The following is a 136,889-nucleotide window of genomic DNA, read 5'->3' as shown; positions in this document are numbered from 1 at the left end:
CCGCGGCACTTGCGGACCGAGGTCCAGGCAGCGAACCCCGTCTGCCCCGCGCCCGGAACGGCCCTCGGCCCTGCTCCGGGCCGCTGCCGACCCCGGGGCTTAGCTCCGCGGCACCCGCCGGCGGAGGACCGGGCCGCGCGCCCGGGCTGCCCTGCGCACTGTGCGGCCCTTGGCCCTGCTATGGGCCACTGCCGACCCCGGGGCTTAGCTCCGCGGCCCACGCGGGCCGAGGGAAGGGGCGTGCGGCAGGGCCGCCCCGCGCCCGACCCGGCCATCGGCCCCGCTCCGGGCCGCTGCCGAACCGGGGCTTAGCTCTGCGGCACTCCCCGGCGGAGCGCTCGTCCGCGCGCCCTGGCTGCCCCGCGCCCGGGCTGGCCCTAGGAACCGCTCTAGGCCGCTGCCGACCCCAGAGCTTTGCTTCGTGGTACCCGCGGGGCAAGTGCCGGGGCACGTGCATGGGCCGGGGCACTCCCGTCCCGACACTCGGCCACGCTCCGGGCCTCTGCTGACCCCGGGGCTTAGTACCGCGTCACCAGCGGGCCGAGGTACGGGCCGCTCGCCTGGACCACCCCGTGCCCGGATTGGCCCTCGGCCCTGCTCTGGTCTGCTGCTGACCCCGTGGCTTAGCTCCGCGGCACCCGTCTGCGGAGGTCCAGGCCGCGCGCCCGGTCCAACCCGCACCCAGCCCGGTCCTCAGCCCCGCTCTGGGCCGCAACAGACAGCAGGGCTTAGCTCCGCGGCACCCGCGGTCAGAAAGCCGGGCCGCGCACCCAGGCCGCCCTGCGCCTGGCACGGCCCTCGCCCCGCTACGTGCTGTTGCCGACCCCGGGGCTTAGCACCTCCGTACCCACCGGCGGAGGTCGGGGCCACGTGCCTGGGCCACACCGTGCCAGCCCAGCCCTCCGTCCCGCCACGGGCCGCTGCCGACCCCGCGGCTTATCTCCACGGCACCCGCGGGCCGAGAATGGGGCCGCGCGCCCGGGCTGCCCCACGCCTTTCCCAGCCCTCGACCCCGCTCCAGGCCGCTGCCGACCCCGGGGCTTAGCTCCGTGGCACACGCCAGCGGAGGGCCTGGCCACGCGCCTGGGCCGACCAGCGCCCGGCCCGGCCCACGGCCTAAGTCCAGGCCGCTACCGACCCCAGGGCTTATCTCCGTTGCCCTAGCATCCCGAGGGCCGGGCAGCGCGCCTGGACCACCCCACGCCGGCCTGGCCCTCGGCCACGCTCCGGGCCGCTGCCGACCCCGGGGCTTACCTCCGCGGCACCCGCCGGCGGAGGACGGGGCCGCGCGCCCAGGCCTACCCGCGACCGACCCGGCCCGCATCCCCACTCCGGGCCGCTGCCGACCCTGGGGCTTAGCTTTGCGGCACCCGCCGTCTGAGGGCTGGACCGTGCGCCCATTCCACCCCGCGCCTGGCACGGCCCTCGGCCCCACTTCGGGGCGTACCCAACCCCGGGGCTTAGCTCTGCGGCACCCGTTGGCAGAGGTCGGGGCTGCGCGCCCGGGTCGCACCGCGCCCGGCCCGGCCCTCGGCCCGCTCCGGGCCGCTGCTGACCCCGGGGCTTAGCTCCTTGGCACCCGCGGGCCGAGGGCAGGGCCATGCTCCCGGGCCGCGCCGCGCCCGGCACGGCCCTCAGCCCCGCTCCGGGCCGCTGCCGACCCCGGGGCTTAGGTCCGGGGCACCCGCCGGCGGAGGACCGGACCACGTTCCCGGGCTGCCCCGATCCCGTCTCGACCATCGGCCGTGCTCCGGACCGCTGCCGACCCCTGGGCTTAGCTTCACGGCACCAGGCGGCTGAGGGCCGGGCCGCGCGCCCGGAAAGGCCCGCGCCCAGCACAGCCCTCAGCCCCACTCCGGGCCATTGTTGACCCTGGAGCTTAGCTCCGCGGCACCCCTCGGCGGAGGTCCGGACTGTGCGCTCAGGCCGCCCCGCACAAGGCCCGGCCATCGGGTATCTCCGGGCCGTTTCCGACCGCGGGGCTTAGCTCTACGGTAGCCGCGGGTCGAGGGCAGGACCGCGTGCCCGTGCCGCACAGTGCCCAGCCCTGCCCTCCGCCCCGCTGCGGGCCACTGCCGAACCCGAGGGTTAGCTCCGCGGCACCCGCCGGCGGTGGAACATGCCGCGCGCTAGGGCTGCCCTGCACCTGGTCCGGTCCTCGGCCGCGCTCCGGGCCACTGCAAACACTTGGGCTTAGCTCCGCGTCACGCATCGACGGAGAGCCGGGTCGCGCGCCGGGGGGGCCCCGCGCCCGTCCCGACCATGACCGCGCTCTTGGCCGCTGCCAAACCTGGGACTTAGATCCACGGCACCCCCGGTCGACGGTCGGTCCGCCGGCGGAGGACGGGACCGCGCGCCTGCGCCGTCCCGCGCCCGGTCCTGCCCTCGTCCCCGCTCTGGGCCACTGCTGACACCGGGGCTTAGTTCCGTGGCACCCGCGGGCTGAGGGCGGGGCCACGCTCCCGGGCCGCACAGCGCCCGGCCAGGCCCTCAGCCCCGCTCCGGGCCACTGCCGACTCTGGGGCTTAGCTCCGCAGCACCCCCCGGCGGAGGGCTGCGCTGCACGCCCGGGCCGCCCTGCGACCTGCCCGGCCCTCGGACCCGCTCCAGGCTGCTGCCGACCCCAGGGCTTAGTATGGGGGCACCCGGCGGCTGAGGGCCAGGCCGAGCGCCCGGAACGGCCCGCGCCCAGCACGGCCCTCAGCCCCACTCCGGGCCATTTTTGACCCTGTGCCTTAGCTCCGCGGCACCCGTCGGTGGAGGTCCGGGCCGCGTGCCCAGGCCCTTCCTCGCACGGCCCGGCCCTCGGCTAGCTCCGGGCCGTTTCTGACCCCGGGGCTTAGCCCTGCGGCACCCGCGGGTCGAGGGCGGGGCCGCGTGCCCGTGCCACACCGTGCCCAGCTCTGCCCTCCGCCCCGCTCTGGGCCGCTGCCGAACCCGAGGGCGGTGGAACATGCCGCATGCTAGGGCTGCCCCGCGCCCGGTCCGGCCCACGGCCTTGCTCGGGGCCGCTGCCGACCCCGGGGCTTAGCTCCGCGGCCCACGCGAGCCAAGGGACGGGCCGCGCGCCGGGGCTACCCCACGCCTGACCCGGCACTCGGCCCCGCTCCGGGCCTCTGCCGACCCCAGGGTTTAGCTCCACGGCACAGGCCAGCAGAGGGCTGGGCCACGGCCTGTGCCGTCCTGTGCCCGGCCCGGCCCTCGTCCCTGCTCCGGGCCGCTGCAGACCCCGGGGCTTAGCTCCGCAGCACCTGCTGTCTGAGGGCTGGGCAGTGCGACTGTGCCACCCCGCACCCGTCCGGGCCCGCGGCACAGTTCCGGGCCTCTGCCGACTCTGAGGCTTAGCTCCGCGGTACCCGCGGACGGAGGGTCAGTCCGCGTGCCAGGGCCTGCCTCGACCGGCCTGGCACTCGGCCCCTCTCCCGGATGCTCCCGACCCTGGGGCTTAGCTCCGCGGCACCCGTGGGTCGAGGGCGGGGCCACGTTCCCGGGCCGCACCGGGCCAGGCCTGGGCCTTAGTCCCGCTCCCGGCCACTGCCGACCCCGGGACTTTGCTCCACGGCACACGCCAGCGGAGGGCCTGCCCACGCGCCTGGGACGCCCAGCGCCCGGCCAGTCCCTCGGCCTCACTCCAGGCGCTGCTGACCCTGGGGCTTAGCTCCGCGGCACCTGCCAGCGAGTGCCTGGCTACGCGCATGGGCCGCCCAGGGCCCAGCCCCGCCCTCGGCCTCACTCGGGGCCGCTGCCGACCCCGGGGCTTACCTCCACGGCATCCGTGGGCCGAGAGCTGGGCCGCACGCCCGGGCCGCCCTGCGCCCGGCCCAGGTCTTGGCCCCGCTCCGGGCCGCTGCTGACTCCGGAGCTGAGCTCCGCGGTACCCGCCGGCGGAGGGCCTGGCCACGCGCCCAGACCGCCCAGCGCCCGGCACGACCCTTGGCCACGCTCCGGGCCGCTGCCGACCCCAGGGCTTAGATCCGCGGATTCCGCGGGCTGAGGGAAAGGCCACGCGCCCGGGCCGCCCAATGCCCGGCCCGGTCCTTGGCCCCGCTCCAGGCCGCTGCCAACTCCGGGGCTTAGCTCCACGGCATCCGCCGGCAGAGGACCGGGCCACATGCCTGAGCAGTCCCACTCACGTCCCGAAACTCGTCCGCATTCCTGACCACTGCCGACCCCGGGGGTTAGATCCGCGGCACCCGCCAGCGGAGGACGGGGCCGCGCGCCTGGGCAGTCCCGCGCCTGGCCCGGCCCTCGTCCCTGCTCCTGGCCGCTACTGACACCGGGGCTTAGCTCCGTGGCACCCGCGGGCTGAGGGCGGGGCCACGCTCCCAGGCCTCACCGTGCCCGGCCCGGCCCTCAGCCCCGCTCCGGGCCGCTGCCGACTCTGGGGCTTAGCTACGCAGCATCCGCCGGCAGAGTACCGGGCCGCGTGCCTGAGCAGTCCCGCTCCCGTCCCGAAACTCGTCCACGTTCCTGGCCACTGCCGATCCCGGGGCTTAGATCCGCCGCACCCGCCGGCGGAGGACGGGGCCGCGCGCATGGGGTGTCCCGCACCCGGCCCGGCCCTCGTCCCCGCTCCGGGCCGCTGCTGACACCGGGGCTGAGCTCCGTGGCACCCGCGGGCTGAGGGCGGGGCCACGCTCCCGGGCCGCACCGCGCCCGGCCCGGCCCTCGGCCCCGCTCCGGGCCGCTGCCAACTCTGGGGCTTAGCTTCGGGGCATCCGGCGGCTGAGGGCCAGGCCGCACGCACGGAAAGGCACGCGCCCGGCACGTCCCTCAGCCCCACTCCAGGCCATTTTGACCCCGTGCCTTAGCTCCGCAGCACCCGTTGGCGGAGGTCCGGGCCGCGCGCCCAGGCCGCCCCTCGCACGGCTCGGCCCTCGGCTAGCTCTGGGCCGTTTTCGACGCCGGGGCGTAGCCCTGCGGCACCCGCGGGTCGAGGGCGGGGCCGCGTGCCCGTGCTACACCGTGCCCAGCCCTACCCTCGGCCCCGCTGCGGGCCGCTGCCGAACTCGAGGTTTAGCTCCGCGGCACCCGCCGGTGGTGGAACATGCCGCATGCTAGGGCTGCCCCGCGCCCGGTCCGGCCCACAGCCTCGTTCTGGGCCGCTGCCGACCCCGGGGCTTAGCTCCGCGGCCCACGCGAGCCGAGGGACAGGCCGCGCGCCGGGGCCGCCCCACGCCTGACACGGCCCTCGGCCCCGCTACGGGCCTCTGCCGGCCCCACGGCTTAGCTCCGCGGCACATGCCAGTGGAGGGCCGGGCCGTGGGCCTATGCCGTCCCGTGCCTGGCCCAGCCCTCGTCCCCGCTCCGGGCCGCTGCCGAACCCGGGACTTAGCTGGTCCAAGGGTCGGGCCACGCGCCCGAGCCGCCACACTCTGGTCCCCACCCTCGGCCGCGTTACCGGCCGCAGCCGACCCGGGGGCTTAGCTCTGCGGCACCCGCCTGCCGAGGGCCGAGCAGTGCGAATGTGCCGCCCCACACCCGTCTGGGCGCGCGGCACCGCTCCGGGCCGCTGCCGACTCTGGGGTTTAGCTCCGCGGTACCCGCGGAAGGAGGGTCGGTCTGCGTGCCAGGGCCGGCCTCGACCGGCCTGGCACTCGGCCCCACTCCCGGCCGCTCCCGACCCCGGGGCTTACCTCCGTGGCACCCGCCGGTGGAGGACGGGGCCACGCTCCTGGGACGTCCCGCGCCCAGCCCGGCCCTTGTGCCCGCTCCGGACCGCTGCCGACCCTGGGGCTTAGCTCCGCGGCACCCGGCGGCGGAGGACCGAGCCGCGCGCCCAGGCCGCCCCTTGCCCGGCCCGGCCCTCGGCCCGCTCCGGGCCACTCCCGACCCCGGGCCACTCCCGACCCCGGGGTTTAGCTCCACGGCACGCACTGGCGGTGGGCTGGTCCTCGCGCCCGGGTCGGCCACGCCCGTCACGGCCCTCGGCTCCGCTCCAGGCCGCTGCCAACCCTGGGGCTTAGCTCCACGGCACCCGAAGGCCGAGAGCCGGGCCGCGCGCCCAGGCCGCCCCGGGCCCGGCGTGGCCCTTGGCCCTGCTCCAGGACGCTGCCAACCCCAGGGCTTAGCTCTGCGGCACCCACCGGACAAAGGACGGGCCGCGCGCAAGGGCCAGAACGCTCCGGTCCCGAGACTCGGCCGCGCTCCGGGCCGCTGCCGAACCCGGGGCTTAGCCCCGCGGCACTTGCGGACCGAGGTCCGGGCAGCGAGCCCCGTCTGCCCCGCGCCCGGAACGGCCCTCGGCCCTGCTCCGGGCCGCTGCCGACCCCGGGGCTTAGCTCCTCGGCACCCGCCGGCGGAGGACCGGGCCGCGCGCCCGGGCTGCCCCGCGCACTGCCCGGCCCTCGGCCCTGCTCCGGGCCGCTGCCGACCCCGGGGCTTAGCTCCGCGGCCCACGCGGGCCGAGGGAAGGGCGTGCGACAGGGCCGCCCCGCGCCCGACCCGGCCATCGACCCCGCTCCGGGCCGCTGCCGAACTCGGGGCTTAGCTCCGCGGCACCCCCTGGCGGAGCGCTCGTCCGCGCGCCCTGGCTGCGCCGCGCCCGGGCTGGCCCTAGGAACCGCTCAAGGCCGCTGCCGACCCCAGAGCTTTGCTCCGTGGTACCCGCGGGGCAAGTGCCGGGGCGCGTGCATGGGCCGGCCCACTCCCGTCCCGACACTCAGCCACGCTCCGGGCCTCTGCCGACCCCGGGGCTTAGTACCGCGGCACCAGCGGGCCGAGGTACGGGCCGCTCTCCCGGACCGCCCCGCGCCCGGATCGGCCCTCGGCCCTGCTCCGGGCCGCTGCCGACCCCGGGGCTTAGCTCCTCGGCACCCGCCGGCGGAGGACCGGGCCGCGCGCCCGGGCTGCCCCGCGCACTGCCCGGCCCTCGGCCCTGCTCCGGTCCGCTGCTGACCCCGGGGCTTAGCTCCGCGGCACCCATCGGCGGAGGTCCGTGCCGCGCGCCCGGTCCAACCCGCACCCAGCCCGGTTCTCGGCCCCGCTCTGGGCCGCAACAGACTGCAGGGCTTAGCTCCGCGGCACCCGCGGTCAGAAAGTCGGGCCGCGCGCACAGGCCGCCCTGCGCCTGGCACTGCCCTCGCCCCGCTACGTGCTGTTGCCGACCCCGGGGCTTAGCACCTCCGCACCCGCCGGCGGAGGTCGGGGCCACGTGCCTGGGCCACACCGTGCCAGCCCAGCCCTCCGTCCCGCCACGGGCCGCTGCCGACCCCGCGGCTTATCTCCACGGCACCCGCGGGCCGAGAATGGGGCCGCGCGCCCGGGCTGCTCCACACCTTTCCTAGCCCTCGACCCCGCTCCGGGCCACTGCCGACCCCGGGGCTTAGCTCTGAAGCACACGCCAGCGGAGGGCCTGGCCAAGCGCCTGGGCCGCCCAGCGCCCGGCCCGGCCCACGGCCTCACTCCAGTCCGCTGCCGACCCCAGGGCTTAGCTCCGTTGCCCTAGCGTCCCGAGGGCCGGGCAGCGCGCCTGGGCCACCCCACGCCGGGCTTGGCCCTCGGCCACGCTCCGGGCCGCTGCCGACGCCGGGGCTTACCTCCGCGGCACCCGCCCGCGGAGGACGGGGCCGCGCGCCGGGCCTACCCGCGACCGACCCGGCCCTCATCCCCACTCCGGGCCACTGCCGACCCCGGGGCTTAGCTTTGCGGCACCCGCCGTCTGAGTGCTGGGCCGTGCGCCCATTCCTCCCCGCGCCTGGCACGGCCCTCGGCCCCGCTACGGGGCGTTCCCAACCCCGGGGCTTAGCTCTGCGGCACCCGTCAGCAGAGGTCGGGGCTGCGCGCCCGGGTCGCCCCGCGCCCGGCCCGGCCCTCGGCCCGCTCCAGGCCACTGCTGACCCCGGGGCTTAGCTCCTTGGCACCCGCGGGCCGAGGGCAGGGCCATGCTCCCGGGCCGCACCGCGCCCGGCACGGCCCTCAGCCCCGCTCCGGGCCGCTGCCGACCCCGGGGCTTAGGTCCGGGGCACCCGCAGGCGGAGGACCGGACAACGTGCCCGGGCTGCCCCGATCCCGTCTCGACCATCGGCCGTGCTCCGGGCGCTGCCGACCCCTGGGCTTAGCTTCGCGGCACCAGGCGGCTGAGGGCCGGGCCGCGCGCCCGGAAAGTCCAGCGCCCAGCACGGCCCTCAGCCCCACTCCGGGCCATTGTTGACCCCGGGGCTTAGCTCCGCGGCACCCGTCGGCGGAGGTCCGGGCCGCGCGCCCAGGCCGCCCCGCACAAGGCCCGGCCATCGGGTATCTCCGGGCCGTTTCCGACCGCGGGGCTTAGCTCTGCGGCAGCCGCGGGTCGAGGGCAGGACCGTGTGCCCGTGCCGCACAGTGCCCAGCCCTGCCCTCCGCCCCGCTGCGGGCCACTGCCGAACCCGAGGGTTAGCTCCGCGGCACCCGCCGGCGGTGGACCATGCCGCGCGCTAGGGCTGCCCCCCGCCCGGTCCGGTCCTCGGCAGCGCTCCGGGCCGCTGTGAACACTTGGGCTTAGCTCCGCATCACGCATCGACGGAGGGCCGGGTTGCGCGCCGGGAGGACCCCGCGCCCGTCCCGAACATGACCGCGCTCCTGGCCCCTGCCAAACCTGGGACTTAGCTCCACGGCACCCCCGGTCGGATGGTCGGTCCGCCGGCGGAGGACGGGACCGCGCGCCTGGGCTGTCCAGCGCCCGGCCCTGCCCTCGTCCCCGATCTGGGACGCTGCTGTCACCGGGGCTTAGCTCGGTGGCACCCGCGGGCTGAGGGCAGGGCCACGCTCCCGGGCCGCACAGCGCCCGGCCAGGCCCTCAGCCCCGCTCCGGGCCACTGCCGACTCTGGGGCTTAGCTCCGCGGCACCCCCCGGCGGAGGGCTGCGCTGCGCGCCCGGGCCGCCCCGCGACCTGCCCGGCCCTCGGAACCGCTCCAGGCTGCTGCCAACCCCGGGGCTTAGTTTGGGGGCACCCGACGGCTGAGGGCCAGGCCGCGCGCCCGGACCGGCCCGCGCCTGGCACGGCCCTCAGCCCCACTCTGGGCCATTTTTGACCCCGTGCCTTAGCTCCGTGGCACCCGTTGGCGGAGGTCCGGGCCGCGCGCCCAGGCCACCCCTCGCACGGCCCGGCCCTCAGCTAGCTCCGGGCCGTTTCCGACCCCGGGGCTTAGCACTGCGGCACCCGCGGGTGGAGGACGGGGCCGCGTGCCCGTGCCACACCGTGCCCTGCCCTGCCCTCCGCCCCGCACCGGGCCACTGCCGAACCCGAGGGTTAGCTCCACAGCACCCGCCGGCGGTGGAACATGCCGCATGCTAGGGCTGCCCCGCGCCCGGTCCGGCCCACGGCCTTGTTCGCGGCCGCTGCCGACCCCGGGGCTTAGCTCCGCGGCCCACGCCAGCCGAGGGACGGGCCGCGCGACGGGGCTGCCCCACGCCTGACCCGGCACTCGGCCCCGCTCCGGGCCTCTGCCGACCCCAGGGCTTAGCTCCACGGCACAGGCCAGCAGAGGGCCGGGCCGCGGGCCTGTGCCGTCCCGTGCTCGGCCCGGCCCTCGTCCCCGCTCCGGGCCGCTGCCGACCCCGGGGCTTAGCTCCGCGGCACCTGCTGTCTTAGGGCTGGGCAGTGCGACTGTGCCACCCCGCACCCGTCCGGACCCGCGGCACAGTTCCGGGCCTCTGCCGACTCTGGGGCTTAACTCCGCGGTACCCGCTGACGGAGGGTCAGTCCGCGTGCCAGGGCCGGCCTCAACCGGCCTGGCACTCGGCCCCTCTCCTGGCCGCTCCCGTCCCCGGGGCTTAGCTCCGCGGCACCCGTGGGCCGAGGGCGGGGCCACGCTCCCGGGCCTCACCGGGCCCGGCCTGGGCCTTAGTCCCGCTCCCGGCCACTGCCGACCCCGGGACTTTGCTCCACAGCACATGCCAGCAGAGGGCCTGGCCACGCGCCTGGGACGCCCAGCGCCCGGCCAGTCCCTCGGCATCACTCCGGGCCGCTGCTGACCCTGGGGTTTAGCTCCGCGGCACCTGCCGGCGGAGGGCCTGGCTACGCGCATGGGCCGCCCAGGGCCCAGCCCCGCCCTCGGCCTCGCTCGGGGCCGCTGCCGACCGCGGGGCTTACCTCCGCGGCATCCGCAGGCCGAGAGCCGGGCCGCGCGCCCGGGCCGCCCTGCGCCCGGCCCGGGCCTTGGCCCCGCTCCGGGCCGCTGCTGACTCCGGAGCTGAGCTCCGCGGCACCCCCCGGCGGAGGGCCTGGCCACGCACCCAGTCCGCCCAGCGCCCGGCACGACCCTTGGCCACGCTCCGGGCCGCTGCCGACCCCGGGACTTAGATCCGCGGATCCCGCGGGCTGAGGGAAGGGCCACGCGCCCGGGCCGCCCAATGCCCGGCCCGGCCCTTGGCCCCGCTCCAGGCCGCTGCCGACTCTGGGGCTTAGCTCCACGGCATCCGCCGGCAGAGGACCGGGCCACGTGCCCGAGCAGTCCCGCTCACGTCCCGAAACTCGTCCGCATTCCTAGCCACTGCCGACCCCGGGGGTTAGATCCGCGGCACCCGCCAGCGGAGGACGGGGCCGCGCGCCTGGGCAGTCCCGCGCCTGGCCCGGCCCTCGTCCCCGCTCCTGGCCGCTACTGACACCGGGGCTTAGCTCCGTGGCACCCGCGGGCTGAGGGCGGGGCCACGCTCCCAGGCCGCACCGTGCCCGGCCCGGCCCTCAGCCCCGCTCCGGGCCACTGCCGACTCTGGGGCTTAGCTCCGCGGCATCCGCCAGCAGAGGACCGGGCCGCGTGCCCGAGCAGTCCCGCTCCCGTCCCGAAACTCGTCCGCGTTCCTGGCCACTGCCGACCCCGGGGCTTAGATCCGCCGCACCCGCCGGTGGAGGACGGGGCCGCGCGCCTGGGGCGTCCCGCGCCTGGCCCGGCCCTCGTCCCCGCTCCGGGCCGGTGCTGACTCTGGGTCCCTCAGCCCCACTCCAGGCCATTTTGACCCCGTGCCTTAGCTCCGCGGCACCCGTTGGCGGAGGTCCGGGCCATGCGCCCAGGCCGCCCCTCGCACGGCTCGGCCCTCGGCTAGCTCTGGGCCGTTTCCGACCCCGGGGCGTAGCTCTGCGGCACCCACGGGTCGAGGGCGGGGCCGCTTGCCCGTGCTGCACCGTGCCCAGCCCTACCCTCCTCCCCGCTGCGGGCCGCTGCCGAACCCGAGGGTTAACTCCACGGCACCCGCCGGTGGTGGAACATGCCGCATGCTAGGGCTGCCCCGCGCTCGGTCCGGCCCACAGCCTCGCTCCGGGCCGCTGCCGACCCCGGGGCTTAGCTCCACGGCCCATGCGAGCCGAGGGACGGGCCACGCGCCGGGGCCGCCCCACGCCTGACACGGCCCTCGGCCCCGCTACGGGCCTCTGCCGGCCCCAGGGCTTAGCTCCGCGGCACATGCCAGCGGAGGGCCGGGCCGTGGGCCTGTGCCGTCCCGTGCCTGGCCCGGCCATCGTCCCCACTCTGGGCCGCTGCCGAACCCGGGACTTAGCTCTACGGCACCCCTGGTCCGAGGGTCGGGCCGCGCGCCCGAGCTGCCACACTCCGGTCCCCACCCTCGGCCTCGTTCCCGGCCGCAGCCGACCCCGGGGCTTAGCTCTGTGGCACCCGCCGGCCGAGGGCCGGGCAGTGCGAATGTGCCGCCCCACACCCGTCCAGGCGCGCGGCACCGCTCCGGGCCGCTGCCGACTCTGGGGTTTAGCTCCGCGGTACCCGCGGACGGAGGGTCAGTCCGCGTGCCAGGGCCAGCCTTGACCGGCCTGGCACTCGGCCCCACTCCCGGCCGCTCCCTACCCCGGGGCTTACCCCCGTGGCACCCGCCGGTGGAGGACGGGGCCACGCGCCTGGGCCGTCCCGCGCCCGGCCCGGCCCTTGTGCCCGCTCCGGGCCGCTGCCGACCCCGGGGCTCAGCTCCGCGGCACCCGCCGGCGGAGGACCGGGCCGCGCGCCCAGGCCGCCCCTTGCCCGGCCCGGCCCTCGGCCCGCTCCGGGCCACTCCCGACCCCGGGGTTTAGCTCCGCGGCACGCACCAGCGGAGGGCTGGTCCTCGCGCCCGGGCCGGCCACGCCCGTCACCGCCCTCGGCCCCGCTCCAGGCCGCTGCCAACCCTGGGGCTTAGCTCCACGGCACCCGAGGGCCGAGAGCCGGGCCGCGCGCCCGGGCCGCCCCGGGCCCGGCGTGGCCCTTGGCCCCGCTCCGGGCCGTTGCCGACCCCAGGGCTTAGCTCTGCGGCACCCACCGGACAAAGGACGGGCCGCGTGCATGGGCCATCCCGCTCCGGTCCCCAGACTCGGCCGCGCTCCAGGCCGCTGCCGAACCCGGGGCTTAGCCCCACGGCACCCGCTGGCGGAGGACCGGGCCGCGCGCCCGGGCTGCCCCGCGCACTGCCCGGCCCTCGGCCCTGCTCCGGGCCGCTGCCGACCCCAGGGCTTAGCTCCGCGGCCCACGCGGGCCGAGGGAAGGGGCGTGCGGCAGGGCCGCCCCGCGCCCGACCCGGCCATCGGCCCCGCTACGGGCCGCTGCCGAACTCGGGGCTTAGCTCCGCGGCACCCCCCGGCGGAGCGCTCGTCCACGCGCCCTGGCCGCCCTGCGCCTGGGCTGGCCCTCGGAACTGCTCTAGGCCGCTGCCGACCCCAGAGCTTTGCTCCGTGGCACCCGCGGGGCAAGTGCCGGGGCGCGTGCATGGGCCGGCCCGCTCCCGTCCCAACACTCGGCCACGATCCGGGCCTCTGCCGACCCCAGGGCTTAGTACCGCGGCACCAGCGGGCCGAGGTACGGGCCGCTCGCCCCCACCGCCCCGCGCCCGGATCGGCCCTCGGCCCTGCTCCGGTCCGCTGCTGACCCAGGGGCTTAGCTCCCCGGCACCCGCCGGTGGTGGACCGGGCCACACGCCCGGGCTGCCCCGCCCACTGTCCGGCCCTCGGCCTGGCTCCGGGCTGCTGCCGACCCCGGTGCTTAGCTGCACCCGCCGGCAGAGGACAGGGGCGCGTGCCCGTGCCACCCCTCTCCCATTGGGACACTAGGCCACGCTGCGGGCCGCTGCTGACCCCCGGTCTTAGCTCCGCAGCACCGTTCGGCGAAGGTACGGGCCACGCGCCCGGGTCGCCCTGCGCACTGCCCGGCCCTCGGTCCCGCTCTGGTCCAATGCCGATCCTGGGGCTTAGCTGCGCGGCACCCGTCGGCGGAGGTCGGGGCTACGCGCCCGGTTCGCCCTGCTTACTGACCGGCCCTCGGTCCCGCTCCGGGCCGCTGCCGACTCCGTGGCTTAGCTCCGTGGCCCCCGTCGGCGGAGTTCCGGGCCGTGCGCCCGGTCCACCCCGCGCCCAGCCCAGTCCTCGGCCCCGCTCCGAGACGCTACAGACAGGGGGGCTTAGCTACGAGGCACCCGTGGTCCGAGGGCCGGGCCGCACGCAAATTCCGCCCCGCGCCCAACACGGCCCTCGGCCCCGCTACGGTGTGTTGCCGACCCTGGGGATTAGCTCCTTGGCACCCGCGGGTCGAGGGCGGTGCCACGCTCCCAGGCCGCACCGCGCCCGGCCAGGCCCTCAGCCCCGCTCCGGGCCCTTGCCGACCCCGGGGCTTAGGTCCGGGGCACCTGCCGGTGGAGGACCAAGCCACGTGCCCTGGCTGCCCCTATCCCGTCACGACCCTCAGCCGCGCTCCGGGCCGCTGCCGACTACCGGGGCTTAGCTTCACTGCACCCGGCGGCTGAGGGCCGGGCCGCGCACCCGGAACGGCCCGCGCCCGGCACGGCCCTCAGCCCCACTCCGGACCATTGTTGACCCCGGGGCTTAGCTCCGCGGCACCGTCGCCGGAGGTCCGGGACACGCGCCCAGGCCGCCCCGCATAAGGCCTGGCCATCGGGTAGCTCCGGGGCGTTTCCGACCGCGGGGCTTAGCTCTGCGGCAGCCGCGGGCCGAGGGCGGGGCCGCGTGCCCGTGCCACACCGTGCCCAGCCCTGCCCTCCGCCCCGCTGCGGGCCGCTGCCGAACCCGAGGGTTAGCTCCGCGGCACTCCCCGGCGGTGGACCATGCCGTGCGCTAGGGCTACCCCGCGCCCTATCCGGCCCTCGTCCCCGCTCCGGGCTGCTTCCGACCCCCGGGCTTAGCTCCGCGGCACACGCGTGCAAAGGGCCGTGTCGCTCGCTGGGGACTGGGCCACGTGCCCGGGCTGCCCCGCTCCAGTCGGGGTCTTCGGCCGCGCTCCGGGCCGCTGCGAACACTTGGGCTTAGCTCCGCGTCACGCATCGACGGAGGGCCGGGCCCCGCGCCGGGGGGGCCCCGCGCCCGTCCCGACCATGGCCGTGCTCCTGGCCGCTGCCGAACCTGGGACTTAGCTCCATGGCACCCCCGGTCCGACGGTCGGGCCGCGCGCCCGAGCAGCCCCGCTCCGGTCCCCACCCTCGGCCGCGTTCCAGGCCGCAGCCGACCCCGGGGCTTAGCTCCACGGCACCCACCGGCCAAGGGCCGGGCAGTGCGACTGTGCCGCCCCGCACCCATCTGTGTCTGCGGCACCACTCCAGGCCGCTGCCGACCCAGGGTCTTAGCTCCGCGGCACACGCGTGCAAAGGGCCATGTCGCTCGCTGGGGCCACCGCGCGCCTTGCCCGGCCCTGGGCCCACTCCGGGCTGCTGCCGACCCCGGGGCTTAGCTCCGCGGCACCCGCCGTCAGAGGGATGGGCAGTGCGACTGTGCCACCCCGCACCCGTCCGGGCCCGCGGCACAGCTCCGGGCCGCTGCCGACTCTGGGGCTTAGCTCCGCGGTACCCGCCGACGGAGGGTCAGTCCGCGTGCCAGGGCCGGCCTCGACCGGTTTGGCACTCGTCCCCGCTCCCGGCCGCTCCCGACCCCGGGGCTTAGCTCCGTGGCACCCGTGGGCCTAGGGCGGGGCCACCCTCCCGGGCCGCACCGTGCCCGGCCCGGGCCTCAGCCCCGCTCCAGGCCACTGCCGACCCCGGGACTTAGCTCCACGGCACACGCCAGCGAAGGGCCTGGCCTCGCGCCTGGGACACCCAGCGCCTGGCCCGGCCCTCGGCCTCGCTCCGGGCCGCTGCTGACCCTGGGGCTTAGCTCTGCAGCACCTGCCAGCGGAGGGCCTGCCTACGCACACGGGCCACCCAGGGCCCAGCCCCGCCCGCGGCCTCGCTCGGGGCCGCTGCCGAACCCGGGCCTTAGCTCTGCGGCACCCGCCGGCCGAGGGGCAGGCCGCACGAATGTGCCGCCCCGCACCCGGCCGGGCCCCGCAGCACTGCTCCAGGCCACTGCCAACCCCGGAGCTTAGCTCTGCGGCACCCGCGGGCCGAATGCCAGGCCGCGAGCCGGTGGGGCCTCGTTCCCGTCTCAGCCATGGCCCCGCTCCGGGCCGCTGCTGACCCCGGGGCTTAGCTCCGCGGCACCCGCGGGACGAGGGCGGGGCCACGCGCCCGGACCGCACTGCGCCCGTCCCAGCCCTCAACCCCGCAACTGGCCGCTGCCGACCGCGGGGCTTACCTCCGCAGTACCAGCCGGCGGAGGACGGGGCCACGTGCCTGGGCTGTCCCGCACCTGGCCCGGCCTCGTCCCCGCTCCGGACCGCTGCCTACCCTGGGGCTTAGCTTTGAGGCACCCGCCGGCTGAGGGCCGGGCCGCGCGCCCTTGCCGCTCCGCTCCCGGCCGGGCCCAAGGCACCGCTCCGGGCCGCTGCCGACCGCGGGGCTTAGCTCCACGGCACCCGTCGGAGGAGGACCGGGCCACGTGCCCGGGCCGCCCTGCTCCCGTCGGGACCCTCGGCCGCGCTCCGGGCCGCTGCCGACCCCGGGGCTTAGCTCCGCGGCACCCGTCGGTGGAGGGTCGGGCCGCGTGCCCAGGCCGACCCACGCCCGGCCCGGCCCTCGGCCCGCTCCGGGCCACTGCCGACCCCGGGGATTAGCTCCGCGGCTCCCGCGGTCCCAGGGCCGGGCCGCGTGCCCAGGCCGCCCAACGCCCGGCACGACCATTGGCCACGCTCCTGGCCGCTGCCGACCCTGGGGATTAGCTCCGCGACAACCGTAGGCGGAGGTCCGAGCCGCGCGCCCGATCTACCCTGCACCCAGCCCGATCCTTGGCCCCGCTATGGGCAGCAACAGACAGCGGGGCTTAGCTCCGAGGCACCCGTGGTCTGAGGGCTGGGCCACGCGCCCAGGCCACCCCGTGCTTGGTACGGCCCTCGGCCCCGCTACGGGCTGTTGCCGACCCCGGGGCTTAGCTCCGCGGCACCCGCCGGCGGAGGGCCGGGCTGCACGCCCGGGACGCCCCGAGCCCAGCCCGGCCCTCGGCCCGCTCCGGGCCGCTGCTGACACCGGGGCTTAGCTTTGCGGCTCCCACGGGCCGAGGGCGGGGCCACGCACCCAGACCGCACCGCGCCCGTCCCAGCCCTCAACCCCGCAACTGGCCGCTGCCGACCTCGGGGCTTAGCTCCGGGGCACCCGCCGGCGGAAGACGGGGCCACGTGCCCGGGCTGTCCCGATCCCGTCCCGACTATCGGCCGCGCTCTGGGCTGCTGCCGACCCAGGGGCTTAGCTTCGTGGCACCCGCCGGCGGAGGTGGGGGCCGGACACCCAGGCCGCCCCGCGCACGGCCCGGCCCTCGGCTAGCTCCGGGCCGTTTCCGACCCCGGGGCTTAGCTCTGCGGCACCCGTGGGCCGAGGGCGGGGCCGCGTGCCTGGGACGCACCGCGCCCGGCCCAGCTCTCCACCCCGCTACGTGCTGCTGCCGACCGCGGGGCTTAGCTCCAGGGCACCTGCTGGCGGAGGACCGGGCCACGTGCCCGGGCTGCCCCGATCCCGTCCCGGCCATCGGCCGTGCTCTGGGCTGCTGCCGACCCAGGGGCTTAGCTTCACGGCATCTGCCGGCTGAGGGCTGGGCCGCGCGCCCGGAACGGCCCACGCCCGGCACGGCCCTCAGCCCCACTCCGGGCCACTGCTCACCCCGGGGCTTAGGTCCTTGGCACCCACCAGCGGAGGGCCTGGCCGCACGCCCGGGCCGCCCCGCGCCCGGCCCGGCCCTCGGCTATCTCCGGGCCATTTCCGACCCCGGGGCTTAGCTCTGCGGCACCCGCGGCCGAGTGCGGAGCCACGTGCCCATGCCGCACCGCACCCAGACCTGCACTCCGCCCTGCTGCGGGCCGCTGCCGACCATGGGGGTTAGATTCCACGGCAGCCGCCGGCGGAGGACCGGGCCACGTGCCCGGGCTGCCCCGCTCCCGTCGGGACCCTCGGCCGCGCTCCGGACCGCTGCCAACCCTTGGGCTTAGCACCGCGGCACCCATCGACGGAAGGCCGGGCCACGCAGCGGGGGGGGCCCCGCGCCCGTCCCGACCATGGCCCAGCTGTGGGCCGCTGCCGAACCCAGGGCTTAGCTCCACAGCACCCCCGGTCCGAGGGTCGGGCCGCGCGCCCGAGCCACCCCGCTCCGTTCCCCACCCTTGGCCGCGTTTCTGGCCGATGCCATCCCCGGGGCTTAGCTACACGGCACCCGCCGGCCGAGGGCCGGGCAGTGCGACTGTGCCGACCCGCACTCGTCCGGGCCCGCGGCACCGCTCCGGGCCGCTGCCGACCCCGAGGCTTAGCTTTGCGGCACCCGCCAGCTGAGGGCTGGGCAACGCGCTCGGAACGCCCCGTGCCCAGCACGGCCCTCAGCCCCACTCCGGGCCGCTGCCGACCCCGAGGATTAGCTCGGAGGCACCCGACGATGGAGAGCATGGCCGCGCGCCTGTGCCGCTCCGCACCCGGCCGGGCCCGAGGCACCGCTCCGGGCCGCTGTCGACCGCGGGGCTTAGCTCTGCGGCACCCGTCGGAGGAGGACCGGGCCACGTGCCCGGGCCGCCCTGCTCCCGTCGGGATCCTCGGCCGCGCTCCGGGCCGCTGCAGACCCCTGGGCTTAGCTCCGCGGCACCAATCGGCAGAGGGTCGGGCCGCGAACCTGGGCCGCCCCACGCCCGGCCCTGCCCTTGTCCCCGCTCCGGACCACTGCCGACCCCGGGGCTTAGCTTTGCGGCACCCGCCAGCGGAGGGCCTGGCCACGCGCCTGGGCCGCCCAGTGCCCGGCCCGGCCCTCGGCCTCGCTCCGGGCCGCTGCAGACCCCTGGGCTTAGCTCCGCGGCACCCATAGGCAGAGGGTCGGGCCGCGAACCCGGGCCGCCCCACGCCCGGCCCTGCCCTTGTCCCCGCTCCGGACCACTGCCGACCCCGGGGCTTAGCTTTGCGGCAACCGCCAGCGGAGGGCCTGGCCACGCGCATGTGCCGCTCAGCACCCGGCCCCGGCCTCGGCCTTGCTATGGGCCACTGCCGACCCCGGGACTTAGCTCCGTGGCACCCAAGGGCCGAGGGCCGGGCCGCGCGCCCGGGCCGCCCCGCTCCCGGCCCGGCCCTTGGCCCCGATCCGGGCCGCTGCCGACCCCGGGGCTTAGCTCCGCGGCACCCGTCAGCAGAGGTCTGGGCCGCGCGCCAGGTCCACCCCGCACCCAGCCCGGTCCTCGGCCCCACGCTATGCTGCAACAGACAGCGGGGCTTAGCTCCGCGGCACCCGCGGTCCGAGGGCCGGGCCACACGCCCAGTCCGCCCTGCGCCTGGCACGGCCCTCGGCCCCGCTACGGGCTGTTGACGACCCCGGGGCTTAGCTCCGCGGCACACGCCAGCGGAGGGCCTGGCTACGCGCCTGGGCCGCACAGTGCCCGGCCCGGGCCTCGTCCTCGCTCTGGGCCGCTGCCGACCCCGGGGCGTAGATCTGCAGCACCCGTTAGCCGAGGGCTGGGCCGCGAGCCAGTGGGGCCCCGCTCCCATCCCGGCCATGGCCCCGCTCCGGGCCGCTCCCGACCCCGGGGCTTACCTCCGAGGAACCCGCCGGCGGAGGATGGGGCCGCGCTCCCGGGCCGTCCAGCGCACGGCATGGGCCTTGGCCCCGCTCCAGGCCGCTGCCTTCCCCGGGGCTTAGCTCTGCAGCACACGCCGGTGGGGGGCCGGGCCACGTGCCCGGGCTGCCCCACGCCCGGCTCGGCCCTCGGCCCCGCTCCGGGTCGCTGCCGATCCCGGGGCTTAGATCCGCGGCACCCGCGGGTCGAGGGACGGGCCACGCGCCCGGGCCGACTAGCACCTTGCCCGGCCCTTGGCCACCCTCCAGGCCGCTGCCGACCCCGGGGCTTAGCTCCGCGGCACACACCAGCGGAGGGCCGGGCCACGCGCCTGGGCCGCCCAGCGACTGGCCCGGCCCTCCGCCTCGCTCCGGGCCGCTGCCGACCCCGGGGCTTAGCTCCGCGGCCCACGCGGGCTGAGGGACGGGCCGCGCGCCGGGGCCTCCCAGCGCCCAACCCGGCCCTCGGTCCCGCTCCGGGCTGCTGCCGACCCCGGGGGCTTAGATCCGTGGCACCCGCGGGCCGAGGGACATGCCGCGCCAGGGCCGCCCCCCACCCAGCCCGGCCCTTGGCCCTGCTCCACGCCGCTGTCGACTCCGGGGCTTAGCTCCACGGCACCCGCCGGCCGAGGGCCAGGCCGCACGAATGTGCCGCCCCGCACCCGGCCTGGCCCTGCGGCACCGCTCCAGGCCACTGCTGACCCCGGGGCTTAGCTCTGAGGCACCCGCGGGCCGAGGGCCGGGCCGCGAGCCAGTGGGGCCTCGTTCCCGTCCCAGCCATTGCGCCACTCTGGGCTGCTGCCGACCCCGGGGCTTAGCTTCACGGCACCAGCGGGCCGCGAGCTGGGCCGCGCGCCTGGGCCGCTCCACACCCGGACCGGCCCTCGGCCACGCTCCGGGCGGCTGCCGACCCCGGGGCTTAGTTCCACGGCACCAGCAGGCCGAGGGCTGGGCCGTGCGTCTGGGCCGCCCCGCGCCCGGCCCGGTCCTCGGTCACGCTCCGGGCCGCTGCTGACCCCGGGGCTAAGCTCCGCGGCACACAACGGCGGAAGGCTGGGCCGCGCGCCCAGGCCGACACTCGCCGGTCCCAGCCCTTGGACCCGCTCCGGGCCGCTGCCGACCCCGGGACTTAGCTCCGCGGCACCCGCCGGCCGAGGGCAGGGCTGAGGGCCTGGGCCACCCAGCGCCCAGCACGACCCTTGGCCTCGCTCCGGGTCGCTGACAACACCGGGGCTTAGCTCCGTGGCCCACACGGACCGAGGGACGGGCCGCGTGCCGGGGCCGCCCCGCGCCCGACCCGGCCCTTGGCCCCACTCTGGGCCGCTGCCGACCCCAAGGCTTAGCTCCGTGGCACACGCCAGAGGAGGCCCGGGCCGCGTGCCTGTGCTGTCCCGCACCCGGCCGGGCCCGAGGCACAGGTCCGGGCACCTGCCGACCCTGACGCTTAGCTCTGCAGCACCCGCGGGAGGAGGGCCGGGCCGCACGCCCTTCCCGGCCATGGCCCCTCTCAGGCCACTGCTGAACCCGGGGATTAGCTCTGCGGCACCAGCTGGCCGAGTGCCGGGCCGCACAAATGTGCCGCCCCACACCCGGCCGGGCCCCGCGGCACTGCTCCAGGCCACTGCCGACCCCGGGGCTTAGCTCTGCGGCACCCGCGGGCCGAGGGCCGGTCCGCGAGCCGGTGGGGCCTCGTTTCCGTCCCGGCCATGGCCCCGCTCCAGGCCGCTGCCGACCCCGGGGCTTAGCTCTGCGGCACCAGCGGGAAGAGAGCTGGGCCGCCCGCCTGGGCCGCCCTGCACCCGGCACGGCCCTCGGCCATGCTCCGGGCCGCTGCCGACCCCGGGGCTTAGCTCCGCGGCACCAGCGGGCCGAGGGCTGGGCCGCGCGCCTGGGCCGACCAGCGCCAGGCCCGGACCTCGGTCACACTCCGGGCCGCTGCCGACCCCGGGGCTAACCTCCGCAGCACACAACGGCGGAGGGCTGGGCCGCGCGCCCGTGCTGACCCGCGCCCGGCCCAGCCCTTTGACCCACTCCAGGCCGCTGCCGACCCTGGGGCTTAGCTCCGCGGCATCAGCCGGCGGAGGGCTTGGCCATGCGCCCGGACCGCCCTGCGCCCGGCACAGCCCTTGGCCATGCTCCGGGCCGCTGCCGACCCCGGGGCTTAGCTTCCGGTCCACCCCGCACCCAGCCCAGTCCTCGGCCCCGCTCTGGGCTGCAACAGACAGCGGGGCTTAGCCCGCGGCACCCGCCGGCCGAGGGCAGGGCCACGCTCATGGGCCGCCCAGCGCCCAGCCCAGCCCTCGGCCTCGCTCCAGGCCGCTGCCTACCCCGGGGCTTAGCTCCTCGGCACCCGCGGGCCGAGGGCCGTGCTGCGCGTCCGGGCCGCTCCACGCCCGGCCCGGTCCTTGGCCCCGATCCAGGCCGCTGTTGACCCCGGGGCTTAGCTCTGCGGCAACTGTGGGCCGAGGGCCGGGCCGCGAGCCAGTGGGGCGCCGCTCCCGTCCCGGCCATGGCCCCGCTCCGGGCCGCTGCCAAACCCGGGGCTTAGCTCTCCGGTACCCGCCGACGGAGGGTCAGTCCGCGTGCCAGGGCCGGCGGCGACCGGCCCGGCCCTCGGCCCCGCTCCGGGGTGCTGCCGACCCCGCGGCTTATCTCCACGGCACCCGCGGGCCGAGAATGGGGCCACGCGCCCGGGCCGCCCCACGCCTTTCCCAGCCCTCGGCCCCGCTCCCGGCCGCTCTCGACCCCCGGCTTACCTCCGCGGCACCCGCCGGCGGAGGGCCGGGCCGCGGGCCCGGGCCGCCCCACACCCGGCCCGACACTCGGCCCGCTCCGGGCCGCTGCTGTCCCTGGGGCTTAGATCCGTGGCACCCGCGGGACAAGTGATGGCCGCGGGTATGGGCCGGCCCGCTCCCGTCCCGACAATCGGCCGCGCTCCGGGCCACTACCGACCCCCGGACTTAGCTCCGCAGAACCCGCCGGTGGTAAACCGGGCCGCACGCCCGGGCTGCGCCGCGCACTGCCCGGCCCTCGGCCCTGCTCCCTGGCGCTGCCGACCCCGGGGCTTAGCTCCGCGGCACCCGCCGGCAGAGGACCAGGCGGCGCATCCGGGCCGCCCTGTGCCCGGCCCGGCCCTCGACCCGCTCCGGGCCACTGCCGACCCCGGGGCTTAGCTCCGGGGCACCCGCCGGCAGAGGACTGGGTCACGTGCCCGAGCTGCCCCAATCCCGTCCCAATCATAGGCCGCGCTCCGGCCTGCTGCCAACCCCGGGGCTTAACTTCGCGGCACCCACCGGTTGTGGGCCGGGCCGCGGGCCTGGAACAGCCCGCGCCCGGCACGGCCCTCAGCCCCACTCCGGGCCTTTGTTGACCCCGGGGCATAGCTCCGCGGCACCCGTCGGCAGAGGTCCGGGCCGCGCGCCCAGGCCGCCCCTCACACGGCCCGGCCCTAGGCTATGTCCGGGCCGTTTCCGACCCCGGGGCATGGCTCTGCGGCACCCGTGGGCCGAGGGCGGTGCCGCGTGCCCATGCCGCACCGTGCCCAGCCCTGCCCTCAGCCCCGCTGCAGGCCGCTGCCGACCCCGAGGGTTAACTCCACGGCACCCCCGGTCCGAGGGTCGGGCCGCGCGCCAGAGCCGCCCCGCTGTGGTCCCCACCCTCGGCCGCAATCCGGGCTGCAGCCGACCCCGGGGCTTAGCTCCGCGGCACCCCCCGGCGGAGGGCTGGGCTGCGCGCCTGGGCTGCACCGCGCCCGGCCTGGCCCTCGGACCCGCTGCAGGCTGCTGCCGACCCCGGGGCTTAACTCCATGGCACCCGCCGGACAAAGGCCGAGCCATGCGCATGGGCCGGCCCTCTCCCGTCCCGACACTCGGCCATACTCCGGACCGCTGCCGAACCCGGGGCTTAGCCCCGCGGCACCTGCGGGCTGAAGTCCGGGCAGCGCGCCCGGTCTGCCCCGCACCCGGAACAGCCCTCGGCCCTGCTTCGGGCTCTGCCGACCCCGGGGCTTAGCTCCGCGGCACCCGCCAGTGGTGGACCGGGTCACGCGCCCGGGCTGCCCCGCGCACTGCCCGGCCCTCGGCCCTGCTCCGGGCCGCTGCCGACCCCGGGGTTTAGCTCCGCGGCACCCACCAGCGGAGGACTGGGCCGCGTGCCCGGGCCGCCCCGCTCCCATCGGAACACTCGGCCATGACGCGGGCCGCTGCCGACCCCCGGGCTTAGCTCCGCGGCACCCATCGGCAAACGTCCGGGCCACGCGCCCCGGTCGCCCTGCGCACTACCTGGCCCTCGGTCCCGCTCCGGTCCAATGCTGATCCCGGGGCTTAGCTCGGCGGCACCCGTCGGCGGAGGTCGGGGCGGCGCGCCCGGGTCGCCCTGCGCACTGCCCTGCCCTCGCTCCTGCTCCGGGCCGCTACCGACCCCGGGGCTTAGCTCCGTGGCACCCGTCGGAGGAGGTCCGTGTCTCGCGCCCGGGTTGCCCTGCGCACTGTCCGGCCCTGGGTCCCACTCCGGGCCGCTGCCGACCCCGGGGCTTAGCTCCGCAGCCCCCGTCGACGGAGGTCCGGGCTGTGCGCCCGGTCCACCCCGAGCCAAGCCCGGTCCTCGGCCCCGCTACGGGCCGCTACAGTCAGGGGGGCTTAGCTACGAGGCACCCGCGGTCCGAGGGCCGGTCCGCGCGCCCATTCTGCCCCGTGACCGGCACGGCCCTCGGCCCCGCTACGGGGCGTTGCCGACCCTGGGGCTTAGCTCCTCGGCACCCGCCGGCAGAGGGCCAGACCGGACGCCCGGGCCGCCCTGCGCCCGGCCCGGCCCTCGGCCCGCTCCTGGCTGCTGCTGACCCCGGGGCTTAGCTCCTTGGCACCCGTGGGCCCAGGGCGGGGCCATGCTCCCAGGCGGCACCGCGCCCACCCGGCCCTCAGCTCCGCTCCGGCCCGTTGCCGACCCCAGTGCTTATCTCCGGGGCAGCCGCCGGCGGAGAACCGGGCCACATGCCCGGGCTGCCCCGATCCCGTCCCGACCATCGGCCGCGCTCCCTCCGCTGCCGACCCCGAGGCTTAGCTTCGTGGCACCCGGCGGCTGAGGGCTGGGCCGCGCGCCCGGAACGGCCCGCGCCCGGCACGGCCCTCAGCCCCACTCCCTGCCATTGTTGATCCTGGGGCTTAGCTCCGCAGCACGGGTCGTTGGAGGTCAGGGCCACGCGCCCAGACCGTCCCGCACACGGCTCGGCCCTCGGTTAGCTCCGGGCCGTTTCCGACCCCGGGGCTTAGCTCTGTGGCACCCGCGGGCGGAGGGCGGTGCCGCGTGCCCATGCCGCACCGTGCCCAGCCCTGCCCTCCGCCCCGCTGCGGGCCGCTGCCGAACCCGATGGTTAGCTCCGCGGCACCCGCCGGCGGTGGACCATGCAGGGTGCTAAGGCTGCCCCGCGCCCGGTCCGGCCCTCGTCCCCACTCCGAGCTGCTTCCGACCCCCGGGCGTAGCTCCGCGGCACCTGCCGGCGGAGGACCGGGCCACGTGCTCGGGATGCCCCACTCCCGTCGGGACCCTCGGCCGCGCTCCAGGCTGCTGCCGAACCCGGGACTTAGCTCCACGGCACCCCCGGTCCAAGGGTTGGGCCGCGCGCCCAAGCCGCCCCGCTCTGGTCCCACCCTCGACCGTGTTCCGGGCCGCTGCCGAACCCGGGGCTTAGCTCCGCGGCACCCGCCGGCCGAGGGCCGGGCAGTGCGACTGTGCCGCCCCGCACCGGTCCGGGCCGGCGGCACCGCTCCGGGCCGCTGCCGACTCTGGGGCTTAGCTCCGCGGTACCCTCCGACGGAGGGTCAGTCCGCATGCCAGGGCCGGCATCGACCAGCCTGGCACTCGTCCCCGCTCCCGGCCGCTCCCGACCCCGGGCCTTATCTCTGTGGCACATGCCGGCGGAGGACGGGGCCGCGCGCCTGGGCCATTCCGCGCCCGGCCCAGCCCTCATCCCCGCTCCGGACCGCTGCCGACCCCAGGGCTTAGCTTCACGGCACCCGACAACGGAGGGCCGGGCCGCGCGCCTGTGCCGCTCCGCACACGGCCGGGCCCGAGGCACTGCTCTGGGTCGCTGCCGACCCTTGGACTTAGCTCTGCGGCACCTGCGGGATGAGGGCCTGGCCGCACACCCGTTCCGGCCATGGCCCCGCACGGGCCGCTGCTGAACCTGGGGATTAGCTCCGAGGCACCCGCTGGCCGAGAGCCGGGCATTGCGACTGTGCCGCCCAACACCCGTCCAGGACCGCGGCACCGCTCTGGACCGTTGTCGACTCTGGGGCTTAGCTCCGCGGTACCCGCCGACGGAGGGTCAGTCCGCATGCCAGGGCCGGCCTCGACCGGCCTGGCACTCGGCCCTGCTCCCGGCCGCTTCCGACCCCGGGGCTTAGCTCCGCGGCACCTGTGGTCCGAGTGTTGGGCTGAGCGCCCAGGCCGCCCCGCGCCCACGACATCCATCGGCCCCGCTCCGGGCTGCTGCCTACTCCGGGGCTTAGCTCCGCGACACCAGCGGGCCGAGGGCCGGGCCGCGCGCCCGTGCCTCACCGCGCCCGGCCCGGCCCTCGGCCCTGCCCCGGGCCACTGCGGACCCCGGGGCTTAGCTCAGCGGCACCCGCCGGCGGAAGGCCTGGCCGCGTGCCCATGCCACCCCGCGCCCGGTCCAGCCCTGGTCCCGCTCTGGGCCGCTGCCAACCCCGGGGCTTAGGTCTGCGGCACCCGCCGGTGGAGTTCCAGGCCGAGTGCCCTGGCGGCCCCATGCCTGGCCCAGCCCTCGGGCCAGCTCCAGGCCGCTGCCCACCCCGGTGCTTATCTCCGCGGCACACGCCAGCGGAGGGCCTGGCCACTCGCCTGGGGCGCCCATCAGCCGGCCCGTCCCTCGGTCTCGCTCTGGACCGCTGCTGACCCGGGACTTAGCTCCGCGGCACCCACCGGAGGAGGGCCAGTCCTCGCGCACGGCTGGACGTGCCCGTCACGGCCCTCGGCCCCGCTCTGGTCCGCTGCTGACCCCGGGGCTTGGCACTGCGGCACACGCGGGCAAAGGGCCGTGCCGCGCGCCGGGGTTTAGCTCCGCGGCACACGCTAACGGAGTGCCTGGCCACGCGCCTGGGACTCCCCGCTCCTGACCCGTACCTGGCTCCGCTCCGAGCCGCTGCCGACCCCGGGGCTTAGCTCCGTGTCACCCACGGGACAAGGGCCACGCCGCGCGCACGTGCCGCCCCGCTCCCATCCCGACACTCGGCCGCGCTCCGGGCCGCTGCCGACCCCAGGGCTTAGCTCCGCGGCACCCGTCGGCGGAGGGCCAGGCCGCGCGCCCAGGCCGCCCCGCTCACGGCCTGACCCTCTGCTCCGCTCTGGGCCGCTGCCGACCCCGGGGCTTAGCCCTGCAGCACCCACCAGAGGAGAGCCTGTCCTCATGACCGGAACGGCCCCACCCGTCACGGCCCTTGGCCCCGCTCCGGGCCACTGCCGACCCCGGGGCTTAGCTCCGTGGCACCCACCGCCCGAGGGCAGGGCCGCGCGCCTGTGCCGCCCAGCGCCCAGCCCGACCCTCAGCCTCGCTCCAGGTCGCTGCCGACACCGGGGCTTAGCTCCGTGGCCCACGCGGGCCGAGGGACGGGCTGCGCGCCGGGGCCGCCCCGCTCCCAACCCGGCCCTCGGCCCCGCTCCGGGCCGCTGCCGACCCCGGGGCTGAGCTCCGTGGCCCCCTTCGGCGGAGGGCCTGGCCATGCGCCCAGACCGCCCAACGCCCGGCACGGCCCTTGGCCACGCTCCTGGCCGCTGCCAATCCCGGGGCTTAGCTCCGCAGCACACAACGGCGGAGGGCCGGGTCGCGCGCCCGGGTCGCCCTGCGCACTGCCCGGCCCTCGGTCCCGCTCCGGGCCGCTGCCGACCCCGGGGCTGACCTACGCGGCTCCCGCCGACGGAGGGCCTGGCCACGCGCCCGGACCGCCCAGCGCCCAGCACGGCCCTTGGCCACGCTCCTGGCCGCTGCCGACCCCGGGGCTTAGCTCCACGGCACCCCCGGTCCGAGGGTCGGGCCGCGCGCCCGAGCCGCCCCGCTCCGGTCCCCACCCTCGACCGCGTTCCGGGCCGCAGCCAACCCCGGGGCTTAGCTCCGCGGCACCCGCCGGCCGAGGGCCGGGCAGTGCGACTCTGCCCCCCCTCACCCGTCCGTGCCTGCGATACCGCTCTAGGCCGCTGCCGACCCAGGGGCTTAGCTCCGCGGCACACTCAGGCAAAGGGCCGTGTCGCTCGCCGGGGCCGCCGCGCCTTGACTGGCCCTGGCCCAGCTCCGGGCTGCTGCCGACCCTGGGGCTTAGCTCCGCGGCACCCGCCGGCCGCGGGCCGGGCAGTGCGACTGTGCCGCCCCGCACCGGTCCGGGCCCGCGGCACCGCTCCGGGCCGCTGCCGACTCTGGGGCTTAGCTCCGCGGTACCCTCCGACGGAGGGTCAGTCCGCGTGCCAGGGCCGGCATCGACCGGCCTGGCACTCATCCCCGCTCCCGGCTGCTCCCGACCCCGGGGCTTATCTCCTCGGCACCCGCCGGTGGAGAACGGGGCCGCGCGCCTTGGCCGTTCCGCGCCCGGCCCGGCCCTCGTCCCCGCTCCGGGCCGCTGCCGACCCCAGGGCTTAGCTTCACAGCACCCGACAACGGAGAGCCAGGCCGCGCGCCTGTGCCGCTCCGCACCCGGCCCGGACCGAGGCACCGCTCTGGGTTGCTGCCGACCCTGGGGCTTAGCTCTGCGGCACCTGCGGGCTGAGGGCCGGGCCGCACTCCCGTTCCGGCCATGGCCCCGCTCGGGCCGCTGCTGAACCCGGGGATTAGCTCCGAGGCACCCGCCGGCCGAGGGCCGGGCATTGCGACTGTGCCGCCCAACACCCCTCCGGGCCCGCGGCACCGCTCCGGACCGCTGCTGACTCTGGGGCTTAGCTCCGTGGTAACCGCCGTCGGAGGGTCAGTCCGCATGCCAGGGCCGGCCTCGACCGGCCTGGCACTCGGCCCCGCTCCCGGCCGCTTCCGACCCCGGGGCTTAGCTCCGCGGAACCTGCGGTCCGAGTGTTGGGCTGAGCGCCCTGGCCGCCCCGAGCCCGCCACGTCCATCGGCCCCGCTCTGGTCCGCTTCTGACCCCGGGGTTTGGCACTGTGGCACACGCGGGCAAAGGGCCATGCCGCGCGCCGGGGATTAGCTCCACGGCACACGCTAATGGAGTGCCTGGCCACGCGCCTGGGACTCCCCGCTCCCTGCCCGTCCTTGGCTCGGGCTGCTGGCATTCCCGGGGCTTAGCTCTGCAGCATCTGTCGGCAGAGGGCTGGGCCGTGCGCGCGGACTGCCCCCCGCACGGCTCGGCCCTCGGCCCTGCTCCGGACCGCTGCCGACACCGGGGCTTAGCTCCGTGGCACCCGCCAGCGGAGGGCCTGGCCACGCGCCCGGAATGCCCCGTGCCCGGCCCGGCCCTCGGCCCCGCTCCGGGCCGCCACCGACCCCGGGGCTTAGCTCAGCAGCACACTCGGGCAAAGGGCCAGGCCGCAAGCCAGGGCTGCCCCGCGCCCGGAACGACCCTGGCCCTGCTCCGGGCCACTACAGACCCCGGGGCTTAGCTCCCCGACAACCGCGGGACAAGGGCCGGGCCGCGCGCACGGGCCCCCCCGCTCCCGTCCCGACACTTGGCCGCGCTCCGGGCTGCTGCCGACCGGGGCTAAGCACCGCGGCAACAGTGGGCCGAGGTCCGGGCTGTGCGACCGGGCCGCACCGTGCCCGGACCGGCCCTCGGCCCCGCTCCGGGCTGCTGCCGACCCCGGGACTTAGCTCCGCGGCACCCGCCGATGGAGGTCCGGGCCGCGCTCCCGGGCTGCTCTGCGGACGGCCCGGCCCGCGGCCCCACTCGGGACCGCTGCCGACCCCGGGGCTTAATTCCGTGGCACCCGCCGGCGGAGGACCGGGCCGCGTGCCCGGCCTGCCACGCGCACTGCCCGGCCTCGGCCCTGCTCCGGGCCGCTGCCGACCCCCGGGCTAAGATCCACGGCACCCGTCGGCGGAGGTCCAGGCCGTGCGCCCGGGCCGCCCCGCACCCGGCCCGGCCCTCGGTCCCGCTCTGGGGCGCTGCCGACCCTGGGGCTTAGCTTCGCGGCACCCGCCGGCAGAGGACCAGGACACGGACCCCGGCTGCCCCTCTCGCGTCGCGACCCTCGGCCGCGCTCCGGGCCGCTGCCGACCCTTGGGCTTAGCTCCACGGCACCCGCTGGCGGACGGCCAGGCCGCGAGCCCGGGCTGCCCCGCGCACGGCCTGGCCCTCGGCCCAACCCAGGGACGCTGCCGACCCCAGGGCTTAGCCCTGCGGCACCCGCCGGCGGAGGACCGTGCCGCGCGGCCGGGCTGCCATGCGCCTGGCCCGGCCCTCGTCCCTCCTCCGGGACGCTGCTGACCCCGGGGCTTAGCTCCTCAACTCCCGCCGGAGGAGGACCGGGCCAAGTGCCTGACTGCCCCGATCCCCTCCCGACCATCGGCCGCGCTACGGGCCGCTGCCGACCCCAGGGCTTAGCTGCGCGGCACCCGCGGTCCGAGGATCGGGCCACGCGCCCGAGCCGCCCCGCTACCAACCCGACCCTCGGCCGCATTCTGGGCCGCTGGTGAACCCGGGGCTTAGCTCTGCGGCATCTGCCGGCGGAGGGCTGGGCTACGCGCCCGGACTGCCTCGTGCCCATCTCGGCCCTTGTCCCCGCTCCGGGCCGCTGGCGACCCCGGGGCTTAGCTCTGCGGCAACCGCCAACGGAGGGCCTGGCCACTGGCCCAGGCCGCCCAGTGCCCAGCCCGGCCCTTGGCCCCGCTCCGGGCCGCTACCGACCCCGAGGCTTAGCTCCGCGGCACGCGCGGGCTGAGGACCGGGCCGCACACCCGGGCCAAACCACGCTGGGCCCGGACCTCGGCCCCGCCCCGGGCCGCTGCTGACCCCGGGGCTTAGGTCCGGAGCCCACGCGGGCCGAGGGCCGGGCCGTGCGCCAGCGCCGCCCCGCGCCCGGCCCGGCCCTTGTGCTGCTCCGGGCCGCTACTGACACCGGGGCTTAGCTCCGCGGCACCTGAGGGCCGAGGGCCGTGCCATGCGCCCGGGCCGCACCGCGCCTAGCCCTGCCCTCGGCACCGCTCCGGGCCGCTGCCGACCCCGGGGCTTAGCACAGCGGCACACACGGGGAAAGGGCCGTGCCACGCGCCGGGGTCGCCGCGCGCCCCGCCCGGCCCTGGCCCCGCTCCGGGCCGCTGCCGACCCGGGGCTTAGCTCCGCGGCACCCACCGGCAGAGAGCCGGTCCTCGCGACCGGAACGGCCCCGCCCGTCATGGCCCTCGATCCCGCTCCAGGCCGCTAACGACACCTGGGCTTAGCTCCATGGCACCCACGGGCCGGGGGTCAGGCGGCGCTTGCGCCGCCCCGTGCCCGACCCGGCCCTCGGCCCTGCTCCGGGCCGCTGCCAACCCCCGGGGCTTAGCTCCGCGGCACCAGCGGGCAGAGGGCCCGAGCCGTGCGCCTGGGCCGCCCCGCGCCCAGACCGTCCGTCGGCCACCCTCCGGGCCGCTGCCGACCCCGGGGCTTAGCTCTGCGGCACACAATGGCGGAAGACTGGGCCGCGTGCCCGGGCCAACCCGCGCCCGTCCCAGCACTCGGACCGGCTCCGGGCCATTGCCGACCTCGCGGCTTAGTTCCACGGCACACACCAGCAGAGGGCTGGGCCGTGCGCCAGTGCCGCCCTACAGCCGGCCGGGCCCCGACTCACCGCTCCGGGCCAGTGCCGACCCCGGGGCTTAGCTCTGTGGCACCCGCGGGCCGAGGTCCGGGCCGCGAGCCGGGGATCCCCGCTCCGGACCCGGCCATGGCCCCACTCCGGGTCGCTGCCGAACCCGGGGCTTAGCTCTGCGGTACCCTCCGACGGAGGGTCAGTCCGTGTGTCAGGGCCGGCGGCTACCGGCCTGGCCCTCGGTCCCACTCCGGTGCGCTGCCAAAACCGCGGCTTATTTACAAGGCACCTGCGGGCCGAGAAATGGGGCCGCACTCCAGGAACGCCCCATGCCTTGCCCGGCCCTCAGCCCCTCTCCCGGCCGCTCCCAACCCCAGGGCTTACCTCCGCAGCACCCGCCGGCAGAGGATGGGGACACGCGCCCGGACCGTCCCAGGCATGGCTCGGCCCTCGGCCCCGCTCTGGGGTGCTGCCGACCCCGAGGCTTAGCTCCGCGGCACACGCCAGCGGAGGGCCTGGCCATGCGCCTGGCCGGCCCAGCGCCCGGCCCGGCCCTTGGCCTCGCTCCGGGCCGCTGCCGACCCCGGAGCTTAGCTCCGCGGACCACGCGGGCCGAGGGACGGGCCGCCCACCCGGGTCGCACTGCGGCCGGCACGGCCCTGGCCCTGCTCCGGGATGCTGCCGACCCCGGGGCTTAGCTCCGCGGCACCTCCGGGCTGAGGGCCGTGCCGTGCGCCCGGGCCGCACCGCGCCTAGCCCTGCCCTCGGCACCGCTCCGGGCCGCTGCCGACCCCAGGGCTTAGCACAGCGGCACACACGGGCAAAGGGCCGTGCACGAGCCGGGGCCGCCGCGTGCCCCACCAGGACCTGGCCCTGCTCCGGGCCGCTGCCGACCCGGGGCTTAGCTCCGCGGCACCCACCGGCGGAGAGCTGGTCCTCGCGCCCGGAAAAGCCCCGCCCGTCACGGCCCTCGGCCCCACTCCGGGCCGCTGCCGACCCCTGGGCTTAGCTCCACGGCACCAACGGGCCGTGGTTCAGGCCGCGCTTGCGCCGCCCCGCGCCCGACCCAGCCCTCGGACCCGCTCCGGGCAGCGGCCGACCCCGGGGCTTAGCTTCGTGGCACCCGCGGTTCAAGGGCCGGGCCGCGCGCACGGGCCGCTCTGCTCCCGTCCCGACACTCGGCCGCGCTCCGGGCCGCTGCCGACCCCGGGGCTTACCTCCGCGGCACACGCCAACGGAGGGCCTGGCCACGCGCCTGGGCCGCCCAGCGCCCGGCCAGGCACTCAGCCTCGTTCCGGGTCGCTGCCGACCCCGGGGCTTAGCTCTGCGGCCCACGCGGACCAAGGGACAGGCCGCGCTCTGGGGCCGCCCCGCGCCTGGCCCAGCCCTCGGCCCCACCCCAGGCTGCTGCTGACCCCGGGGCTTAGCTCCGCAGCACCCGTTGTCTGAGGGTAGGGCCGCGTGCCCGAGACTGCCCAGCTACCTTCCTGACCCTCGGCTGCGTACTGGGCCGCTGGCCATCCCGGGGCTTAGCTCTGCGGCATCCATCGGCGGAGGTCTGGGCCGCGCGCCCAGGCTGCCCGTGCCCCGCTCGGCCCTCGGCCACGCTCCGGACTGCTACCGACACCGGGGCTTAGCTCCGTGGCACCCGCCAGCGGAGGGCCTGGCCACGTGCACGGGCCGCCCAGCACCCGGGTGGCCCTCGGCCCACTCCGGGCCGCTACCGTCCCCCGGGCTTAGCTCCGCGGCACCCATCGGCGGAGGTAGGGGCCGCGCGCCCGGGCCGCCCCGCGCCCTGCCCGGCCCTCGGTCCCGCTCCGGTACGCTGCCGACCCTGGGGCTTAGCTCCGCAGCACACGCCGGCGGAGGACCGGGACACAGGCCTGGGCTTCCCCGCTCGCGTTGGGACCCTCGGCCGTGCTCCGGCCCGCTGCCGACCCTTGGGCTTAACTCCAACGCACCCGTCAGCGGAGGGCCAGGCCGCGAGCCCGGGCCACCCCACGCACGACCTGGCCCTCGGCCCCATTCAGGGCCGCTGCCAACCCCGGGCCTTAGCCCCGCAGCACTTGCCAGCGGAGGGCCGGGCTGCGCGCCTGGGCTGCCCCGCGCCCGGCCCAAACCTCAGCCCCACCTAGGGCCGCGCTGACCCCGGGACTTAGCTCCGCGGCACCCGCCGGCCGAGGGCCGAGCCGCGCGACTGTGCCGCCATACACCCGTCCGGACCCGCGGTACCGGTCCGGACCGCTGCCGAACCCGGGCTTAGCTCCGCTGCACCCACAGGCCGAGGGCCCAGCCGCGCGCAGGGTGGGCCCCGCGCCCTTCCCGGCCATGGCCCCCGCTCTGGACCGCTGACGAACCCGGGGCTTAGCTGTGCAGTACACGCCAACGGAGGGTCAGTCCACATGCCAGGGCTGGCCATGACCGTCCCCGCCCTCGGCCCTGCTCTTGGGCACTGCCGACCCCGGGGCTTTGCTCCGCGGCACCCTCAGTTCGAGAGATGGGGCCAAGCACCTGGGCCGCTGCATGCATTGTCCGGTATCGGCCCCGCTCATGGCCGCTCCGGTACCTGGGGCTTACCTCCACGGCACCCACCGGCGAAGGACGGGGCCGCGCTCCTGGGCCATCCCGCGCCTGGGCCGGCCTTCAGCCCCGCTCCCGGCTGCTGCAGACCCCATGGCTTAGCTCTGCGGCACCCGCCGGCGGAGGGCTGGACCGCTCGCCTCAGCTGCCCCACGCCCGGCTGGGCCCTAGGCCCGGCTCTGGGCCGCTGTCGACCTCGGGGCTTAGCTCCGCGGCACACACCAGCCGAGGGCCGGGACGCGCGCCAGTGCCGCCCTGCAGCCGGCCGGGCCCCGAGGCACCGCTCCGGGCCGCTGCCGACCCCGGGGCTTAGCTCCGCGACACCCGCGGGCCGAGGGACGGGCCGCGAGCCGGGGGGGGCCCCGCTCCCGACCCGGCCATGGCCCCGCTCCGGGTTGCTGCCGAACCCGGGGCTTAGTTCTGCGGTACCCGCCGACGGAGGGTCATTCCGCGTGCCAGGGCCAGCAGCGACCGGCTTTGCCCTCGGCCCCGCTCCGGGGTGCTGCCGAACCCGTGGCTTATTTCCACGGCACCCGTGGGCCGAGAGATGGGGCCGCGCACCCGGAACGCCCCACCCCTTGCCCGGACCTCGGCCCCGCTCCCGGCCGCTCCCAACCCTGGGGCTTACCTCCGCGGCACCCGCCGGCGGAGGATGGGGCCGCGCGCCCGGGCCGTCCCGCGCACGGCTCGGCCCTCGGCCCCCCTCCGGGCCGCTGCCAAGCCCGAGGCTAAACTCTGCAGCACACGCCAGCGGAGGGCCTAGCCACGCGCCTGGGCTGCCCAGCGCCCGGCCCGGCCCTCGGCCTCGCTCCGGGCCGCTGCCGATCCCGGGGCTTAGCTCCGCGGACCACGCGGGCCGAGGGACGGGCCGCGCCTCCGGGCCGCGCCTCGCCCTGCACGGCCCTGGCCCCGCTCCGGGACGCTGCCGACCCCGGGACTTAGCTACGCGGCACCCGCGGGCCGAGGGCCGGGCCGCACCCCCGGCCGTACCGCGCACGGCCCGGCCCTCGGCCCCGCTCTGGGCCGCGTCCGACCCCGAGGCTAAACTCGGCGGCACACGCAGGCAAACTACCGTGCCGCCCGCCCGGGCCGCCGCGAGCATTGTCTGGTCCTCGGCCCCGCTCATGGCCGCTCCAGACCCCGGGGCTTACATCCGCGGTACCCGCCGGCGGAGGATGAGGCCGCGCCCCTGGGCCGTCCCGCTCCCGGGCCGGCCTTCGGCCCCACTCCCGGCCGCTGCTGAATCCATGGCTTAGCTCTGTGGCACCCGCCGGCGGAGGGCTGGACCGCGCGCCCCGGCTGACTCGCGCCCAGCTGGGCCCTGGCCGCGCTCCGTACCGCTGCCAACCCCAGGGATTAGCTCCGTGGCACCAGCGGGCCGAGGGCCGGTCCATGCGCCTGGGCTGCCTCAAGCCCGGAACGTCCCTCAGCCTGGCTCCGGGCCGCTGCCGACCTCGGGGATTAGCTCCGCGGCACACACCAGCCGAGGGTCAGGCCGCTCCCCAGTGCTGCCCCGCAGCCAGCCGGGCCCCGAGGCACTGATACGGGCCGCTGCCGATCCCGGGGCTTACCTCCGCGGCACAGCGGTCCGAGGGCCGGGCTGCGAGCCGGGGGGGCCCCGCTCCCGTCCCGGCCATGGCCCCACTCCGGGTCGATGCCGAACCTGGGGCTTAGCTCTGCGGTACCCGCCGACGGAGGGTCAGTCCGCGTGCCAGGGCCGGCGGCAACCGGCCTGGCCCTCGGCCCCGCACTGGTGCGCTGCCGAACCCGCGGCTTATTTCCACACCACCCGCGGGCCGAGAGATGGGGCCGCGCACCCGGAACGCCCCACGCCTTGCCTGGCCCTCGGCCCCGCTCCCGGCCGCTCCCAACCCCGGGGCTTACCTCCGAGGCACCCTTCGGCGGAGGACGGGTCTGCGTGCCTGGGCCGTTCCGCGCCCGGCCCGGCCTTCTTTCCCGCTCCCGGCCGCTGCCGACCCCATGGCTTAGCTCTGCGGCACCCGCCGGAGTAGGGCTGGACCGCGCGCCCCGGCTGCCCCGAGCCCGGCTGGGCCCTCGGCCGCGCTCCGGGCCGCTGCCGACTCCGGGGCTTAGCTCCGCGGACCAGGCGGGGCGAGGGACGGGCCGCGCACCCGGGCCGCACCGCTTCCGGCACGGCCCTGGCACCGCTCCTGGATGCTGCCGACCACGGGGCTTAGCTCCGCGGCACCTGCGGGCCGAGAGCAGGACCGCGTGCCCCGGCCGCACCGCACACAGCCCGGCCCTTGGCCCTGCTCCGGGCCGTGGCTGACCCCGAGTATTACCTCCACCACACACGCAGGCAAAGGGCTGTGCCGCGCGCCTGGGCCGCCACGCGCCCTGCCCGGCCCTGGCCCCGCTCCGTGCCACTGCCAAACCGGGGCTTAGCTCCGCGGCACCCACCGGCGGAGTGCCGGTCCTCGCGCCCGGGATGGCCGCGCCTGTCACGGACCTCGGCCCCGTTCCAGGCCGCTGCCAACCCCGGGGCTTAGCTATGCGGCACCCGCGGCCGAGTGTCGGGCCGCACGCCCGGGCAGCCTCACGCCCGTCCCGGCCCTCAGTGCCGCTCCGAGCCGCTGCCGACCCCGGGGCTTAGCTCCGTGGTACATGCCTGCCGAGGGCCGGGCCCCGCGCCTGTACCGCCACACACCCGGCCGAGCCCCGCGGCACCCCTCCGGGCCGTCGCCGATCCCGGGTCTTAGCTCCGCGGCACCCTCTGAAGGAGGGCCAGTCCGATTGCCAGGGCCGGTGACGAAAGGCCCATCCCTCGGGTCCGCTGCGGGCCGCAGCCGACACCCGGGCTTAGCTCGGCGGTACACGTCGGCAGAGGTCCGGGCCGTGCGCCTGGGCCGCCCTGCGCCGGGCCCCGCCCTCGGTCTCGCTCCGGGCCGCTGCCGACCCTGGGGCTTAGCTCCGCGGCACCCGCCGGGGGAGGGCCGGGCCACGCGGTGGGGCCGCCCTGCGCCCTGCACGGCCCTGGCCCCGCACCATGCCGCTGCCAATCCCGGGGCTTAGCTCCGCGGCACCCAATGCCCGAGGGCCGTGCCGCGCGCCGGGGCTGCACCGCGCATGGCCCAGCGCTCGGCCCCGCTCAGGGCCGCAGCCGACCCCGGGGCTTAGCACCGCGGTACACATGGGCAAAGGGCCGTGCCGCGCGCCGGGGTCGCCGCGTGCCCCGCCCGGCCCTGGACCCGCTCCGGGCCACTGCCGACCCGGGGCTTAGCTCCGCGGCCCACGCGGGCCGAGGGAAAGGCTGAGCTCCGGGGCCGCCCCGCGCCTGGCCCGGCCCTCGGCCCCGCCCCAGGCTGCTGCTGACCCCGGGGCTTAACTCCGCAGCACCTGTGGTCCGAGGGTAGGGCCGCGCGAACGAGATCGCCCCGCTACCATCCCGACCCTCGGCCGCGTTCTGGGCCGCTGGCGATCCCGGTGCTTACCGCTGCGGCATCCGTCGGCGGAGGGCTTGGCCGCGCACCCGGGCTGCCCGCGCCCGGCTCGTCCCTCGGCCACGCTCCGGACCGCTGCTGACACCGGGGCTTAGCTCCGTGGCACCCGCCAGCGGAGGGCCTGGCCACGCGCCCGGGCCGCCCAGCACCCGGCCCGGCCCTCGGCCTCGCCCCGGGCTGCTGCAGACCCCGGGGCTTAGCTCCGCAGCCCACTTGGCCAGAGGGCCAGGCCGCGCGCCGGGGCCGCCCCGCGCCAGGCACGGCCCTGGCCCTGCTTGGGGCCGCTACCGACCCCGGGGCTTAGCTCCGCGGCACCCGCGGGAAAAGGGCCGGGCTGCGCGCACGGGCCGCCCCACTCCCGTCCTGACACTCTGCCGCGCTCCAGGCCGCTGCCGTCCGGGGCTAAGCACCGCAGCACCAGTGGGCCGAGGTCCGGACAGTGCGAACGGGCCACCCCGCTCCCGCACCGGACCTCGGCCCTGCTCCGGGCTGCTGCCGACCCCGGGACTTAGCTTCACGGCACACGCCAATGGAGGACCGGGCCGCGCGCCCGGGCTGCCCCGCGCCCTGCCCGGCCCTCGGTCCCGCTCCGGGGCGCTGCTGACCCCGGTGTTTAGCTCCGCAGCACACGCCGGCGGAGGACCGGGACACGGGCCCGGGCTGCCCCGCTCGCCTCGGGACCCTCGGCTGCGCTCCGGCCGCTGCCGACCCTTGGGCTTAACTCCGAGGCACCCGTCAGCGGAGGGCCAGGCCGCGAGCCCAGGCCACCCTGCGCACGACCTGGCCCTCGGCCCCATTCAGGGCCGCTGCCGACCCCGGGGCTTAACCCCGGGGCACCTGCCGGCGGAGGGCCGTGCCGCGCGCCTGGGCCGCCCCGCGCCTGGCCCGAACCTCGTCCCCACCTAGGGCCGCTGCTGACCCCGGGACTTAGCTCCGCGGCACCCGCAGGCCGAGGGCCCAGCCGCGCGCCTGGTGGGCCCCGCTCCCGTCCCAGCCATGGCCCCGCTCTGGGCCGCTGACGAACCCGGGGCTTAGGTCTGCGGTACACGGCAACGGAGGGTCAGTCCGCGTGCCAGGGCTAGCCGTGACCGTCCCGGCCCTCGGCCCCGCTCCTGGGCGCTGCCGACCCCGGGGCTTAGCTCCGCGGCACCCTCGGTCCGAGAGATGGGGCTGCGCGCCCGGGCCGCTGCATGCATTGGCCGGTCCTCGGCCCCGCTCATGGCCGCTCCAGACTACGGGGCTTACCTTCGCGGCACCCGCCGGCGGAGGACAGGGCCGCGCGCCTGGGCCGTCCCGCGCCCGGCACGGTCTTCGGCCCCGCTCCCGGCCACTGCAGACCCCATAGCTTAGATCTGCGGCACCCGCCGGCGGAGGGCTGGACCGCGCGCCCCGGCTGCCCCACGCCCGGCTGGGCCCTCGGCCCCGCTCCGGGCCGCTGCCGACCCCGGAGCTTAGCTCCGTGGCACCAGCGGGCCAAGGGCCGGGCCATGCGCCTTGGCCGCCCCGCACCTGGACCGTCCCTCGGCCATGCTCCGGGCCGCTTCTGACCCCGGGGCTTAGCTCCGTGGCACACAACGGCGGAGGACTGGGCCACACGCACGGGCCAAACCGCGCCAGTCCCAGCCCTCGGCCCGGCTCCGGGCCGCTGTCGACCTCGGGGCTTAGCTCCGCGGCACACACCAGCTGAGGGCTGGGCCGCGCGCCAGTGCCGCCCCGCAGCCGGCCGGGCCCCGAGGCCCCACTCCGGGCCGCTGCCGACCCCGGGGCTTAGCTCCGCAGTAACCGCGGGCCGAGGGCCGGGCCGCGAGCCGGGGGGGCCCCGCTCCCGACCCGGCCATGGTCCCGCTCTGGGTCGCTGACGAACCCGGGGCTTAGCTCTGCGGTACCCGCCAACGGAGGGTCACTCCGCGTGCCAGGGCCGGCGGCGACCGGCCTTGCCCTCGGCCCCTCTCCGGGGCGCTGCAGAATCCGTGGCTTATTTCCACAGCACCTGGAACGCCCCACGCCTTGCCCGGCCCTCGGCCCCGCTCCCGGCCGCTCCCAACCCCGGGGCTTACCTCCGCGGCACCCGCCGGCGGAGGATGGGGCCGCGCGCCCGAGCCGTCCCGCGCACGGCTCGGCCCTCGCCCCCCCTCCGGGCCGCTGCCAACCCTGAGGCTTACCTCTGCAGCACACGCCAGCGGAGGGCCTAACCACGCGCCTAGGCCGCCCAGCGCCGGGCCCTGCCCTCGGCCTCGCTCCGGGCCGCTGCCGACCCCGGGGCTTAGCTCAGCGGACCACGCGGGCCGAGGGACGGGCCGCCCCTCCGCACCGCGCCACGCCCTGCACGGCCCTGGACCCGCTCCGGGACGCTGCGACCCCAGGGCTTAGCTATGCGGCACCCGCGGGCCGAGGGCTGGGCCAGGCACCCCGGCCGCACCGCGCAAGGCCCGGCCCTCGGCCCTGCTCCGGGTGGCTGCCGACTCGGGGCTTAGCTCCGCGGCACCCACCGGCGGAGTGCCGGTCCTCGTGCCTGGGCTGGCCGCACCCATCATGGCCCTCGGCCCCGCTCCGGGACGCTGCCGACCCCGGGGCTTAGCTATGCGGCACCCGCGGCGGAGGGTCGGGCCGCACGCCCGGACAGCCCTGCACCCGTCCCGGCCCTCAGCCCCGCTCCGAGCCACTGCCGACCCCGGGGCTTAGCTCCGCGGCACACACCTGCCGAGGGCCAGGATGCATGCCTGTGCTGCCCCGCACCCGGCCGGGCCTTGTGGCACCCCTCCGGGCCGTTGCTGATCCCGGGGCTTAGCTCCGCGGCACCCGCCGAAGGAGGGTCAGTCCGCTTGCCAGGGCCGGCAGCGACCGGCCTGGCCCACGGCCCCGCTCCGGGGCGCTGCCGACTCCGTGGCTTAGATCCACGGCACCCACGGGCCGAGAGATGGGGCCGTGCGCCAGGGACGCCCCGCTCACGTCAGGACACTCGGCCGCGCTGCGGGCCGCTGTCGACACCCGGGCATAGCTCCTCGGCACCCGTCGGCGGAGGTCGGGGCCGTGCGCCCGGGCCGCCCTACATCGGGCCCGGCCCTCGTTCCCGCTCCGGGCGCTGCCGACCCTGGGGCTTAGCTCCTCGGCACCCGCCGGGTGAGGGCCAGGCCGCGCGCTGGCGCCACCCCGTGCCCTGCACGGCACTGGCCCCGCTCCGGGCCGCAGCCAAACCCGGGGATTAGCTCCGCGGCACCCAAGGCCCGAGGGCCGTGCCGCGCGCCTGGGTCGCATCGCGCACGGCCCAGCCCTTGGCCCCGCTCAGGGCCGCAGCCGACCCCGGGGCTTAGCTACGCGGCACACGGGGGCAAAGGGCCGTGCCGCGCGCCGGGTCGCTGCGCGCCCTACCCAGCCCTGGCCCCGCTCCTGGCCGCTGCCGACCCTTGGCTTAGCTCCTCAGCACCCGACGGCGGAGAACCGGGCCGCATGCCCGGGCTGCCCCACTTACGTCGGGACCCTCGGCCACGCTGCTGTTCGCTGCCGACCCCCGGGGCTTAGCTCTGTGGCACCCTTCGGCGGAGGACCGGGCCGCGCGCCCGGGCTACCCCGCGCACTGCCCGGCATCAGCCCTGCTCCGGGACGCTGCCGACCCCCGGGCTTAGCTCCGCGGCACCCGTCGGCGGAGGTCCAGGCCGCGCGCCCGGGCCACCACGCGCCTGGCCCGGCCCTCAGTCCCGCTCTGGGGCGCTGCCAACCCTGGGGCTTAGCTCCGCGGCACTCGCCGGCGGAGGACCAGGACACGGACCCGGGCTGCTCCTCTCACGTCGGGACCCTCGGCCGCGCTCCGTGTCGCTACCGACCCCGGGGCTTAGCTCTGCGGCACCCGCGGACCGAGGGCCGGGCCGTGCGCCTAGGCCGCACCGCAACTGGCCCAGCCCTCGGCCCCGCTCCGGACCGCTGCCGACCCCGGGACTTAGTTCCGCGGGACCCACCGGCGGAGAAAAGGTCGCGCGCCCGGGCTGCCCCGCGCCCTGCCCGGCCCTTGGTCCTGCTCCGGGGTGCTGCCGACCCCGGGGCTTAGCTCCGCAGCACCTGCCGGCGGAAGGACCGGGACACGGGCCCAGGCTGCCCCGCTCCCGTCCTGACACTCTGCCGCGCTCCGGGCCGCTGCCGACCAGGGCTAAGCACCGCGGCACCAGAGGGCCGAGGTCCGGGCTGTGCGAACGGGCCGCCCCTCTCCCGGACCGGACCTCGGCCCCGCTCCGGGCTGCTGCTGACCCTGGGACTTAGATCTGCGGCACCCGCCGATGGAGGAACGGGCCGCGCGCCTGGGCTGCCCCGCGCCCGGCCCGGCCCTCGGTCCTGCTCCGGGGCGCTGCCGACCCCGGGATTTAACTCCGTGGCACCCGCCGGCAGAGGTCCGGGCCGCGAGCCCGGGCTGCCCCGCGCTCTGCCTGGCCCTCGGTCCTGCTCCGGGGCGCTGCCGACCCCGGGGCTTAGCTCCACAGCGCCTGCCGGCGGAAGACCGGGACACGGGCCCGGACTGCCCCGCTCCCGTCCCAACACTCGGCCGCGCTCCGGGCCGCTGCCGACCCCGGGGCTTAGCTCCGCGGCACACGCCAACGGAGGGCCTGGCCACGCGCCTGGGCCGCCCAGCTCCCGGTCAGACACTCAGTCTCATTCCGGGCTGCTGCCGACCACGGGGCTTAGCTCCCCTACCAGGCGGAGCGAGGGACGGGCCGCGCACCCGGGCCGCACCGCTCCCGGCACGGCCTTGGCACTGCTCCTAGACGCTGCCGACCACGGGGCTTAGCTCCGGGCCGTGGCTGACCCCGAGGATTAGCTCTGCCACACACGCAGGCAAAGGGCCGTGCCGCGCGCCTGGGCCGCCACGCGCCCTGCCCGGCCCTGGCCCCGCTCCGTGCCGCTGCCGAACCGGGGCTTAGCTCCGCGGCACCCACCGGCGGAGTGCCGGTCCTCGCGCCCGGGCTGGCCACGCCCGTCACAGACCTCGGCCCCGTTCCGGGCCACTGCTGACCCTGGGGCTTAGCTATGCGGCACCCGCGGCGGAGGGTCGGGCCGCGCGCCCGGGCAGCCCCGCGCCCGTCCCGGCCCTCGGTGCCGCTCTGAGCCGCTGCCGACCCCGGGGCTTAGCTCCGTGGCACATGCCTGCCGAGGGCCGGGCCGCGCGCCTGTACCGCCACGCACCTGGCAGGGCCCCGCGGCACCCCTCTGGGCCGTTGCCGATCCCGGGTCTTAGCTCCGCGGCACCCTCTGAAGGAGGGCCAGTCCACTTGCCAGGGCCGGTGACGACCGGCCCATCCCTCGGCCCGCTGCGGGCCGCAGCCGACACCCGGGCTTAGCTCGGCAGCACACGTCGGCGGAGGTCCGGGCCGTGCGCCTGGGCCGCCCTGCACCGGGCCAGCCCTCGGTCTCGCTCCGGGCCGCTGCCGACCCTGGGGCTTAGCTCCGCGGCACCCGCCGGCGCAGGGCCGGGCCACGCGGTGGGGCCGCCCTGTGCCCTGCATGGCCCTGGCCCCGCTCCGTGCCGCTGCCAACCCCGGGGCTTAGCTCCGCGGCACCCAACGCCCGAGGGCCGTGCCGCGCGCCGGGGCTGCACCGCGCACGGCCCAGCCCTCGGCCCCGCTCAGCGCCACGGCCGACCCCGGGGCTTAGCTACGTGGCACACGGGGGCAAAGGACCGTTCTGCGCGACGGGGCCGCCGCGCGGCCCACCCGCCCCTGGCCCCGCTCCGGGCCGCTGCTGGCCCTGGGCTTAGATCCTCAGCACCCGCCGGCGGAGGAACAGGCCGCATGCTCGGGCCGCACCGCTTATGTCGGGACCCTCGGCCGCACTGCGGTTCGCTGCTGACCCCCAGGCTTAGCTCCGTGGCACCCGTCGGCGGAGGACCGGGTCGCGCTCCCGGGCTGCCCCGCGCACTGCCCGGCCTCGGCCCTGCTCCGGGACACTGCCGACCCCTGGGCTTAGCTCCACGGCACCCGTCGGCGGAGGTCCAGGCCACGCGCCTGGGCCGCCCCGCGCCCGGGCCGGCCCTCGGTCCCGCTCTGGGGCGCTGCCGACCCTGGCGCTTAGCTCCGCGGCACCCGCCGACGGAGGACCAGGACACGGACCCGGGCTGCCCCTCTCAAGTCGGGACCCTCGGCCGCGCTCTGGGCTGCTACCGACCCCGGGGCTTAGCTCCGTTTCACCCGCAGGCCGAGGGCCGGGCCGCGCGCCCGGGCCGCACCACAACTAGCCCAGCCCTCGGCCCCGCTCCGGGCCACTGCCGACCCCGGTGCTTAGCACCGCGGCACTCATGGGCAAAGGGCCGTGCCGCGCGCCGGGGTCGCCACGTGCCCTGCCCGGCCCTGGACCCGCTCCGGGCCGCTGCCGACCCCGGGGCTTAGCTCCGCGGCCCACGCGGGCCGAGGGAAAGGCCGAGCTCCGGGGCCGCCCCGCTCCTGGCCCGGCCCTCGGCCCCGCGCCCAGGCTGCTGCTGGCCCCGGGGCTTAGCTCCGCAGCACCTGTTGTCCGAGGGTATGGCCGCGCGAACGAGATCGCCCCGCTACCATCCCGACCCTCGGCCGCGTTCTGGACCGCTGGTGATCCCGGGGCTTACCTCTGCGGCATCCGTCGGCGGAGGGCTGCGCCGCGCGCCCAGGCTGCCCGCGCCCGGCTTGTCCCTCGGCCACGCTCCGGACCGCTGCTGACTCCGGGGCTTAGCTCCGTGGCACCCGCCAGCGGAGGGCCTGGCCACACGCCCGGGCCACCCAGCACCCGACCCGGCCCTCGGCCTCGCCCCGGGCTGCTGCAGACCCCGGGGCTTAGCTCCGCAGCCCACTCGGCCAGAGGGCCGGGCCGCGCGCCAAGGCCGCCCCGCGCCAGGCACGGCCCTGGCCCTGCTCGGGGCCGCTACCGACCCTGGGGCTTAGCTCCGTGGCACCCGCGGGAAAAGGGCCGGGCCCCGCGCACGGGCCGCCCCGATCCCGTCCTGACACTCTGCCGTGCTCCGGGCAGCTGCCGACTGGGGCTAAGCACCGCGGCACTAGTGGGCCGAGGTCTGGGCTGTGCCAACGGGCCGCCCCGCTCCCGGAACGGACCTCGGCCCCGCTCCGGGCTGCTGCTGACCCCGGGACTTAGATCCGCGGCACCCGCCGATGGAGGACCGGGCCGCGCGCCCGGGCTGCCCCGCACCCGGCCCGGCCCTCGGTCCTGCTCCGGGGCACTGCCGACCCCGGGACTTAACTCCACAGTACCCGCCGGTGGAGGTCCGGGCCGCGGGCCCGGGCTGCCCCGCGCCCTGCCTGGCCCTTGGTCCTGCTCCGGGGCGCTGCCGACCCCGGGGCTTAGCTCCACAGCACCTGCCGGCGGAAGACCGGGACACGGGCCCAGGCTGCCCCGCTCCCGTCCTGACACTCTGCCGCGCTCCAGGCCACTGCCGACCAGCGCTAAGCACCGCGGCACCAGTGGGCCGAGGTCCGGGCTGTGCGAACGGGCCGCCCCTCTCCCGGACCGGACCTCGGCCCCCCTCTGGGATGCAGCTGACCCCGGGACTTAGATCCGCGGCACCCGCCGATGGAGGACCGGGCCGCGCGCCCGGGCTGCCCCGCGCCCGGCCCGGCCCTCGGTCCTGCTCTGGGGCACTGCGGACCTCGGGACATAACTCCGCGGCACCCGCCGGCGGAGGTCCGGGCCACGCGCCCGGGCTGCCCTGCGCTCTGCCCGGCCCTCGGTCCTGCTCCGGGGCACTGCCGACCCCGGGGCTTAGCTCCGCAGTACCTGCCGGCGGAAGACCGGGACACGGTCCCGGGCTGCCCCGCTCCCGTCCCGACACTCGGCCGCGCTCCGGGCCGCTGCCGACCCCGGGGCTTAGCTCCACAGCACCCGTGGTCCTTGGGTAGGGCCGCGCGCCCGAGACCACCCCACTACCTTCCCGACCCTCGACCCGCTCCGGGCCGCTTACAGGCCCCGGGGCTTAGCTCCGCGGCACCCGCCGGCTGAGGGCCAGGCCGCGTACCCAGGCCGCACCGCGCCCGGGCCCGGGCCTCGGCCCCGCCCCGAGCCACAGCTCACCCCGGGGCTTAGCTCCGCAGCCCACTCGGCCAGAGGGCCGGGCCGCGCGCCGGGGGCCGCCCTGTGCCAGGCATGGCCCTGGCCCTGCTCCGGGCCTCTACCGACACCGGAACTTAGCTCCGCGGCACCCGCGGGAAAAGGGCTACGCTGCGCGCACGGGCAGCCCCGCTCCCGTCCTGACACTCGGCCGCGCTCGGGGCCGCTGTTGACCGGGGCTAAGCACCGCGGCACCAGTGGGCCAAGGTCCGGGCTGTGCAAACGGGCCGCCCCGCGCCCGGACCAGACCTCGTCCCCGCTCCCGGCTGCTGCCGACCCCGGGACTTAGCTCTGCGGCCCCCGCCGATGGAGAACTGGGGCGCGTGCCCAGGTTGCTCCGCGCCCGGCCAGGCCCTCAGCCCTGCTCGGGGCTGCTGCCGACCCCGGGGCTTAACTCCATGGCACCCGCCGGCGGAGGACCGGGCCGCACGCCCTGGCTGCCCTGCGCACTGCCCGGACCTCGACCCTGCTCCGGGCCGCTGCCGACCCCAGGGCTTAGCTCTGCAGCACCCTCGGTCCGAGAGATGGAGCCGCGCGCCCGGGCCGCTGCATGCATTGGCCGGTCCTCGGCCCCGCTCATGGCCGCTCCGGACCCCGGGGCTTACCTCTGTACCCGCCGGCGGAGGATGGGGCCGCGCGCCTGGGTTGTCCCGCGCCCGGCCCGGCCTTCGGCCCCGCTACCGGCCGCTGCCGACCCCATGGCTTAGCTCTACGGCACCTGCCGGCGGAGGGCTGGACCGCGCGCCCCGGCTGCCTCGCGCCCGGCTGGGCCCTCGGCCCCGCTCCGTACCGCTGCCAACCCTGGGGCTTAGCTCCGTGGCACCAGCGGGCCGAGGGCCAAGCCGTGCGCCTGGGCCGCCCCACGCCCGGAACGTCCCTCGTCCCGGCTTCGGGTCGCTGCCGACCTCGGGGCATAGCTCCGCGGCACACACCAGCCGAGGGTCAGGCCGCGCGCCAATGCTGCCCCGCAGCCAGCCGGGCCCCGAGGCACCGATACGGGCCGCTGCCGATCCCGGGGCTTAGCTCCGCGGCACCCGCGGGCCGAGGGCCGGGCCGCGAGCCGGGGGGGCCCCGCTCCCGTCCCGGCCATGGCCCCACTCCGGGTCGATGCTGAACCCGGGGCTTAGCTCTGCGGTACCCGCCGACGGAGGTTCAGTCCGTGTGCCAGTGCCGGTGACGCCCGGCCTGGCCCTCGGCCCCGCACTGGGGCACTGCCGAACCCGCGGCTTATTTCCACACCACCCACGGGCCGAGAGATGGGGCCGCGCACCCGGAACGCCCCACGCCTTGCCTGGCCCTCGGCCCCGCTCCCCGCCACTCCCAACCCCGGGGCTTACCTCCGAGGCACCCGCTGGCAGAGGACGGGCCGCGCGCCTGGGCCGTCCCGCGCCCGGCCCGGCCTTCTTTCCCGCTCCCGGCCGCTGCCGACCCCATGGCTTAGCTCTGCGGCACACGCCGGCGGAGGGCTGGACTGCGCGCCCCGGCTGCCTCACGCCCGGCTGGGCCGTCGGCCCCGCTCCGTACCGCTGCCGACCCCGGGGCTTAGCTCCGTGGCACCAGCAGGCCGAGGGCCAGGCCGTGTGCCTGGGCCGTCCCACACCCGGAACGTCCCTCGGCCCGGCTCCAGGCCGCTGCCGACCTTGGGGCATATCTCCGCGGCACACACCAGCCGAGGGTCAGGCCGCGCGCCAGTGCTGCCCCGCAGCCAGCCGGGCCCCGAGGCACCAATACGGGCCGCTGCCGATCCCGGGGCTTAGCTCCGCGGCACCCGCGGGCCGAGGGCCGGGCCGTGAGCCGGGGGTCCCCGCTCCCATCCCGGCCATGGCCCCACTCCGGGTCGATGCTGAACCCGGGGCTTAGCTCTGCGGTACCCGCCGACGGAGGGTCAGTCCGCGTGCCAGGGCCGGCGGCGCCCGGCCTGGCCCTCGGCCCCGCACTGGTGCGCTGCCGAACCCGCGGCTTATTTCCACACCACCCGCGGGTCGAGAGATGGGGCCACGCACCCGGAAGGCCCCACGCCTTGCCTGGCCCTCGGCCCCGCTCCCCGCCGCTCCCAACCCCGGGGCTTACCTCCGAGGCACCCGCTGGCGAAGGACGGGCCGCGCGCCTGGGCCGTTCCGCGCCCGGCCCGGCCTTCTTTCCCGCTCCCGGCCTCTGCCGACCCCATGGCTTAGCTCTGTGGCACCCACTGGCGTAGGGCTGGACCGCGCGCCCCGGCTGCCCCGCGCCCGTCTGGGCCCTCGGCCGCGCTCCTGGCCGCTGCCGACCCCGGGGCTTAGCTTCGCGGACCACGCGGGCAAATGTCCGTGCCACTCGCCCGGGCTACCGCGCGCCCTGCCCTGCTCTGGTCCTGCTCCGGGCCGCTGCCGACCCGGGGCTTAGCTCCGCGGCACCGACCGGCGGAGTGCCGGTCCTCACGCCCAGGCTGGCTGCGCCCATCACGGCCCTCGGCCCCTCTCCGGGCCGCTGCCGACCCCGGAGCTTAGCTATGCAGCACCCGTGGCGGAGGGTCGGCCGCACGCCCGGGCAGCTCCGCGCCCGTCCCGGCCCTCGGCCCCGTTCCGAGCCTTTGCCGACCCCGGGGCTTAGCTCCTCGGCACACGCCTGCCGAGGGCCGTGCCGTGCGCCCTTGCCACCCCGCACCCGGCCGGGCCCCGCAGCACCCCTCCGGGCCGCTGCCGATCCCGGGACTTAGCTCCGCGGCACCCGCCGAAGCAGGGTCAGTCCACTTGCCAGGGCCGGTGGTGACCGGCCCGGCCCTCGGCCCCGCTCCGGGGCGCTGCCGACCCTGCGGCTTTGCTCCATGGCACCAGCGGGCCGAGACATGGGGCTGCGCGCCAGGGACGCCCTGCTCCTGTCGGAACCCTCGGCCACGCTGCGGGCCGCTGCCGACACCCAGGTTTAGCTCTGCGGCACCCATCAGCATTGGTCCAGGCCGTGTGCCCGGCCGCCCTGCGCCGGGCCCGGCCCTCGGTCCCGCTCTGGGCCACTGCCGACTGTGGGGCTTAGCTCCGCGGCACCCGCCGATGGATGACCGGGCCGTTGACCGGGCTGCTCCGTGCCCTGCCCGGCCCTCGCCCCCGCTCTGGGCCACTGCCGACCCCGGGGCTAAACTCCAGGGCACCCGCCGGCGGAGGATCAGGCCGCGCGCCCCGGCCGCAGCGCGCACGGCCCGACCCTCGGCCCTGCTCCGGGCTGTGACTGACCCCGAGGCTTAGCTCCACGGCACACGCAGGCAAAGGGCCGGGCCGCGCGCCCGGGCCGCCGCGCGCCCTGCCTGGCCCTGGCCCCGCTCCGGGCCGCTGCCGTTCCAGGGCATAGCTCCACGGCACCCACTGGCGGAGTGCCGGTCCTCGCGCCCGGGCTGGCTGCGCCCGTCACGGCCCTCGGCCGCATTCTGGGCCGCCAGCGAACCCGGGGCTTAGCTCTACGGCATCCGCCGGCGGAGGGCTGGGCTGCACGCCCGGGCTGCCTCGTGCCCGTCTTGGCCTTGAGCCCCGCTCCGGGCCGCTGCCGACACTGGGGCTTAGCTCCGCGGAACCCGCCAGCGGAGGGCCTGGCCACGGGCCCAGGCCGCCCAGCACCCGGCCCGGCCCGTGGCCCCGCTCCGGGCCGCGACCGACCCCGGGGCTTAGCTCCTCGGCACCCGCAGGCCGAGGGGCGGGCCGCACACCTGGGCCATACCGCGCTGGGCCCGGCCCTCGGCCCCGCCCCGGACCGCTGCTGACCCCGGGGCTTAGCTCCGAAGCCAACGCGGGCCGAGAGCCGGGCCGTGCGCCCGGGCCGCACCGCAACTGGCCCAGCCCTCGGCCCTGATCCGGGCCGCTGCCGACCCGGGGCTTAGCACCACGGCACCTTCCAGTGGAGTGCCGGTCCTCGCGCCCGGGCTGGCCGCCCCCGTCACGGCCCTCGTCCCCGCTCCGGTCCGCTGCTGATCCCGGGGCTTAGCTATGCGGCACCCGCGGCAGAGGGTCGGGCCGCGCTCCCGGGCAGCTCCGTGCCCGTCCCGGCCCTCGGCCCCGCTCCGAGCCTCTGCCGACCCCAGGGCTTAGCTCCGCGGCACACGCCTGCCGAGGGCCGTGCCGCGCACCTGTACCGCCCCGCACCCGGCCGGGCCCCTCGGCACCCTTCCGGGCTGCTGCCGATCCCGGGGCTTAGCTCCGTGGCACCCGCCGAAGCAGGGTCAGTCCGCTTGCCAGGGCCGGTGGTGACCTGCCCGGCCCTCGGCCCCGATCCGGGGTGCTGCCGACCCCGCGACTTAGCTCCATGGCACCAGTGGGCCGAGACATGGGGCTGCGCACCCGGGATGCCCCGCTCCCATCGGAACCCTTGGCCGCGCTGTGGGCCGCTGCCGACACCCGAGCTTAGCTCTGCGGCACCCGTCGGCGGTGGTCCGGGCCGTGCGCCCGGACGCCCTGTGCCGGGCCCGGCCCTTGGTCCCGCTCTGAGCCGCTGCCGACCCTGGGGCTTAGCTCCGCGGCACCCGCCGATGGAGGACCGGTCCATTGACCAGGCTGCTCCTCGCCCGGCCCGGCCCTCGGCCCCGCTCTGGGCCGCTGCCGACCCCGGGGCTAAATTCCAGGGCACCCGCCGGCGGAGGACCGGGCCGCGTGCCCGGGCTGCCCCGCGCACTGCCTGGCCCTCGGCCCTGCTCCGGGCCGCTACCGACCCCGGGGCTTAGCTCCGCGGCACCCGCGGGCCGAGGGCCGGGCCGCGCGCCCTGGCCGCAGCGCGCACGGCCCGGCCCTCGGCCCCGCTCTGGGCCGCGACTGACCCCGAGGCTTAGCTCTGTGGCACACGCAGGCAAAGGGCCGTGCCGCGCGCCCGGGCCGCCGCGCGCCCTGCCTGGCCCTGGCTCCGCTCCGGGCTGCTGCCGATCCGGGGCGTAGCTCTGCAGCACCCAGCGGCGGAGTGCCAGTCCTCGCGCCCGGGTTGGACGTGCCCGTCACGGCCCTCGGCCGCATTCTGGGCCGCTGGCGAACCCGGGGCTTAGCTCTACGGAATACGCCGGTGGAGGGCTGGGCTGCGCACCCGGGCTTCCTCGTGCCCGTCTCGACCCTCAGCCCCGCTCCGGGCCACTTCCGAGAACCGGGGCTTAGCTCCGCGGCACCTGCCAGTGGAGGGCCTGGCCACGGGATAGGCCGCCCAGCGCCCGGCCCGGCCCGTGGCCCGGCTCCAGGCCGCTACCGACCCCGGGGTTTAGCTCCTCGGCACCCGCAGGCCGAGGGCTGGGCCGCACACCCAGGCCATACCGCGCTGGGCCCGGCCCTCGGCCCCGCCCCGGGCCGCTGCTGACCCCGGGGCTTAGCTCCGAAGCCAACACGGGCTGAGTGCCGGGCCGTGCGCCCGGGCCGCACCGCAACTGGCCCAGCCCTCGGCCCTGCTCCGGGCCGCTACCGACCCCGGGGCTTAGCTCGGCGGCACCTGCCGGCGGAGGACCAGGACACGGACCTGGGCTGCCCCTCTCACGTCGGGACCCTCGGCAGCGCTCCGGGCCGCTACCGACCCTGGGGCTTAGCTCCGCGGCACCCGCGGGCCGAAGGCCGGGCCGCGCGTCCGGGCCGCACCGCAACTGGTCCAGCCCTCGGCCCCACTCCGGAACGCTGCCGACCCCGGGGCTTAGCACCGCGGCACACACGGGCCGAGGGACAGGCCCTCGGCCCCGCCCCAGGCTGCTGCTGGTCCCAGGGCTTACTCTGCAGCACCCGTGGTCCGAGGGTAGGGCCGCACGCCCAAGACCGTCCCGCTACCTTCCCGACCCTCGGCCGCGTTCTGGGCCGCTGGCGATCCCGGGGCTTAGCTCTGCGGCATCCATCGGCGGAGGGCTGGGCCGCGCGCCCGGGCTGCCCGCGCCCGGCTCGGGGGATTAGCACTCTCGGGGGATTAGCACCGCGGCACCTGTTGGCCGAGGGCCGATACGCGTACCTGGGCCGCACCACGCCCGACCCGGGGCTCGGCCTCGCCCCGGGCCGTTGCTGACCCGGGACTTAGCTCCGCAGCCCAATCGGCCAGAGGTCCGGGCCGCGCGCCGGGGCCGCCCCTCGCCAGGCACGGCCCTGACCCTGCTCCAGGCCGCTACTGACCCCGGGGCTTAGCTCCGCGGCACCCGCGGGAAAAGGGCCGGACCACGCGCACGGGCCGCCTCGCTCCCGTACTGACACTCTGCCTCGCTCCGGGCCGCTGCCGAGCGGGGCTAAGCACCGTGGCACCAGTGGGCCTAGGTCCGGGCTGTGAGAACGGGCCGCCCCGCGCCCGGACCGGACCTCGGCCCCACTCCGGGCTGCTGCCGACCCCAGGACTTAGCTCCGTGGCACCCACCGATGGAGGACCGGGCCACGCGCCCGGGCTGCCCTGCGCACTGCCTGGACCTCCGCCCTGCTCCGGGCCACTACTGACCCCGGGGCTTAGCGCCCTGGCACCCGTGGGCCGAGGGCCGGGGCGCACACCTGGGCCATACCGAGATGGGCCCGGCCATCGGCCCCGCCCCGGGCCGCTGCCGACCCCAGGGCTTAGCTCCGTGGCACCCGCGGGACAAGGGCTGGGCCGCGTGCACGGGCCGCTCCGCTCCTGTCCCGACACTCTGCCGCGCACCGGGCCGCTGCCGACCCCAGGCTTAGCTCCGCGGCACACGCCAACGGAGGGCCTGGCCACGCGCCTGGGCTGCCTAGCGCCCGGCCAGGCACTCAGCCTCGCTCCGGGCCACTGCCGACCCCGGGGCTTAGCTTCGCGGCCCACGCGGGCCGAAGGACAGGCCGCGCGCCGGGGCCGCCCCGCGCCTGGCCCGGCCCTAGGCCCCGCCCCAGGCTTCTGCTGACCCCGGGGCTTAGCTCCACAGCCCACGCGGGCCGAGTGCCGGGCCGTGCGCCGGGGCTGCCCCGCGCCCGGCCTGGCCCTGGCCTTGCTCCGGGCCACTACCGACCCCAGGGCTTAGCTCCGCGGCACCCGCGGGCCGAAGGCCGGGCCGCGCACCGGGGCCGCTGCGCGCCACACCCGGCCCTGGTCCCTCTCCGGGCCGCTGCCGACCCAGGGCTTAGCTCCGCGGCACCCACCGGCAGAGAGCCAGTCCTCGTGCCCGGAACGGCCCTGCCCGTCACGGCCCTCGGCCCCGGTCTGGGCCACTGCCGACCCCTGGGCTTAGCTCCACGGCACCCGCGGGCCGAGTGTCAGGCCGCGCTTGCGCTGCCACGCGCCCGACACGGCCCTTGCACCCTCTCCGGGCCGCGGCCGACCCCGGGGCTTAGCTCCGTGGCACCCGCGGGAAAAGGGCCGGGCCGCGCGCACGGGCCGCTCTGCTCCCGTCCCGATACTCTGCCGCGCTCCGGGCCGCTGCTGACCCCAGGGCTTAGCTCTGTTGCACAGGCAAACGGAGGGCCTGGCCACATGCCTGGGCCGCCCAGCGCCCGGCCAGGCACTCAGCCTCGCTCCGGGCCGCTGCCGATCCGGGGCTTAGCTCCCCAGCACACGCAGGCAAAGGGCAGTGCCGCGCGCCCGGGCCGCCGTGCGCCCTGCCTGGCCCTGGCCCCGCTTCGGGCCGCTGCCGATCCGGGGCTTAGCTCCGCAGCACCCACCGGCGGAGTGCCGGTCCTCGCGCCCGGGCTGGCCGCGCCCGTTACGGCCCTCGGCCGCATTCTGGGCCGCTGGCGAACCCGGGGCTTAGCTCTGCGGCATCCGCTGGCAGAAGGCTGAGCTGCGCGCCAGGGCTTCCTCGTGCCCATCTCGGCCCTCGGCCCCGCTCCGGGCCGGTACCAAACCCAGGGCTTAGCTCCGCGGCACCCGCGGGCCGAGGGCCCGACCGCACACCCGGGCCATACGGAGATGGGTCCGGCCATCGGCCCCGCCCCGGGCCGCTGCCGACCCCAGGGCTTAGCTCCGTGGTACCCGTGGGACAAGGGCCGGGCCACGCGCACGGGCCGCTCCGCTCCCGTCCCGACACTCTGCCGCGCACCGGGCCGCTGCCGACCCCAGGGCTTAGCTCCACGGCACACGCCAACTGAGGGCCTGGCCACGCGCCTGGGCCGCCTAGCGCCCGGCCAGGCACTCAGCCTCGCTCCGGGCCGCTGCCGATCCCGGGGCTTAGCTCCGCGGCCCACGCGGGCCGAAGGACAGACCGCGCACCAGGGCCGCCCCGCGCCTGGCCCGGCTATTGGCCCCGCCCCAGGCTGCTGCTGACACCGTGGCTTAGATCCGCAGCACCCGTGGTCCGAGGGTAGGGCCGCGCGCCCGAGACCGCCCCGCTACCTTCCCGACCTTCGGCCGCATTCTGGGCCGCTGGCGATCCCGGGGCTTAGCTCTGCGGCATCCGTCGGCAGAGGGCTGGGCTGCGCATCTGTGCCACCCTGCGCTCGGCCCGGCCCTCAGCCAAGCTCCGGGCCGCTGCTGACCTTGGGGCTCATCTCTGTGGCACACAACTGCGGAGGGCCGGGCCGCGCGCCCTGGCCGACCCGAGGCCGGCCCAGCCCTCGGCCCAGCTCCGGGCCGCTGCTGACCCCGGGGCTTAGCTCCGCGGTACCCACCGACGGAGGGTCAGTCCGCGTGCCAGGGCCGGCCACGAACGGCCCGGCCCTCGGCACCGCTTGGGGGCACTGCCGACCCCAGAAATTAGCTTGGAGGAACCCGCAGGCGGAGGGCCGGGCCGCGCGCCGGTGCGGACCCGTGCCCGTCTCAGCCATGGCACCGCTACAGGCCGCTGCCGACCTCGGGCTTTAGCTCCGCAGCATCCGTCGGCAGAGGGCCGGGCCGCGCGCCCGGGCCCACCCAGCGCCCGAACCCGGCCCTCAGCCCCGCTCCGGGCAGCTGCCGACCCCGGGGTTTAGCTCCGCGGCACCCGCGGGCCGAGGGCGGGGGCCACGTGCCAAGGCCGCAACGTGCCCGGCCCGGCCCTGGGCCCCGCTCCGGGCCGCTGACGACCCCGGGGCTTAGCTCCGCGGCACGCGCCGGCGGAGGACAGTGCCACGCCCCCGAGCAGCCCTGCTCCCGTCCCGACCCTCGGCCGCGTTCTGGGCCCCTGCCGATCCCGGGGATTAGCTCTGCGGCACCCGCCGGTGGAGGACCGGGCCATGCACCCGGGCTGCCCGGCGCCCGACCCAGCCCTCGGGCCCGCTCCAGGCCGCTGACGACCCCGGGGCTTAGATCCGCAACACCCGCGGGAGAGGGCCGTTCTGCGCGCACTGGCCGCCCAGCGCCTGGCCCGGCCCTCGGCCCTGCTGCGGGCCGCTGCCGACTCCGGGGCATAGCTCCACGGCACCACCAGCAGAGGGCCAGGACTTGCGCCTGGGCCCGCCATCACCCCGCCCGGACCTCGGCCCCGCTCCGGGACTCTACCTACCCTGGGCTTAGATCCTTGGCACCCGCGGGCGTGGTCAGTGCGGCGCGCCCGGTCCTCCCCGCGCCAGGCCCGTCCCTCGGGCCCACTCCGTGCTGCTGCCGACCCCGGGGCTTAGCTCCGCGGCACCTGCCAGCCGAGGGCCGGTCCGCGCGGCCTGGCAGCCCCACACCCTGCCCGGCTGTCGGCCCGCTCCCGACCGCTGCCGACCCAGGGGCTTAGCTCCGCGGCACCCACGGGCGAGGGCCGTTCCGAGCGCCCAGGCCGCCCCGTGCCTGGCCCATCCCTCGGCGCCGCTCCGGGCCACTGCCGACCCTGGGGCTTAGCTCCGCGGCACCCGCGGGCCGAGTGCGAGGCCTCACACTGGTGTCGTGCCACGCCCTGCTCAGCCGCGCGCCGGGCCACCCCGCGCCGTGCCAGGCCCTCGCCCTTCTCCAGGCCGCGGCCGACCCCTTGGCTTAGCTCCACCACACTCGCGGGCGAGGTCAGTGCGGCGCGTCCGGGCCGTCCCGCGCCCGGCCCGGCCCTCGGCCCTGCTTCGGGCCGCTGCCGACAACGGGGCTTAGCTCCGTGGCACCCACCGGCGGAGAGCCGGGCCGTGCGCCCGGGCCGATTCGCACCCGGCACGGCCCTCTGCCCTGCTCCGGGCCGCTACCGACCCCGGGGCTTCTCTCTGAGGCACGCGCCGCCAGAGGGCCGGGCTGCATGCCCGGGCAGGCCCGCGCCTGGCCCAGCCCTCGGTCCCGCTCCGGGCCGCTGCCAACCCCGGTGTTTAGATCGGCGACACCCACGGGCGAGGGCCATTCCACGCGCCCGGACCGCCCCGCACCCGGCCCGGCCCTCGGTCCCGCTCCGGGCCGCTGCCGACCCCGGTGTTTAGATCCGCGACACCCGCGGGCGAGGGCCGTTCCACGCGCCCGGACTGCCCCGCACCCGGCCCGGCCCTGGGCCGTGCTCCTGGCCGCTACCGACCCCGTGGCTTAGCTCCGCGGTACCCACCGATGGAGGGTCAGTCCGCGTGCCAGGGCCGGCCGCGAACGTCCCGGCCCTCGGCACCGCTCAGGGGCACTGCCGACCCCAGAAATTAGCTCGGAGGAACCCGCCGGCAGAGGGCCTGGCCGCGCGCCGGTGGGGTCCCGTGCCCGTCTCGGCCATGGCACCACTACAGGCCGCTGCCGACCTTGGGCCTTAACTCCGCGGCATCTGTCGGCAGAGGGCCGGGCCGCGCGCCCGGGCCCACCCAGCGCCCAAACCCGGCCCTCGGCCCCGCTCCGGGCAGCTGCCGACCCCGGGGTTTAGCTCCGTGGCACCCGCGGGCCGAGGGCGGGGCCACGCGCCAAGGCCGCAACGTGCCCGGCCCAGCCCTTGGCCCCGCTCCGGGCCGCTGACGATCCCGGGGCTTAGCTCCGCAGCACGCACCCGTGGAGGACAGTGCCACGCCCCCGAGCTGCCCCGCTCCCGTCCCGACCCTCAGTCACGTTCTGGGCCCCTGCCGATCCCGGGAATTAGCTCTGCGGCACCCGCCGGCGGAGGACCGGGCCATGCGCCCGGGCTGCCCGGCGCCCGACCCGGCCCTCGGCCCCGCTCCGGGCCGCTGCCTTCCCCGGGGCTTAGATCCACGGCATCCGCGGGCGAGGGCCATTCCGTGCGCACTGGCCGCCCCATGCCCGGCCCGGCCTTCGGCCCTACTCCGGGCCGCTGCCGACTCCGGGGCATAGCTTCGCGGCACCACCAGCGGAGGGCCAGGCCTCGCGCCTGGGCCCGCCCTCACCCCACCCGGACCTCGGCCCCGCTCCGGGCCACTACCTACCCTGGGCTTAGATCCTTGGCACCCGCGGGCGTGGTCAGTGCGGCGCGCATGGGCCTCCCGCGCCAGGCCCGTCCCTCGGGCCCACTCCGTGTCGCTGCCGACCCCGGGGCTTAACTATGCGGCACCTGCCAGCCGAGGGCCAGTCTGCGCGGCCTGGCCGCCCCACGCCCTGCCCGGCCGTCGGCCCGCTCCGGACAGCTGCCGACCCAGGGGTTTAGCTCCGCGGCACCCACAGGCGAGGGCCGTTCCGAGCGCCCGGGCCGCCCCGTGCCCGGCCCATCCCTCGGCGCCGCTCCGGGCCGCTGCCGACCCTGGGGATTAGCTCCGCGGCACCCGCGGGCCGAGTGCCAGGCCTCACACTGGTGTCGTGCCACGCCCTGCTCGGCCGCGTGCCGGGTCGCCCCGTGCCGTGCTAGGCCCTCGCTCCGCTCCAGGCCGCGGCCGACCCCTGGGCTTAGCTCCACCACACTCGCGGGCGAGGTCAGTGCGGCACGCCCGGGCCGCCCCGCGCCAGGCCCGGCCCTCGGCCCTGCTTCGGGCCGCTGCCGACAACGGGGCTTAGCTCCGCGGCACCCACCGGCAGAGGGCCGGGCCGCGCGCCTGGGCCGATTCGCGCCCGGCACGGCCCTCGGCCCTGCTCCGGGCCGCTACCGACCCCGGGGCTTCACTCCGCGTCACGCACCGCCGGAGGGCCGGGCCGCGTGCCCGGGTGGGCCCGCGCCTGGCCCGGCCCTCGGTCCCGCTCCGGGTCGCTGCCGACCCTGGTGTTTAGATCCGCGACACCCGCGGGCGAGGGCCGTTCCACGCGCCCGGGCCGCCCCGCGCCCGGCCCGGCCCTTGGCCCTGCTCCTGGCCGCTACCGACCCTGGGTCTTAGTTCTGCGGCACTCGCGGGCCAAGGGCTAGGCCTCACACCAGGGTTGCCCCACGCCTGGCCCAGCCCTCGACCCGCTCCGGCCAGCGGCCGGCCCCGTTGCTTAGCTCCGCGGCACCCGTCGACAGAGGGCCAGGCCGCGCGCCCGGGCTGACCTGCGCCCGGCATGGCCCTCGGCCACCTCCGGACCGCTGCCAACCACGGGGTTTAGCTCCGCGGCATCCGCCGGCGGAGGGCCGGGCCGCGCACCCGGGCCGCCCCGTGCCCTTCCCGGCACTCAGCCCCGCTCCGGGCCGCTGCCGACCACGGGGTTTAGCTCCGCGGCACACGCCGGTGGAGGGCCTGGCCACGCGCCCGAGCCGCCGCGCGCCCGGCCCGGCCCTCGGCGCCACTCCGGGCCGCTACCGACCCTGGGGCTTAGCTCTGTGGCACCGGCGGGCCGAGTGCCACGCCTCACACTGGTGTCGCTCCACTCCCTGCTTGGCCATGCGCAGGGCCACCCCGCGCCGTGCCAGGCCCTTGCCCCGCTCCGGGCCGCGGCTGACCCCTGGGCTTAGCTCCGCGGCACCCGCGGGCGAGATCAGTGCGGGGCGCCCGGGCCGCCCCGCGCCCGGCCCGGCCCTCGGCCCCAGTCCGGGCCGCTGCCGACCCCGGGGCGTAGCTCTGCGGCACCCGCCATCGGGGGCTGGGTGGCGCGCCCGGGCCACCCCACACCCGGCACAGCCCTCGGCCCCGCTCTGGGCAGAGGCCGGCCCCGGGGCTTATGTCTGCGGCACCCGTCGGCTGAGGGCCAGGCCTCACGCCCGGGCCGACCCACGCCCGGGACGGCCCTAGGCCCCCTCCGGACCGCTGCCGACCCCGGGGATTAGCTCTGCAGCATACGCCGGCGGAGAGCTGGTCCACACGCCCAGGTAGCCCCTTGCCCGGCATTGCCCTCGGCCCTGCTCCGGGCCGATGCCGACCCCGGGGCTTAACTCCACGGCAACTGCCAGCCGAGGGCTGGGCCGCACGGCCTGGCCGCCCCGCGCCCTGCCCGGCCATTGGCTCCCTCTGAACCGCTGCCGACCCAGGGGTTTAGCTTCGCGGCACCCGCGGTCGAGGGACATTCCACGCGTCCGGGCCGCCCCCGCGTCTGGCCCGTCCCTCGGCGCCGCTCTGGGCCGCTGCCGACTCCGGGGCAGAGCTCCGCGGCACCACCAGCGGAGGGCCAGGCCTTGCGCCTGGGCCCGCCCTCACCCCGCCCGGACCTCGGCCCCGCTCCGGGCCGCTACCTACCCTGGGCTTAGATCCTTGGCACCCGCGGGTGTGGTCAGTGCGGCGCACCCGGGCCTCCCCACGCCAGGCCCGTCCCTCAGGCCCACTTCGTGCCACTGCCGACCCTGGGGCTTAACTCCGCGGCAACTGCCAGCCGAGAGCCGGGCCGTGCGGCATGGCCGCCCCATGCCCTGCCCGGCCGTCGGCCCGCTCCGGACCGCTGCCGACCCAGGGGCTTAGCTCCGCGGCACCCGCGGGCGAGGACCGATCCAAACGCCCTGGCCGCCCCATGCCCGGCCTATCCCTCGGCGCCTCTCCGGGCCGCTGTCGACCCTGGGGCTTAGCTCCGCGGCACCCGCGGTCGAGGGACGTTCCACGCACCTGGGCCACCCACGTCTGGCCCGTCCCTCGGCGCCGCTCCGGGCCGCTGCCAACTCCGGGGCATAGCTCCGCGGCACCACCAGCGGAGGGCCAGGCCTCGCGCCTGGGCCCGCCATCACCCCGCCCGGACCTCGGCCCCGCTCCGGGCTGCTATCGACCCTGGGCTTAGGTCCTTGGCACCCGCGGGCGTGGTCAGTGCGGCGCGCCCGGTCCTCCCCGCGCCAGGCCCGTCCCTTGGGCCCACTCCGTGCCGCTGCCGACCCCGGGGCTTAACTCTGCGGCACCTGCCAGCCGAGGGCCGGTCCGCGCGCCCTGGCCGCCCCACCCCCTGCCCGGTCGTCGGCCCACTCCGGACTGCTGCCGACCCCGGGGATTAGCTCCGCGGCATCCGCCGGTGGAGAGCTGTTCCACGTGCCCGGGTAGCCCCTCGCCCAGCATTGCCCTCGGCCCTGCTCCAGGCCGATGCCGACCCCGGTACTTAACTCCGCGGCAACTGCCAGCCGAGGGCCAGGCCGCGCGGCCTCTCTGCCCCGCGCCCTGCCCAGCCGTCGGCTCCCTCCGGACCGCTGCCGACCCAGGGGCTTAGCTCCACGGCACCCGCGGGCGAGGGCCGTTCTGAGTGCCCGGGCCGCCCCGTGCCCGGCCCATCCCTCGGCGCCACTCCGGGCCACTGCCGACCCTGGGGCTTAGCTCCGCGGCACCCGCGGTCCGAGTGCCAGGCCTCACACTGGTGTCGTGCTACGCCCTGCTCGGCCGCGCGCCGGGCCGCCCCGCGCCGTGCGAGGCCCTCGCCTCGCTCCAGGCCGCGGCCGACCCCTGTGCATAGCTCCGCCACAGTCGCGGGCGAGGTCAGTGCGGCGCGCCCGGGCCGCCCCGCGCCCGGCCCGGCCCTCGGCCCTGCTTCGGTCCGCTGCCGACAACAGGGCTTAGCGCCGCGGCCGGCCCCGGTGCTTAGCTCCGCGGCACCCGTCGGCGGAGGGTCAGGCCGCGTGCCCTGCTGACCTGCGTCCGGCATGGCCCTCGGCCACCTCCGGACCGCTGCCAACCCCGGGGATTAGCTCCGCGGCATCTGCTGGCGGAGCCCCGGGCCGCGCACCCAGGCCGCCCCGTGCCCTGTCCGGCCCTCAGCCCCGCTCCGGGCCGCTGCCAACCCAGGGGTTTAGCTCCGCGGCACACACCTGTGGAGGGCCTGTCCGCGCGCCCAAGCTGCCCCGCGCCCGGCCCAGCCCTCGGCGCCGCTCCGGGCCGCTACCGACCCTGGGGCTTAGCTCTGCGGCACCGGCGGGCCGAGTGCCACGCCTCACACTGGTGTCGCCCCACTCCCTGCCTGGCCATGCGCAAGGCCACCCCGCGCCGTGCCAGGCCCTTGCCCCGCTCCGGGCCGCGGCCGAACCCTGGGCTTAGCTCCGCGGCACCCGCGGGCGAGGTCAGTGCCGAGCGCCCGGGCTGCCCCGCGCCCAGCCTAGCCCTCGGCCCCAGTCCGGGCCGCTGCCAACCCCGGGGCGTAGCTCTGCGGCACCCGCCAGCAAGGACTGGGTCGCGCGCCCGGGCCACCCCACGCCTGGCACTGCCCTCGGCCCCGCTCCGGGCCGCGGCCGGCCCCGGGGCTTATGTCCGTGGCAACCATCGGCGGAGGGCCAGGCCGCGCGCCCGGGCCGAGCCGCGCCCGGCACGGCCCTCGGCCCCCTCCGGACCACTGCCGACCCCGGGAATTAGCTCCGTGGCATCCGCCGGTGGAGAGGTGGTCCACGCGCCCGGGTAGCCCTTCGCCCGGCATTGCCCTCGGCCCTGCTCCGGGCCGATGCTGACCCCGGGGCTTAACTCCACGGCAACTGCCAGCCGAGGGCCGGGCCGCGCGGCCTGGCTGCCCCGCGCCCTGCCCGGCCGTCGGCTCCCTCCGGACCGCTGCCGACCCAGGGGCTTAGCTTTGCGGCACCCGCGGTCGAGGGACATTCCACGCGCCCGGGTCGCCCCACGTCTGGCCCGTCCCTCGGCGCCACTCTGGGCCGCTGCCGACCCAGGGGCTTAGCTTCGCGGCACCTGCGGTCGAGGGATGTTCCACGTGCCCGGGCCGCCCTGCATCTGGCCCGTCCCTCGGCGCCCCTCTGGCCCTCTGTCGACCATGGAGCTTAGCTCCGCGGCACACAACGACGGAGGGCCTGGCCGCGGGCCCGGGCGGCCCTGCGCCCGGCCTGGCCCTCAGCCCCGCTCCGGGCTGCTACCGACCCTGGGTCTTAGCTCTGCGGCATCCGCATGCGGAGGGCCGGACCACGCGCCCGGGCAGCCTCACGCCCGGCCCGGCCCTTGACCACGCCCCGGGCCGCTGCTGACCCCGGGGATTAGCTCCGCGGCACACAACAGCGGAGGGCCGGGCCGCGCGTCGGTCCGACCCGTGCTAAGCCCTGCCCTTGGGCCCGCTCCGGGCCGCTACTAACCCTGGGGCTTAGCTCCGTGGCACCTGCCGGCCGAGGACCAGGCCGCGCGACTGTGCCGCCCTGTGCTCGACCCGGCCCTAGGCCACGCTCCGGGCCGCTGCTGACCTCGGGGCTTATCTCCACGGCACACAACTGTGGAGGGCCGGGCCGCGCGCCCGGGCTGAACCAAGCCAGGCCCAGCCCTCGTCCCTACTCCGGGCCGCTGCCAACCGCGGGGATTAGCGCTGCGGCACCCGCAGGTCGAGGGCCGTGCCACGCTCCCGGGCCGCCCCGCACACGGGATGGTGCTCGGCCCCGCTAAGGGCTACTGTCGACCCCGGGGCTTAGCTCCGCGGCACCCGCGGGTGGAGGGCCTGGCGGCAAGCCTGGGCCACCCCGCGCCCTGCCCGGCCCTCGGCTCGCTCCGTGCCGCTGCCGACCCCGGGGCTTAGATCCTCGGCACCCGCTGGCGGAGGACGGGCCACGTGCCCGGGCTACCCCGCTCCCGTCGGAACCCCCGGCCACGCTCCGTGTTTCTGCCGACCCTTGGGCTTAGCTCCGTGGCACCTGTGGTCCGAGGGTTGGGCCGAGCGCCTGAGCCACCCCGCTCCCATCCCTACCCACGGCCGCGTTCCGGGCCTCTGCCGAACCCGGGGCTTAGCCCTGTGGCACCCGCCGGCGGAGGGCTGGGCCATGCGCCTGGGCTGCCCCGCGCCCGGTCCGGCCCTCGGCCCCGCTCCGGGCCACTGCCGACCCTGGTGCTTAGCTCCGCAGCACCCGCGGGCCGACGGTCGGGCCGCGCTCCCTGGCCGCCCCGCACCCGGGCGGGCCCTCGGCCAAGCTCTGGGCCGCTGTCGACCCCGGGGCTTAGCTCCGCGGCACCCGCGGGTGGAGGGCCTGGTGGCGCGCCCGGGCCGCCCGGCGACCAGGCCGGCCCTCAGCTCACACCGGGCCGCTGCTGACTCCGGGGCTTAGCTCCGCGGCACCTGCGGTCCGAGGTTCAGGCCGTGCGCCCGAGCCGCCCTGCTCCCATCCTGACCATTGGCCGTGTTCCCGGCCGCTACCAACCCCAGGTCTTAGCTCTGCGGCACCCGCCGGCGGAGGGCTGGGCCATGTGCCGGGGCTGCCCCGCGCCCGGTCCGGCCCTCGGCCCCGCTCTGGGCCGCTGCCGACCCCGGGGCTTAGCTCCCGGGCACACAACTGCGGAGGGCCGGGCCGCGCGTCGAGCCGACCCGCACCCGGCCCTGCGTTTGGCCCCGCTCCGGGCCGCTGCCAACCCTGGGGCTTAGCTCCGCGGCACCTCCCGGCCGAGGGCTGGGCCACGCGACAGTGCCGCCCTGCGCTCAGCCGGGCCCTCGGCCACGCTCCGGGCCGCTGCTGACCTCGGGGCTTATCTCCGCGGCACACAACTGCGGAGGGCCGGGCCGCTCGTCCGGGCCACCCCAAGCCCGGCCCAGCCCTCGGCCCAGCTCCGGACCGCTGCCGACCCCGGGACTTAGCTCCGCGGTACCCGCCGACGGAGGGTCAGTCCGCGTGCCATGGCCGGCCGCGACCGGCCCGGCCCTCAGCCCTGCTCCGGGGCGCTGCCGACCCCGGAAATTAGCTCGGAGGAACCCGCCGGCGGAGGGCCGGGCCGCGCGCCGGTGGGACCCCGCGCCTCTCTCGGCCATGGCACCGCTATGGGCCTCTGCCAACCTCGGGGCTTAGCTCCGCGGCACCCGTCGGCAGAGGGCTGTGCCGCGCGCCCGGGCCCACCCAGGGCCCAAACCCGGCCCTCGGCCGCGCTCCGGGCAGCTGCCGACCCCGGGGTTTAGCTCCTCAGTAGCCGCGGGCCGAGGGCGGGGCCACGCGCCAAGGCCGCACCGCGCCCTGCCCGGCCCTCGGCCCCACTCCGGGCCGCTGACCACCCCGGGGCTTAGCTCCGTGGCACGCGCCGGCGGAGGACAGTGCCGCACCCCCGAGCAGCCCCGCTCCCGTCCCGGACCTCGTCCCCGCTCCGAGCCGCTGCCGACTCCGGGGCATAGCTCCGAGGCACCACGGGCGGAGGGCCAGGCCTCGCGCCCGGGCCCGCCCTCGCCCCGCCCGGACCTCAGCCCCGCTCCGGAACTCTGCCGACCCAGGGGCTTAGCTCCGTGGCACCCGCGGGCGAGGGCCGTTCCGCGCGCCCGGGCCGCCCCGCGCCCGGCCCCTCCCTCGGCGCCGCTCCGGGCCGCTGCCGACCCCGGGGCTTAACTCCGCAGTACCCGCGGGTCGAGGGCCTGGCCTCGCCCTGGGGCCTCCCAGTCCCCTGCCCGGCCGTGCGCCGGTGCTGCCCCGCAGACGGCCAGGCCCTGGCCCCGCTCCGGGCCGCTGATGAACCCGGTGCTTAGCTCCGCGGCACCTGCCGGCGGAGGGTCAGGCCTCGCACCAGGACCCGCCCTCGCCCGGCCTGGACCACGGCCCGGCTCCGGGCCGCTGCCTACCCTGGGCTTAGATCCTTGGCACCTGCGGGCGTGGTGAGTGCGGCACGCCCGGGCCGCCCTGCGCCAGGCCCGTCCCTCGGGACCGCTCCGGGCCGCTGCCGACCCTGGGGCTTAATTCCGCGGCACCTGTCAGCCGAGGGCCGGGCGCGGGGCCTGGCTGCCCCACACCCTGCCCGGCCGTCAGCCCCCTCCGTATCGCTGCAGACACAGGGGCTTAGCTCCGCAGCACCCACGTGCGAGGGCTGTTCCGCGCGCCCAGGGCCGCCCCGCGCCCAGCCCGTCCTTCGGCGCAGCTCCGGGCCCCTGCCGATCCTGGGGTTTAGCTCCGTGGCACACGCCACCAGAGGGCCTGGCCGCCTGCCCGGGCCGCCCCACGTCTGGCCCGGCCCTCGGCGCCGCTCCGGGCCACTACCGACCCTGGGGTTTAGCTCCGCGGCACCTGTGGGCCGAGTGCCAGGCCTCACACTGGTGACGCCCCACACCCTGCCCTGCCACGCGACGGGCACCCCGCGCCGTGCCAGGCCCTTGCCCACCTCCGGGCCGCGGCCGACCCCTGGGCTTAGCTCCGCGGCACCCGCAGGCGAGGTCAGTGTGGCGCGCCTGGACCGCCCCGCGCCCAGCCCGGCCCTCGGCCGCAGTCTGGGCCGCTGCCGACCCCGGGGCCTAGCTCTGCGGCACACGCCAGCGAGGGCTGGGTCGCACGCACGGGCCATCCCACGCCTGTCCTGACCCTGGCCGTGCTCCAGGCCGCAGCAGACTCCGGGCCTTAGCTCCGCGGCACCCGCCGTCGGAGGGCCGGGCCGCGCGCCCAGGCAGCCCCATGCCCGGCTCGGCCCTTTACCACGCTCCGGGCCGCTGCTGACCCCAGGGATTAGCTTCGCGGCACCCGCGGGCGAGGGCCGGGCCGTGCGCCTCAGCCGCCCAGCGCCTGTCCCGGCCCTCAGCCCCGCTCCGTGCCGCTGCCGACCCCGGGGCTTAGCTCGGCGGCACCCACGGGCAAGTACCGGGCCGCGCACCTGGGCAGCTCCGCGCCCGACGCGGCCCTCGGCCCCGGTCCGAGCCGCTGCCGACCCCGGGGCTTAACCCCGCGGCACCCTCAAGCCGAGGGCCGGGCCGCGCAGCCTGGCAACCCCGTGCCCGGCCTGGTCTTCGGTCCCCTCCAAGCCACTGCCGACCCCGGGGCTTAGCACCGTGGCACCCGCGGGCGAGGGCCGTTCCGCGCACCGAGGCCCTTCCGCACCCGGCCCGGCCCTCAGCCCCGCTCATGGCCGCTACCGACCCTGGGGCTTAGTTCTGCGGCACCCGCGGGCTGAGGTCCATGCCTTACACTGGGGTCGACCCATGCCCTACCCGGCCGCACGCCGGGGCCACCCCACGCCTGGCCCGGCCCTCGCCCCGGTCCGGGCCGTGGCCGACCCCGGGGCTTAGCTCCGCGGCACCCATCGGCGGAGGGCCGGGCCGCGCGCCTGGCCGACCCGCGCCCGGCCCGGCCCTCGGGCCTGCTCCGGATCGCTGCTGACCCTGGGGCTTAGCTCCACAGCACCCACCGGCGGAGGGCCAGGCCGCGCGCCTGGGCCGCCCCACGCACGTCCAGACCCTCGGCCACGCTCCGGGACGAAGCAGACTCCGGGCCTTAGCTCCGCGGCACCCGCCGGCGGAGGGCCGGACCGCGAGCCCGTGCCGCCCCACGCCCGGCCCGGCCCTCGACCCCACTCCGGGCCGCTGCCAACCCCAGGGTTTAGATCCACGGCACCCGCGGGCAAGGGCCGGGGCGCGCCAGGGGTGCCCGGCGCCCGGCTCGGCCCTCCTCCCCGCTCTGGGCCGCTGCCGATCCTGGGGCTTAGTTCTGCGGCACCCGCCAGTGTAGGGCCGGGCCGAGCGCCCGGGCTGCCCTGCGCCCGGCCCGGCCCACAGCCCCGCTCCAGGCTGCTGCCAACCCTGGGGCTTAGCTCCAAGGCACACGTCAGCGGAGGGCCTGGCCACGCGCCTGGGCAACCGAGCGCCCGGCCCGGCCCTCGGCCTCTCTCCGGGCCGCTGCCGACCCCGGGGCTTAGCTCCGCGGCACATGCCACCGGAGGGCCTGGCCACGCGCCTGGGCCGCCCAGCTCCTGGCCAGGCTCTGGCTCCGCGCCAGACCGCTGCCGACCCCGGTGCTTAGCTCCATGGCACCCCCAGGACAAGGGCCGGGCCGCGCGTATGGCCGCCCCACTCCCGGCCCAGCCCTCGGCCCCGCTCCGGGTCGCTTCCGACCCCAGGGCTTAGCTCCGCGGCCCAAGCGGGCCAAGGGACGTGCCGCGCACCGCGGCAGCCCCACGCCCGGCCTGGCCCTGGCCCCGCTCCGGGCCACTAATGACCCCGGGGATTAGCTCTGCGGCACCTGCGGGCCGAGAGCCAGGCCGCGCGCCCGGGCCGCACCGCGCCCGGGACGGCCTTCGGCCTCACTCTGGGCCGCTGCCGAACCCGGGGCTTATCTCTGTGGCACACGTGGGCAAAGGGCCTTGCCGCACGCCGGGACTGCCGCACGTCGGGGATGCCGCTCGCCCCGCCCGGCCCTCGGCCCCGATCTTGGGCGCTGCTGACCCCGCGGCTTAGCTCCACGGCACCCGAGGGCCGGGAGAAAGGGCCATGCGCCCGTGCCGCCCCGCGCCTTGCCCGGACATCGGTCCCGCTTCGTGCCGCTGCCTACCCCAGTGCTTAGCTCCCCGGCACCCGTCAGCGTAGGGCCGAGACACGCGCCCGGGCCGGCCGCGACCGCCACGGCCCTCGGACCCACTCCGGGCACCTGCCGACCGCGGGGCTTAGCTCCGCGGCACCCACGGCCCAAGGGCCGGTCCACGTTCCCTGGCCACCCCGTGCCCGTCACGGCCCTCTGCCCCGCTCTGGGCCGCTGCTGAACCCGGGTCTTAGCTCCGTGGTACCCGCTGGCGGAGGGCCGGGCCGCGAGCCCGGGCTGCCCCACGCCCAGCTCGACCCTCGTCCCCACTCTGGGTCGCTGCTGAACCCGGGTCTTAGCTCTGTGGTACCCGCCGGTGGAGAGTCGCGCCGAGCGTCCTGGCTGCCCCACGCCCGGCCCGGCCCTCGGCCCCGCTCCGGGCAGCTTCCGACCACAGGGTTTAGCTTTGCGGTACCCGTGGGATGAGGGTCGGGCTGCGCGCCCGGGCCGCCCCATGCCCGGCACGTCCCTCGGCCCCACTCCGGGCCGCTGCTGACCCTGGGGCTTAGCTCTGCGGCACCCGCGGTCGAGGGCGGTGCCGCGTGCCCGTGCCGCACCGCGCCCGGCCCTGTCCTCTGCCCCGCTCTGGGGCGCTGCCAACCCTGGAGGTTAGCCCTGCGGCACCCACCGGAGGAGGACCGTGCTGCGCACTAGGGCTGCCCCGCGCCAGGCCCGGCCCTCGTCCCCGCTCCGTGCCGCTGCTGACCCCGGGGCATAGCTCCGCGGCACCTGCCGGCGGAGGACCGGGCCACGTGCCCGGGCTGCCCCACTCCTGTCGGGACCCTCGGCCGCGCTCCGGGCCGCTGCCGACCCTTGGGCTTAGCTCTGCGGCACCCGCAGGCCGAGGGCTGGGCCGCGCGCCCGGGCTGCACCACGCCCGGGACGGCCTTCGGCCTCCCTCTCGGACACTGCCGACCCCGGGGCTTATCTCTGTGGCACACGCGGGCAAAGGGCTGTGCTGCGCGCCGGGGCCACTGCACGCCGGGGCCGCCGCACATCGGGGACGCTGTGCGCCCCGCCCGGCCCTCGGCCCCGCTCTTGGGCGCTGCCGACCCCGCGGCTTAGCTCCACGGTACCCGAGGGCCGGGAGAAGGGGCCAAGCGCCCGGGCCGCCCCGCGCCTTGCCCGGACTTCGGTCCCTCTCTGTGCCGCTGCAGACCCCGGGGCTTAGCTTCCCGGCACCTGTCGGCGTAGGGCCGGGACGCGCGCCCAGGCCGGCCGCGCCCGCCAGGGCCCTCGTTCCCACTCTGGGCAGCTGCCGACCGCGGTACTTAACTCCGCGGCACCCGCGGGCCAAGGGCTGGTCCACGTTCCCGGGCCTCCCCGTGCCCGGCACGGCCCTCGGCCCCGCTCTAGGCCGCTGCCAACCCCATGGCTTAGCTCCGCGGCACCCGCCGGCGGAGGACCGTGCAGCGCGACCGCCCTGCTACCGTCCCCACCCTCAGCCGCGTTCTGGGCTGGTGGCGAACCCGGGTCTTATCTCTGCGGCATCCGCCGGCGGAGGACTGGGCCGCGCGCCCGGGCTGCCCCGCGCCCGGGTCGGCCCTCGGCCCCACTAAGGGCCGCTGCCGAAACAGGGGCTTAGCTCCGCGGCACCCGCCAGCGGAGGGCCTGGCCACGCGCCTGGGCCGCCCAACGCCTGGCCCGGCCCTCAGTCCCGCTCCGGGCCGCTACCGACCCCGGGGCTTACCTCGACATCACCTGCGGGCCTAGGGACTGGCCGCGCACCCGGGCCGCACCGCGCCCTGCCCGCCCCTCGGTCCCACCCCGGGCCGCTGCTGACCCCGGGGCTTAGCTCCGCAGCCCACGCGGCCCGAAGGCTGTGCCGCGCATCAACGCCGCCCAGTACCCGGCCCAGCTCTGGCTCTGCTCCGGGCCGCTGCCGACCCTGGGGCTTAGCTCCGCGGCACCCACGTGCCGAGGGCCAGTCCACGTGCCAAGGCCGCACCGTGCCCTGCCCAGCCTTCGGCCCCGCTCCGGGCCGCTGCCGAACCCGGGCTTAGCTCCACAGCACACACGGACAAAGGGCCGTGCCGCACGCCGGGGCCGCCGCATGCCCCGCCCGGCCCTGGCCCCGCTCGGGCCGCTTCCGACCCGGGGCTTAGCTCCGCTGCACCCCCCGGCGGACGGCTGGGCAGCGAGTCCGGGCCGCCCCGCACCCGGCCCAGTCCTCAGACCAGCTCCTTACCGCTGCCGACCCAGGGCTTAGCTCCGCTGCACCCCCCGGCGGACGGCTGGGCAGCGCGCCCGGGTTGCCCCGCACCCGGCCCAGCCCTCGGACCCGCTCCGGGCCGCTGCCGATCCCGGGGATTAGATCCGCGGCACATGCCGGTGGAGGGCCGGGCCGAGAGCCCGGGCTGCCCCGCGCCTGGCACGGCCCACCTCCCCGCTCCGGGCCCCTGCCGACCCCGGGGATTAGCTCCGTGGCACATGCCAACGGAGGGCCTGGCCACGCGCCTGGTCCACCAAGCGCGCGGACTGGCCCTCGGCCTCACTCCGGGCCACTGCCGACCCCGGGGCTTAGCTCCGCGGCACCCGCCGGCTGAATGCCGGGCCTCGCGACCTGTCCACACCACGCCCGGCCCGGTCCTCAGCTCCGCTGCGGGCCGCTGCCGACCCCGGGGCTTAGCTCCGCGGCACCCACCGGCGGAGGACCGTGCCGCGCCCCCGGGCTGCCCCGCGCCCGGTCCAGCCGTCATCCCCCCTCCGGGCCACTGCCGACACCGGGGTTTAGCTCCGTGGCACCCGTGGGCTCAGGGCCAGGCCACGCGCCAGGGCCACCCCGCGCACGGCCTGGCCCTCGGCCCATTTCCGGGCTGCTGCCGACCCCGGGGCTTAGCCCTGCGGCAGCCAGCGGAGGGCCTGGCCGCGCGCCCGGGCAGCCCCGCGCCCGGCCCGGCCCTCGGCCCCGCCCCGGGCCGCTGCTGACCCCGGGGCTTAGCTCCGTGGCACCCGCTGTCCGAGTGTTGGGCCGAGCGCCTGAGACGCACCGCTACCGTCCCGACCCTCTGTCCGCGTTCTGGGCCGCTGCTGACCCCGGGGACTAGCTCCGCGGCACACATGGGCCGAGGGCTGGGCCGCGCGCGGCCAGCCGCGCCCGCAACGGCCCTCGGCCCCGCTCCGGGCAGCTTCCGAGTGCAGGCTTTAGCTCCGCGGCACCCGCGGGCCGAGGGTCAGGCCATGCGCCCGGGCCTACCCAAGCCCGGCACGTCCCTTGGCCCAGTTCCGGGCCGCTGCTGACCCCGGGGCTTAGCTCTGCGGCACCTGCGGTCGAGGGCAGGGCCGCGTGCCCGTGCCGCACCACGCCCGACACTGTCCTCCGCCCCGCTCCGGGCCGCTGTCGACCCCGGGGGTTAGCTCCACGGCACCCGCCGGCAGAGGATCGTGCCGCGCACTAGGGCTGCCCCGCGTCCGGCCCGGCCCTCGTCCCCGCTCCGTGCCGCTGCTGACCCCGGGTCTTAACACCGCGCGACCCTCCGGCGGAGGACCGGGCCACGTGCCCGGGTTGCCCCGCTCCTGTCGGGACCCTCGGCCGCGCTCCGGGCCGCTGCCTACCCTTGGGCTTATCTCCACGCCACCCGTCGACGAAGGGCCGGGCCGCACGCCGGGGGGCCTCGCGCCCGTCCCGACCATGGCCCCGCTCCGGGCCGCTGCCGAACCCGGGGCTTAGCTCTGCGGTACCCGCCGTCGGAAGGTCAGTCCGCGTGCCAGGGCCGGCGGCGACCGGCCCTGCCCCCGGCCCTGCTCCGGGGCACTGCCGACCCCGCGGCTTAGCTCCACGGCACCTGTGGGCCGAGAATGGGGCCGTGCGCCCAGGCCACCCCACGCCTTGCCCGGCTGTCGGCCCCACTCCAGGCCGCTGCCGACCCCGGGGCTTAGCTCTGCGGCACCCGCCTGTGGAGGGCGGGAACGAGGGCCCGGGCTGCCCCGCGCCCGGCCCGGCCCTTGATCCCACTCTGGGCCGAAGCCGACCCCGGGGATTAGCTCCGCGGCACTAGCGGGCTGAGGGCAAGGCCGCGCACCCGGGCCGCACCGTGCCCGGCCCGTCTCTCGGCCCATCTCCGCGACGCTGCCAACTCCGGGGCTTAGCTCCGCGGCACACGCGGGCCGAGGGCTGTTCCGTGCACCAGCGCCGCCCTGTACCCAGACTGGCCCTGGCCCCACTCCGGGCCGCTGCCGACCCCGGGTCTTAGCTCCGCGGTACCCACCGGCAGAGGGCCGGACCGCGAGCCCGGGCTGCCCCACGCCCAGCTCGACCCTCGTCCCCACTCTGGGCCACTGCCGAACCTGGGGCTTAGCTCTGCGGCACCCGCCGGTGGAGAGCTGCGCCGAGTGCCCTGGCTGCCCCACGCCCGGCCCGGCCCTCGGCCCCGCTCCGGGAGTCTGCCGACCCCGGGGCTTAGCTCCGCGGCACACGCCAGCAGAGGGCCGGTCATCGCGTCCGGGCTGGCCGTGCCCGTCACAGACCTCGGCCCAGCTACGGTCCGCTGCTGACCCCGTGGCTTAGCTCTGCGCCACCCGCGGACGAGGGCCAGACCACGTGCCAAGGCCGCACCGCACCCGTCCCGGTCTTCGGCCCTGCTTCGGGCTGCTGCCGAACCCGGGCCTTAGCTCCGCGGCACACCTGGGCAAAGGGCCGTGCCGCGTGCCGGGGCCACCGAACGCCCCGCCCAGCCCTGGCCCCGCTCCGGGCCGCTTTTGACTCGGGGCTTTGCTCCGCTGCACCCCCTGGCGGACAGCAGGGCAGCGCGCCCGGGCCGCCCCACACCCGGCCCAGCCCGGGATCCCGCTCAGGGCCACTGCCGACCCGGGGCTTAGCTCCGCGGCACCACCCACGGGAGGGCTGTTCCCCGCGCCCGGGCCGCCCCGCTCCCGGCCCGGCCCTCGTCCCCACTCCGGGCCGCTGCCGACCTGGAGCTTAGCTCCATGGCACACGCGGGCAAAGGGCCGTGCCCAGCGCCAGGGCTTAGGTCCGCAGCATCCGCCGGCGCTGGGGACGGGCCGCACGCCCGGATCGCCCCGCACCCGGCTCGGCCCTCGGCCTGCTCCGGGCCGCTGCCGACCCCGTGGCTTAGCTTCGCGGCACCCGCCGGCGGAGGACAGTGCCACGCGACCGCCCCGCTATAGTCCTGACCCTAAGCCGCGTTCTGGGCCGGTGGCGAACCCGGGGCTTATCTCTGCGGCATCCGCCGGCGGAGGACTGGGCCGCGCGCCTGGGCTGCCCCACGCCTGGCTCGGCCCTCGGCCCCACTAAGGGCCCCTGCCGAAACAGGGGCTTAGCTCCGCGGCACCCGCCAGCGGAGGGCCTGGCCACGCGCCTGGGCCGCCCAGCGCCCAGCCCGGCCCTCGGCCCCGCTCTGGGCCGCTACCTACCCCGGGGCTTACCTCCGCGTCACCTGCGGGCCTAGGGACCGTCCGCTCACCCAGGCCACACTGTGCCCTGCCCGGCCCTCGGTCCCATCCCGGGCCGCTGCTGACCGCGGGACTTAGCTCCGCGGCCCATGCGGGCCGAGGGCTGTGCCGCGCGCCAGTGCCGCCCCATGCCCGGCCTAGCCCTGGCCCCGCTCCAGGCCGCTGCCGACCCCGGAGCTTAGCTCCGCGGCACCCGCGTGCCGAGGGCCAGGCCACGTGCCAAGGCTGCACCGTGCCCGGCCCAGCCTTCGGCCCCGCTCCGGGCCGCTGCCGAACCCGGGGCTTAGCTCCGCGGCACACGCAGACAAAGGGCCGTGCCGCACGCCGGGGCCGCTGCACGCCCCGCCCGGCCCTGGCCCCGCTCCGACCCGGGGCTTAGCTCCGCTGCACCCCCCGGCGGACGGCTGGGCAGCGAGCTCAGGCCGCCCCGCACCCGGCCCAGCCCTCGGACCCACTCCGGGCCGCTTCCGACCCAGGGCTTAGCTCCGCTGCACCCCCCGGCGGACGGCTGAGCAGCGCGCCCGGGCTGCCCAGCACCCGGCCCAGCCCTCGAACCCGCTATGGGCCGCTGCCGACCCTGGGGATTAGCTCCGCGGCACATGCCGGTGGAGGGCCGGGCCGAGAGCCCGGGCTGCCCCGCGCCTGGCACGGCCCACGTCCCCGCTCCGGGCCCCTGCCGACCCCGGGGATTAGCTCCGCGGGACATGCCAGTGGAGGGCCTGGCCACGCGCCTGGTCCCCCCAGCGACCGGCCAGGCCCTTGGCCTCGCTCCGGGCCGCTGCCGACACCGGGGCTTAGTTCCGCGGCACCCGACGGCTGAATGCCGGGCCGCGCGACCTGTCCACCCCACGCCTGGCCCGGTCTTCAGCTCCGCTGCTTAACACCGCGGGACCCGCCGGCGGAGGACCGGGCCACGTGCCCGGGCTGCCCCTCTCCCGTTGGGACCCTCGGCCGTGCTCCGGGCCGCTGCCGACCCTTGGGCTTAGCTCCGCGGCACCCGTCGACGGAGGGCTGGGCCGCGCGCCGGGGGGCCCCGCGCCTGTCCCGACCATGGCCCCGCTCCAGGCCGCTGCCGAACCCGGGGCTTAGCTCTGCGGTACCCGCCATCGGAGGGTCAGTCCGCATGCCAGGGCCGGCGGCGACCGGCCCTGCCCCCGGCCCCGCTCCGGGGCGCTGCCGACCCCACGGCTTAGCTCCACGGCACACGTGGGCCGAGAATGGGGCCGCGCGCCTGAGCCACCCCACGCCTTGCCCGGCCCTCGGCCCCACTCCAGGCCACTGCCAACCCCGGGGCTTAGCTCTGCGGCACCCGCCAGTGGAGGGCCGGGACGAGTGCCCGGGCTGCCCCGCGCCCGGCCCGGCCCTCGATCCCGCTCTGGGCCGCTGCCGACCCCGGGGCTTAGCTCCGCGGCACTAGCGGGCCGAGGGCCGGGCCGCGCACCCGGGCCACACTGTGCCCGGCCCGTTTCTCGGCCCATCTCCGGGACGCTGCCAAATCCAGGGTTTAGCTCCGTGGCACACGCGGGCCGAGGGCTATTCCGCGCGCCAGCGCCGCCCTGTACCCGGACCGGCCCTGGCCCCGCTCCGGGCCGCTGCCGACCCCGGGTCTTAGCTCCGCGGTACCCGCCGGCTGAGGGCCGGGCAGCGAGCCCGGGCTGCACCACGCCCAGCTCGACCCTCGTCCCCACTCTGGGCCGCTGCCGAAGCCGGGGCTTAGCTCTTCAGCACCCGCTGGTGGAGAGCTGCGCCGAGCGCCCTGTCTGCCCCACGCCCGGCCCGGCCCTCTGCCCCGCTCCGGGAGTCTGCCGACCCCGGGACTTAGCTCCGCGGCACACGCCAGCAGAGGGCCGGTCATCGCGCCCGGGCTGGCCGCAACCGTCACAGACCTCGGCCCTGCTCCGGTCCGCTGCTGACCCCGTGGCTTAGCTCTGCGCCACCCGCGGTCGTGGGCCAGACCACGTGCCAAGGCCGCACCGCGCCCATCCCGGCCTTTGGCCCCGCTCCGGGCTGCTGCCGAACCCGGGGCTTAGCTCCGCGGCACACGCGGGCAAAGGGTGTGCCGCGTGCCGGGGCCGCCGCACGCCCCGCCCGGCCCTGGCCCCGCTCTGGGCCTCTTTCGACCCGGGGCTTAGCTCCGCTGCACCCCCCGGCGGACAGCAGGGTAACGCGCTCGGGCCGCCCCACACTCGGCCCAGCCCTCGGACCCGCTCAGGGCCGCTGCCGACCCCGGGGCTGAGCTCTACGGCACCCGCCGGTGGAGGGCCTGGCTGAGAGCCCGGACTGCCCCGCGCACGGCCCAGCCCTCAGCCCCGCTCCGGGCCGCTGCCGACCCCGAGGATTAGCTCCGCGGCACATGCCAGCGGAGGGCCAGGCCACGCGCCTGGGCCGCCCAGCGCCCGGCCCGGTCCTCGGCCTCGCTCCGTGCCGCTGCTGACCCCGGGACTTAGCTCCGTGGCACACGCTGGCTGAGGGACGGGCCGAGCGCCGGGGCCGCCGTGCGCCTGGCCCGGCTCTGGCCCCGCTTCGGGCCGCTGCCGACCCGGGGCTTAGCTCCGCGGCACCCACTGGCGTAGAGCCGGTTCTCGCGCCTGGGCTTCCCCGCGCCCGGTCCAGCCCTCGAACCCGCTCCGGGCCGCTGCCTACCCCGAGGCTTAGCTCCGTGGCAGCCGCGGGACATGGGCCGGGCCACGCACACTTGCTCCGCTCCCGTCCCGACACTCGGCCGTGCTCCAGGCCGCTGACAACGCCGGGGCTTAGCTCCGTGGCACACGCCATTGGAGGGCCTGGCCACGCACCTGGTCTGCCCCGTGCCTTGCCCGGTCCTCCTTCCCCCTCTGGGCCGCTGCTGACCCCGGGGCTTAGCTCCGCGACACCCGCCAGCGGAGGACCGGGCCACGTGCCCGATTGCCCCGATCCCCTCCCGACCATCGGCCGCGCTCCGGGCCGCTGCCGACCCCGAGGCTTAGCTCCGCGGCACCCGTAGACGGAGGGCCGGGCCGCGCGCTGGGGGGGCCCCGCACCCGTCCCGACCATGGCCCCGCTCCGGGCCGCTGCCGAACCTGGGGCTTAGCTCTGTGGTACCTGCCATCGGAGGGTCAGTCCGCATGCCAGGGCCGACGGCGACTGGCACGGCCCCTGGCACCACTCCGGGGTGCTGCCGACCCCGCGGCTTAGCTCCACGGCACCCGTGGGCCGAGAATGGGGCCGCGCGCCCGGGCCACCACACGCCTTGCCTGGCCCTCGGTCCCGCTCCCGGCCGCTCCCGACCCCAGGGCTTACCTCCACGGCACCCGCCAGCAGAGGATGGGGCGGCATGCCCGGGCCGTCCTGCGCACGGCGCGGCCCTCGGCCCTGCTCCCGGTCGATGCCGACCCCGGGACTTACCTCTGCGGCACCCGCCGGTGGAGGCCGGGACGAGCGCCCGGCTGCCCGCGCCCGGCCCGGCCCTCCATCCCGCTCCGGGCCGCTGCCGACCCCGGGGCTTAGCTCCGTGGCACGAGCGGGCCGATGGCACCCGCGGGACGAGAGATGGGGCCGCGCGCCCTGGCCGCCCAGTGCCTTGCCCGGACCTCAGCCCCGCTCCCGGCCGCTCCCGACCCCGGGGCTTAGCTCCGCAGCACCAGCAGGCTGAGGCAGGGCTGCGCACCTGAGCCGACCCGCGCCTGGCCCGGCCCTCGGCCACGCTCCGGGCCGCTGCCGACCCAGGGGCTTAGCTCCGCGGCACACAACGGCAGAGGACTGGGCCGCAACCTCCGGGCCGACCCACGCCCGGCCCAGCCCTCGGACCCGCTCCAGGCTTCTACCGACCCCGGGGATTAGCTCCGTGGCACCCACGGGACAAGGGCCGGCTCCGGGTTGCTGCCGACCCCAGAGCTTAGCTCTGTGGCACCAGCGGGACAAGGGCCGGACCGCGGGCATGGGCCGGCCCGCTCCTGTCCCGAAAATCGGCCGCGCACCGGGCCACTGCTGACCCCGGGCTTAGCACCTTGGCACCAGCGGGCCGAGGTCCGTGCCGCGCGCCCGGCCCGCCCCGCGCCCGGAACGGCCCTCGGCCCTACTCTGGGCCGCTGCCGACCCCGGGGCACCCACCAGTGGTGGACCGGGCTGCGGGCCCGGGCTACCCGGCGCACTGCCCGGCCCTTGGCCCTGCTCCACGGCACACGCCGGCGGAGGACGGGGCCGCGCGCCTGGGCCATCCCGCGCCCCGCCCAGCTCTCGGCCCCACTCTGGGCCGCTGCCGACCCCGGGGCTTAGATTCGCGGCACCCGCCAGCAGAGGGACCCACTGCGTGCTTGGAACGCCCCGCGCCAGGCACGGCCCTCAGCCCCACTCCGGGCTGCTGCCGACCCCGGGGCTTAGCTCCGCAGCACATGCGGGCAAAGAACCCTGCCTGGCGCTGGGGCCGCCGCATGCCCCACCCGGCCCTGGCCCCGCTCCGGGACGCTGCCGACCCGGGGCTGAGCTCCGCGGCACCCACCGGCGGACGACTGCGCAGCGCGCCCGGGCCGCCACGCGCCCGGCCCGGCCCTCGAACCCTCTCCGGACCGCTGCCGACCCCGGGGCTTAGCTCCGCGGCACTAGCGGGCCGATGGCACCCGCGGGACGAGAGATAGGGCCACGCGCCCTCGCCGCCCCGTGCCTTGCCCGGACCTCAGCCCCGCTCCCGGCTGCTCCTGACCCCGGGGCTTAGCTCCCCGGCACCAGCAGGCTGAGGCAGGGCTGCGCGCCTGAGCCGACCCGCGTCTGGCCCGGCCCTCGGCAACGCTCCGGGCCGCTGCCGACCCCTGGGATTAGCTCCGTGGCACCCGCGGGCAGAGGACCGGGCCGGGCGCCTGGGCTGCCCCGTGCACTGCCTGGTGCTCGGCCCTGCTCCGGGCCGCTGCCGACCCCGGGGCTTAGCTCCGTGGCCTACGCGGGCCAAGGGACGGGCCGCGGGCCGAGGCCGCCCCGCGCCCGGGCCGGCCCTCGGACCGGCTCCAGGTTGCTACCGACCCCAGAGCTTAGCTCCGTGGCACCAGCGGGACAAGGGCCGGACCACGGACATGGGCCGGCCCGCTCCCATCCCGACAATCGGCCGCGCACCGGGCCACTGCCGACCCCGGGGCTTAGCACCGCGGCACCAGCGGGCCAAGGTCCGTGCCGCACACCCGGCCCGCCCCGCGCCCGGAACGGCCCTCGGCCCTACTCTGGGCCGCTGCCGACCCCGGGGCTTAGCTCTGCAGCACACGTGGGCAAAGAACCGTGCATTGCGCCGGGGCCGCCGCATGCCCCACCCGGCCCTGTCCCCACTCCGGGACGCTGCCAACCCAGGCCTGAGCTCCGCGGCACCCACCGGTGGACGACTGCGCAGCACGCCCGGGCCGCCCCGCGCCCGGCCCGGCCCTTGGACCCTCTCCGGGCCGCTGCCAACCCCGGTGCTTAGCTCTGCCGCACCCGCCAGTGGAGGGCCAAGCCGAGATCCCGGGCTGCACCGCGCCCGGCCCGGCCCACAGCCCTGCTCCTGGCCGATGCCGACCCTGAGGTTTAGCTCCGCGGCACCCGCGGGCCGAGAGCCGGGCCGTGCGCCAGGACCGCCCAGCGCCCGTCACGGCCCTTGGCCACGCTCCTGGCCGCTGCCGACCCCGTGGCTTAGCTTGCGGCACACAACGGAGGAGGGCCGGGCCGCACGCCTGTGCCACCTCGCACCCGGCCGAGCCCCATGGCACCGCTCCGGGCCACTGCTGACCCCGGGGCTGAGCTACGCGGCACCCGCCGGCGGAGGGCCTGGCCACGTGCCCGGACTGCCCAGCGCCCGGCCCAGTCCTCAGCCCCGCTCCGGGCCACTGCCGACCCCGGGTCTTAGCTCCGCGGCACCCGCCGGCGGTGGGTCCAGGCTGCCCGCCTGGGCCGGACGGGCCCTCCACGGCCCTCGGCCCCGTTCCGGGCCGCTGCCGACCCCTTGGCTTAAGCTCCGCGGCACCCACGGGACAAGGGCCGGCCGCACGCACCGGCCTCTCCGCTCCCGTCCCAACAGTCGACCGCGCTCTGGGCCACTGCCGACCCCGGGGCTTAGCTCCGCGGCACACAACGGCAGAGGGCTGGGCCGCGCGCCCGGGCCGAACCGTGCCCGGCCCAGCCCTTGGACCCGCTCCTGGCCGCTGCCGACCCCTGGGCTTGTCTCCGTGGCACCCGCCGGCTGAATGCCGGGTCGCACGACCTGTCCACCCTGCGCCCGGCCCAGTCCTCGGCCCTGCTGTGGGCCGCTGCCGACCCCGGGGCTTAGCTCCGCGGCACCCGCCGGCGGAGGGCTGGGCTGCGCGCCCGGGCTGCCCCGCGCCCGGCTCGGCCCACGGCCCCGCTCCGGGCCGCTGCCGACACTGGGGCTTAGCTCCGCGACAGCCGCCAGCGGAGGGCCTAGCCACGCCCCCGGGCTGCCCAGCTCTCGGCCCGGCCCTCGGACCCGCCCCGGGCCGATGCTGACCCCTGGGCTTAGATCAGCAGCCCACACGGGCCGAGGGCCAGGCCGCGCGCCTGGGGCCGCCCCGCGCCCTGTCCGGCCCTGGCCCCGCTCAGGGCCGCTGCCAACCCGGGGCTTAGCTCCGTGGCACCCCCCAGCCGAGGGCTGGGGCGCGCGCCCGGGCCGTCCCGCTCCCGGCCCGGCCCTCGTCCCCGCTCTGGGCCGGTGCCGACCTGGAGCTTAGCTCCGCGGCACACGCGGAAAAAGGGCCGTGCCACGCGCCGGGGCTTAGCTCCGCAGCATCCGCCAGTGGTGGGGAAGGGGCCGCCGCCTGGATCGCCCCGCACGCGGCCTGGCCCTCGGCCCGCTCCTGGCCACTGCAGACCCCGTGCCTTAGCTCTGTGGCACCCGCCGGCGGAGGACCATGCCGCGCGACTGCCCCGCTACCGTCCCGACCCTCGGCCGCTTTCTGGGCCACTGGAGAACCCGGGGCTTATCTCTGCGACATCCGCCGGTGGAGGACTGGGCCGCGCGCCCGGGCTGCCCCGTGCCCGGCTCAGCCCTCAGCCCAACAGCGGGCCGCTGCCGACACAGGGGCTTAGCTCCGCGGCACCCGCCAGAGGAGGGCCTGGCCATGCGCCCGGGCTGCCAGCGCCAGGTCCGGCCCTCGGCCCCGCTCCGGGCCGCTACCGACCCCGGGGCTTACCTCCACGTTACCTGCAGGCCTAGGGTCCGGCAGCGCACCCAGGCCGCACCGCACCATGCCCAGCCATCTGTCCCATCCCGGGCAGCAGCTGACCCCGGGGCTTAGCTCCGCAGCCCACGCGGGCCGAGGGCCGATTCGCACACCTGGGCCGCACCGCCCCCGGATCAGCTCTCAGTCATGCTCCGGCACGCAGCCAACTCCGGGGCTTAGCTCCGCGGCACACGGGGGCCGACGGCTGTGCCACGCGCCAGCGCCGCCCCGTACCCGACCCGGCCCTGGCCCTACTCCGGGCCACTGCCGATCCCGGGGATTAGCTCCGCGGGACACGCGTGCCGAGGGCCAGGCCACGTGCCAAGGCTGCACCGCGCCCGGCCTAGCCTTCGGCCCCGCTCCGGGCCGCTGCCGAACCCGGGGCTTAGCTCCGCGGCACACGCGGACAAAGGGCCATGCTGCGCGTCGGGGCCGCCGCATGCCCCGCCCGGCCCTGGCCCCGCTCCGGGCCGCTTCCGACCCGGGGCTTAGCACCGAGGCACACGCGGGCAAAGGATCGTGCAGCACGCCGGGGCCGCTGTGCGCCGCGCCCGGCCCTGGCCCCGCTCCGGGCCGCTGCCGACCCGGGGCTTAGCTCCGCGGCACAAACCGGTGTAGAGCCGGTCCTCGCGTGTGGGCTGCCCAGCGCCCGGCCCAGCCTTCGGCCCCGCTCCGGGCCGCTGCCGAACCCGGGGCTTAGCTCCACGGCACACGCGGACAAAGGACCGTGCCGCGCGTCAGGGCCGCCGCATGCCCCGCCCGGCCCTGGCCCCGCTCCAGGCCGCTTCCGACCCGGGGCTTAGCTCCGCTGCACCCCCCGGAGAACGGCTGGGGAGCGCGCCCGGGCCGCCCCGCACCCGGCCCAGCCCTCGGACCCGCTCCGGGCTGCTGCCGACCCCGGGGCTTAGCTCTGCAGCACCCGCCAGTGGAGGGCCGGGCCGAGAGCCCGGGCTGCCCCGCGCACAGCATGGCACTCGTCCCCGCTCCTGGCTGCTGCCGACCCCGGGGATTAGTTCTGCGGCACATGCCAGCGGAGGGCCTGGCCTCGCGCCTGGGCCGCCCAGCGCCCAGCCCGGTCCTTGGCCTCACTTTGGGCCGCTGCCAACCCTGGGGCTTATCTCCGCGGCTCACGCGGGCCGAGGGATGGGCCACGGGCCGGGGCCGCCCCGCGCCCGGCCCAGGCCCCGCTCCGGGCCGCTGTCGACTCCGGGGCTTAGCACCGAGGCACACGCGAGCAAAGGGCCTTGCAGCACGCCAGGGCCGCTGTGCGCCGGGCCCAGCCCAGGCCCCGCTCCGGGCCGCTCCCGACCCGGCGCTTAGCTCCGCGGCACCCACCGGCGTAGAGCCGGTTCTTGTGCCTGGGCCACGCCGCGCCCGGCCCGGCCTGCGGACCCGCTCCGGGCCGCTGCTGACCCCGGGGCTTAGCTACGTGGCAGCCGCGGGAATAGGGCCGGACCCCGCGCACGTCCCGCTCCGCTCCCGTCCCGACACTCGGCCGTGCTCCAGGCCGCTGCCGACGCCGGGGATTTGCTCCGTGGCACACGCGATCCGAGGGCCTGGCCACGTGCCTGGACTGCCCCGCGTCTGGCCCCGCCCTCGTCCCCCCTCCGGGCCTCTGCCGACCCCGAGGCTTAGCTCCACGGCACCCGCTGGCGGAGGACCGTGCCTCGCCCGGGCTGCCCCGCACCTTGCCCGGCCCTCGGCCCTCGTACCTCCTCCGGGCCGCTGCCAACCCCGGGGCTTAGCTCCGCGGCACCCGCTGGAGGAGGACCGGGCCACGTGCCTGACTGCCCCGATCCCCTCCCGACCATCGGCCACGCTCCGGGCCACTGCCGACCCCGGGGCTTAGCTCCGCGGCACCCGCGGTCCGAGGATCGTGCCACGCGCCCGAACCGCCCCACTACCGTCCCGAACCTCGGCCGCATTCTGGGCCGCTGGCAAACCCGGGGCTTAGCTCCGCGGCACCCACTGGCGGAGGGCCATTCCTCGCGCCCAGGCCGGCCGCACCTGTCATGGCCCTCGGCCCCACTCTGGGCCGCTGCCGACCCCAGGGCTTTGCTCCGCGGCACCCTGGGGCCAAGGTTCGGGCCGCGTGCCTGAGCTGCCCTGCGCCCGACCCGTTCCTCGGCCACGCTCCGGGCCGCTGCTGACCTCGGGGCTTAGCTCCGCGGCACGCACGGTCCGAGGGTCGGGCCGATCGCCCGAGCCGCACCGCTACTGTCCCGATCCTCGGTCCCGTTCCGGGCCGCTGCTGACCCTGGGGCTTAGCTTCGCGGGACCCGCTGGCTGAATGCCGGGCTGCGTGACCTGTCCACCCCGTGCCCGGCCCGGTCCTCGGCCCCGCTGCGGGCCGCTGTCGACCCCGGGGCTTAGCCCCGCGGCACCCGTCGGCAGCGGGCCAGGCCGCGTGCCAGGGCCGCCCCACGCACGGCCTGGCCCTCGGCCCATTTCTGGTCCGCTGCCGACCCCGGGGCTTAGCCCTGCGGCACCCTCGGGCCAAGGTTCAGTCCGCGCGCCTGCGCCGCCCCGCGCCCGACCCGTTCCTCGGCCCCGCCCCGGGCCGCTGCTGACCCCGGGGCTTAGCTCCGCGGCACCCGCGGTCCGAGTGTTGGGGCAATCGCCCAAGCCGCACCGCTACTGTCCCGACCCTCTGTCCGCGTTCTGGGCCGCTGCCGACCCAGGGGCCTATCTCCGCGGCACCCGTGGGCCGAGGGTCGGGCCGCGCGCCCTGGCCGCCCCCCGCCCGACACGTCCCTCGGCCCCGCTCCAGGCCGCTGCTGACCCCGGGGCTTAGCTCTGCGGCACCCGCGATCGAGGGTGGGGCCACGTGCCTGTGCCGCACCGCGCTCGGCCCTGTCCTCCGCCCCGCTCCGGGCCGCTGCCGACCCCAGGGGTTAGGTCCGCGGCACCCGCCGGTGGAGGACCGTGCCGCGCGCTAGGGCTGCCCCGTGTCCGGCCTGGCCCTCGTCCCCACTCCATGCCGCTGCTGACCCCAGGGCTTAGCTCCGCGGCTCCCGCCGGTGGAGGACCGGGCCACGTGCCCGGGCTGTCCCGCTCCCGTCAGGACCCTCGGCCACGCTCCGGGCCGCTACCGACCCTTGGGCATAGCTCCGCGGCACCCGTCGACAGAGGGCCAGTCCGCGCGCCGGGGGGGGCCCTGCGCCCGTCCCGACCATGGTCCCGCTCCGGGCCGCTGCCCTACCCGGGGCTTAGCTCTGCGGTATGGGCCGTTGGAGGGTCAGTCCGTGTGCCAGGGCCGGCGGCGACCGGCCCTGCCCCTTGTCTCGCTCCGGGGCACTGCCGACCCCGCGGCTTAGCTCCACGCACCCGTGGGCCGAGAGTGGGGCCGCGCGCCCGGGCAAGCCCACGCCTTGCCCGGCCCTCGGCCCCACTTCAGGCCGCTGCCGAGCCCGGGGCTTAGCTCTGCAGCACCTGCTGGTGGAGGGCGGGGACGAGCGCCCGGGCTGCCCCGCGCCCGGCCCGGCCCTCAATCCCACTCTGGGTCTGCCGACCCCAGGGCTTAGCTCCACGGCAACCCGGGCGGAAGGCTGGGCCACGCGCCCGGGCCGCCCCGCGACCGGCCCGGGCCTCGGACCCGCTCCGGTCCAATGCTGACCCCGGGGCTTAGCTCCGCGGCAAGCGCTGGCGGAGGACCAGGCCGCGTGCCGGGGCTTCCTCGTCCACTGCCCGGACCTGGGCCCCGCTATGGGCTGCTGCCGACCTCGGGGCTTGGCTCCGCGGCACCCGCCGGCGGAGGACCGGGCCGTGCGACTGGACCACCCCACCCCCGGCCCGGTCCTCGGCCCCGCTCCGGGCCACTGTACTACGCGGGACTTAGCTCCACAGGACCTGCCGGCGGAGGACAAGCCACATGCCCGACAGCCCCGATCCCGTCCCGACCATCGGCCCGCTCCGGCCCGCTGCCGACCCCGGGGCTTAGCTCCGTGGCACCTGTCGGCGGAGGCACAGGCCGCGCGCCAGGGCCGCCCCGCGCACGGCCTGGCCCTCGGCCCCGCTCCGGGACGGTGCCAACCCCGGGGCTTAGCCCCGCGGCACTCCCCGGCGGAGGGCCGGGCCACGCGCCCGGGCCGCCCCACGCCCGTCCCGGCCCTTGATCCCGCCCTGGGACGCTGCTGACCCCGGGGCTTATCTCCATGGCACCCGCGGTCCGAGGGTCAGGCCGCGCGCCCGAGCCACCCCGCTATTGTTCTGAACCTCGGCCGCGTTCTGGGCCGCTGACGAACCCGGGGCTTAGCTCTGCGGCACCTGACGGCGGAGGGCTGGGCTGCGCGCTCGGGCTGCCCCGTGCCCGGCTCGGCCCACAGTCCTGCTCCGGACCGCTGCCGACACCGGGGCTTAGCTCCGCGACAGCCGCCAGCGGAGGGCCTAGCCACGCGCCCGGGCCACCCAGCTACCGGCCCGGCCCTCAGACCCGCCCTGGGCCGCTGCCGACCTGGAGCTTAGCTCCGCGGCACACGCGGGCAAAGGGCCGGGCCGTGCGATGGGGCTTAGCAGCACGGCATCCGCCGGCGGTGGGGCCGGGCCGCGTGCACGGGTCGCCCTGCACCCAGCCCGGCCCTCGGCCCGCTCCGGGCCACTGCCGACCCCGTGCCTTAGCTCCTCGGCACCCGCCGGCGGAGGACCGTGCCGCGCGACCGCCTCGCTAACGTCCCGACCCTCGGCTGCGTTCTGGGCCACTGGCGAACCCGGGGCTTATCTCTGCGGCATCCACCAGCGGAGGATTGGGCCGCGCGCCCGGGCTGCCCCTCGCCCGGCTCGGCCCTCGGCCCCACTGAGGGCAGATGCCGACACAGGGGCTTAGCTCCGCGGCACTCGCCAGCGGAGGGTCTGGCCACGCGCCCGGTCCGCCCAGCGCCCGGCCCGGCCCTCGGCCCCCGCTCCGGACTGCTACCAACCCCGGGGCTTACCTCCGTGTCACCCGTGGGCCTAGGGACCGGCCGCGCACCTGGGCCACACCGCGTCCTGCCCGGCCCTCGGTCCCACACTGGGCAGCTTCTGACCCCGGGGCTTAGCTCCGCAGCCCATACGGGCCGAGGGACGGGCCGCGCACCCGGGCAGCACCGCCCCCCGGCCCGGTTCTCGGCCCCCGCTCCGGGCCGCTGCCGACACTGGGGCTTAGCTCCGCGGCACCCGCGTGCCGATGGGCAGGCCACGTGCCAAGGCCGGACTGCATCCAGCCCAGCCTTCTGCCCGCTCCGGGCCGCTGCCGAACCTGGGGCTTAGCTCCGCGGCACACGCGGAGAAAGGGGCGTACCATGCGCCGGGGCCGCCGCATGCCCCGCCCGACCCTGGCCCCGCTCTGGGCCGCTTCCGACCCAGGGCTTAGCTCCACTGCACCCCCCGGCGGACGACTGGGCAGCGCGCCCGGTCCGCCCCGCACCCGGCCCAGCCCTTGGACCCGCTCCGGGCCGCTGCCGACCCCGGGGTTTAGCTCTGCGGCGCCTGCCAGTGGAGGGCCAGGCCGAGAGCCCGGGCTGCCCCGCGCCCGGCACGGCCCACGTCCCCACTCCGGGCCGCTGCCGAGCCCGGGGATTAGCTCCGCGGCACATGCCAGCGGAGGGCCTGGCCACGCGCCTGGGAAGCCCAGCGCCCGGCCAGGCCCTCGGCCTCGCTCAGGGCCACTGCCGACCCCGGGGCTTAGCCCCGCGGCACCCGTCGGCAGAGGGCCAGGCCGCGCGCCAGGGCCGCCCTGCGCACGGCCTGGCCCTCGGCCCATTTCTGGGCCGCTGCCGACCCCGGGGCTTAGCCCTGTGGCACCCGCCAGCGGAGGGCCGGGCTGCACGCCCGGGCAGCCCCGCGCCCGGCCAGGCCCTCGGCCCCGCCCCGGGCCGCTGCTGACCCCGGGGCTTAGCTCCGCGGCACCCGCGGTCCGAGTGTTGGGGCGATCGCCCAAGCCGCACCGCTACCGTCCCGACCCTCTGTCCACGTTCTGGGCCGCTGCCGACCCCGGGGCCTAGCTCCGCGGCACCCGTGGGCCGAGGGTCGGGCCGTGCGCCCTGGACGCCCCCCACCCGACACGTCCCTCGGCCCCGCTCCAGGCCGCTGCTGACCCCGGGGCTTAGCTCTGCGGCACCCGCGATCGAGGGCGGGGCCGCGTGCCCGTGCCGCACCGCGCTCGGCCCTGTCCGCCGCCCCGCTCCGGGCCGCTGCCGACCCCGGGGATTTGCTCCGCGGCACCCGTCGGCAGAGGGCCAGGCCGCGCGCCAGGGCCGCCCCGCGCAAGGCCTGGCCCTCGGCCCATTTCTGGGCCGCTGCCAACCCCGCGGCACCCTCCGGCGGAGGACCGTGCCTCGCCCGGGCTGCCCCACACCTGGCCCGGCCCTCGGCCTTTGTACCTCCTCCGGGCCGCTGCCGACCCCGGGGCTTAGCTCCGCGGCACCCGCGGTCCGAGGATCAGGCCATGCGCCCGAACCGCCCCGCTACCGTCCTGACCATCGGCCACATTCTGGGCCGCTGGCGAACCCGGGGCTTAGCTCCGCGGCACCCACCAGCGGAGGGCCATTCCTCGTGCCCAGGCCGGCCGCGACCGTCACGGACCTCGACCCCAATATGGGTCGCTGCCGTCCTGACCATCGGCCACATTCTGGGCCGCTGGCGAACCCGGGGCTTAACTCCGCGGCACCCTGGGGCCAAGGTTCGGGCCACGCGCCTGCGCCATCCCGTGCCCGACCCGTTCCTCTGCCACGCTTCGGGCCGCTGCTGATCTCAGGGCTTAGCTCCGCGGCACGCGCGGTCCGAGGGTCGAGCCGATCGCCCGAGCTGCCCCGCTACCGTCCCGACCCTCGGTCCCGTTCCGGGCCGCTGCCCACCCCGGGGCTCAGCTTCGCGGCACCCACCTGCTGAATGCCGGGCCGCGTGACCTGTCCACTCTGTGCCCAGCCCGGTCCTCGGCCCCGCTGTGGACCGCTGCAGACCCCAGGGCTTAGCTCCGCGGCACCCGCCGGCGGAGGACAGTGCCGCGCCCCCGGGCTGCCCCGCGCCCGGTCCGGCCCTCATCCCCCCTCCGGGCCGCTGCCGACCCTGGGGCTTAGCTCCGCGGCACCCGTCGGCGGAGGGCCAGGGCCGCCCCGCGCACGGCCTGGTCTTCGGCCCATTTCCGGGCCGCTGCCGACCCCGGGGCTTAGCCCTGCGGCACCCGCCGGCGGAGGGCCAGGCCGCGGGCCCTGGCAGCCCCGCCCCCGACCAGGCCTTCGGCCCCGCCCTGCGCTGCTGCTGACCTCAGGGCTTAGCTCCGCGGCACCCGCGGTCTGAGTGTTGGGCCGATCGCCCAAGCCGCACCGCTACCGTCCTGACACTCTGTCCGCGTTCTGGGCCGCTGCGACCCCGGGGCCTAGCTCCGCAGAACACGCGGGCCGAGGTCTTGGCCGCACGCGGCCGGCCGCGCCCGCAACGGCCCTCGGCTCTGCTCCAGGCAGCTTCCGACCGCAGGGTTTAGCTCCGCGACACCCGTGGGCCGAGGGTCGGGCCGCGCGCCCTTGCCTCCCCACGCCCGACACGTCCCTCGGCCCCGCTCCGGGCCGCTGCTGACTCCGGGGCTTAGCTCTGCGGCACCCGCCGGCGGAGAACCGTGCCGCACGCTAGGGCTGCCCCGCGCCAGGTCCGGCCATCGTCCCGTTCCGTGCCACTGCTGACCCCAGGGCTTAGCTCCGCGGCACCCGCCGGAGGAGGACCGGACCACGTGCCCGGGCTGCCCCGCTCCCGTCGGGACCCTCGGCCGCGCTCCGGGCCGCTGCCGACCCTTGGGGTTAGCTCCGCGGCACCCGTCGACGGAGGGCCGGGCCGCGCGACGGGGGGCCCCGCGCCCGTCCCGACCATGGTCCCGCTCCGGGCCGCTGCCCAACCCAGGGCTTAGTTCTGCGGTATGGACCGTTGGAGGGTCAGTCCGCATGCAAGGGCCGGCGGCAACCGGCCCTGCCCCTGGCCCTGCTCCGGGTCGCTGCCGACCCCGCAGCTTAGCTCCACGGCACCCGTGGGCCGAGAGTGGGGCCGCGCGCCTGGGCCAACCCACAGCTTGCCCGGCCCTCGGCCCCACTTCAGGCCGCTGCCGACCCTGGGGCTTAGCTCTGCAGCACCTGCCGATGGAGCGCGGGGACGAGCGCCTGGGCTGCCCCGCGCCAGGCCCGGCCCTCGATCCCGCTCTAGGTCTGCCGACCCCAGGGCTTAGCTCCGGGGCAACTCTGGTGGAAGGCTGGACCATGCGCCAGGGCCGCCCCGCGACCGGCCCGGGCCTCGAACCCGCTCCGGTCCAATGCTGACCCCGGGGCGTAGCTCAGCGGTACCCGCCGGCGGAGGACCGGGCCGCGCACCCGGGCTTCCCCGTCCACTGCCCGGCCCTGGGCCCCACTACGGGCCGCTGCCGACCCCAGGGCTTGGCTCCACGGCACCCGCCGGCGGAGGACCGGGCCGTGCGAACGGGCCACCCGCCCCCGGCCCGGTCTTCGGCCCCGCTCCGGGCCGCTGCACAACGCGGGACTTAGCTCCACGGCACCCTCCGGCGGAGGACAGGCCACATGCCTGACAGCCCCGATCCCGTCCCGACCATCGGACCGCTCCGGCCCGCCGCCGACCCTGGGGCTTAGGTCTGTGGCACCCGTCGGCGGAGCACAAGCCGCACGCCAGGGCCGCCCCGCGCACGGCCTCGTCCTCGGCCCCACTCCGGGACGGTGCCAACCCCGGGGCTTAGCCCCGCGGCACCCCCTGGCGGAGGGCCGGGCCACGCGCCCGGGCCGCCCCGCGCCCGTCCCGGCCCTCGGTCCTGCCCTGGGACGCTGCTGACCCCGGGGCTTAGCTCCGCGGCACCCACGGTCCGAGGGTCGGGCCGTGCGCCCGAGCCACCCCGCTATCGTTCTGACCCTCGGCTGCGTTCTGGACCGCTGACGAACCCGGGTCTTAGCTCTGCGGCACCTGATGGCGGAGGGCTGGGCCGCGCGCTCAGGCTGTCCCGCGCCCGGCTCGGCCCACGGCCGCGCTCCAGGCCGCTGCCGACAACGGGGCTTAGCTCCGCGAAAGCTGCCAGCGGAGAGCCTAGCCACGTGCCCGGGCCGCCCAACTCCCGGCCCGGCCCTCGGACCCGCCCCGGGCCACTGCTGACCCCGGGGCTTAGCTCAGCAGCCCACGCGGGCCGAGGGACGGGCCGCGCGCCCGGGCCGCTGCCGACCTAGAGCTTAGCTCCGCGGCACACGCGGGCAAAGGGCCGTGCCCCGCGCCGGGACTTAGCTCCATGGCATCCGCCGGCGGTGGGGCGGGGCCACGCGCCCGGGTCGCCCCGCACCCGGCCCGGCCCTTGGCCCGCTCTGGGCCGATGCCGACCCCGTGGCTTAGCTGCGCGGCACCCGCCGGCGGAGGACCGTGCCGCGTGACCGCCCCGCTACCGTCCCGACCCTCGGCCGCGTTCTGGGCCGCTGGCGAACCCGGGACTTATATCTGCGGCATCCGCCGTCGGAGGACTGGGCCGCGCGCCCGGACTGCCCCGCGCCTGGCTCGGCCCTCGGCGCCACTGCGGGCAGCTGCCGAGCCCCGGGCTTAGCTTTGCAGCACCCGCCGGTTGAGGGCTGGTACCTGATGGCGGAGGGCTGGTACGCGCGCCTAAGCCATCCCGCGCCCGGCACGGCCCTCTGCCCCACTCGGGGCCGCTGCTGACCCCCGAGGATTAGCTCGGAGGCACCCGACGACGGAGGGTCGGGCCGCACGCCTGTGCCGCTCCACACCCGACCGGGCCCGAGGCACCGCTCAGGGCCGCTGCCGACCCCAGTGCTTAGCTCTGTGGCACCCGCGGGCAGAGGGCCGGGCAGCACGCCCTTCCCGGCCTTGGCCACGCTCGGGCCGCTGCTGTGCCCGGGAATTAGCTCCACGGCACCCGCCGACCGAGGGCCGTGCCGCGACACCGGGCTGCCCCGCATGGGTACCGGCCCACGACCCCGCTCCAGACCGCTGCGACCACGGGACTTAGCTCCGCGGCACCCGTCGGAGGAGGACCGGCCACATGCCTGGGCCGCCCTGCTCCCGTCGGGACCCTCGGCCGCCTTCCGGGCCGCTGCTGACCACGGGGCTTAGCACCGCGGCACCCGCGGGCCGAGGGCGGGGCCACGCTCGCGGGCCGCACCGCGCCCGGCCCGGCCCTCAGCCCCGCTCCGGGCCACTGCCGACCCCAGGGCTTAGCTCCGCAGCACACGCCAGCGGAGGGCCTGGCCATGTGCCTGGGCCACCGAGCGCATGGCCTGGCCCTCAGCCTCGATCTGGGCCGCTGCTGATCCTGGGGCATAGCACCGTGGCACCCGCAAGCGGAGGGCCTGGCCACACGCATGGGTTGCCCAGCGCCCGGCCCTGCCCTCGGCCTCACTCCAGGCCGCTGCCGACCCCGGGGCTTAGCTCCGCGGCACCCACCAGCCGAGGGCAGGGCCGCGTGCTTGGGCCTCCCAGCGCCCAGCCCAGCCCTCGGTCCCGCTCCGGGCCGCTGCCGACCCCGGGGCTTAGCTCTGCCGAACCCGTCGGCGGAGGTCCGGGCCACGCGCCTGGTCCACCCCGCACCCAACCCGGTCCTCGGCCCCGCACTGGGCCGCAACAGACAGCAGAGCTTAGCTCCGCGGCACCCGCAGTCCGAGGGCCGGCCCGCGCCCCCAGGCCGCCCCGAGCCCGGCCCGGCCCTAGGCCATGCTACGGGCCGCTGCCGACCCCTGGGCTTAGCTCCGCGGCACCAAATGGCTGAGGGCTGGGCTGCGCGCCTGGGCCGCCCTGCGCTGGGCCCGGCCCTCGGCCACACTCCGGGCCGCTGCTGACCTCGGGTCTTAGCTAGGCGGCACACAATGGCGGAGGGCTGGGCCGCGCGCCCAGGCCGACCCGCGCCCGGCCCAGCCCTTGGACCCGCTCCGGGCCGCTGCCGACCCCGGGGCGTAGCTCCGCATTACCCGCCGGCCGAGGTCAGGGCTGTGGGCCTGGGCTGCCCAGCGCCCAAACCGACCCTTGGCCTCGCTCCGGGCCGCTGCCAACCCAAGGGCTTAGCTCCGCAGCACCCCCCGAAGGAGGACTGGGCCGCGCGCCCGGGCCGCCCCGCACCCGGCCCGGCCCTCGGACCCGCTCCGGGCTGCTGCTGACCCCGGGGCTTAGCTCCGTGGCACCAGCGGGACAAGAGCGTGGCCGCGCGCATGGGCCTGCCTGCTCCCGTCCGGACACTCGGCCGCGCTCCGGGCCGCTGCCCCACCCGGGGCTTAGCTCCACGGCATCTGCTGGCAGAGGACCGGGCCGCGCGCCCGAGCAGTCCCGCTCCCATTCCGAACCTCGTCCGCGTTCCTGGCCACTGCCGACCCCGGGGCTTAGCTCCGTGGCACCCGCCGGCGGAGGGCCTGGCCACGTGCCTGCGCTGCCCCACGCCAGGCCTGGCCCTCAGCCCTGCTCCGGGCCGCTGCCGACCCCCGGGGCTTAGATCCGCGGCACCCGCGGGCCGAGGGACAGGCCGCGCGCCCGGGCCGCCCCGCGCCCGTCCAGGCCCTTGGCCCCCCTCTAGGCCGCTGCCGACCCCGGGGCTTAGATCCGCGGCATCCACCGGCAGAGGACCGGGCCGAGCGCCCGAGCAGTCCCGCTCCCATCCCGAACCTCGTCCGCGTTCCTGGCAACTGCCGACCCCCGGGGTTTAGCTCTGTGGCACCCGCCGGCGGAGGGCCTGGCCACGTGCCCGGGCTGCCCCGCGCCAGGCAGGTCCCACAGCCGCGACCGGGCCGCTGCCGACACCGAGGCTTAGCTCCGCGACAGCTGCCAGCGGAGAGCCTAGCCACGTGCCCGGGCCGCCCAACTCCCGGCCCGGCCCTCGGACCCACCCCAGGCCACTGCTGACCCCGGGGCTTAGCTCAGCAGCCCACGCAGGCCGAGGAACGGGCCGCGCGCCCGGGCCGCTGCCGACCTAGAGCTTAGCTCCGCGGCACACGCGGGCAAAGGGCCGTGCCGCGCGCCGGGGCTTAGCTCCATGGCATCCGCCGGCGGTGGGGCGGGGCCGCGCGCCGGGGTCGCCCCACACCCGGCCCGGCCCTCGGCCCGCTCTGGGCCGATGCCGACCCCGTGGCTTAGCTGCGCGGCACCCGCCGGCGGAGGACCGTGACGCGTGACCACCCCGCTACCGTCGCGACCCTCGGCCGCGTTCTGGGCCGCTGGCGAACCCGGGGCTTATATCTGCGGCATCCGCCGTCGGAGGACTGGGCCGCGCGCCCGGACTGCCCCGTGCCTGGCTCGGCCCTCGGCCCCACTGCGGGCAGCTGCCGAGCCCGGGGCTTAGCTTTGCAGCACCCGCCGGCTGAGGGCTGGGCCACGCGCCTGTGCCATCCCGCGCCCGGCACGGCCCTCAGCCCCACTCGGGGCCGCTGCTGACCCCAAGGATTAGCTTGGAGGCACCCGACGACGGAGGGCCGGGCCGCATGCCTGTGCCGCTCCACACCCGACCGGGCCCGAGGCACCGCTCAGGGCCGCTGCCGACCCCAGTGCTTAGCTCTGTGGCACCCGCGGGCAGAGGGCCGGGCAGCACGCCCTTCCCGGCCTTGGCCACGCTCGGGCCGCTGCTGTACCCGGGAATTAGCTCCACGGCACCCGCCGACCGAGGGCCGTGCCGCAACACTGGGCTGCCCCGCATGGGTACCGGCCCTCAACCCCGCTCCAGACCGCTGCGACCGCAGGACTTAGCTCCGCGGCACCCGTCGGAGGAGGACCGGGCCACGTGCCTGGGCCGCCCTGCTCCCGTCGGGACCCTCGGCCGCGGTCCGGGCCACTGCTGACCACGGGGCTTAGCACCGCGGCACCCGCGGGCCGAGGGCAGGGCCACACTCCCGGGCCGCACCGCGCCCGGCCCGGCCCTCAGCCCCGCTCTGGGCCACTGCCGACCCCGGGGCTTAGCTCCACAGCACACGCCAGCGGAGGGCCTGGCCATGCGCCTGGGCCACCGAGCGCATGGCCCGGCCCTCGGCATCGATCTGGGACACTGCTGATCCTGGGGCATAGCACCGCGGCACCCGCAAGCGGAGGGCCTGGCCACGCGCATGGGTTGCCCAGCGCCCGGCCCTGCCCTCGGCCTCGCTCCAGGCCACTGCCGACCCCGGGGCTTAGCTCCGCGGCACCCACCAGCCGAGGGCAGGGCCGCGCGCTTGGGCTGCCCAGCGCCCAGCCCAGCCCTCGGTCCCACTCCGGGCCGCTGCCGACCCCGGGGCTTAGCTCCGCCGAACCCGTCGGTGGAGGTCCGGGCCACGCGCCTGGTCCACCCTGCACCCAACCCGGTCCTCGGCCCCGCTCTGGGCCGCAACAGACAGCGGAGCTTAGCTCCGCGGCACCCGCAGTCCGAGGGCCGGGCCGCGCCCCCAGGCCACCCCGAGCCCGGCCCGGCCCTAGGCCACGCTCCGGGCCGCTGCAAACCCTGGGCTTAGCTCCGCGGCACCAAATGGCCAAGGGCTGGGCCGCGCGCCTGGGCCACCCTGCGCTGGGCCCGGCCCTCGGCCACGCTCCGGGCCGCTGCTGACCCCGGGTCTTAGCTAGGCGGCACACAATGGCGGAGGGCTGGGCCGCGCGCCCAGGCCGACCCGCGCCCGGCCCAGCCCTTGGACCCGCTCCGGGCCGCTGCCAACACCGGGGCGTAGCTCCGCAGCACCCGCTGGCCGAGGTCAGGGCCGTGGGCCTGGGCCGCCCAGCGCCCAAACCGACCCTTGGCCTCGCTCCGGGCCCCTGCCAACCCAAGGGCTTAGCTCCGCGGCACCCCCCGAAGGAGGACTGGGCCGCGCGCCTGGGCCGCCCCGCACCCGGCCCGGCCCTCGGACCCGCTCCGGGCTGCTGCTCACCCCGGGGCACCAGCGGGACAAGAGCGTGGCCACACTCATGGGCCTGCCTGCTCCCGTCCGTACACTCGGCCGCGCTCCGGGCCGATGCCGCACCCGGGGCTTAGCTCCACGGCATCCGCTGGCAGAGGACCGGGCCGCGCGCCCGAGCAGTCCCGCTCCCATTCCGAACCTCGTCCGCGTTCCTGGCCACTGCCGACCCCGGGGCTTAGCTCCGTGGCACCCGCCGGCGGAGGGCCTGGCCACGTGCCCGCGCTGCCCCGCGCCAGGCCTGGCCCTCAGCACCGCTCCGGGCCGCTGCCGACCCCGGGGCTTAGATCCACGGCACCCGCGGGCCGAGGGACGGGCCGCGCGCCCGGGCCGCCCCACGCCCTTCCAGGTCCTTGGCCCCCCTCTAGGCCGCTGCCGACCCCGGGGCTTAGATCCGCGGCATCCGCCGGCAGAGGACCGGGCCGCGCGCCCGAGCAGTCCCGCTCCCATCCCGAACCTTGTCCGCGTTCCTGGCAACTGCCGACCCCAGGGCTTAGCTCCATGGCACCCGCCGGCGGAGGGTCTGGCCACATGCCCGGGCTGCCCCGTGCCAGGCCCGGCCCTCAGCCCCGTTCCGGCCCGCTGCCGACCCCGGGGCTTAGATCCGCGGCACCCGCGGGACGAGGGACGGGCCGCGCGCCCGGGCCGCCCCGTGCCCGTCTCGGCCCTTGGCCCCCCTCTAGGCTGCTGCCGACCCCGGGGCTTAGATCGGTGGCATCCGCCGGCAGAGGACCGGGCCGTGCGCAAAAGCAGTACCACTCCCATCCCGAACATCGTCCGCGTTCCTGGCCACTGCCGACCTCGGGGCTTAGCTCCGCGGCACCCGCCGGCGGAGGGGCTTGCCACGCGCCTGGACCACCCAGCACCTGGCACAGCACTCGGCCCTGCTACTGGCTGTTGCCGACCCCGGGGCTTAGCTCCGCGGCACCCGCCGGCGGAGGGACAGGCCGCGCGCCCGGGCCAGGCCGCCCCGCGCCTAGCCCGGCCTTCGGCCCGCTCCGGGCCGCTGCTTACCCCAGGGCTTAGCTCCGCGGCAACCGTGGGCCGAGGGCGGGGCCACGCGCCCGGACTGCACCGCGCCCGTCCCAGCCCTCAACCCCACAACCGGCTGCTGCCGACCACGGGGCTTAGCTCCGGGGCACCCGCCGGCGGAGGACGGGGCCACGTGCCCGGGCTGCCCCGATCCCGTCCCGACCATCGGCCATGCTCCAGGCCGTTGCCGACCCAGGGGCTTAGCTTCGCGGCACCCGCCGGTGGAGGTCCGGGCCGCGCGCCCCGGCCGCCCCGCGCACGGCCCGGCCCTCGGCTAGCTCCGGGCCGCTGCCGACTCCGGGGCTTAGCTCCATGGCCCCCGTCGGCGGAGGGTCGGGCTGAGCGCCCGGGGCGCCCTGCGCACGCCCCGGCCCTCAGCCCCGCTCCGGGCCGCTGCCGAACCCGGGGTTTTGCTCCGCGGCACCCACTGGCGGACAGCCGGTCCTCGCGCCTGGGCGGGCTGTGGCTGTCACGGCCCTCGGCCCCACTCCGGGCCGCTGCCGACCCCGGGGCTGAGCTCCGCGGCACCCGCCGGTGGAGGGTCTTGCCACGCACCCGGACCGCCCAGCGCCTGGCACGGCCCTCGGCCACGCTCCAGGCCACTGCCGACCTCGGGGCTTAGTTCCATGGCACCCGCCGGCCGAGGGCCGGGCCGCACGAATGTGCCGCCCTGCACCCGGCCGGGCCCCGCGGCACCGCTCCAGGCCATTGCCGACCCCGGGGCTTAGCTCTGCGGCACCCGCGGGCAGAGGGCCGGGCCGCGAACCGGTGGGGCATCGTTCCCGTCCCAGCCATGGCCCCGCTCCGGGCCGCTGCCGACCCGGGGCTTAGCTCCGCGGCACCAGCGGGCCGAGGGCTGGGCCGCGCGCCTTTTCCACCCCGCACCCGGCCCGGCCCTCGGCCACACTCCGGGCCGCTGCCAATCCCGGGGCTTAGCTCTGCGGCACCAGCGGGCAGAGGGCTGGGCCGCGCCCCTGGGCCGCCCCGCGCCGGGCCCGGCCCTCAGTCACGCTCCGGGCCGCTGCCGAACCCGGGGCTAAGCTCTGCGGCACACAACGGCGGAGGGCTGGGCCGCGCGCCCGGGCCAACCCGCGCCCGGCCCAGCCCTTGGACCCGCTACGGGCTGTTGCCGACCCCGGGGTTTAGCCACGCGACACAGGCCAGCGGAGGGCCTGGACATGCACCTGGGCCGCCCAGCGCCTGGCCCGGCCTTCAGCCTCGCTCCGGGCCGCTGCCGACCCCGAGGCTTAGCTACACGGCACACACACCAGTGGAGGGCCTGGCCACGCGCCTGAACCGCCCAGCGACCGGCCTGGCCCTCAGGCTCGCTCCGGGCCACTGCCGATCCCGGGGCTTAGCTCTGCGGCACTAGTGGGCCGAGGGCCGGACCGCGCGCCTGGGCCGCCCCGCACCGGTCCCGGCCCTCGGCCACGCTCCGGGCCGCTGCCGATCCCGGGGCTTAGCTCGGCCGCACACAACGGCGGAGGGCTGGGCCGCGCATGCGGGCCGATCCTCACCCGGCCCAGCCCTTGAACCTGCTCCGGGCCGCTGCCGACCCCGGGGCTTAGCTCCACGGCACCCGCCGGCAGAGGACCGAGCCGTGCGCCCGAGCAGTCCCACTCCCGTCCCGAACCTCGTCTGCGTTCCTGGCCACTGCTGACCCCGGGTCTTAGCTCCGTGGCACCCACCGGCGGAGGGCCTGGCCACGTGCCCGGGCTGCCCCGCGCCAGGTCCGGCCCGCGACCCCGCTCCGGGCCGCTGTCGTCCCCGGGCCCTAGATCCGCGGCATCTGTCGGCGGAGGTCCCGGCCACGCTCCCATGCCGCCCCGCGCACGGCCCGGCACTCGGCTAGCTCCGGGCCGCTGCCGTCCCCGGGGCTTAGCTCCACGGCACCCGCCGGCGTAGGGCCTGGCCCCACGCCCGGGCCGCCCCGCGCCCCGCCCGGCCCTCGGCTAGCTCCAGGCCGCTGCCGACGCCCAGGCTTAGCTCCGCGGCACCCGTCGGCGAAGGTCCGGGCCGCGCGCCCGTGTCGCCCTGCACACTGCCCGGCCCTCGGTCCTGCTCCGGTCCAATGCCTATCCTGGGGCTTAGCTCCGCGGCACCCATCGGCGGAGGTCGGGGCCGCGCGCCCGGTCCACCCCGCGCCCAGCGCGGTCCTCGGCCCCGCTCCGGGCCGCTACAGACAGCGGGGCTTAGCTCCTTGGCACCCGCCGGTGGAGGGCCGGGCCGGGCGCCCGGCCAGCCCTGCATCCGGCCCGGCCCTCGGCCCCGCTACGGGGTGTTGCCTACCCCGGGGATTATCTCCACGGCACCGCTGGCGGAGGGCCGTGTAGGGCGCCCGGGCCGCCCTGCGCCCGGCCCGGCCCTCGACCCGCTCCGGCCCGCTGCTGACCCCGGGGCTTAGCTCCTTGGCACCCGCGGGCCCAGGGCGGGGCCACGCTCCTGGCCCGCACTGCGCCTGGCCCGGCCCTCAGCCCCGCTCCGGCCCACTTCCGACCCCGGTGCTTAGCTCCGGGACACCCGCCGGCGGAGGACCGGGCCACGTGCCCAGGCTGCCCCAATCCCGTCCCGACCATCGGCCGCGCTCCGTCTGCTGCCGACCCCGGGGCTTAGCTTCGCGGCACCCGGCGGCTGAGGGCTGGGCCGCGCGCCCGGAACGGCCCGCGCCCGGCACGGCCCTCAGCCCCACTCCGGGCCATTGTTGACCCGGGGACTTAGCTCCGCGGCACCCATCGGCGGAGGTCCGGGCCACGCGCCCAGGCCGCCCCGCACACGGCCCGGCCCTCGGCTACCTCCGGACCGTTTCCGACCCCGGGGCTTAGCTCTGCGGCACCCGTGGGCCGAGGGCGGTGCCTCGTGCCCGTGCCACACCGTGCCCAGCCCTGCCCTCCGCCCCGCTGCGGGCCGCTGCAGAACCCGAGGGTTAACTCCACGGAACCCGCCGGCGGTGGACCATGCAGTGCGCTAAGGCTGCCCCGCGCCCGGTCCGGCCCTCGTCCCCGCTCCGGGCTGCTTCCCACCCCGGGCGTAGCTCCGCGGCACCCGCCGGCGGAGGACCGGGCCACGTGCTCGGGCTGCCCCACTCCCGTCAGGACCCTCGGCCACGCTCCAGGCCGCTGCCGAACCCGGGACTTAGCTCCACGGCACCCCCGGTCCGAGGGTCGGGCCGCACGCTGGGGGGGCCCCGCGCCCGTCCCGAACATGGCCCCGCTCCGGGCCGCTGCCGAACCCGGGGCTTAGCTCTGTGGTACCCGCCGTCGGAGGGACATGCCGCACACTAGGGCTGCCCCGCGCCCGGTCCGGCCCTTGTCCCTGCTCCGGGCCGCTTCTGAACCCCGGGCGTAGCTCCGCAGCACCCGCCGGCGGAGGACGGGTCCGCGCGCCGCGGCCGTCCCGCGCCCGGCCCGGCCCTCGTCCCCGATCCGGGCCGCTGCCGACACCGGGGCTTAGCTTCACTTCACCCGACAACGGAGGGCCGGGCCGCGCGCCTGTGCCGCTCCGCACATGGCCGGGCCCAAGGCACTGCTCTGGGCCGCTGCCGACCCCGGGGCTTAGCTCTGTGGCACCCGCGGGCTGAGGGCCGGGCCGCACGCCCGTCCCAGCCATGGCCCCGCTCGGGCCGCTGCTGAACCCGGGGATTAGTTCCGAGGCACCCGCCGGCCGAGGGCCGGGCAGTGCAACTGTGCCGCCCTGCACCCGTCCGGGCCCGCGGCACCGCTCCAGGCCGCTGCCGACTCTGGGGCTTAGCTCCGCGATACCCACCGACGGAGGGTCAGTCTGCATGCCAGGGCCAGCCTCGACCGGCCTGGCACTCGGCCCCGCTCCCGGGGGCTCACGACCCCGGGGCTTACCTCCGCGGCACCCACCGACGGAGGAGGGGGCCGCGCGCCTGGGCCGTCCCGCGCCCGGCCTGGCCCTCGTCCCCGATCCGGGCTGCTGCCGACCCCGGGGCTTAGCTTCACGTCACCCGACAACGGAGGGCCGGGCCGCGCTCCTGTGCCGCTCCGCACACAGCGGGCCCGAGGCACTGCTCTGGGCCGCTGCCGACCCCGGGGCTTAGCTCTGCGGCACCCGCCGGCTGAGGGCCGGGCCGCGCGCTCAGAACTCCCCGCTCCCGGCACTGCCCTGAGCCCCACTCCGGGCCACTGCGGACACCGGGGCTTAGCTCTGCAGCACCCACCGGCGGAGGGCCTGTCCACGCGCCCGGACCGCCCAGCGCCCGGCACAGCCCTCGGGCATGCTCCGGGCCGTTGCCTACTTCGGGGCTTAGCTCCGTGGCACACAACGGCGGAGGACCTGGCCACACGCCCGGGCCGACCCACGCCCGGCCCAGCCCTCGGCCCCGTTCCAGGCCGCTCCCGACATCGGGGCTTTGCTCTGCGGCACCCGCTGGCCGCGGGCCGGGCCGCGAGCTGGGGGGCCCCGCTCCCATCCCGGCCATGGCCCCGCTCCTGGCCGCTGCCGAACCCGGGGCTTAGCTCTGCGGTTCCCGCCGACGGAGGGTCATTCCGCATGCCAGGGCTGGCGGCGACCCGCCTGGCCCTCGGCCCCGCTGCGGGGCACTGCCGACCCCTTGGCTTAGCTGCACTGCACCCGCGAGCCGAGAATGGGACCGCGCGCCCGGGCCGCCCCACGCCTTGCCCAGCCCTCGGCCCGGCTCCCGGCCGCTCCCGACCCCGGGGCTTACCTCCGCGCAACCGCCGGTGGAGGATGGGGCCGCGCGCCCGGGCCGTCCCGCACACGGCCCGGCCCTCGGCCCTGCTCCAGGCCGCTGCCGACCCCGGGGCTTAGCTCTACGGCACCCGCCGGTGGAGGGCGGGGCCGAGCGCCCGGGCTGCCCCGCGCCCGGCCCAGCCCTCGGCCCCGCTCCGGGCCGCTGCCGACCCCGGGACTTAGCTCCGCGGCACTAGCTGGTTGATGGCACCTGCGGGCCAAGATATGGGGCCGCGCGCCCTGGCCGCCCCGTGCCTTGCCCGGCCCTCGGCCCCGTTCCCAGCTGCTCCCGACCCAAGGTCTTACCTTCGCGGCACCCTCATGCGGAGGATGGGGCCGCTTGCCCGGGCTGTCCCGCGCACGGCCCAGCCCTCGGCCCCGCTCCAGGTCGCTGCCGACCCCGGGGCTTAGGTCTGCAGCACCCGCCGGTGGAGGGCCGGGCCGAGCGCCCCGACTACCCCGCGCCCGGCCCGGCCCACGGCCCCGCTCCGGGCCGCTGCCAACCCCGGGGCTTAGCTCTGTGGCACATGACAGTTGAGGGCCTGGCCTCGCGCCTGGGCCGCCCAGCGCCCGGACCATCCCTCGGCCTCACTCCGGGTCGCTGCCGACCCCACGGCTTAGTTTCATGCCACCCGCGAGCCGAGAATGGGGCCGCGCGCCCGGGCCGCCCCACGCCTTGCCCGCCCTCGGCCCGGCTCCCAGCCGCTCCCGACCCCGGGGCTTACCTCCGCGGCACCTGCCGGCGGAGGATGGGGCCGCGCGCCCAGGCGGTCCCGCGCATGACCTGGCCCTCGGCCCCGCTCCAGGCCGCTGCCGACCCCGGGGCTTAGGTCTGTGGCACCCGCCGGTGGAGGGCCGGGCCGAGCGCCCAGGCTACCCCGCGCCTGGCCCGGTCCACGGCCCCGCTCCGGGCCACTGCCAACCCCGGGGCTAAGCTCTGTGCCACATGACAGTGGAGGGCCTGGCCTCGCGCCTGGGTCGCCCAGCGCCTGGACCGTCCCTCGGCCTCAACCCGGGCCGCTGCTGACCCTGGGGCTTATCTCCACAGCCCAAGCTGGCCGAGGGACGGGCCGCGCGCCGGGCCCGCCCCGCGCTATGCCCGGGCATGGCACAGCTCCGGGCCGCTGCCGACCCCAGGGCTTAGCTCCGTGGCACCCACGGGCCGAGGGCTGGGCCGCGCGCCCAGGCCGCACTGCGCCCGGCCCGGCCCTCGGCCCCGCTCTGGGCTGCTGCCGACCCCGGGTCTTAGCTCCGGAGGACACGCCAGCGGAGGTCCTGGCCACGCGCCTGGGCTGCCCAGCGCCCAGCCTGGCCCTCGGCCTCGCTCCGGGTCGCTGCCGACCCAGGGGCTTAGCTCGCGGCTCACACGGGCTGAGGGACGGTCCGCGTGCCGGGGCCACCCTGCGCCGGACCCGGCCCTCGGCCCCGCTCCGGGCTGCTGCAGACCCCGGGTCTTAGCTCCGCAGCACCCTCCGACGGAGGCCTGGGCCGCGCGCCTGGGCCACTGCGCTCCCGTCCCGAGCCTCGGACCCGCTCCGGGTGGCTGCCGATCCCGGGGCTTAGCTCCGTGGCACCCGCAGTACAAGGGCCGGGCCACGCGCACAGTCTGCGCCGCGCCCGGAAGAGCTCTCGGCCGTGCTCCGGGCCGCTGCCGAGCCCGGGGCTTAGCTCCGCGGCTGTTGGAGGACCGGGCTGCGCGCCCGGGCTGCCCCGCGCACTGCCTGGCCCTTGGCCCCACTCCCGGCCACTGCCGACCCCGGGGCTTAGCTCCGCGGCATCCCCCAGCGGAGGGCTGGGCCACGCGCCCGGGCCAGCCCGCGCCCGGGCTGGCACTCGGACCTGCTCCGGGCCGCTGTCGACCCTGGGGCTTTGCTCCGTGGCACGCGCGGGACAAGGGTCGGGCCTCGCGCATGGGCCGGCCCGCTCCCGTCCCGACACTCGGCTGCGCTCCGGACCGCTGTCGACCCCGGGTCTTAGCTCCGCGGCACCCGCCGGCGGAGGACCGGGCCGCGTTCACGGGCCGCCCCGCTCCCATCGGGACCGTCGGCCGCGCTGCGGGCCGCTGCTGACCCCCAGGCTTAGCTCCACGGCACCTGTCGGCGGAGGTACGGGCCGCACGCCTGGTCCACCCCGCACCCAGCCCGGTCCTCGGCTCCGCTCCGGGCCGCTACAGACAGCGGGGCTCAGCTCCGCGGCACCCGCGGTCCGAGGGCTGGGCCGCGCACCCAGGCCGCCCCGCGCCCAGCACGGCCCTCAGCCCCGCTCCGGGCCGCTGCGAAACCCGGGGCTTAGCTCCGCGGCACCCGCGGGCCGAGGGTCGGGCCGCGCGCCTGCGCCGCCCCGTGCCCTACCCGATCCTCGGCCCCGCTCCGGGCTGCTGCCGACCCCGGGGCTTAGCTCCATGGCACCCCCCAGCGGAGGGCTGGGCCGATCGCCCGGGCCGCCCCGCTCCCGTCCCGACACTCGGCCGCACTACGGGCCGCTGCTGACCCCGGTGCTTAGCTCCGTGGCACACGCCATCGAAGGGCCTGGCCACCACCACGGCCGCCCAGCGCCCGTCCCGGCCCACGGCCTCGCTCCAAGCCGCTGCCGACCACGGGGCTTAGCTCCGTGGCCCACGTGGGCCGAGGGACTGGCCGTGTGCCGGGGCCGACCCGCGCCCGGCACGGCTCTCGTCCCCACTCTGGGCCGCTGCCGACCCCGGGGCTTAGCTCCGCGGCATCCGCGGGCCGAGGGCCGGGCCGCACACCCAGGCCCCACCACGCCTGGCATGGCCCTCGGCCCCGCTCCGGGCCGCTGCCGACCCCGGGTCTTAGCTCCACGGCACACTACGGTAGAGGGCCGGGACGCACGCCTGGGCCGACCCGCGCCCGGCCCTACCCTCGTCCCCGCTCCAGGCCGCTGCCGACCCCGGGGCTTAGTTCTGCGGCACCCCCTGGCCGAGGGCTGAGCCGCGCGCCTGTGCCGCCCCGCACCCGGCCGGCCCTCGCGGCACCGCTCCTGGCTGCTGCCGACCCCGGGGCTTACCTCTGCGGCATCCGCAGGCCAAGGGCTGTGCCGCGAGCTGGGGGGGCCCCGCTCCCGTCACGGCCATGGACCCGCTCCACGCCGACCCCGGGGCTTAGCTCCCCGGGGCTTAGCTACGCGCCGACCCCGGGGCTTAGCTCCGCGGCACACTACGGCGGAGAGCCGGGACGCCCGCCTGGGCCGACCCGCGCCCGGCCCAGCCCTCGGTCCCACTCCGGGCAGCTGCCGACCCCGGGGCTTAGCTCCGCGGCACACGCCAGCGGAGGGCCTGGCCATGCGCCACGGCCGCGCTCCGGGCCGCTGCAGACCCCGTGCCTTAGCTCTACGGCACCCGCCGGTGGAGGGCCAGGCTTAGCTCCGCGACACCAGCGGGCCGCTGCAGACCCCGGGGATTAGCACAGCGGCACCCGCCGGCGGAGAGCCTGGCTGCGTGCCCGTGCCGCTCAGCGCCCAGCCCGGCCCTTGGCCCCGCTCCTGGCAGCTTAGCTCCGCGGCCCACACGGGCCGAGGGACGGGCCGCGCGCCGGGGCTGCCCCTCCGCCCGGTCCAGTCCTGACCCCTCTCTGGGCTGCTGGCGACCCTGGGGCTTAGCTCTACGGGACCCACCGGTGGAGGGCCAGGCCGACCGCCGAGGCTGCCCCACGCCGGGCCCGGCCCTCAGCCCCTCTCCAGGCCGCTGCCGACCCCGGAGCTTAGCTCCGCGGCACACGCCAGCGGAGGGCCTGGCCGCATGCCTGGGGCGCCCAGCGGCCGGCCCGGCCCTCGACCTCCCTCTGGGCCGCTGCCGACCTGGGGTTTAGCTCCGCGGCACCCACCAGCGGAGAGGAAGTCCTCACGCCAGGGCCGGCCACGCCCGTCACGGCACTCGGCCCCACTTTGGGCCGCTGCCGACCCCGGGACTTAGCTCCGCGGCACCCTCGGGCCGAGGTTCGGTCCGCGCGCCGCCCCGCGCACGACCCGTTCCTCGGCCACGCTCCGGGCCGCTGCTGACCCCGGGGCTTAGCTCCGCGGCACTCACGGTCCGAGGGTCGGTCCGATCGCCTGAGCCGCCCCGCGACCGTCCCAACCCTCGGTCCCGCTCCAGTCCGCTGCCGAACCCAGGGCTTAGCTCCACAGCACCCCTCGGCGGAGGACCGTGCCACGTGCCCGGGCTGCCCCGCACCCGGCCCGGCGCTCGTCCCCCCTCTGGGCCGCTGCCAACCCCGGGGCTTAGCTCTGCGGCACCCGTCGGCGGAGGGCCAGGCCACGCACCATGGCCGCCCCGCGCAGGGCCTGGCCCTCGGCCCCGCTTCGGGCCGCTGCCGTCCCCGGGGCTTAGCCCTGTGGCACCCGCCGGCAGAAGGCCGGGCCGTGCGCCCGGGCAGCCCCGCGCCCGGCCCGGCCCTCGGCCCCGCCCCGGGCCGCTGCTGACCCCGGGGCTTAGCTCTGTGGCACTCGCGGGACAAGGGCGGGCCGCGCGCATGGGCCGCCCCACTCCCGTCCCGACACTCGGCCTCGCTCCGGGCTGCTGCCGACCCCGGGGCTTAGCTCCAAGGCACACGCCAGCGGAGGGCCTGGCCACGCGCCTGGGCCGTCCAGCGCCCGGCGAGGCCCTGGGCCTCTCTCCGGGCCGCTGCCAACCCGGGGCTTAGCTTCGTGGCCCACACGGGCCAGGGACGGGCCGCACGCCGAGGCCGCCCCGTGCCCAGCCCGGCCCTGGCCCCGCTCCAGGGCGCTGCCGACCCCGAAACTTAGCTCCGCTGCACCCGAGGGCCGAGGGCCGGGCCGCACCATGCCCGGCACGGCTTTCGGCCTCGCTCCTGGCCGCTGCCGTCCCCGGGGCTTAGCCCTGTGGCACCCGCCGGCAGAAGGCCGGGCCGTGCGCCCGGGCAGCCCCGCGCCCGGCCCGGCCCTCGGCCCCGCCCCGGGCCGCTGCTGACCCCGGGGCTTAGCTCTGTGGCACTCGCGGGACAAGGGCGGGCCGCGCGCATGGGCCGCCCCACTCCCGTCCCGACACTCGGCCTCGCTCCGGGCTGCTGCCGACCCCGGGGCTTAGCTCCAAGGCACACGCCAGCGGAGGGCCTGGCCACGCGCCTGGGCCGTCCAGCGCCCGGCGAGGCCCTGGGCCTCTCTCCGGGCCGCTGCCAACCCGGGGCTTAGCTTCGTGGCCCACACGGGCCAGGGACGGGCCGCACGCCGAGGCCGCCCCGTGCCCAGCCCGGCCCTGGCCCCGCTCCAGGGCGCTGCCGACCCCGAAACTTAGCTCCGCTGCACCCGAGGGCCGAGGGCCGGGCCGCACCATGCCCGGCACGGCTTTCGGCCTCGCTCCTGGCCGCTGCCGTCCCCGGGGCTTAGCCCTGTGGCACCCGCCGGCAGAAGGCCGGGCCGTGCGCCCGGGCAGCCCCGCGCCCGGCCCGGCCCTCGGCCCCGCCCCGGGCCGCTGCTGACCCCGGGGCTTAGCTCTGTGGCACTCGCGGGACAAGGGCGGGCCGCGCGCATGGGCCGCCCCACTCCCGTCCCGACACTCGGCCTCGCTCCGGGCTGCTGCCGACCCCGGGGCTTAGCTCCAAGGCACACGCCAGCGGAGGGCCTGGCCACGCGCCTGGGCCGTCCAGCGCCCGGCGAGGCCCTGGGCCTCTCTCCGGGCCGCTGCCAACCCGGGGCTTAGCTTCGTGGCCCACACGGGCCAGGGACGGGCCGCACGCCGAGGCCGCCCCGTGCCCAGCCCGGCCCTGGCCCCGCTCCAGGGCGCTGCCGACCCCGAAACTTAGCACCGCTGCACCCGAGGGCCGAGGGCCGGGCCGCACCATGCCCGGCACGGCTTTCGGCCTCGCTCCTGGCCGCTGCCGAACCCGGGACTTATCTCTCTGGCACACACGGGCAAAGGGCCGTGCCGCACGCCGGGGCCGCCGCGTGCCGGGGCCGCCGCGTGCCCCGCTCGGCCCTTGGCCCCACTCTGGGGCGCTGCCGACCCCGTGGCTTAGCTCCACGGCACCCACGGCCCGGGAGAAGCGGCCGCGTGCCCGGGACACCCCGCGCCTTGCCCGGACCTCGGTCCCGTTCTGGACCGCTGCCAACCCCAGGGCTTAGCTCCGCAGCACCCGCGGGCCGAGGGCCGGTCCACGGTCCCGGGCCGCCCCGTGCCCGGCACGGCTCTCGTCCCCGCTCTGGGCCGCTGCCGACCCCGGGGCTTAGCTCTGCGGCACCCGCCGGCGGAACGCCGGGCCACGAGCCCGGGCTGCCCCAAGCCCAGCTCGCCCCTCGTCCCCGCTCTGGGCCGCTGCCGAATCCGGGGCTTAGCTCTGAGGCACCCGCGGGCAAAGGGCCATGCCGCGCGCCGGGTCCGCCGCGTGCCGGGGCCGCCGCGTGCCCCGCCCGGCCCTCGCTGCCCCACGCCTGACCTGGTCCTCGGGCCAGCTCCGGGCCACTGCCGACCCCGGGGCTTAGCTCCGCGGCTCAAGCCAGCGGAAGGCCGGTCAACGTGCCCGGGCTGGCCGCGCCCGTCATGGCCCTCAGACCTGTTCCTGGCCACTGCTGATCCCGGGGCTTAGCTCTGCTGCACCCGCGGGCAGAGGGCCGGTCCACGGTCCCGGACCGCCCCATGCCCTGCACAGCTCTCGGCCCTGCTCCGGGCCGCTGCCGTCCCCGGGGTTTAGCCCCACGGCATCCGCCGGCGGAAGGCCAGGCCACGCGCCCGGGCAGCCCCATGCCCGGCCCGGCCCTCGGCCCCGCCCCGGACCGCTGCTGACCCCGGGGCATAGCTCCATGACTCCCGCGGGACAAGGGCCGGTCTGCGCGCACAGGCTGCCCCGCTCCTGTCCCGACACTCGGCCGCGCTCCGGGCCGCTGCCGACCCCGGGGCTTAGCTCCAAGGCACATGCCAGCGGAGGGCCTGGCCACGCGCCTGGGCCGTCCAGCGCCCAGCTAGGCCCTCGGCCTCTCTCCGGGCCGCTGCCAAACCCGGGGCATAGCTCCGTGGCCCACGAGGGCCGAGGGACGGGCCGCGCGCCGGGACCGCCCCGTGCCCGGCCTGGCCCTGTCCCCGCTATGGGCCGCTGCTGACAACGGGGCTTAGATCCGCGGCACCCGAGGGCCGAAGGCCGGGGCGCGCGCGCGGGCCGCACCGCGCCCGGCACAGCCTTCGGCCTTGCTCTGGGCCGCTGCCGAACCGGGGCTTATCTCTGTGGCACACGCGGGCAAAGGGCCATGCCGCGCGCGGGGTCCGCCGCGTGCCGGGGCCGCCGCGTGCCCCGCCCGGCCCTTGCCCCGCTCTGGGGCGCTGCCGACCCCGCGGCTTAGCTCCATAGCACCCGCGGTCCGGGAGAAGCGGCCGCGCGCCTGGGCCGCCCCGCGCCTTGCCCGGACCTCGGTCCCGCTCCGGACTGCTGCCGACCCGGGGCTTAGCTCGGCGGCACCCGCGGGCCGAGGGCCGGTCCACGGTCCCAGGCCGCCCCGTGCCCGGCACGGCTCTCGGCCCCGCTCTGGGCAGCTGCCGAATCCGGGGCTTAGCTCTGAGGCACCCGCTGGTGGAGAGACGCGCCGAGCACCCTGGCTGCCCCACGCCCGACCTGGTCCTCGGCCCCGCTCCGGGCCACTGCCGACCCCGGGGCTTAGCTACGCAGCACACGAAGGCGGAGGGCCGGTCATCGCGCCCGGGCTGGCCGCGCCCGTCACGGCCCTCGGCCCCGCTCCTGGCCACTGCCGATCCCGGGGCTTAGCTCCGCGGCACCCGCGGGACGAGGACTGGTCCACGGTCCCGGGCCGCCTCATGCCCGGCACGGCTCTTGACCCCGCTCTGGGCCGCTGCCAACCCCGGGGCTTAGCTCCGCGGCACCCGCCAGCGGAGGACCGGGCTGAACGCCTGGGCTTCCCCGCGCACTGCCCAGCCCTCGGACCCGCTACGGGCTGCTGCCGAACCCGGGGCTTGGCTCCGCGGCACCCGCCGGCGGAGGACAGGGCTGTGCGACCGGGCCACCCCTCCCCCGGCCCGGTCCTCGGCCCCGCTCCGGGCCGCTGCAGACCGCGGGACATAGCTCCGCGGCACCCGCAGGTGGAGGACTGGGCCACGTGCCCGACTGCCCGATCCCGTCCGGAACATTGGCCGCGCTCCGGGCCGCTGCCGACTCCGGGGTTTAGCTCCGTGGCACCGGACGGCGGAGGGCCAGGCCGCGCGCCAGGGCCACCGCGCGCATGGCCTGGCCCTCGGCCCCGCTCCGGGACGGTGCCGACCCCGGGGATTAGCCCAGCGGCACCCCCCGGCGGAGGGCCGGGCCGCGCGCCGGGGCCGCCCCGTGCCCGTCCTGGCCCTCGGCCCCGCCCCAGGCCGCTGCTGACCCCAGGGCTTAGCTCCGCGGCACCCGCGGTCCGAGGGTCTGGCCGCACGCCCGAGCCGCCCCACTACCGTCCCAACCCTCGGCCGCGCTCCGAGCCGCTGCCGACCCCGGGGCTTAGCTCCACGGACCATTCCGGCCGAGGGACGGGCCGCGCGCCGGGGCCGCCCCGCGCCCGGCTCGGCCCTGGCCCCTCTCCTGGCCGATGCCAACCCCGGGTCTTAGCTCCGCGGCACCCACCGGCGGAGGGCCAGTCCTCGCGCCTGGGCTGGAAGTGACCGTCACGGCCCTCGGCCCCGCTCCAGGCCGCGGCCGACCCCGGGGCATAGCTCCGCGGCAACAGCGGGCCGAGGGTCTGGCCGCGCGCCCGGGCCGCCCCGTGCCCGGCCCGGTCCTCGGCCCCGCTCCGGGCCGCTACCGACCTGGAGTTTAGCTCCGCGGCACACGCGGGCAAAGGGCCGTGCCGCGCGCCGGGGATTAGCTCCGCGGCATCCGCCGGCGGTGGGGCCGGGTCGCGCGCCCGGGTGGCCCCACACCGGCCCAGCCCTCGGCCCGCTCCGGGCTGCTGCTGACCCCGGGGCTTAGCCCCGCGGAACCCGCGGGCCGAGGGCAGGGCCACGTGCCCGGGCCGCACCACTCCCGGCCCGGCCCTCCAGGCCGCTCTGTGCCGTTGCCGATCCTGTGGCTTATCTCCGCGACTCCCGCCTGCAGAGGATCGTGCCGCGTGACCGGGTTGCCCTGCGCCTGGCCGGCCCTCGTCCCCGCTCCTGGCCTCTGCCGACCCCGGGGCTTAGCTCCCCGGCAGCCAATGGCGGAGGGCCGGTCCTCGCGCCCGGGTCGGCCGCGCCCACCACGGCCATCGGCCCCTCTCCGGGCAGCTGCCGACCTCAGGGCTTAGCTCCGCAGCACCCGCCGGTGGACGGCCGGGACGCGTGCCTTGTTTGGCCGCGCCCGCCAGGGCCCTCCTCCCCGCTCTGGGCCGCTGCCGACCCCGGGGCTTAGCTCTGCGGCACCCGCCGCTGGAGGGCCGGGCCGAGCGCATGGGCCGCACCGCGCCCTGTCCGACCCTGGGCCCCGCTCTGGGCCGCTGCCGACCCCGGGGCTTAGCTCCGTGGCACACGCGGGCAAAGGGCCGTGTCGCTCGCCAGGGCCGCCGCGCGCCTTGCCCGGCCCTGGCTCCGCTTCGGACCGCTGCCAACCTCGGGGCTTAGCTCCGCGGCACACGCGGGCAAAGGGCCGTGTCGCTCGCCGGGGCCGCCGCGCGCCTTCCCCGGCCCTAGGCCCCGCTCAGGCTTCTGCCGACCCCGGGGCTTAGCTTCGCGGCAACCCCCGGTGGAGGGCTGGGCCACGCACCCGGGCCGCCCCGCTCCCGTCCCGACAATCGGCCGCGCTACGGGCTGCTGCTGACCCCGGAGCTTAGCTCCGCGCCACACAACAGCGGAGGGCCTGGCCACGCGTCAGGGCCACCCAGCGCCCGTCCCGGCCCTCAGCCTCGCTCTGGGCCGCTGCTGACCGCGGGGCTTAGCTCCGCGGCACATGCGGGCCGAGGGCTCTGCCGCGCGCCGGAGCTGCCCCGTGCCCGGCTCGGCCCTCGGCCCCACTCTGGGCCACTGCCGATCCTGGGGCTTAGCTCTGCGGCAACCGCCGGTGGAGAGCCGTGCCGAGTGCCCGGGCTGCCCCACGACCGTCCCGGCCCTTGGCCCCTCTCCGGGCCGCTGCCGACCCCACTCTGGGCCACTGCCGACCCTGGGCCTTAGCTCCGCGGCATATGCCAGCGGAGGGCCTGGCCACACGACTGTGCCACCCAGCGCCCGGCCCGGCCCTCGGCCTCGCTCCGGGCCGCTGCCGACCCCGGGGCTTAGCTCCGCGGCAAACCCCGGTGGAGGCCTGGGCCACGCGCCCGGGCCGCCATGCTCCCGTCCCAACACTCGGCCACGCAACGGGCCGCTGCAGACCCCGGGGCTTAGCTCCGCGCCACACACCAGCGAGGGCCTGGCCACACGCCAGGGCTGCCCAGCGCCCATCCCGGCCCTCGGTCTCGCTCCGGGCCACTGCTGACCCCGGGGCTTAGCTCCGCGGCACACGCGGGCCGAGGGCTCTGCCGCGCGCCGGGGCCGCCCCGTGCCCGGCCCAGCCCGGGCTCGCTCCGGGCCGCTGCTGACCCCGGAGCTAAGCTCCGCAGCACCCACCGGCAGAGGGCCATGCCGTGCGCCCGGGCTGCCCCGCGCACAGCTCAGCCCTCGTCCACGCTCTGGGCCGCTGCCGATCCTGGGGCTTAACTCTGCGGCACCCGCCGGTGGAGAGCCGCGCCGAGCGCCCGGGCTGCCCCATGCCCGGCCCTGCCATCGGCCCCGCTACGGGCCGCTGCCGACCCCAGGGCTTAGCTCCGCGGCACACGCCAGCGGAGGGCCTGGCCACGCGCCTGTGCCGCCCAGCGCCCGGCCCGGCCCTCGGGCTCGCTCTGGGCCGCTGCCGACCCCGGGGCTTAGCTCCGCGGCACCCACCGGCGGAGGGCCGTTCCTCGCGCCCGGGCCGGCCGCGCCCATCATGGCCCTCGGCCCCGCTCCGGGCCGCTGCCGACCCCGGGGCTTTGCTCCATGGCAACCGCGGGCCGAGGTTCGGGCAGCGGGCCTGCGCCGCCCCCGCGCCCGACCTGTCCCTCGGCTCCGCTCCAGGCCGCTGCAGACCACAGGGCTTAGTTCCGCGGCACCACCCGGCGGAGGGCTGGGCCACGCGCCCGGGCCGCCCCGCGCCCGGCCCGGACCTCGGACCCGCTGCGGGCCGCTGCCGACCCCGGGTCTTAGCTCTGCGGCAACCGCCGATGGAGGGCTGGTCCTCGCGCCAGGGTCAGCCGCGCCCGCCACGGCCATCGGCCCCTCTCCGGGCAGCTGCCGACCTGAGGGCTTAGTTCCGCGGCACCCGCGGGCCGAGGGCCGGGCACCACGCACGGGCCGCCCCGCGCGCGGCACGGCCCTCGACCTCGCTCCTGGCCGCTGCCTACCCCGGGGCTTAGCTCCTCAGCACCCACCGGTGGAGGGCCGGGCCGAGCGCCAGTCTGCCCCGTGCACAGCCTGGCCCACGGCCCCGCTCTGGACTGCTGCCAACCCCGGGGCTTAGCTCCGCGGCACCCGTGGGCTGAGGGCCGGGTCGTGCGCACGGGCCGCACCGCGCCCAGTCCGGCCCTGGGCCCCGCTCCGGGCCGCTGCCGACCCGGGGCTTAGCTCCACGGCACACATGGGCAAAGGGCCGTGTCGCTCGCCGGGGCCGCCGCCGCGCGTTGCCCAGCCCTAGGCTCCGTTCCGGGTTGCTGCCGACCCCGGGGCTTAGCTCCGCGGCAACCCAGGGCGGAGGGCTGGACCGCGCGCCTGGGCCGCCGTGCTCCCATCACGACACTTGGCCGCGCTACGGGCCGCTGCTGACCCCGGGGCTTAGCTCTGCACCACACACCATCGGAGGGCCTGGCCACGCGCCAGGGCTGCCCAGTGCCCGTCCCGGCCCTAGGCCTCACTCTGGGCCGCTGCCGACCCCGGGGCTAAGCTCCACGGCACACGCGGGCAAAGGGCCGTGTCGCTCGCCGGGGCCGCTGTGCGCATTGCCCGGCCCTAGGCCCCACTCCGGGCCGCTGCTGACCCCAAGACTAAGCTCCGCGGCACCCACCGGCAGAGGGCCGGGCCGTGCGCCCGGGCTGCCCCGCGCCGGGCTGGGCCCTCGTCCCCGCTCTGGAACGCTGCCGACCCTGGGGCTTAGCTCTGCGGCACACGCCAGTGGAGAGCCGCGCCGAGCGCCGGGGCGGCCCCATGCCCGGCACGGTCCTCGGCCCCGCTCCGGGCCGCTGCCGAACCCGGGGCTTAGCTCGGCGGCACACGCCAGCGGAGGGCATGGCCATGCGCCTGAGCCGCCCAGCGCCTGGCTCGGCCCTCGGCCTCGCTCCAGGCCGCTGCCGACCCCAGGGCTTAGCTCCGCAGCACCCACGAGCCATTGGTCGGGATGCATGCCCGGGTCGCAACGCGCCCGGCCCGGCCCTTGGCCCCGCTCCCGGCCGCTGCCGACCCCGGGGCTTAGCTCCGCAGCACACGCGGGCAAAGGGCCAAGCCGCGCTCCGGGGCTGCCGCGCGCCTCGCCCAGCCCTGGCCCCGCTCTGGGCCACTGCCAACCCGGGGCTTAGCTCCGCGGCACCCACCGGGGGAGGGCCGTTCATCGCGCCCGGGTCGGCCGCGCCCGTCACGGCCCTCGGCCCCGCTCCGGGCCGCTGCCGACCCCGGGTCTTTACTTCGCGGCACCCGCCGGCAGAGGACAGGTCCACGTGCCCGACTGCCCTTATCCCGTCCCGACCATCTGCCGCGCTCCGGGCTGCTGCCGACCCCGGGGTTTAGCTCCGTGGCACCTGTTGGCGGAGGGCCAGACCATATGCCGGGGCCGCCCGGCGCACGGCTTGGCCCTCGGCCCCGCTCCGGGACGGTGCCGACCCCGGGGCTTAGCGCCACGGTACCCCCTGGCGGAGGGCCGGGCCGCGCGCCCGGGCCGCCCCGCGCCCGTCCCGGGGCTCGGCCGCGTCCCAGGCCGCTGCTAACCCCGGGGCTTAGCTCCGCGCCACCCGTGGTCCAAGGGTCTGGCCGCGCTCCCGATCTGCCCCGCTACCGTCCCGACCTCGGCTGCGTTCTGGGCCGCTGGCGAACCCGTGGCTTAGCTCTGCAGCACCCGCCGGGGGAGGTCTGGGCCCCGCTCCCGGGCTGCCTGCGCCCGGCTCGGCCCTCGGACCCGCTCCGGGCCACTGCGACCCTGGGGCTTAGCTCCACGGCACCCGCGGGCCGAGGGTCGGGCCACGCGCCTGCACCGCCCTGCGCCTGACCCGGCGCTTGGCCCCACTCCGGGACGCTGCCGACCCCGGGTCTCAGTTCCGTGGCAACCCCCAGCGGAGGGCTGGGCCGGACGCCCGGGCTGCCCCGCTCCCGGCCCGGCCCTCGTTCCCGCTCCAGGCCGCTGCCGACCCCGAGGCTTAGCTCCGCGGCATCCGCGAGCCGACGGCCGGGCCGCGCGCCCAGGTCGCACCGCGCCTGGCCCGGCTCTCAGCCCCGATCTGGGCCGCTGCTGACCCCGGGGCTTAGCACTGCGGCACACGCGGGCAAAGGGTCGTGCCGCGCGCTGGGGCTGCCGCACGCCCCGCCTGGCCCTGGCCCCGCTCCGGGCCGCTGCCGACCTGGAGTTTAGCTCCGCGGCACACGTGGGCAAAGGGCAGTGCCACGCGCTGGGGATTAGCTCCGCGGCATCCGCTGGCGGTGGGGCCGGGCCGCGCGCCTGGGTCGCCCCGCACTGGCCCAGCCCTCAGCCCGCTCCGGGCTGCTGATGACCCCGGGGCTTAGCCCCGCGGAACCCGCGGGCCGAGGCCAGGGCCTCGTGACCGGGCCGCACTGCTCCCGGCCTGGCCCTCCAGGCCGCTCCGTGCCGCTGCCGACCCCGTTGCTTAGCTCCGCGACTCCCGCCGGTGGAGTATCGTGCCCCGTGACCGGGCTGCCCCGCTCCGGGCCGCTGCCAACCCAGGGCTTAACTCCGCGGCACCCACCGGGGGAGGGCCGTTCCTCGCGTCCAGTCCGGCCGCGTCCGTTACGGCCCTCGGCCCCGCTCCAGGCCGCTGCCGACCCCGGGTCTTTGCTCCGCGGCACCGCGGGCCGAGGTTTGGGCCGCGCGCCTGTGCCGCCCCGCGCCCGAACCGGCCCTCGGCCCCGCTCCGGGCCGCTGCCGACCACAATGCTTAGCTCCGTTGCACCACCCGGCGGAGGGCTGGGCCGCGCACCAGGGCCGCCCCGCGCCCGGCCCGGCCCTCGGACCCGCTCCGGGCCGCTGCCGACCTGGGGCTTAGCTCCATGGCACCCGCGGGACAAGGGCCGGGCCGCGCGCACAGGCCTGCCCGCTCCCGTCCCGAAACTTGGCTGCGCTCCGGTCCGCTGCCGACCCCGTGTCTTAGCTCTGCGGCACCCGCCGGTGGAGGGCCAGGCCGAGCGCCCATGCCGCCCCACGCCCGGTCCAGCCCTCGGCCCAGCTCCGAGCGGCTGCCGACCCCGGGGCTTAGCTCCGCGGACCACGCGACCGAGGGACGGGCTGCGCGCCGGGTCCACCCTGCGCCCAGCTCTGCCCTGGCCCCACTCCTGGTCGCTGTCGACCCCGGGGCTTAGCTCGCGGCAACAGCGGGCCGAGGGTCGGGCCACGTGCCCGGGCCACCCCGTGCCCGGCCTGATCCTCGGCCCCGCTCCGGGCTGCTGACGACCCCGGGGCTTAGCTCCGCGACACCAGCGGGCCGACGGACGGGCCGCGCGCCCGGGCCTCACTGCGCCTGGCCCGGCCCTCGGCCCTGCCCCGAGCCGCTGCGGAACCCAAGGCTTAGCTCCGCGGCACACGCCAGCGGAGGGCCTGGCCACGCGCCGGGGCGCCCATTGTCCGGCCCGGCCCTCGGTCTCACTCTGGGCCGCTGCTGACCTGGGACTTAGCTCCGCGGCACCCACGGGCGGAGGGCCAGTCCTCGCGCACGAACCGGACCTGCCCGTCACGGCCCTCGGCCCCGCTCTGGGCCGCTGCCAACCCTGGGGCTTAGCTCCGCGGAACCCGCAGGCCGAGGGCCGGTCCACGCTCCCGGGCTGCCCCACGCCCAGCTCAACCCTCGTCCCCACTCTGGGCCACTGCCGAACCCGGGGCTTAGCTCTGCGGCACCCACTGGTGGAGAGCCGTGCCAAGCGCCCTGTCTGTCGCACGCCCGGCCAGGCCCCCGGCCCCGCTCCGGGCCGCTGCCGACCCAGGGCTTAGCTCCGCGGCACACGCGCACAGGCGTGCGGTCATCGCGCCCGGGCTGGCCGCGCCCGTCACGGCCCTCGGCCCCACTCCGGGCCGCTGCCGACCCCAGGGCTTAGCTCCGCGGCACCTGCGGGTCGAGGGTCGGGCCGCGCGCATGCACCGCCCCACGCCCGACACGGCCCTCGGCCCCACTCCGGGACGCTACCGATCGCGGGGCTTAGCTCTGCGGCACCCGTCGGCGGAGGGCCAGGCCGCGCGCCCGGACCACCCCGCGCACGGCCTGGCTCTCTGCTCCGCTCCGGGCTGCCGCCGACTCCGGGGCTTAGCCCCGCGGCACCTGCCAGCGGAGGGCCAGGCCGCGCGCCCGGGCTGCCCCGCACCTGGCCCGGCCCTTGTCCCTCCTCCGGGCTGCTGCCGACCCCGGGGCTTAGTTTCGCGGCACCCGCCGGCGGTGGACAGTGCCGCGTGGCCGGGGTGCCCCGCGCCCGGCCCGGCCCTCGTCTAATCTCCGGGCCGCTGCCGACCCCAGGGCTTAGCTTCGCGGCAGTCACCAGCGGAGGGCCTGGCCACGTGCCCAGGCCGCCCAGTGCCCGGCCCGGCCCTCGGCCCCGCTCCGGGCCGCTACCGACCCCGGGGTTTATCTCCGCGGCACCCGCGGGCCGAGGGCTGGGCCGATCGCCCGAGCCGCCCCGCTACCGTCCCGACCCTCCGTCTCGTTCCGGGCCGCTGCCAACCCCAGGGCTTAGCTTCGCGGCACCCGCCGGCGGAGGACCATGCCACGCCCCCGGGCTTCCCCGCGCCCGACCCGGCCCTCGTCCCCCTTCGGGCCGCTGCCGACCCTGGGGCTTAGCTCCGCGGCACCCACCGGCGGAGGACCGGGCCACGTGCCCGACTGCCCCGATCCCGTCCCGACCATCGGCCGCTCTCCAGGCCGCGGCCGACCCCGAGGCTTAGCTCCGCGGCACCCGCTCCGGCGGAGGGCCGGGCCGCGCGCCCGGTCAGCCCCGCGCCCGGCACGTCCCTCGGCTCCGCCCCGGTCCGCTGCTGACCCCGGGGCTTAGCTCCGCGGCACCCGCGGTCCGAGTGTTGGGCCGAGCGCCCGAGCCGCCCCGCTACCGTCCAGACCCTCTGTCCGCATTCATGGCCGCTGCCGTCCCCGGGGCCTAGCTCCGCGGCACACGCGGGCCAAGGGCTGGGCCGCGCACGGCAGGCCGCGCCTGCATCGGTCCTCAGACCCGCTCCGGGCAGCTTCCGACCGCAAGGCTTGGCTCCGCGGCACCTGCGGGCCGAGGGTCGGGCCGCGCGCATGCACCGCCCCGCGCCCGCCACGTCCATCGACCCCGCTCCGGGCCGCTGCCTACTCCGGGGCTTAGCTCTACGGCACCTGCCGGCGGAGGGCCAGGCCGTGTGCCCGGGCTGCCCTGCGCCCCGTTCGGCCCTCCTCCCTGCTCTGGGCCGCTGCTGACCCTGGGGCTTAGCTCTGCGGCACCCGCCGGTGGAGGGCCAGGCCGAGCGCCCGGGCTGCCCCGCGCCTGGCTCGGCCCTCGTTCCCGCTCTGGGCTGCTGCCGACCCTGGGGCTTAGCTCTGGGGCACCCGCCAGTGGAGAGCCGCGCCGAGCGTCTGGGCTGCCCCACGCCCGGCCCAGCCGTTGGCCTCGCTCCGGGCCGCTGCCGACCCCGGGGCTTAGCTCCGCGGCACACACCAGCGGAGGGCCTGGCCCTGTGCCTGGGCCGCCCAACGCCCGGCCCGGCCCTCAGCCTCGCTCTGGGCCGCTGCCGACCCCGGGGCTTAGCTCCGCGGCCCACGCGGGCCGAGGGACGGGCCGCACGCTGGGACCGACCCGCACCCGGCCCTGCCCTGGCCGCGCGCCTGGCCGCTGCAGATCCGGGGGCTAAGCTCCGCGGCACCCGCGAGCCGTTGGCCGGGAGGCACACCCGGGCCGCAACGCGCCCTGCCCGGCCCTTGGCCCCGCTCCTGGCCGCTGCCAACCCCGGGGCTTAGCTCCGCAGCACACACGGGCAAAAGGCCAAGCCGCGCGCCGGGGCCTCCGCGCGCCTCGCCCAGCCCTGGCCCCGCTCCGGGCCGCTGCCAACCCAGGGCTTAACTCCGCGGCACCCACCGGGGGAGGGCCGTTCCTCGCGCCCAGTCTGGCAGCATCCGATATGGCCCTCGGCCTTGCTCCGGGCCGCTGCCGACCCAGGGCTTAGCTCCGCGGCACATGCCAGAGGAGGGCCGGTCATCGCGCCCGGGCTGGCCGCGCCCGTCACGGCCCTCGGCCCCACTCCGGGCCGCTGCCGAACCCAGGGCTTAGCTCCGCGGCACCTGCGGGCCGAGGGTCGGGCCGCGTGCATGCACCGCCCCGCGCCCGACACGGCCCTCGGCCCCACTCCGGGACGCTACTAACCCCGGGGCTTAGCTCTGCGGCACCCGTCCGCGGAGGGCCAGGCCACGTGCCCGGGTCGCCCCGCACACGGACTGGCTCTCTGCTCCGCTCCGGGCTGCTGCCGACTCTGGGGCTTAGCCCCGTGGCACCTGCCGGCGGAGGGCCGGACCGCGCGCCCGGGATGCCCCACGCCTGGCCCGGCACTTGTCCCTTCTCCGAGCCGCTGCCGACCCCGGGGCTTAATTCCGTGGCGCCCGCCGGCGGAGGACCGTGCCGCGCGGCCGGGCTGCCCCGCGCCCTGCCCGGCCCTCGTCCATCCTCCAGGCCGCTGCCGACCCCGGGGCTTAGCTCAGCGGCACCCGCAAGCGGAGGGCCTGGCCACGCGCCCAGGCCACCCAACGCCCGGCCCGGCCATCGGCCCCGCTCCGGGCCGCTAGCGACCCCAGGGCTTAGCTCCGCGGCACCCGCGGGCCGAGCGCCGGGCCAATCGCCCGAGCCACCTCGCTACCGTCCCGACCCTCAGTCTCGTTCCGGGCCGCTGCCGACCCCAGGGCTAAGCTTCGCGGCACCCGCCGGTGGAGGACCGTGCCACGCCCCCGGGCTTCCCCGCGCCCGACCCGGCCCTCTTCCCCCCTCTGGGCCGCTGCCGACCCCGGGGCTTAGCTCCGCGGCACCCGCCGGCAGAGGACCGGGCCACGTGCCCAACTGCCCCGATCCCGTCCCGACCATCGGCTGCGCTCCGGGCCACTGCCGGCCCCGGGGCTTAGCTCCGCGGCACCCGCTCTGGCGGAGGGCCGGGCCGCGCGCCCGGGCAGCGCCACGCCTGGCCCGGCCCTCGGCAATGCCCCGGTCCGCTGCTGACCCCAGGGCTTAGCTCCGCGGCACCCACGGTCCGAGTGTTGGGCTGAGCGCCCGAGCCACCCCGCTACCGTCCCGACCCTCTGTCCGCATTCATGGCCGCTGCTGTCCCCGAGGCCTAGCTCCGCGGCACACGTGGGCTGAGGGCTGGGCCGCGCACGGCCGGCCGCTCCCGCAACGGCCCTCGGACCCGCTCCGGGCCGCTGCCGACCCCGGGGCTTAGCTCCACGGCACCCGCGGGCCGAGGTACGTTCCGCACACCCGGGCCGAACCGCGCCCGGCACGGCCTTAGGCCTCACTCTGGGCCGCTGCCGAACCCGGGGCTTATCTCTGTGGCACACTCGGGGAAAGGGCCGTGCCGCACACCTGGGCCGCTGCACGCCGGGGCCGCCGCGCGCCGGGTGCGCCGCGCACCAGGACCGGCCCTCGGCCCCGCTCTGAGGCTCTGCCAACCCCGCGGCTTAGCTCCACGGCACCCGCTGGTGGAGGGCCGGGCTGCGAGCCCGGGCTGCCCCACACCCAGCTCGACCCTCGTCCCCACTCTGGGCCGCTGCCGAACCCGGGACTTAGCTCCGCGACACGCGCCAGCGGAGGGCCAGTCATCGCGCCCGGGCTGGCCGCGCCCGTCACGGCCCTCGGCCCCACTCCGGGCCGCTGCCGACACCAGGGCTTAGCTCCGCGGCACCTGCGGGCCGAGGGTCGGGCCGCGCGCATGCACTGCCCCACGTCCGACACGGCCCTTTGCCCCACTCGGGACGCTACCGACCCCGGGGCTTAGCTCCGCGGCACCCCCCGGCGGAGGGCCGGGCCGCGCGCCCGGGCCGCCTCGCTCCCGGCCCGGCCCTCCGCCCCGCTCTGGGCCGCTGCTGACCCCCGGGCTTAGCACCGCGGCACACGCTAGCGGAGTGCCTGGCCACGCGCCTGGGCCTTCTCGCTCCCGGCCCATCCTTGGCTCCGCTCAGAGCCGCTGCCGACCCCGGAGCTTAGGTCCGCGGCACCCGCCGGCGGAGGACCAGGATACGGGACCGGGCTGCCCCGCTCACGTCGGGACCCTCGGCCACGCTCCGGGCCGCTGCCGACCCTTGGGCTTAGCTCCGCGGCACCCGTCGACGGAGGGCAAGGCCGCACGCCCGGGCTGCCCCGCGCACGGCCCGGCCCTCTGCTCCGCTCCGGGCCGCTGCCGACCCCGGGGTTTAGCCCCGCGGCACCTGCTGGTGGAGGGCCGGGCCGCGCGCCCAGGCTGCCCCGCGCCTGGCCCGGCCCTCGTCCCTCCTCCGGGCTGCTGCCGACCCTGGGGCTTAGCTCCGCGGCACCTGCCGGCGGAGGACCATGCCGCGCGGCCGGGCTGCCCCGCGTCTGGCCCGGCCCTCGTCCATCCTCCGGGCCGCTGCCGACCCCGGGGCTTAGCTCCGCGGCACCCGACAGCGGAGGGCCTGGCCACTCGCCCAGGCCGCCCAGCGCCCGGCCCGGCCCTCGGTCCCGCTCCGGGCCGCTACCGACCCTGGGGCTTAGCTCCGCGGCACCCGCGGGCCGAGGGCCGGGCCGATCGCCCGAGCCGCCCCGCTACCGTCCCGACCCTCAGTCTCGTTCCGGGCCGCTGTCGACCCCAGGGCTTAGCTTCGCGGTACCTGCCAGCGGAGGACCGTGCCAAGCCCCCGGGCTTCCCCGCGCCCAACCCAGCCCTATTCCCCCCTTCGGGCCGCTGCCGACCCCGGGGCTTAGCTCCATGGCACCCGCCGGCGGAGGACCGGGCCACGTGCCCAACTGTCCCGATCCCGTACCGACCATCGGCCGCGCTCCAGGTCGCTGCCGACCCCGGGGCTTAGGTCCGCGGCACCCGTTCCGGTGGAGGGCCAGGCTGCGCGCCCGGCAGCCCCGCACCCGGCCCGGCCCTCGGCCCTGCCCCGGTCCGCTGCTGACCCCGGGACTTAGCTCCGCGGCACTCGTGGTCCGAGTGTTGGGCTGAGCACCCGAGCCGCCCCGCTACCGTCCCGACGCTCTGTCCGCATTCTTGGCCACTGCCAACCCCGGGGCCTAGCTCCGTGGCACACGTGGGCCGAGGGCTGGGCCGCGCACGGCCCGCCGCAACCGCCACGTCCATCGGCCCCGCTCCGGGCAGCTGCCTTCCCCGTGGCTAAGCTCCGCGGCACACGTCAGTGGAGGGCCTGGCCACGCGCCTGGGCCGCCGAGCGCCCGGCCCGGCCATCCGCCTCTCTCCGGGTCGCTGCTGACCCGAGGGCTTAGATCCGCGGCACCCGCGGGTTGAGGGGGGCCACACGCCAAGGACCCACCGTGCCCGGCCTGGCCCTCGGCCCCGCTCCGGGCCGCTGACGACCCCGGAGCTTAGCTTCGCGGCACGTGCCAGCGGAGGGCCGGGCCACGCGCCCCGGCTGCCTCGCGCCTGACCCGGCCCTCGGCCCCGCTCCGGGCTGCTGCAGACCCTGGGGCTTAGCTCCCTGGCACCCGCCGGCGGAGGACAGTGCCGCGCCCCCAAGCAGCCCCCCTACCGTCCCGACCCTCGTCACCGCTCTGGGCCGCTGCCGACCCCGGGGCTTAGATCCGCGGCACCCGCTGGCGAGGGCCGTGCCACGTCCCCGGGCTTCCCCGCGCCCGACCCGGCCCTCGTCCCCCCTCCGTGCCGCTGCCGACCCCGGGGCTTAGCTCCGCGGCACCCGCCGGCGGAGGACCGGGCCACGTGCCCGATTGCCCCGATCCCGTCCTGACCATCGGCCGCGCTCTGGGCCGCTGCCGACCCCAGGGCTTAGATCCGCGTCACCCGCGGTCCGAGTGTTGGGCCGAGCGCCCAAGCCGCCCCGCTACCGTCCCGACCCTCTGTCCGCATTCTTGGCCGCTGCCGACCCCAGGGCCTAGCTCTGCGGCACACGCAGGCCGAGGGCTGGGCCGTGCACGGCCGGCCGCGCCTACAACGGCCCTCGGACCCGCTCCGGGCAGCTTCCGACCGCAGGGCTTGGCTCCGCGTCACCCTCGGGCCAAGGGCCGGGCCGCGCGCCCGGGCCGCCCCGCGCCCGCCACGTCCATTGGCCCACCTCCGGGCCGCTGCCTACCCCGGGACTTAGCTCTGCGGCACACGTCAACGGAGGGCCTGGCCACGCGCCTGGGCCGCCGAGCGCCTGGCCCGGCCATCCGCCTCTCTCCGGGCCGCTGCCGACCCGAGGGCTTAGCTCCGTGGCACACGCTAGTGGAGGGCCAGGCCACGCGCCTGGGCCGCCCCGCTACCGCCCCGGCCCTGGCTCCGCTCCGGGCCGCGGCCGACGTCGGGGCTTAGCTCCGTGGCACCCCCTGGACAAGGGCCGGGCCGCGCGCACGGGCAGCCCCGCTCCCGGCCCAGCCCTGGCACCATTCCGGGCCGCTGCCGACCCCGGGGCTTAGCTCCGTGGCACCCGCGGGACAAGGGCCAGGCCGTGCGCACCGGGCCGCCCCGCTCCCCTCCCGACACTCGGGCGCGCTCCGGGCCGCTGCCGGCCCCGGGGCTTAGCTCCGCAGCACACACCAGCGGAGGGCCTGGCCACGTGCCTGGGCCGTCCAGTGCCCGGCCAGGCCCTCGGCCTCGCTCCGGGCCGCTGCCAAAACCGGGGATTAGCTCTGCGGCCCACGGGGGCCGAGGGACGGGCCGTGCACCGGGGCCGCCCCGCACTCGGCCCGGCCCTGGCCCCGCTCCGGGCCGCTGCCGAACCCGGGGCTTATCTCTGTGGCACACGCGGGCAAAGGGCTGTGCTGCGCGCCTGCGCCGCTGCGCGCCACGGCCGCCGCGCGCAAGATGCGCCGCGCACCAGGCCCGGCCCTCGGCCCCGGTCTGGGGCTCTGCCGACCCCGTGGCTTAGCTCCAAGGCACCCACGGGCCGAGGGCCGGTCCACGCTCCCAGGCCGCCCAGTGCCCGGCACGGCCCTCAGCCCCGCTCTGGGCCGCTGCCGACCCCGGGGCTTAGCTCCACGGTCCCCGCTGGTGGAGGGCCGGGCCGCGAGCCCGGGCTGCCCCACGCCCACCTCGACCCTCGTCCCCACTCTGGGCCGCTGCCGAACCCGGGGCTTAGCTCCGCGGCACACGCCATCGGAGGGCCGGTCATCGCGCCAGAGCTGGCCGCGCCCGTCACGGCCCTCGGCCCACTCCGGGCCGCTGCCGACCCCAGGGCATAGCTCCGCGGCACCTGCGGGGCGAGGGTCGGGCCGTGCGCATGCACCGACCCGCGCCCGACACGGCCCTCGGCCCCACTCGGGACGCTACCGACCCTGGGGCTTAGCTCCGCGGACCCCCCGGCGGAGGCCGGGCCGCGCGCCCGGGCCGCCCCGCTCCCGGCCCGGCCCTCCGCCGCGCTCCGGGCTGCTGCCAACCCCGGGGATTAGCACCGCGGCACACGCTAGCGGAGTGCCTGGCCACGAGCCTGGGCCTTCCCGCTCCCGGCCCGTCCCTGGCTCCACTCCGAGCAGCTGCCTACCCCGGGGCTTAACTACGTGGCACCCGCCGGTGGAGGACCGGGCAGTGCGCCCGGGCTGCCCCGCGCACTACCCGGCCCTTGGTCCCGCTCCGGGGCGCTGCCGACCCCGGGGCTTAGCTCCGCGGCACCCGCCGGCAGAGGACCAGGACACGGGCCCAGGCTGCCCTGCTCACGTCGGGACCCTCGGCTGCGCTCTGAGCCGCTGCCGACCCTTGGGCTTAGCTCCGCGGCACCCGTCGGCAGAGGGCCAGGTCGCGCACCCAGGCCGCCCCGTGCACGGCCTGGCCCTCTGCTCCGCTCTGGGCCGCTGCTGATCCCGGGGCTTAGCCCCGCGGCACCTGCCGGCAGAGGGCCGGGCCGCGCGCCCGGACTGCCCCGCGCCTGGCCCGGCCCTCGTCCCTCATCCGGGCCGCTGCCGACCCCGGGGCTTAGCTCCGCGGCACCTGCCAGCAGAGGGCCTGGCCACGCGCCCAGGCCACCCAGCGCCCGGCCCGGCCCTCGGCCCCGCTCCGGGCCGCTACCGACCCCGGGGCTTAGCTCCGCGGCACCCGCGGGCCGAGGGCCTGGCCGATCTCCCGAGCCACCTCGCTACCGTCCCGACCCTCAGTCCCGTTCCGGGCCGCTGCCGATCCCAGGGCTTAGCTTCGTGGCACCCGCTGGCTGAATGCCAGGCCACACGACCTGGCCAGCCCGCGCCCATCCCAGTCCTCGGCCCCACTCCGGGCCGCTGCCGACCCCGGGGCTTAGCTCTGCGGCACCCGCTGGCGGAGGAACGTGCCACGGCCCCGGGCTGCCGCGCGCCCGACCCGACCTTCGTCTTCCCTCCGGGCCGCTGCCGACCCCGGGGCTTAGCTCCGCGGCAACCGCCGGCAGAGGGCCGGGCCGCGCGCCCGGGCAGCCCCGCGCCCGGACTGGCCCTCGGCCCCGCCCCGGTCCGCTGCTGACCCCGGGGCTTAGCTCCGTGGCACCCGCGGTCCGATTGTTGGGCCGAGCGCCCGAGCCGCCCCGCTACTGTCCCGACCCCGGGGACTAGCTCCGCGTCACACGCGGGCTGAGGGCTGGGCTGTGCCCGCAACGGCCCTCAGACCCGCTTCGGGCAGCTTCCGAACGCAGGGCTTGGCTCCGCGGCACCTGCGGGCCGAGGGCCGGGCAGCTCGCCCGGGCCGCCCCGCGCCCGCAACGTCCATCGGCCCCGTTCCAGGCCGCTGCTGACCCAGGGGCTTAGCTCCGCGGCACACGTCAGTGGAGGGCCTGGCCACGCGCCTGGGCCGCCGAGCGCCCGGTCCGGCCATCTGCCTCTCTCCGGGCTGACCCGAGGGCTTAGCTCCACGGCACACGCTAGTGGCGGGCCTGGTCACGCGCCTGGGCCGCCCCGCTACCGCCCCAGCCCGGGCTCCGCTCCGGGCCGCTGCCGACCCCGGGGCTTAGCTCCGTGGCACCCCCGGGACAAGGGCCGGGCCGAGCGCAGGGGCAGCCCCGCTCCCGGCCCAGCCCCCGGCCCCGCTCCAGGCCGCTGCCGACCCCGGGGCTTACCTCCACGGCACACGGCAGCGGAGGGCCTGGCCACGCGCCTGGGCCGTCCAGTGCCCGGCCAGCCCTCGGCCTCGCTCCGGGCCGCTGCCAAACCCGGGGATTAGCTCTGTGGCCCACGCGGGCCGAGGGACGGGCCGTGCGCCGGGGCCGCCCCGTGCCCGGCCCGGCCCTGGCCCCGCTACGGGCCGCTGCCGATCCCGGGGTTTAGCTCCGCGGCACCCTCGGGCCGAGGGCCAGGCCGCGCGCCCGGGCCGCACCGCGCCCGGTACGGCCTTCGGCCTCGCTCCGGTCCACTGCCGAACCCAGGGCTTATCTCTGTGGCACACGCGGGCAAAGGGCCGTGCCGCGCTTGGGCCGCTGCGTGCCAGAGCCGCCGCACGCTGGGTCCGACGCGTGCCCCGCCCGGCCCTCGGCCCCCCTCTGGGGCTCTGCCGACCTCGCGGCTTAGCTCCACAGCACCCACGGGCCGAGGGCCGGTCCACGCTCCCGGGACCCCCAGTGTCCGGCACAGCCCTCGGCCCTGCTCTGGGCCGCTGCAGACCGGGGGCTTAGCTCCGCGGTACCCGCTGGCCATCGCGGGGCTTAGCTCCGTGGCACCCCCGGGACAAGGGCCCAGGCTGGCCACGCCCGACACGGCCCTCGGCCCCACTCCGGGCCGCTACCGACCCTGGGGCTTAGCTCGGCGGTACCTGCGGGCCGAGGGTCGGGCCGTGCGCATGCACCGCCCCACGCCCGACACGGCCCTCGGCCCCGCTCCGGGCCGCTACAGACCCCGGGGCTTAGCTCCGCAGCCCACGCGGGCCGAGTGCCGGGCCATGCCCTGGGGCCGCCCCGCGCCCGGCCCGGCCCTGGCCCTGGTCCGGGCCGCTACCGAACCCGGGGCTTAGCTCCGCGGCACCCGCGGGCCGAGGGCCGGGCCGCGCGCCCGGGCCGCACCGCGCCCGGACCAGCCCTCACCCCGCTCCGGGAAGCTGCCGACCGCGGGACTTAGCACCGCGGCACACACGGACAAAGGGCCGTGCCGTGCGGCAGGGCCGCCGCGTGCCCCGCCCGGCCCTTGCCCCGCTCCGGGCCGCTGCCGACACGGGGCTTAGCTCCTCGGTACCCATCGGAGGAGGACCGGGCCACGTGCGGGACAAGGGCCGGGCCACGCGCACAGGCCGCTCCGCTCCCATCCCGATACTCGGCCGCGCTCCGGGCCGCTGCCGACCCCGGGGCTTAGCTCCGTGGCACATGCCAACGGAGGGCCTGGCCACGCGCCTGGGCCACCCAGCGCCCGGCCCGGCCCTCAGCCCCGCCCCATGCTGCTGCTGACACCGGGGCTTAGCTCCGCGGCACCCGTGGTCCGAGGGTAGGGCCGCGCGCCCGAGCCGCCCCGCTACCTTCGCGACCCTCGGCCGCGTTCGGGCCACTGGTGATCCCGGGGCTTAGCTCTGCGGCATCCGTCAGCAGAGGGCTGGGCCGCGCACGCTGGCTGCCCGCGCACGGCTCGGCCCTCGGCCCTGCTCCGGACCGCTGCCGACACCGGGGCTTAGCTCCGTGGCACCCGACAACGGAGGGCCTGGCCACGCGCCCGGGCCACTCAGCGCCCGGCCCGGCCCTCGGCCCCGCTCCGGGCCGCCACCGACCCCGGGGCTTAGCTCCGCGGCACCCGCGGGCCGAGGGCCGGGCCGCGCACCCGGGCCGCACCGCACCCAGCACGGGCCTCGGCCCTGCCCCGGGCGGCTGCTGACCCCAGGGCTTAGCTCCGCAGCCACTCGGGTAAAGGGCCGGGCCGCGCGGCAGGGCCGCCCGACGCCCGGAACGACCCTGGCCCTGCTCCGGGCCACTACAGACCCCAGGACTTAGCTCCGCGGCACCCGCGGGACAAGGGCCGGGCCGCGCGCACGGGCCGCTCCACTCCCGTCCCCACACTCGGCCGTGCTCTGGGCCGCTGCCGACCTGGGCTAAGCACCGCGGCACCAGTGGGCCGAGGTCCGGGCTGTGTGATCGGGCCGCCCCGGGCCCGGACCGGCCCTCGGCCCCGCTCCGGGCTGCTGCCGACCCCGGGACTTAGCTCTGCGGCACCCGCCGATGGAGGTCCGGGCCGCGAGGCTGTGCTGCTCTGTGCCCGGCCTGGCCCGCGGCCCCGCTCGGGGCCGCTGCCGACCCCGGGACTTAAATCCATGGCACCCAGCAGCGGAGGATCGGGCCGCACGCCCGGGCTGCCCCGTGCACTGCCCGGACTCGGCCCTGCTCCGGGCTGCTGCCGACCCCCGGGCTTAGCTCCACGGTACCCGTCGGCGGAGGTCCAGGCCGCGCGCCCAGGCCACCCCGTGCTCGGCCCGGCCCTAGGTCCCGCTCCGGGGCGCTGCCGACCCTGGGGCTTAGCTCCGCGGCACCCGCCGGCGGAGGACCAGGACACGGACCCGGGCTGGCCCTCTCGCGTCGGGACCCTCGGCCGCGCTTTGGGCCGCTGCCGACCCTTGGGCTTAGCTCCGCGGCACCCGTTGGCGGAGGGCCAGGCCACGCACCCGGGCCTCCCCGCCCATGGCCTGGCCCTCGGCCCATCCCAGGGACACTGCCGACCCTGGGGCTTAGCCCTGCGGCACCTGACGGCGGAGGGCCGGGCCGCGCACCCGGGCTGCCCAGCGCCTGGCCCGGCCATCCTCCCTCCTCCGAGCCGCTGCCGACCCCGGGGCTTAGCTCCGTGGCACCCGCCGGTGGAGGACCGTGCCGCGCGCCCAGGCTGCCCCGCGCCTTGCCCAGCTCTCGTCCTTCCTCCAGGCCGCTGCCGACCCCGGGGCTTAGCTCCTCGGCACCCGCCGGCGGAGGACCGGGCCATGTGCATGACTGCCCCGATCCCCTCCCAACCATCGGCTGCGCTACGGGCCGCTGCCGACCCCGGGGCTTAGCTCCGTGGCACCCGCAGTCCGAGGATCGGGCCGCGCGCCCGAGCCGCCCCGCTACCGTCCCGACCCTCGGATGCATTCTGGGCCGCTGGCGAACCCGGGGCTTAGCTCTGCGGCATCCGCCGGCGGAGGGCTGGGCTGCGCGCCCGGGCTGCCTCGTGCCCGTCTCGGCCCTCGGCCCCGCTCCGGGCTGCTGCCGACACCGGGGCTTAGCTCCGCGGCACCCGCCAGAGTAGGGCCTGGCCACGGGCCGCCCAGTGCCCGGCATGGCCCTTGGCCCCGCTCCGGGCCGCTACCAACCCCGGGGCTTAGCTCCGCAGCACCCGCGGGCCAAGGGCCGGGCCGTGAGCCGCGGGGGCCCCGCTCCCGACCCGGCCATGGCCCCGCTCCAGGTCGCTGCCGAACCCTGGGCTGAGCTCTGCGGTATCCGCCAATGGAGGGTCATTCCGCGTGCCAGGGCTGGCGGCGACTGGCCTGGCCGTCGGCCATGCTCTGGTGCGCTGCCGAACCCGCGGCTTATTTCCACGGCACCCGCGGGCCGAGAGATGGGGCCGTGCACCCGGAACGCCCCACGCCTTGCCCGGCCCTCGGCCCCGCTCCTGGCCGCTCCCAACCCAGGGGCTTACCTCCGCGGCACCCGCCGGCGGAGGATGGGGCCGCGCGCCAGGGCCGTCCCGTGCACGGCTGGGCCCTCGGCCCCAGTCCGGGCCGCTGCCGACCCCAGGGCGTAGCTCTGCGGCACCCGCCAGCGGAGGGCTGGGTCGCACGCCAGGTCCCCCCAAGCCCGGCCCGGCCCTCGGCCCCGCTTCGGGCCGCTGCCGACCCCGGGGCTTCGCTCCGCGGAACCCGCCGCCGGAGGGCCAGGCCACGAGCCCGGGCGGCCCCGCACCCGGCCCGGCCCTCGTTCCCGCTCCGGGCCGCTGCCAACCCCAGGGTTTTGATCCGCGGCACCCGCGCGCGAGGGCCGTTCCATCCGCCCGGGCCGCCTCATGCCCGGCCCATCCCTCGGGCCCGCTCCGGGCCGCTGCCGACCCCAGGGCTTAATTCCGCGGCAAACAACGGCGGAGGGCCGGGCCGCACACCCGGGCCGCCCCGTGCCCTGCCCGGCACTCAGCCCCGCTCCGGGCCGCTGCCAACCCCGGGGCTTAGCTCCGAGGCACCCGCTGGCGGAGAGCTAGTCCACGCACTGGGGTAGCCCCTCACCCGGCACTGCCCTTGGCCCCGCTCCGGGCCGCTGCCGACCCCGGGGCTTAACTCCGCGGCACCCGCGGGTCGAGGGCCGGGCCTCGCCCCGGGGCCGCCCAGCGCTCTGCCCGGCCGTGCGCCGGTGCTGCCCCGCAGCCGGCCAGGCCCTGGCCCCACTCCGGGCCGCTGCTGACCCCGGTGCTTAGCTCCACGGCACCCGCCGGCGGAGGACCGGTCCACACGCCCGGGCCGGCCGTGTCCGGCCCGGCCCTCGGCCCCGCTCCGGGCCATGGCCGGCCCCGGGACTTAGCTCCGCGGCACCCGTCGGCGGAGGGCCAGGCCGCGCGCCCGGGCCGACCTGCATCTGGTACGGCCCTCGGCCCCCTCCGGACCGCTGCCGACCCCAGGGCTTAATTCCGCGGCACACAACGGCAGAGGGCCGGGCCGCGCACCTGGGCCGCCCCGTGCCCTGCCCGGCACTCAGTCCCTCTCCGTCCCGCTGCCGACCCCGGGGCTTAGCTCCGAGGCACCGGCTGGCGGAGAGCCGGTCCACGCACCAGGGTAGCCCCTCGCCCGGCATGGCCCTTGGCCCCGCTCTGGGCCGCTGCCGACCCCGGGGCTTAACTCCGCGGCACCCGCGGGTCGAGGGCCGGGCCTCGCCCCGGGGCCACCCTGCGCCCTGCCCGGCTGTGCGCTGGTGCTGCCCCGCAGCTGGCCATGCCTTGGCCCCACTCCGGGCCGCTGCTGACCCCGGTGCTTAGCTCCGCGGCACCCGCCGGCGGAGGTCCGGTCCACACGCCCGGGCCGGCCGCGTCCGTCCCAGCCCTCAACCCCGCTCCGGGCCGCTGCCGACTCCGGGGCATAGCTCTGCGGCACCACCGGCGGAGGGCCAGGCCTCGCGCCAGGGCCCGCCCTCGCCCGGCCCGGACCTCGGCCCCTCTCCGGGCCGCTGCCTACCCTGGGCTTAGATATTTGGCACCCGCGGGTGTGGTCAGTGCAGCACGCCCGGGCCGCCCCGGGCCAGGCCCGTTCCTCGAGCCCGCTCCGGGCCGCTGCCGACCCCAGCGCATAATTCCGCGGCACCTGCCATCTGAGGGCCGGGCCGCGCGGCCTGGCCACCCCACGCCCTGCCCGGCCATTGGCCCCCTCCGGACCGCTGCCAACCCAGGGGCTTAGCTCCGCAGCTCCCGAGGGTGAGGGTCGTTCCGCGCGCCTGGCCAGGCCTGTGCCCGGCCCATCCCTCGGCGCCGCTCCGGGCCGCTGCGGATCCCGGGTTTTAGCTCCACGGCACATGCCGGCGGAGGGCCTGGCCGCGTGCCTGGGCCGCCCCGCGTCCGGCCCGGCCCTCGGCGCCGCTCCGGGCCGCTACCGACCCTGGGACTTAGCTCCACGGCACCGGCGGGCTGAGTGCCAGGCCTCACACTGGTGACACCCCACGCCCTGCCCGGCCACGCGTCGGTCGCACTGCGCTGTGCCAGGACCTTGCCCAGCTCCGGGCCGCGGCCGACCCCTGGGCTTAGCTCCGCGGCACCCGTGGGCGAGGTCAGTGCGGCGCGCCCGGACCGCCCCGCGCCCGGCCCGGCCCTCGGCCCCAGTCCGGGCCACTGCCGACCTAGGGGCTTAGCTTCGCGGCACCCGCGGTCGAGGGACGTTCCGCGCGCCCAGGCCGCCCCGCGCCCGGCCTGTCCCTCGGCGCCACTCTGAGCCTCTGCCGACCACGGAGCTTAGCTCCACGGCACACGACGGTGGAGGGCCTGGCTGCGCGCCCGGGCAGCCCCGCGCCTGAGCTGGCCCTCGGCCCCACTCTGGGCCGTGGCCGGCCCCGGGGCTTATGTCCGCAGCACCCATCAGCGGAGGGCCGGGCCGCACTCCCGTGCCGAACTGGGCTCGGCACGGCCCTCGCCCCCCCTCGGACGACTGCCGACCCCAGGAATTAGCTCCGCGGCATCCGCCGGCGGAGAGCTGGTCCACGCGCCCGGGTAGCCCCTCGCCTGGCACGGCCCTCGGCCCTGCTCCGGGCCGCTGCCGACCCCGGGGCATAACTTCGCGGCACCTGCCAGCCGAGCGCCGGGCCGCGCGGCCTGGCCGCCCCGCGTCCTGCCGGGCCGTCGGCCCCCTCTGGACCAATGCTTACCCAGGGGCTTTGCTCCGCAGCACCCGTGGGTGAGGGCCGTTCCGCGCGCCCTGGTCGCCCCGCGCCTGTCCCGTCCCTCGGCGCCACTCCGGGCCGCTGCCGACCCCTGGGTTTAGCTCCGCGGCACACGCCAGCGGAGGGCCTGGCCGCGTGCCCGGGCCGCCCTGCGCCCGGCCCATCCCATGGCGCCGCTCCGGGCCTCTGCCGACCACGGAGCTTAGCTCCACGGCACACGACGGTGGAGGGCCTGGCCGCGCGCCCTGGCTGCCCCGCGCCTGACCTGGCCCTCGGCCCCACTCCGGGCTGCTACAGACCCTGGGTCTTAGCTCTGCAACACCTGCAGGCAGAGGACCGTTCGGCGCTCCTGGGCCGCCCCGCACCCGTCCAGACCCTCGGCCGCTCTCCGGGCCGCAGCAGACTCCGGGCCTTAGCTCCGCGGCACCCGCCGGCAGAGGGCCGGACCGTGGACCCGTGCCGCCCCACGCCCGGCCCAGCCCTCGACCCCACTCCGGGCTGCTGCCGACCCCAGGGCTTAGCTTCGCGGCACCCGCGGGTGAGGGCCGGGCCACACGCCCTAGCCGCCCCATGCCTATCCTGGCTCTCGGCCCCGCTCCAGTCCGTTGCCGACCCCGGGGCTTAGCTCGGCGGCACCCGCGGGCGAGGAACGTGCCGCGCGCACGGGACGCTCCGCGCCCGACCCGGCCCTCGGCCCCGCTCCTGGCCGCTGACGACCAAGGGGCTTAGCTCCGAGTCACGCGCCGGCGGATGGACGGGCCATGCGTCCAGGTCGCCCCGCTCCCTGCCCAGACCCCACTCCGGGCCGCTGCTGACCCCGGGGCTTAGCTCCGCGACACGCACTGGCGGAGGGCCAGGTCGCGTGCCCGGGTCGCCCCGCTCCCTGCCCGGCCCTCGGCTCTGCTCCGGGCCGCTGCCGACCCCGGGGTATAGCTCCGCGGCACCCGCCGGCCGAGGGACGGGCCGCGGGCCCGGGTAGACCCGCGACCGTCCCAGCTCTCGGCCCCCCTCCGGGCTGATGCTGACACCAGGGCTTAGCTTCGCGGCACCCGCGGGCGAGGGCTGGGCCACGCGCCCGGGCAGCCCCGCGCACGGGCCGGTGCTTGGCTCTGCTCAGGGCCGATGCCGACCCCTGGGCTTAGCTTTGCGGCACGCGTGGGTGAGGGCCTGGCCATGAGCCCGGGCTGCCCTGCTCCCGACCCGGCCCTCGGCCCCGCTCCGGGCTGCAGCCGACCCCAGGGCTTAGCTCCGCAACACACCCCGGCGGAGGGCAGGGCCGCTCACCCGTGACGCCCGTGCCAGGGCTAGCCCTCGGACCCGCTCTGCGCCACTGCCGACCCCGGGGCTTAGCTCCGCGGCACACCCCGGCGGAGGGCTGGACGCGCGCACTGGCCACCCCCGCACCCGGCCCGTCCGTCGACCCCGCTCCTGGCCACTGTCTACCTGGGGCTTAGCTCCGCGGCACACACGGGCCGAGGGCCGTCCGCGGGCTGAGGGCCGGGCAAAGCGCCCGGGCCGCCCAGCACCCTCCCCGGCCCTTGGCCCTGCTCCGGGCCGCTGCCGACCCCGGGGCATTTATCCGCTGCACCGCGGGCGAGGGCGGGGCGGCGCACTCGAGCCACCCCACGCCGGTCCCGGACGCACCGGGGCCGCCTGGCTCCCGGCCAGGCCCAGGCCCCGCTCCGGGCCACTGCCGACCCCAGGGCTTAGATCCGCCGCAAGCACCGGCGGAGGGCAGGGCCACGAGCCCAGGCCACCCCGTGCCTGGCATGTCCCTCGACCCTGCTCCGGGCCACTGCCGACACCAGGGCTTAGCTCCGCAGCACACACGGGCCAAGGGCCGGGCCGCGCCAGGGCACTTCTCTGCCCCGCGTCGGGCCGCGGCCAACCCGGGGCTTAGCTCCGCGGCACCCACAGTGCAAGGGCCGGGCCGCGAGCCCTGGCCGCCCCTGCCTGTCCCGACCCTCGGCCACGCTCCGGGCCACAGCCAATCCCGGGACTTAGCTCCGCGTCACCCACCGGCGGAGGGCCTGGCCGCGTGCCCGTACCGCCCCGCGCCCTGCCCGGCCCTCGGCCCTGCTCCGTGCTGCTGCCGAACCCTGGGCTGACCTCAGCAGCACATGCCAGCGGAGGGCCGGGCCGCGCACCCAGGCCGCCCAGCGCCTGCCCGGCCCTCGTCCCCACTCGGGGCCGCTGCCGACCCCGGGTCTTATATCCACGGCACCCGCGGGCGAGGGCCGGGCGGCGTGCCCTGGCCGCCCTGCGCCCAGCCCGGCCCTCGGCCCCGCTCCGGGCCACTGCAGACCTGGGGGTTTAGCTCCGCGGCACCCACCGGCCGAGGTCCGGTCCGCGCACCCGGACCGCCCCGTGCTCGGCCCGGCCCTCGGCCCTGCTCCAGGCCGCTGCCGACCCTGGGGCTTAGCTCCGCGGTGCCCGCGGGCCTAGGGCCGGGTCGCGCCCGCGGGCGACCCCGCGCCCGTCCCGGCCGTGCGCCTGGGCCGACCCGCGCCCAGCCATGCCCTGGCCCCGCACCGGGCCACTGCCGACCCGGGGCTTAGCTCCGTGGCACCCGCTGGCGGAGGGCCGTGCCACGTGCCCGCGCCAGCTGCGCCCGGGGCGGCCCTCGGCCTCGCTCCGGGCGCTGTCGACCCTGGGAGTCAGCTCCCCGGCGTCCGCGGTGCGAGGGCTGGGCCACGCACCCGGGCCGCCCCGCGCCCTGCCCGGCCCTTGGCCCCGCTCTGGGCCGCTGCCGACCCCGGGACTTAGCTCGGCGCCACCCGCCGGCGGAGGGCCGAGCCGCGCGCTGGGGCCGACACGCGCCCTGCCCTACCCTCCGCCCTGCTCCGGGCTGCTGTCGACACAGGGGCTTAGCTCTGTGGAACCCGCGGGCTAAGGGCCGGGCCGCACCCCCTGGCCGCCCCGTGCCCATCCAGACCCTCGGCCGCTCTCCGGGACGCAGCAGACTCCGGACCTTACCTCCGCAGCACCCACCTGTGGAGGGCCTGGCCGAGTGCGCGGGCCGCCCCACGCACTGCCCGACCCTCAGCTCTGCTCCCGGCCGCTGCCGACCGCGGGTCTTAGCTCCGCGGCACCTGCCGGCGTAGGGAATGTTCCACACGCCCGGGCCTGACGTGTCCTTCCCGGCCCTCGGCCTCGCTCCGGGCCGCTGCCGACCTCTAGGCTTAACTCCGCGGCAGCAGCCGGTGGTGTACCGGGCCGCGCGCCTGTGCCGCCGCGCGCCGGGCACAGCCCTCGGACCCGCTGCGGGCTGCTACCGTGCCCGGGGCTGACCTCAGCGGCATGTGCCGGTGGAGGGCCGGAAAGTGCGCCCAGGACGCCCCGCGGCCTTCCCGGGCCACGGCCCGACTCCAGGCCTCTGCCGACCCTGGGGCATAGCTCCGCGGCACCCGCCGGCCGATAGCCGGGCCACGCTCCCGGGCCGCCCCGTGACCGGCCCGACACTCGGCTCCGCTGCAGGCCCTTGCCGACCCCGGGGCTTAGCTCCGCGGAACCCACGGGCCGCGGGCCGGGGCGCCCGCCCGAGCCACCCCGCACCGTTCGAGGACGCGCCCCGGTGCCGCCCCGCGCCCGGCCAGGCCCAGGCCTCGCTCCGGGCCACTGTCGACCCCAGGGCTTAGCTCCGCCGCAAGCGCCGGCGGAGGGCAGGGCCACGTGCCCGGGCCGCACCGTGCCTGGCATGGCCCTCGACCCTGCTCCGGGCCACTGGCGACACCGGGGCTTAGCTCCACAACACACACGGGCCGAGGGCCGGGCCGCGCCAGGGCACTTCTCTGCCCCGTGTCGGGCCGCGGCCAACCCGGAGCTTAGCTCCGCGGCACCCATAGTGCGAGGGCTGGGCCGCGAGCCCTGACAGCCCCTGCCTGTCCCGACCCTCGGCCACGCTCCAGGCCACAGCCGATCCCGGGCCTTAGCTCCGAGTCACCCACCGGTGGAGGGCCTGGCCGCGTGCCCGGACCGCCCGCACCCTGCCCGGCCCCTCGGCCCCGCTCCGGGCTGCCTGCCAAACCCTGGGCTGACCTCAGCGGCACGTGCCGGCGGAGGGCCGGGCCGCTCACCCCGGGTAGCCCCTCGCCCGGTACGGCCCTCGGCCCCGCTCCGGGCCACTGCAGACCCCGGGGCTTAGCTCCGCGGCACCCGCTATCCAAGGGCCGTGTCTTGAACCGGGGCCGCCCCGCGCCCTTCCCAGCCGCACGCCGGGGCCGCCCCGTGCCCGGCCAGGAGCTGGCCCCTGTCCGGGCCACTGCCGACCCCGTGGCTTAGCTCCACGGCACCCGCCGGCGGAGGGCCGGACCGCGCGCCCGGGCCACCCCACGCCTGGCCTGGCCCTCGGCCCCCGCTCCTGGCCGCTACCCACCCTGGAGCTTAGTTCTGTGGCACCCGCGGGCCGAGGGCTAGGCCTCACACCGGGGTCGCCCCACGCCCTGCCGGGCCGCGCGCCAGGGCTGCCCCATGCCTGGCTCGGCCCTCGCCCCGCTCCGGGCCGCGGCCGACCCCGGGGCTTAGTTCTGCGGCACCCGCGGGCCGAGGGTCAGGCCTCACATTGGGGTCTACCCACGCCCTGCCTGGCCGTGCGCCGGGGCCGCCCCATGCCTGAGCCAGTCCTCGCCCCTCTCCGGGCCGCGGCCAATCCCGGGGCTTAGCTCTGCAGCACCCGATCGGTGGAGGGCCGGGCCGCACGCCTGGCCGACCCACGCCCGGCACGGCCCTCGGCCCCGCTCCGAGCTGCTGCCAACACTGGGGCTTAGCTCCGAGGCAACCGCGGGTAGAGGGCCTGGCGGCGCGCCCGGGCCGCCCCGCGCCCTGCCCGGCCCTCGGCTCGCTCCGGGCCGCTGCTGACCCCAGGGCTTAGCTCCGCGGCACCCGCAGGCGGAGGACCGGGCCACGTGCCCGGGCTGCCCCGCTCCCATCGGGACCCTCGGCCATGCTCCGTGGTTGTGCCGACCCTTGGGCTTAGCTACGCGGCACCCGTGGTCCGAGGGTCGGGCCGAGCGCCTGAGCCACCACGCTCCCATCCCTACCCGCGGCCCGCGTTCCGGGCCGCTACCAACCCCAGGGCTTAGCTCTGTGGCACCCGCCGGCGGAGGGCTGGGCCATGCACCTCGGCTCCTCGCGCCCGTTCCGGCCCTCGGCCCCGCTCCGGGCCACTGCCGACCCGTGTGCTTAGCTCCGCGGCACCCGCGGGCCGATGGTCGGGCCGCGCGCCCTGGCCGCCCCACGCCCGGGCCGGCCCTCGGCCAAGCTCCGGGCCGCTGCTGACTCCGGGGCTTAGCTCCGCGGCACCTGCGGTCCAAAGGTGGAGGGCCTGGTGGCGCGCCCGGGGCGCCCCGCGACTGGGGAGGCCCTCGGCTCGCTCCGGGCCGCTGCTGACTCCGGGGCTTAGCTCCGCGGCACCTGCGGTCCGAGGGTCAGGTCCTGCGCCCGAGCTGCCTTGCTCCCATCCCGACCCTCGGCCGCGTTCCCGGCCGCTGCCAACCCCAGGGCTTAGCTCTGCGGCACCCGCCAGCGGAGGGCTGGGCCATGCGCCCGGGCTGCCCCCGCGCCCGGGTCCGGCCCTTGGCCCCGCTCCGGGCTGCTGCTGACCCCGGGGCTTAGCTCCACGGCACACAACAGCGGAGGGCCGAGCCGTGCATCGGTCCGACCCGCACCCGGCCCTGCCCTTGGCCCCGCTCCGGGCCACTGCCAACCCTGGGGCTTAGCTCCGCAGCACCTGCCGGCCAAGGGCTGGGCCAAGCGACTGTGCCACCCTGCGCTCGGCCCGGCCCTCGGCCACGCTCCGGGCCGCTGCTGACCTCGGGGCTTATCTCCGTGGCAAACAACTGCGGAGGGCCGGGCCACGCGCCCGGGCCGACCTAAGCCCAGCCCAGCCCTCGGCCCAGCTTCAGACCACTGCCGACCCTGGGGCTTAGCTCCGCGGTACCCACCGACGGAGGGTCAGTCCGCGTGCCAGGGCCGGCCGCGACCGGCCCGGCCCTCGGCCCCACTCCGGGGCGCTGCCGACCCCGGAAATTAGCTTGGAGGAACCCGCCGGCGGAGGGCCGGGCCGCGCGCCGGTGGGGCCCCCGCGCCCGTCTCGGCCATGGCACCGCTACGGGCCGCTGCCGACCTCGGGCCTAAGCTCCGCGGCACCCGTCGGCAGAGGGCCGGGCCGCGCGCCCGGGACCACCCAGCGCCCGAACCCAGCCCTCAGCCCCGCTCCGGGCAGCTGCTGCCACCGGGGTTTAGCTCCGCGGCACCCGCGGGCCGAGGGCGGGGCCATGCGCCAAGGCCGCACTGAGCCCGGCCCGGCCCTTGGCCCCGCACCGGGCCGCTGACGACCCCGGGGCTTAGCTCCGCGGCACGCACCGGCGGAGGACAGTGCCGCGCCCCCCGAGCATCCCCGCTCCCATCACGACCCTCGGCCGCGTACTGGGCCGCTGCCGACCCCGGGGATTAGCTCTGCGGCACCCGCCGGCGGAGGGCCGTGCCGCGCGCCCGGGCAGCCCTGTGCCCGACCCGGCCCTCGGCCCTGCTCCAGGCCGCTGCCGACCCCGGGGCTTAACTCCGCGGCACGCGCCGGCAGAGGACAGTGCCGCGCCCCCAAGCAGCCCCGCTCCCGTCCCGACCCTCGGCCCCGCTCCGGGTCGCTGCCGACCCCGGGGCTTAGATCCGCGGCACCCGCGGGCGAGGGCCATTCGGTGCGCCCGGGCTGCCCCGCGCCCGGCCTGGCCCTCGGCCCCGCTCCGGGCCGCTGCCGACTCCGGGGCATAGCTCCGCGGCACCACCGGCGGAGGGCCAGGCCTCGCGCCCGGGCCCGCCCTCGCCCCGACCGAACCTCGGCACCGCTCCGGGCCGCTATGTACCCTGGGCTTAGATCCTTGGCACCCGCTGGTGTGGTCAGTGCGGCGCGCCCCGGCCGCCCAGGGCCATGCCCGTCCCTCGGGCCCACTCTGGGCTGCTGCCGACCCCGCGGCTTAACTCTGCGGCATCTGCCAGCCTAGGGCTGTGCCGCGCGGCCTGGCCGCCCCATGCCCTGCCCGGCCATCGGCCCGCTCCGGACTGCTGCCGAACCAGGGGTTTAGCGCCGCAGCATCCGCGGGCGAGGGCCGTTCCACGTGCCCCGGCTGCCCCGCGCCTGGCTCGTCCCTCGGCGCCGCTCCAGGCCGCTGTTGACCCCGGGGCTTAGCTCCGCGGCACAGGCCGGCAGAGGGCCGGTCCGCTCGCCTGGGCCAGCCGCACCCGGCATGGCCCTCAGTCCTGCTCTGGGCAGCTGCCGAGCTCGGGGCTTAGCTCCACGGCACACAACTGCGGAGGGCCGGGCGGCGCACCAGGGCCGCACGGCGCCCTGCCCGGCCCTCGGCCCCACTCCGGACCACTGCCGACCCCGGGGCTTAGCTCCACGGCACACAACTGCGGAGGGCCGGGCCTAGCAGCCGGGCCGACCCGTGCCCGGCCCTGCCATCGGGCCCACTCTGGGCCGCTGCCAACCCTGGGGCTTAGCCCTGCGACACCCGCCGGCGGAGGGCCGGGCAGCACGCCCGAGCCACCCTGCTTCCTTCCCGACTCTCGGCCACGTTCCGGGCCGCTGCTGACCCCAGGGCTTAGCTCCGCGGCGCCCACGTGCCGAGGGCGGGGCCACGTGCCCGGGCCGCACTACACGCGGCCCAGCTCTCCGCCCTGCTCCGGGCCGCTGCCGAACCCAGGGCTTAGCTCCAGGGTACCAGCCGACGGAGGACTGGGCCACGTACCGCGGCTGCCCCGATCCCATCCCGACCATCGGCCGCGCTCCGGGCCGCTGCAGACCCCGGGGCTTAACCCCGCGGCACCTGACGGCGGAGGGCCGGGCCACGCGCCCGGGCCGCCCCGTGAACTGCCCGACCCTCAGCCACATCCCGGGTCTATGCTGACCCCGGGGCTTAGCTCTGCGGCACCCGTGGTCCGAGGGTCGGGCCGAGCGCCTGAGCCACCCCGCTACACTCCCGACCCTTGGCCGCATTCCGGGATGCTGCCGACCCCAGGGCTTAGCTCCGTGGCACCCGCAGGCCGAGGGCCATGTTGCGCGCCCGGGCCGCCCCGCGACCCCGCTCCGGGCCGCTCCCGACCCCGGGGCTTAGTAACAAGGCACCCGCCGGCCGAGAGCCGGGACGCGTGCCTGGAACGCCCTGCAGCCCCGCTCCGGTATGCAGCCGAACCCGAGGCTTAGCTCCGCGGCACCCGC

This window comes from Sorex fumeus, unplaced genomic scaffold (assembly GCF_029834395.1).
Source record: "Sorex fumeus unplaced genomic scaffold, SorFum_2.1 ptg000131l, whole genome shotgun sequence".
NCBI classification, from domain to species: Eukaryota; Metazoa; Chordata; class Mammalia; order Eulipotyphla; family Soricidae; genus Sorex; species Sorex fumeus.
Note: the sequence above shows the minus strand (reverse complement) of the source record.